Here is a 108191-nt window from a genome sequence, read left to right as displayed (position 1 = left end):
AATTCATCGGAAATTTCAGTTCTATAGCCTCTCCTTTGCATGATCTTACCTCGCCACACAGACCTGTTGTCTGGAACCCACTTTGTCAGGCAGCTTTTCAGAAACTTAAATCGAGCTTTACCTCCGCTCCCATCCTTACTTTTCCAGATCTCAAACAGGAGTTTGTGGTAGAAGTCGATGCGTCTGATGCCGGAATAGGAGCAGTGCTCTCCCAGAAATCTCTCAAGGATGATAAATTACATCCTTGTGCTTTTCTCTCCAAAAAACTGACCCCAGCTGAGAGAAATTATGACATTGCTGACCGTGAACTGCTGGCAGTCAAGGTGGCTTTGATGGAGTGGAGGCACTGGCTAGAGGGGGCACAGACTCCGTTTTTAGTATAGACAGATCACAAGAACCTTGAGTATATTAAATCCGCTAAAAGATTAAATGCGAGGCAGGCTAGATGGGCTCTGTTCTTCACTAGATTTAATTTCATGTTATCCTACCGACCTGGTTCTAAAAATGGTAAGCCAGATGCTTTGTCACGTATTTTCTGCGAAGAGAATTCTTCGTCCGACCCAAAGACTATTTTGCCCAAGTAATGTTTCATTTCCGCTGTTGTTTGGGACGTTGTAACTGCGGTTAAAGAGGCTCTGAAAAACACTCTTAGCCCTGAAGATTGCCCTGAAAACAGGCTTTATGTGGTTCCGACCTTAAGGGGAAGAGTCATCCACTGGGCTCACACGAACCGTACTGTATGTCACCCAGGCATTGCCAAAACGCAATCAGTGGTCGAACAGCGCTTTTGGTGGCCTAATGTTAGGAGGGATGTTATCGATTACGTCAATGCTTGCCAGGTATGTGCTGCTCACAAGCCCTCTCGTCAACGTCCTTCTGGGGAGTTGCGACCCCTGCCAATACCACAACGTCCTTGGTCAGACATTTCCGTAGACTTTACGACAGGATTATCGGCCTCTAAAGGTAATACCACCATTCTCACCGTTGTTGACAGGTTCTCTAAGATGGCACACTTCATTGCACTTCCAAAACTCCCCTCTGCTAAAGACACTGCAGAGTTGATGATTAATCAGGTATTCAAGTTCCATGGTTTCCCCAAGAATGTGGTGTCTGATAGGGGTCCCCAATTCATTTCGCAATTTTGGAAGGAGTTTTGCAATCTCATAGGTGCTACCATCAGTCTGTCATCTGGGTTTTGAAGGGAATATAGAATACTTTATATTCTAATATGTAATTCTAACTAGTTTGGAAGAGAATGTGTATTGGAGTATAGGAGTATATTGCAGGAAGGCCCCCATCGGGGGGTATTTGGCTACCATCAGGGGGTATTTGGAGACAGATGTCAAGGAAGAAAGGAACTGCGGGGAGCCACTATAAACATTGAATGCAGGAGACATCTGCAGGCGGCGTCTGGAGCCAGATCAGATAGTCATCATTCGGCCGAACAACGATGACGTCAGATTTCGGACCAATCAGACGACAGCGATTCCATACCGGCCTGTTTGAGTCTGGGGTAGAGTCAGATAGTTTTTTAGTTCGACTACTGTATCTGCTAAGGATAAGATAGGGTAGTTACGAACCCAGAGCTCTGCAAAATGTATAGACTCCTCTGTCAGGAATAAATTGGTTGTTTTTTATACATTGTTGTGAACGAAGGTCTTTCACGAAAACGAGCACGCTTGGAACCACGGAAGTTAGGAGACTTTAAAACACAGGTTCCTTCAGTTTCACCCGGAAACCAACGGCCAAACCGAGAGGCTGAACCAGGACCTGGAGACTGGGCTCCGATGCCACGCTTCTCAGGAGCCGCGATCCTGGTCTCAGAAACTGGTTTGGGTCGAATTCTCTCACAATTCCCTCCCCTCTGCATCCACTGGTCTATCGCCTTTTCACGTTGTGCATGTTTACCAACCAACTCTGTTTCCTGCCATAGCCCCAAAGTCCACAGTTCCAGCGGCATTGACCTTGGTGAAACGCGGCAGGGGGACCTGGGAGCGAGCCCGCCAAATGCTGCTGCGCCAGGGACGGTCCTACAAAGCTGATGCTGACCGTCGGAGGACACCGGCCCCGAACTACAAAGTGGGTCAGCGAGTTTGGCTATCGACCAAACATATTCCACTGCTGGTGGAGTCCAAGAAGCTCGCTCCCAGGTTCGTTGGGCCCTTCCCAATCACAAAGATCATCAACCCTGACACCATGAAGCTGAGGCTCCCAAGGTCGATGCGGGTCCACCCTGCTTTTCACGTCAGCCTACTCAAGCCAGCCCGGGAGTCCCCTCTGGTCCCACCTTCCAGGCCCCCCCGGTTTGTGGATGGGGACCCTGTCTTCTCTGTGAAGCGGCTGTTGTCATCTCGTCGGAGAAGGAGGGGGTTTCAATATCTGGTGGACTGGGAGGGCTACGGACCTGAGGAACGTTCATGGGTGCCGTCTGCGTTTATCATGGATGACTCGCTCATTCGGGACTTCCACGTTGCGCATCCAGGGGCCCCGGGGCCGTCCGGGGCCGGCCTTTAAGGGGGGGGGTACTGTCATGGGTGTGTGTTACGGTTTTTGTCTTCCCCCTGTTTCACACACACCTGCTCCTGAGAGCATCTTCACCACCTGTGCCTCGTTCACCCTAATTAACCCTTGTATTTAATCTCGTGTTTCATTCTCTCTCGTCGCCAGTTCGGTGTACCTTGTCGTCGCGTTCCAGCATTCCTTGTTCCACGTCAAAGACTCACAGTAAGACTAGACCCTGTTCCGATTATCGACCTCGCCTTCTTGCCTCATGTTTTTGGATACTGTTGCCTTTTTTGGATTGCCTGCCTGTGTACTGACCTATGCCCATATATTAAACCTCTCTTTTTGGAAACTGTCCATTTGTTTTGGAGTCGTGCATTTTTGGGTCCTATCCTCTGTTCCGTTCATGACAACCGACTGTAAGGTAGTGGTTGGGGAGAGTGTGGCTAGACAGCATAGGATCGTGGTGTGTAAAATGGCTCTGGTGGTGAGGAGGAAGATGAGGAAGACAAATGCAGAGCAAAGAACCATGTGGTGGAAGCTGAGACAGGACGAGTGTTGTGCAGCTTTTCGGGAAGAGGTGAGACAGGCTCTCGGTGGACAGGAGGACCTTCCAGAAGACTGGACCACTGCAGCCAAGGTGATCAGAGAGGCAAGCAGGAGAGTACTTGGTGTATCCCCTGGCAGGAAATGAGAGAAGGAGACTTGGTGGTGGAACCTCACAGTACAGGAAGTCATACAAGGAAAAACGTTAGCTAAGAAGAAGTGGGACACTGAGAGGACTGAGGAGAGGCAAAAGGAATACATTGAGATGCGACACAGGGCAAAGGTAGAGGTGGCAAAGGCCAAACAAGAGGCATATGATGACATGTATGGCAGGTTGGACACTAAAGAAGGAGAAAGGGATCTATACAGGCTGGCCACACAGAGGGATAGAGATGGGAAGAATGTGCAGCAGGTTAGGGTGATTAATGATCGAGATGAAAATATGTTGACTGGTGCCAGCAGTGTGCTAGCTAGATGGAAAGAATACTTCAAGGAGTTGATGAATGAGGAAAATGAGAGAGAAGGGAGAGTAGAAGAGGCAAGTGTGGTGGACCAGGAAGTGGCAATGATTAGTAAGGGGGAAGTTAGAAAGGCATTAACGAGGATGAAAAATGGAAAGGCACTTGGTCCTGATGACATTCCTGTGGAGGTATGGAAGCATCTAGGAGAGGTGGCTGTGAAGTTTTTGACCAGCTTGTTCAATAGAATTCTAGCGCGTGAGAAGATGCCTGAGGAATGGAGGAAAAGTGTGCTGGTGCCCATTTTTAAGAACAAGGGTGATGTGCAGAGCTGTGGGAACTATAGAGGAATTAAGTTGATGAGCCACACAATGAAGTTATGGGAAAGAGTAGTGGAGGCTAGACTCAGGACAGAAATGAGTATTTGCGAGCAACCGTATGGTTTCATGCCTAGAAAGAGTACCACAGATGCATTATTTGCCTTGAGGATGTTGATGGAAAAGTACAGAGAAGGTCAGAGGGAGCTTCATTGTGTCTTTGTAGATCTAGAGAAAGCGTATGACAGAATACCCAGAGAGGAACTGTGGTACTGCATGCGGAAGTCTGGAGTGGCAGAGAAGTATGTTAGAATAATAGAGGACATGTATGAGGCAGCAGAACAGCGGTGAGGTGTGCCTCAGTGCTGTAGGTGTGACAGACGAATTTAAGGTGGAGGTGGGACTGCATCAGGGATCAGCCCTGAGCCCCTTCCTGTTTGCAGTGGTGATGGATAGGCTGACAGATGAGGTTAGACTTGAATCCCCGTGGACCATGATGTTTGCAGATGACATTGTGATCTGCAGTGAAAACAGGGAGCAGGTGGAGGAACAGTTAGAAAGATGGAGGCATGCACTGGAAAGCAGAGGAATGAAGATTAACCGAAGTAAAACAGAATATATGTGTATGAATGAGAGGGGTGGTGGGGGAAGAGTGAGGCTACAGGGAGAAGAGATAGCAAGGGTGGAGGACTTTAAATACTTGGGGTCAACCGTCCAGAGCAATGGTGAGTGTGGTCAGGAAGTGAAGAAACAGGTCCAAGCAGGTTGGAATGGGTGGAGGAAGGTGTCAGGAGTATTATGTGACAGAAGAGTCTCTGCTAGGATGAAGGGCAAAGTTTATAAAACAGTGGTGAGGCCAGCCATGATGTATGGATTAGAGACAGTGGCACTGAAGAGACAACAGGAAGCAGAGCTGGAGGTGGCGGAAATGTAGATGTTGAGGTTCGCTCTCGGACTGACCAGGTTGGATAAAATTACAAATGAGCTAATCAGAGGGACAGCCGAGGTTCGATGTTTTGGAGACAAAGTTAGAGAGAGCAGACTTCGATGGTTTGGACACGTCCACAGGAGAAATAGTGAGCATATTGGTAGAAGGATGATGCGGATGGAGCTGCCAGGCAAGAGAGCTAGCGGAAGACCAAAGAGAAGGTTGATGGATGTCGTGAGGGAAGACATGAGGGTAGTTGGTGTTCGAGAGGAGGATGCAGGAGATAGGCTTACATGGAAAAGGATGACGCGCTGTGGCAACCCCTAAAGGGACAAGCCAAAAGGAAAAGAAGAAGAAGAAGAGCATGAAATGATTTTGCCTCTAATTACAGCTTTCCCTGTATCCCAAAGTAAGGATGGGGATATAGTTGTGGAATCTTTCATATCTAGAAAATTTTCCCATTCCTTCCTTACAAATATATCCAACTCTGGATCTTTCAGTCGAGAAGTATTTAAGCGCCATGTTGGAGAATGTATCATGTTTGATTGAAGTTTGAGGCAGAGAGAAATTGGAGCATGATCGCTGATTATTATTGGATGTGTTTTGGAAGTGCTGTTTTCAGCAACTGAGTTATCTGTGAGAAAGTAATCAATTCTAGAGAAGCGGTGAACTGAAGAAAAGAAAGTGTATTCCCTTTTTGTATGATTTTTGTTTTTATTCTCCATATATCGGCAAGTCAGAAATCGTGCATATATTCATCTAATATTCAGGAAGACTGTAATTGGATTTTTTAAAATTTGAATTTGAATTGGTATACGTATGATGAAAATTACAGGCCTCTCTTATCTTGTAAAATTCCAGCCTCTCTTGTCTTTTTAAGTGGGAGAACTTCCGCAATTGGTGGCTGTCTAAATGCCTTTTTTGCCCCACTGTATGTGTCGACCTTCTGGGTCAATAATTGTACTGTTACGTAGTCTATTATGAATTTGTATTGAGACTACTCAGTGTCTGCTGTTTACGGCTAGCTGAAAAGGACTGATTGAAATGTCATATATTCATATATTTTCATATCCGACTCCAGAGGAGTGAGTGCCTCACCAGTCATGAACCTCATCGCATGTCACTGGTCACAGCCTGGCACAGTGCAGCCCGATTGTTCAGTTTTACATTTGCCTTGTTCTCTTCACAGATGATTTAAAATTTTAATTTAGCACGTGACATACTTGAGCGAGTCTGGAGAGGATGTGGAACATGTTTTGCTGCCTGTAACCTTCTGCTGCATGACAACTTTGTTGCTCGGCCAGTGACGGTTTTGGGAAGCCTATCCTTCAAAGGCCACACAGATTTGCTGTTACCAGGATGGTCAGAGTCATTGTCAGACCATCTGCTTGCGTGGGCCATGCATGGGTTCCTTCTGGTGCATGACAATGCCTGGTCTCGTGTGGCAGTAATGATGCAGCAGTTTCCGACTGAGTGATGAACGCATTGATGCTCTTGACTGGCATGCATGTTCCCCACACCTAACCACACCTAACAAGCACTTCTGGGACATCATGTATCGTAGCATCCACTGGTCTCCACTGTAAGAGCTGACACATGCCCTGGTCTAGGTCTGGGAGGAAATCACTCTGGAGCATTCCCAGATGTTGGTAATCACAAAAAAGACATTTCGTTGATTGCTTTGAAGCTGGCCACTAAAATAATGTGTGAATGTTTGTTGTGTAATTTATGTATACAAATTTGCATCAAAGTTTGTTTTGGGTCTCTTATGAGAGTAATAGTTACATTCTGAATTACACAAAAATTACAATAATGCATCGGAATTTATGTAGAAAGTATGAGTATGTATATGTTATGTTATGTTATGTTATGTTTCACACAATGAATAAATAAATCTAGTTCAAAGACTACAAAGCATTGAAAATTTTGCTTTAATTGCCACCAATACTCATGTAATAAATATAAATCAAATCAAACTATGAACCACTAATGAATGAAAGACAATAATATTAATCACTAGCACTTGGAACAAAATGTGGGTTTTGCTTTCACTTGTTCCAGACACAAATAATGACACAGGGGAATAACAAATATGATAAGCCATAAATATGTTCCTATTTCTTTGTCATAAGCAATTTGGTTATTGGTGTTATGACATAAAAAAATTAAAATAAGATACTCTCAACATTTCCTGATTTGCTCTTTTTTTTGCCACATTGCAGCCACAATTATAATGATTGGACAATGAGTACAACTTAACAGTTTGTAGATCTCAATCAGCAGTAAAATGACTGTGGACAGCACAATAGTATAAAATATGGAAATAAGTAAAGATTTAAAAAATGCACACAATTTAAATTTGAGAACCAAATAAAAATTTGCGCTTAATAACAAAATATTCTAACAAGAGTCATCATAACTATTCCCAACATTGCATTTGATAGCAACAGCAATTATAGAGCATCAGAAGTATTGCTCTGTGTGTTTTTAATGATTTTAGCTTCTCCAAAGCCCCCTTTTACACAGCAGGGATTGCACTGTTGTTATGTTATGTATGTCATTTGTTGTGGATGATATCATAGATGCTGCAGTGGCCAAGCCATGCAGAGGTGGCTAGTAACCAACACCTCAAGTGGCAGAGGAACACAGTGACCGCACTGTATATTATTATCCTGTGCTCACGATTATGTTCACTTACTTACTTATGTTCACTGCATTTAAGCAAAGCGCTGTAATGAAGGTGTTGTTTCTAGAGCATTTCCGCTATATGGATAATTAGTTTGGTCACAGCTTAGTATTTACAGTATGTTCACCGAAAGCTAAATAGAACTGTTGGTGCAATTGTCATCAGATGTCATCCTTGAAAGTCCACAACCATAGCCAAATAACAGATGATGCAGGCTGACATCTTGAAATCCATTTCTCTTTCTCTTTGGAGAACGCTGAGTACATTTAAGTATCACATTCCGTCTCAGACAATATGAGTTGTGAGTCATATGCAGAGAAATTAATAATTTAGAGTAAACACGGACCAGATGAGGAAATTTTTAAAGGTACACATCTTGAACAAGAGAAAACAGACAAACATGCAGTTAGTCACTTACACAACCCATTGTGGCAGAGAACCACTTCCAATGAATACAATGTTAACATCAAATTGTACAAGACTAATAAAAAAAGTTAGCTCCATCTCTCACACAGTGTGCGTCTGTGCGCGCGTGGGTGCATGTGTATTTAGTGTGTTGATGTGTTCATCAATTGTAGGACCTGCTTAGAATGCAATATTCACATGTCTGTTAAGTAGTCACTGTGCACTTTAGACACTTTAATTACATCTTCAAATGTTAGGGATTTCTTAAATAACGTTGTATTAAATAGTTTACCTTTACAAAGGTAAGCATGCAATTTTTGAGTGACACTATCAGAGATGTTAACATTCATGTTTGGGGTGCATAACAGTAAATTTAATTTCAGTGGACCTTTATTTGTTTATTTGCTGTAGTCATGAAAATAAACATTTGTAACGAGTTGCTAATAGGATAATAGATCATGGATGCATGAATACTCTCCGATAGTGTCAATACAAAAATGAACATCATTGTAAAAGCAGTTAATGAATAACAATAAATAACTTACTATGGTAAAAACTTGGTTTGACAAACCCCCGGCTAAAGGAATAAGTGTGATTTAGCCATTAAATGTACTGTATTTTGGCTATTTAGACCTCCATAGAGTGACTCTCTAACATGGACTTAGTATAAAAGTGTCAATTTCAAGTGTCCAGAAAAGGCCCCTCTTACAACTACTTCTGTTTGACCCAGTTTTGTATCCGCTTTGTCCATATGTGGCTAGGACCGCTCCCTTTCCTCTGATTGGTGATTGCTTGTGAGAGTACACCTGTTTGTTATGTTTACAGCTTTATGTTATGTTTACAGCTGATCACAATTGTAGTGTGGACTTTATTTCTACTGAGACAAACCCTGACTTCAGTTGAAAGTTTGTAATGTCATTTTTCCCCATTAGACATTCAATACAGAGCAGGTAATGATAATCAATTAGTTCATGTGTTTTTTGTCATCTAATGTGCTTGTATGTAATTTTAATTAGTGTCGGAATATTCTTTTCACACATTATCTCAGGATCATCCCTTCCCTGATCCCTAAAACAAACTATATTTATCAGGCGGAGCAGCCTCTCAAAACACACATTGTCAACATTAAAAAAAAACAAAAAAAAAACATTAAAACATGGAATTTTATATTTGAAAAGTGTAAGTTTTTTCCATTCTTGCTTTGGAAAGAAAATTACTGTAAAAGTCAATCGGTGCTGCAAAGATTTCAAAATCAAGCAAATACAATATGTCTTAAACACTCTCAATTACTCAAGTGACTTCACTGGAGAATTTTCTCTCGCGTGTCAGGCAGCTTGAGGGCAACCATGCCGCCGCAGACCAGCGCAGCGAAGGACAGCAGGATGGGGATGGATTTGGTGATGCCCACAAAACTGGCGAAGATAGAGCTGCCAAGAACTGCTGCCAGTTTACAGAGAGCATTCAGGACGCCAAAGGCTGTTGCCCTAGGATACAGACAGATGAAAATAGCTTGATGTGACTTTTTTGTTATAAATATTGAAATGGTAATTCCCTCCAGAATTGCTCTGGCCAAGATTAAATGCCAGATAACAGAGGTATGGACTCTCGTCACATAACTTCGAACTGAGTCAGACTTGAGTCATGAATTTGATAACTTCAGACTCGACAATATATTAAAAGACATCTCGAATTGGACTTGAATGGCTATGACTTGTGATTTAACTTGGACTTGAACCCACTGACTTGAATGGACTTGCTTCTTTGACCAACGCACTGAGGTTCCAATATTAGATAGCATTCTCTTTCTATAGGTATATGTGCAACTTACTGTTTTACTACAGGAAAATATAGAAAATATGATAAGTGACAACATAATAATGAATGTGCTAATGATTATTTATGATTGTGCCCCATGCTATTATTGCCAGTGTGTAGTTAGTTATTCTTCTTTTTTTTAAACAGTAAACACATTGACCAAGAGGTCATTCTTTGACAGACTACCTAAAGTAATGGTTTCATTAATTAAAAAACAAAACATTCATTCATTCCTTTTCCTTACCGCTTCTAGTACAACATAAATCAACAATAAATGCCACAGCTGAATAAGGTATACATTCCAACAACCACTGTTAACATACAACAGCAACGAGATTTAACGTAACAATAAGGACGTTAATTATTGCAAAAATATATATATAATCCACATTGCATTGGGGGAATCGTGTGGCTTGACCTCACGTTTTCGTTAACATTAGCAGCTAGCTTTGTCAGAGATCACACAAATGGTTACACGGCGGGCAGGCCATGCACTTTCTGGGCTTCCTGTACATTACAGTCTGGTCAAGAATCACTCTTGTACTGTATTTCTTTTTTTTATTCACTTTATTTACCAGTCAATCAGCACACAGCTACCATCTATTCGAAATGAAACTACAATCTTATTCGTGTCCTTTTCTATGCCGCTGATTTAATAATTTTACATAGCAAAGCAAATTTATTTAGATAGCGCATTTCATACACAAGGTAACTCAACGTGCTTTACATGATTAAAAGCATTTATAAACAAACAAACAAAAACACCTTAGAAACATTTAAAACAAAGAGGAAAAAAAAGTAGAATTAAAACTGTGTACAGTACACGAAATATAATTTAAAAGTGGAAATGCTCTAAAAAGCATGAGCAAAAAGAAGAGTTTTTAACCTGGACATAAAAACATTCACACTTGGGGCTAACGTCACTGTTGGCAACTTATTCCATTTGTGTCCAGCATAATAGCTAAAAGCTGCTTCACCATGTTTGCTTTGGACTCTGTGCTCCACTATTTGACCTGAGTCTGTCGATCTCAGAGCCCTACTGGGTTTATATTCCATCAGCATTTCTTTCATGTATTCAGGACATAAACCATTTTGTGATTTATAGACCAGTCGCAGAACTTTAAAATCTATTCTCAAGCTGACGGGAGCCAGTGTAAAGACTTTAGAATCAGAGTAATATGCTCTGACCTCTTTGTTCTGGTCAGAACCCGGGCTGAACCATTCTGAATGAACTGCAGCTCTTTTTGGAGAGTCCAGTCAGAAGACCATTACAATAGTCAAATCTACTTGAGTGAAGGTGATATAGAGTTTTATGGCGTAACTGGGTGTTTATTGCAGTATAGCATATAATGTAAATCAGATAAGGGTGTGGGGGTGTGATGCATGAAAGCTCCCAGGTTGGTTTCTATGATAACCCCCACAGTGATCAAGCCTCTCTCTCAGCAGGAGATCAACCATATGGTGGATTTCACCTGGGATCGTGACTGGTGTGGGGGGTGTATTATTCATTTTCTCAGGAGTCTTGTCCTCAGGTTTGCTCTCAAGGCCTTTGAAGGGAAGGACCCACACGGCCAAGATCTGCAGCTGCCACTGAAAGAGGACGTGGAGACAATGAGCGCGCTCGCTCCCTTGATCAACGCCTTGGTATCCCCTTCTTAAGTTTTTTGCATTTGTTGTGTTTAGATTAGGTTTTATTGAGTATAGTAGTGAAATAGGCTGCAGGTATAGGGGGTGTTGATCTCTGATTATCAGAAGATCAAATAGGGGGATTGAAGGTGATATAGAGTTTTATGGCGTAACTGGGTGTTTATTGCAGTATAGCATATAATGTAAATCAGATAAGGGTTTGGGGGTGTGATGCATGAAAGCTCCCAGCAGGGTGGATACTGATTCAGCAGAGACTAGATGTCGAGGAAGACAATGGCTGTGGGGAGCCACTGTAAACATGAGATGCAAGACTGTGGAGCCAGCGGCAAATGGCCATCATTCTGCAGAGCAATGATGACGTCAGATGGGACCATGGACCGATCAGACGACAGCGATTCCATACTTCCTCTTTCAAACATTGTATAAATTGGGGGCAAGAACAGATAGCTTTGTTCAGTCTGCGCTGTCTCTGCTGAGACTAGGATAAGCGTAGCTGCTGACCCAGAGCTCCGTAAAATGTATAGACTCCTCTGCCAGGAATAAATTGGTTGACTTTTCACACGTTGTTATAATTGTAGTTCTTCCACGAAAACGAACACGCATGGAACCTCGAGAGTAATAGGTGATTATAAAATACAAGGTTCCTTCATGACATAACAGCATGGATGAGCTTCTCCTGGTCTGCTTGGCACATGCAATCGCAGGGCACATATAAATAAACAACGATTCGTACTCAAATTCACATTCACACCTACGGCCAATTTAGAGTCTTCAACCTACCATGCATTGTTTTTGGGAGGAAACCGGAGTACCCGGAGAAAACCCACACAAGCAAGGGGAGAACATGCAAACTCCACACAGGCAAGGCTGTATTTGAACCCCGGTCCTCAGAACTGTGAGGCAGATGTACTAACCAGTCGGCTACCGTGCCGCTGATGGTAGAAGGCAGTTTTAGTAATTGATTTGATGTGACTGTTGAAGGTCAGGTCAGAATGTATCAGTACACCAAGGTTTCAGACTTAGTCTTTGTTTTTTAAAGAGAGTGACTGCAGGTATTTACTAACCTCTTTTCTTTTTTGCCAAAAACAATGATATCAGTTTTGTTGTGGTTTAAGTGAAGAAAATTTTGCCGCATGCAGATATTTATCGGTTTTAGACAGTGACACAACATCTCAATTGAACTGTAGTCATCTGGAGACACTGCTAGATATAACTGTGTGTGATCTGCATAACTATGATAGTCAAAATTAAAGTTCTGAAGAATTTGACCCAAGGGTAGCATATACAAGATGAACAAGAGGGGTCCAAGAACTGACCCTTGAGGGACCCCATAGGTCATTGCCATTCGATGAGATTGAACACTTCCAATGGTTACAAAATAACTCATTTCCTCCAGGTAGGACCTGAACCATTTAAGGACTGTTCCAATTAGTCCTACCCACGTTTCCAACCTGTTCAGCAGTATATTATGATCAAGAGCTGCACTGAGATCCAACAAGACCAGAATTGACACCTTTCCTGAGTCAGCATTCAACCTTATATCATTTAGCACTTTGATAAGAGCAGATTCTGTACTGTGATGAGCTCGAAAACCTTATTGAAATTTGTCAAAAAGTTCATATAAGTTTAAGAATAGTTTAAAAATAACTTTCTCAACAATCTTGGCTATGAAAGGGAGATTTGAGATGTAGCTTGCTAACATGGAAGCGTCCAGCATTCTATTTTTTTTTAGAAGAGGCTTAATGGAAGATACTTTAAGCGCTTTCGGAAACTCGCCTGACTGAAGTGAGCAATATAGTTCCCCCTAGTGTTCCGACTGAGATACCACAGTTGGATAGAATTGTACCTTTATCCCAAGATGACAAACTTGTGTTCCTTTTTTTTTTCTTTTTTTTTTTTTAAATGCATGCCTTATATTTTTGATACTCCAACATGATTAAGAAATGCCAAGTTTAAAATGAAATCTATTTATGTTTGTGTTTGAAATTGCCCCACTAGCAATGTTTGTAGACAAGAAAATGCAGTTTCCTGCAATATGCACAATGTGAATTTAAGACAAATACTGTTGATTATATCAAAGAGGAAACCAATTGGTCATTCATTATTAAGTGAAATGTCTCACTTTCTCTTGTGTATTCATAATTTCTCTTTAACCAAGCAAAAACACATTTTATGCTTATACTTGTTTATTCCGATAGAAATTTCAGTAGAATACTCGATTACGAATTGCAGCACTACTGGATGCAAATTCTTTGTGACAGGTCTGTTTAATGTCACTTCAGAAATAAAGTGAGAAAAATTAAGTTATAGCATAGCATTTTCATAGAATAAGTGTAAATCTACTATCAATTGGTTTTGAAGAGGCAAGAAACTAAGCCCCCCTCTTTGAAGGTGCAAAAAAAGTTTTCTTATAAAGGTTCAATGCACTTGTTTATCAATATGTTTTGATACATATTATATATATTAAATATATAGAAATATATATTTTAAAATATATGTTTATTTTGTTGGTAAAATGACCTGAAAGGACTCGAAACTTAAAGTGTAGGACTTGCGACTTGATTCGAGACTTAAATGTCTGACTTGAGACCTGAATCTTGACTTGCCTGTCTCGACTTGGGACTTGACTCGGGACTTAAGGGCAACGACTTGAGACTTACTTGTGACTTGCAAAGCAATGACTTGGTCCCACCTCTGCCAGATAAATAAATCAATTGACGACTATTATCTTGGTTAAATCAGAACATATCATAGATACATATCATCATATAATTTCCACTGATAGTCCCCTAGTGGATGCGGGCAGTACAGTGATTACGCAAGATCAATCTGATTGAATCCTGATTAAGATTTTAAAGGAGATTCTATGGCATAATTTATTTGTTTTTCTGTCATTCACCTTACATAAAAAATATTTTGAAACCAAGAAAGATTTAAAGAAAAGCTTCATGTTCCTCACATAAATCCACAGAGTGCTGTTTTCATGTGCTACAACTAACAGAACACATACAGTACATAAGTTATTTGTGTATTAATGTTAAAGCAACTCAACTGAAGAAATCAGCACTACAACAATGTAGAACAATCATACTGTGACAAATCCAGGTACCTTTTAGAAGCAGGGTACAGTTCTACTGTCACCACCTCGATGCCATTCCATGCAGCCACACTGACGCCGCAGAAGAGACACTGTAGAGCGATGATCGCTGATTGGCTGAAGCTCAGAAACAGGAAAAAGCTACACCCTGCTGAGACGAGCATGGAGCCACCTGAGGAGATCATGATAAGCCCAATTAAAATGAAAAAATATCCCTCCCAAGGCTTCACAATCAAACTCAGAATGTTGGATCCAACATGATTAATTTCACACATAAAGCTTGAAAGGGGAACATAACCCTAGATGTCAAAACTTCATGTTATATTGTAAATGTGGATATCTTCTTTATCTGATGCTGTTTATTTATATCTATGATGTATTTATTAAAAAATTATATGTTTAAAACACCGCATCTACTCGCCTTTGAGGTTTGGCACTTTCACGTCATTACGTGTGCAAAATTGCGAGCCTACTGGTCACTCGCCTAGCAGTTAGCTGCTAGCCGCCACCTGCTAATGCCTGTGAGTTGGCACCATATTCTACCATTTTAATACATGACAACGTAATAAATGAGCAATTTTTTTAGCGTATTAAATTAGCGATTGGACACGATTTCGGTATGGTGTTGTGTCAATGTTGGTGGCTGCAGAATATGACAGTAATGTAAACTGTGGTCGGGCCAGCCTCCAATCAAAAAGTCAAGAAGTAAAGCCAGTTGCCACAAAGATTGTTCATACTACGCATTACGGTAACGTTCTGTCTGGTTTTGTTAGTAAATAAGGTGGGCTGGAAGGAAGGAGTGATACATGTCACATTCTTGCAACTTTGCACACTTAATGACGTAAAAATGTAGGCCCCCATAGATGAGTAGTGTTTTAAACATAGTTATTTTAGAATAAATACTTTGTATATTTAAGTAAACAGCATTAGACAAAGATTAGAGTCACATTTTAAATATAACGGGAACTTTTCACATCGCCGGTTAAGTTTCCTTTTTAAAGACTCAGAATCAGAATTTTCTGTACTGTTTCCCATTTTGACGGACCGGTTTGCGACAAGCTGGGCGTTTTGTCACTTGGGCACAGTGTTAAACATGCACGGACGCACCGTGTCGCCCCTGTATGGGTTTATGAGGCATAAAAAGCTCATAATGTATAGAAACATATCTCCAGCTACCAAAACTCAAATCTCACAGAACCTTTAAGGTACAGAAACCAGCAATGCACATCAGCGGTATCAAAAGAGTAAAATGCACATCACCGATAATCTTGACTCTGCCAATCTTCTCCATGAAGAGGGCGGAGATGATGTTCCCAGGCAACACGGCCAGACTGCCGAGGAAGCTGACCAGATATATGAGGACATCATTCTCTTCACCAGTGTCCAGGTGGCAGCCACGTTTGTCATGCTCAAAGGTGTTGTTTTCCATTTTACAGTCGATGAACTTCTCCTTCAGATCTAGGAAAGAGCATGACAGATAAGAGAAGTTCAGAGTGTCGTCTTTCTCTGTGTATCGGCAAAGCTACAGGAATTGAAAAAGAAAGAATACTTGGTGTGTCAGAAAAGATCCAGGACTGGTGTCACAAAAAATATATTTCAAATCCAAACTAAAGTTCTCCCTTTCGAAGTAATCACCCTGGAGTCTAAAAAAAAACTTTGTCATCCGTCTCTGCCACCCCTTCATGCACTCCAGAAAGGATTATTCTGGGATCCTCCGCAGCTCCGTCATCACGGCCATCTTGGTGTCGTCCATGTCTTAAGAACAGGTCCCCTTGAATTTAGGAAAGCGGACAAATTCACACAGAGCCAAGTTGGGTGAGGTTGGAGGTTGCTCCAGCATTACGATGTTCTTTCCAGATGCTCAGGGCGTTGTAAGCAGGAAGGTTGTCATGGTGAAGCAGCATCCACGAGTTGAACAAATCAAACGCTGCAGGAGTTCTTTGTCGATGTGATGGTTGATCATCTGGCCCACAATGATGAGAAAAGCTTGTAATCTGTAGTTTGGGTTTGAAATAATCTTTTGTGATATCAGTCCTGGACCTTTGTTAAAACACCTCGTATATGGGGCTGTAAAGAGGGTGGCTAGCCCAACGTGAGTTCTTCTTTCTACAACCTTAAACCATACCACTGAGTAAACATACCAGCCTGACCAGCCTCACCGACATGAGCTGCTTCGCCTGAACCTACCTGTATTGTTGAAGACAGTGTTGCGTATGGTGCAGTTCTCGAACACTGTGTCAGTGGACTTGATGTCCTCAAAAAGACAGTCTTCAAACAATGAGTCCTCAAACTGCACAGACTTCAGTTCTATTTTGATGAACCTATGGGCATGGTATGGGACACACAAACAAACCAATAGACAAAGAAAGTATGGACTCGGACTTCTATTGCTGGGGCATTGCAGAATGAGCAGAATGGTCTCAATAATACATTGCAGTCAATCACAACTGGATAGTAATGCTATGTAAACAAGCTTTGCCACATGCATTGATATGAACACCATACAGTGCATACATGTATGCATACATGATGATCACCATGGCAGTATCATACTTTAAGTGAAAAACTTGTTAATGTATTAAAGTGAAGTCCCATTCTGTCAGTTTTAATTCTGCAATAGCATAGAAGTCAAGTAATATACAGCACAAGTAGTCACATACTGTGCTGTATACTGAAAACCTTGTTTTATGTTATTAAATATGGTAATGTAATAATGATTTTTAAAGCCTTAAAAGCAGCAACGAAACTCCCATTTTTCAATTAAGAAATGTTTTTGCTACGACGAGACATGAGACATGATTCCCATCCCTGATGAGCTACAGGGCATTGCATTCTATATTATTGTCTGACACGGCACATACAGTCTTGGGAGGGAGTATAAAGGAGGGGATCTCCATTCCAGTCTGCCGTGGCCACAAATGTGCTTCAAAGCTGCCCGGTGTCCAAGTTTGATCCATAGAAAGCTTTGAAAGAATGTGAAAAACATGGGGGGGAGGGCCCATCCAAATGTGACGGGCCAGGAGGGAACGTATTGGGATCTGTCGTAGACCGTGGACCAAACCATAGTGCGCATTTGAGCTCCCGGGACTCAGCAGCCCCTTCCCCCCACGGCCCATGATAGACAATAAAAAAACTTAGCAATTGTTTCACATATAGCACAGCATGCACTTTGTGATAATAACAAATGAAATGGTTTATATGCTGCATTAACCCTTGTGTAACTGGCACAAGGTGCTCATGATGCTTCTCAAAGTGGAAGGCAGAGAGTCCTGACCACATTCACAATACAAAAGCTTCACGCATCCCATCACGTTTATTTACAGTACTTTCAGTGAGCAATACTAGAGAAGGTAGAGTAATTTCAACATTTAACATTGGGATATCAATTCAGTACCCTCATAATTGTATTTAACTGACAATTAATACAAATGTCAATTAAACAACTTTAGAGAGTGGCAAAGCGGCACCTACTTGTCATGGATGTATTCCCCTTCTTTATGGACTTGATTCTCTAAAGAAAAGTTGAAATAGAAGTTCTCCACTTTCTCTTTATGGAATACCTGAAGACAGTAACAACTTCAGCCAAATACAAATATTCATGAACTGGTCTAATTGAATCAACTTTATACAATGTGACTGTCTGTGTCAAGTACAGTATTACAAGTTGATAAATCATAGAGACAAAATTAACATTTCACGGATGGAATGGGCGATTCATACGTGTTGTACCCGAATGTTATGTAATATAGTATATATGCCACCCTACAGAAAATGTTTGACATTAAAAACGTTGCACAGTATTTATATTATTACATGTGGCGGTTTAGATTATTGAATGCAGAGCGGTGCTAACATTACCCTGACTCTTGACTCATACTCTTCATATTGAAGGTGCTTGATCATGTCTGGGAACCACACAGATAGGCCATAGTAGCTGTGACAAAAGCAGTGGGACAAAAAGTACGTGTGAGTTGCTTTGCTTACAGTATAATACGAAGACAGTTTAGTGATAAATGCAGTGAGCAACAGTGTGAGCAAACCTGAAAGCCATGCAGAACCAGATGATGGCCATGAAGAGAGTAGCAAACCTCAGCTCAGCAGAAAAGAGAGATGCTACGTTCTTTAGCACCTGGGACCAAAACACAAATAATTACAGAAAATCTAATTCAACTTTTAATTGGATCCATCCAGGATGAATAGATGAATGATACAAAGCCCTGAGCCAATACAGAATCAAATCGTTTGGCTTTAACAGGGCTCACCACTCAGTTCCACTGTCTTCTGAGATGTATAGTAACCCACTAAATATGTAAGATTGATTTAATGGGGCGTTGATCATTATCTGATAGACCCAATGACATTATTACAGAAGGTACGGAAAGTATTCAGACCCCCTTAAATTTTTCACTCTTATATTGCAATATATTGTTATATTGCAGCCATTTGCTAAAATAATTTAAGTTCATTTTTTCCCCTCATTAATGTACACAAAGCATCCCATATTGACAGAAAAAAAACAGAATTGTTGAAATTTATTAAAAAAGAAAAGCTGAAATATCACACAGCCATAAGTATTCAGACCCTTTGCTCAGTATTTAGTAGACGCACCCTTTTGAGCTAATACAGCCATGAGTCTTTGGGGGAATGATACAACAAGTTTTTCACATCTGGATTTGGAGATCTTCTGCCATTCCTCCTTGCAGATCCTCTCCAGTTCTGTTATGTTGGATGGTGAACGTTGCTGGTCAGCCATTTTCAGGTCTCTCCAGAGATGCTCATTTGGGTTTAAGTCAGGGCTCTGGCTGGGCCATTCAAAAACAGTCATGTAGTTGTTCTGAAGCCACTCCTTCGTTATTTCAGCTGTGTGCTTAAGGTCATTCTCTTGTTGCAAGGTGAACCTTTGGCCCAGTCTGAGGCCCTGAGCACTCTGGAGAAGGTTTTTGTCCAGGATATCCATGTACTCATCTTTCCTTCGCTTGCAATCAGTCGTTCTGTCCCTGCAGCTGAAAAACACCCCCAGTGCTTTACTGTTGGGACTGTATTGGACAGGTGATGAGCAGTGCCTGGTTTTCTCCACACATACCGCTTAGAGATGAAGGCCAAAAGGTTCTATCTTGGTCTCATCAGACAAGAGAATCTTATTTCTCAGCATCTTGGAGTCCTTCAGGTGTTTTTTAGTAAACTCCATGCGGGTTTTCATGTCTCTTGCACTGAGGAGAGGCTTCCGTTGGGCCATAAAGCCCCAACTGGCGGAGGGCTGCAGTGATGGTAGACTTTCTACAACTTTCTCCCATCTCCCGACTGCAAGATCATTGTGGCTGAGCTCCAGACATTGGAGCTCAGCCACAATGATCTTTGGGTTCTTCTTTACATCTCTCACCAAGGCTCTTCTCCCCCGATTACTCACTTAGGCCAGGCGACCAACTCTTGGAAGGGTCTAGTCGTCCCAAACGTCTTCCATTTAAGGATTTTGGAGGCCACTGTGCTCTTAGGAACCTTAAGTGCAGCAGAAATTGTTTTGTAACCTTGGCCAGATCTGTGCCTTGCCACAATTCTGTCTCTGAGCTCTTCAGGCAGTTCCTTTGACCTCATGATTCTCATTTGGCCAGACACGCACTGTGAGCTGTAAGGTCTAATATAGACAGGTGTGTGGCTTTCCTAATCAAGTCCAATCAGTATAATCAAACACAGCCGGACTCCAATGAAGGTGTTTTATGTTATTAAATATGGTAATGTACTAATGATTTTTACTAATGAGAACCATTTTAAGGATGATCAGAAGAAATGGACAGCACCCGAGTTAAATAGATGAGTGTCACAGCAAAGGGTCTGAATACTTATGGCTGTGTGATATTTCAGTTATTCTTTTTTAATAAATGTGCAAACATTTCAACAATTCCGATTTTTTTCCCTGTCAATATGTGGTGCTGTGTGTACATTAATGAGGAAAAAATGAACTCAAATGATTTTAGCAAATGGCTGCAATATAACAAAGAGTAAAAAAGTTAAGGGGGTCTGCACACTTTCCGTTCCCACTGTATATTTTGATGGGGCACTTAAGACTACACTACACCAAAATTACACACTTCTCTTTTATTGTTAGATTTTCCATCTCCTTTATATTCTGACAGCAATGTATAAAACTGCAAAAACTCAAGTCTCCAAACTCAAAGACTCAAATCTTACCTTGTGAATGTATTCTATTTCTACTGAAAACATCTTACCGTACTTATTTTCAGACAGTTTTTTTCCCTACATTTCCAGCAAGACAAAACCACTTTTCTTAATATTTTCTTTGTTTTTGACTTATATTAGGCACAAAATGTCTTGTATTAAGTGAACTACCACTGGAACTACTGTGGACTGTCTTGATAAGATCCTCGAAATAAGATCTTGTATCTTAAAACAAGTCTTTCTGTCTTGCTGAAAATTTAGGAAAAAAAAGTCAATACGGTCTTAAAATAAGTACAGTAAGATGTTTTCACTAGAAATAAGATAAATCTACTGGGTAAGATTTTTATTTTTTTGCAGTGCATAAGTAGTTAGTCTAATTCATTCCAACAACTTCACAACAGGGACACACACAAACAGACATGTTGTGCTTGGTAAGCTCAACATTACTCCATTCCAGAGCAGCAATAGAAGTGTTGTGGGACATGAGATACATTTGCCATTTGTGAGTACTTTGCATTACACATTAAAATACAGCATATACCAAGGAACAGCACTCAGTTTACAGCACTCACCAGTTTACAGAGTGTAAGTGAGCGGACAAGCCAGCGTTGCACAGCTGTTCCTGTAGCACTTTGAATCTCAATTATCTCATCCTCTGCTGTCTTCGGAGCCTTGATATGAGTCACCTAGAGAAAGTTAAAGGAGAACTGTTACACTGATCTGATGTTTGTCCAACTACCAATTAAATTCTTTAACATCTCCAACTGTGTAATTTTTTATTTCTGCTTTTTGAAGCAACTTTCAAACGGACGTTTAAAAGAGGAAACAAAACTTTCCAGCCAATGCAGATGAGTATGTCATTCATACTTTAACGTACAGTTTGCAATTTAAAAAAAAAAAAAAAAAGCAAACCAAATTTATTTATACAGCGCATTCCATACACAAGGTAATGTGCTTTACATGATTAAACGCATTTAAAAAAATAATTTAAAAAAACTGCCGATAAACATTTAAAACAAAGAAAGAAAAAAATAAAAGTACAATTAAAACATCGTACAGTGCAAGAAATATTATTTAAAAGTGGAAATGCTCTTTAAAAGCATTACAAAAAACAAATAGTTTTTAACCTGGACTTAAAAACATTCACACTTGGGGCTGACGTCACTTCTGTTGACAACTTATTCCATTTGTGTGCAGCATAATAGCTAAATGCTGCTTCACCATGTTTGCTTTGGACCACTATTTGACCTTAGTCTGTCGATCTCAGAGCCCTACTGGGTTTATATTCCATTAGCCTTTCTTTTCATGTATTGAGGACCATTTAGTGATTCATTGACCAGTAGCAGAACTTTAAAATATATTCTAAAGCTGACTGGGAGCCAGTTTAAAGACTTTAAAATTGGAGTAATATGCTCTGACCTCTTTGTTCTGGTCAGAACCCGAGCTGCAGCATTCTGAGTGAGCTGTAGCTGTTTAATGCTCTTTTGTGGGAGTCCAGTCAGAAGACCATTACAATAGTCAAGTCTACTTGAGATAAAAGTTTGGATGAGCTTCTCCTGGTTTGCTTGCGACATGCAAGCCTTCACTCTGGATATGTTCTTCAGATGGTAGAAGGCAGTTTTAGTAATTGATTTGATATGATTGTTGAAAGTCAGGTTGGAATCTATCAATACACCAAGGTTTCGGACTTGGTCTTTATTTTTAACGAGAGTCTTCTTCTTTTCCTTTCGGCTTGTCCCGTTAGGGGTCGCCACAGCGCGTCATCCTTTTCCATGTAAGCCTATCTCCTGCATCCTCCTCTCGAATACCAACTGCCATCATGTCTTCCCTCACGACATCCATCAACCTTCTCTTTGGTCTTCCTCGAGCTCTCTTGCCTGGCAGCTCCATCCTCATCATCCTTCTTCCAATATACTCACTATTTCTCCTCTGGACGTGTCCAAACCATTGAAGTCTGCGCTCTCTAACTTTGTTTCCAAAACATCGAACCTTGGCTGTCCCTCTGATGAGCTCATTTCTAATTTTATCCAACCTGGTCACTCCGAGAGCGAACCTCAACATCTTCATTTCCGCCACCTCCAGCTCTGCTTCCTGTTGTCTCTTCAGTGCCACTGTCTCTAATCCATACATCATGGCTGGCCTCACTACTGTTTTATAAACTTTGCCCTTCATCCTAGCAGAGACTCTTCTGTCACATAACACACCTGACACCTTCCTCCACCCGTTCCAACCTGCTTTGACCCGTTTCTTCACTTCCTGACCACACTCACCATTGCTCTGGACGGTTGACCCCAAGTATTTAAAGTCCTCCACCCTTGCTATCGCTTCTCCCTGTAGCCTCATTCTTCCCCCACCAGCCCTCTCATTCATGCACATATATTCTGTTTTACTTCGGCTAATCTTCATTCCTCTTCTTTCCAGTGCATGCCTCCATCTTTCTAACTGTTCCTCCAGCTGCTCCCTGCTTTCACTGCAGATCACAATGTCATCTGCAAACATCATGGTCCACGGGGATTCCAGTCTAACCTCATCTGTCAGCCTATCCATCACCACTGCAAAAAGGAAGGGGCTCAGGGCTGATCCCTGATGCAGTCCCACGTCCACCTTAAATTCTTCTGTCACACCTACAGCACACCTCACCGCTGTTCTGCTGCCCTCGTACATGTCCTGTATTATTCTAACATACTTCTCTGCCACTCCAGACGTCCGCATGCAGTGCCACAGTTCCTCTCTGGGTACTCTGTCATAGGCTTTCTCTAGATCTACAAAGACACAATGTAGCTCCTTCTCTGTACTTTTCCATCAACATCCTCAAGGCAAATAATGCATCTGTGGTACTCTTTCTAGGCATGAAACCATACTGTTGCTCGCAAATACTCACTTCTGTCCTGAGTCTAGCCTCCACTACTCTTTCCCATAACTTCATTGTGTGGCTCATGAACTTTATTCCTCTATAGTTGCCACAGCTCTGCACATCACCTTTGTTCTTAAAAATGGGCACCAGTACACTTTTCCTCCATTCCTCAGGCATCTTCTCACAGACTAGAATTCTATTGAACAAGCTGGTCAAAAACTTCACAGCCACCTCTCCTAGATGCTTCCATACCTCCACAGGAATGTCATCAGGACCAACTGCCTTTCCATTTTTCATCCTTTTTAATTTCTTTCTAACTTCCCCCTTACTAATCATTGCCACTTCCTGGTCCACCGCACTTACCTCTTCTACTCTCCCTTCTATATAATTTTCCTCATTCATCAACTCCTCGAAGTATTCTTTCCATCTAGCAAGCACACTGCTGGCACCAGTCAACGTATTTCCATCTCTATCCTTAATCACCCTAACCTGCTGCACATCCTTCCCATCTCTATCCCTCTGTCTGGCCAGCCTGTATAGATCCTTTTCTCCTTCTTTAGTGTCCAACCTGCCATACATGTCATCATATGCCTCTTGTTTTGCCTTTGCCACCTCTACCTTTGCCCTGTGTCGCATCTCAATGTATTCCTTTCGCCTCTCCTCGGTCCTCTCAGTGTCCCACTTCTTCTTAGCTAACCTTTTTCCTTGTATGATTTCCTGTACTGTGAGGTTCCACCACCAAGTCTCCTTCTCTCCTTTCCTGCCAGAAGATACACCAAGTACTCTCCTGCCTGCTTCTCTGATCACCTTGGCTGCAGTGGTCCAGTCTTCTGGAAGCTCCTGCCGTCCACCGAGAGCCTGTATCACCTCTTCCCGAAAAGCTGCACAACACTCGTCCTGTCTCAGCTTCCACCACATGGTTCTCTTCTCTGCCTTTGTCTTCCTAATTGTCCTCCCCACCACCAGAGTCATCTTACACACCACCATCCTATGCTGTCTAGCCACACTCTCCCCTACCACTACCTTACAGTTGGTAACCTCCTTCAGATTACATTGTCTGCACAAGATGTAATCCACCTGTGTGCTTCTACCTCCGCTCTTGTAGGTCACCCTATGTTCGTGCCTCTTCTGAAAAAAAGTGTTCACTACAGCCATTTCCATCCTCGTTGCAAAGTCTACCACCATCTGTCCCTCCAAGTTCCTTTCCTGGATGCCGTACTTACCCATCACTTCTTCATCACCCCTATTACCTTCACCAACATGTCCATTACAATCTGCACCAATTACGACTCTCTCTCTGTCTGGGATGCTCAGAACTACATCATCTAGCTCCTTCCAGAATTTCTCTTTCACCTCTAGGTCACACCCTACCTGTGGGGCATAGCCACTAATCACATTACACATAACACCCTCAATTTCAAATTTCAGCCTCATCACTCGATCTGATACTCTTTTCACCTCCAAGACATTCTTAGCCAACTCTTCTTTCAAAATAACCCCGACTCCATTTCTCTTCCCATCTACACCATGGTAAAATAATTTAAACCCTGCCCCTAAACTTCTAGCCTTACTGCCTTTCCACCTGGTCTCCTGGACACACAATATATCAACCTTTCTCCTAATCATCATGTCAACCAACTCCCAAGATTTTCCTGTCATAGTCCCAACATTCAAAGTGCCCACATTCAGTTCTAGGCTCTGTGTTTTCCTCTTCTCTTTCTGCCGAAGAACCCGCTTTCCACCTCCTCTTCTTCTTTGACTTCGACCCACAGTAGCTGAATTTCCAACGGCGCCCCGCAGGTTGACGGCGCCGGTGGCGGACGTTGTTAACCCGGGCCACGACCGATCCGGTATGGAATTCTTTGGATGAACGCTCATATTTGTTTGGCAAGGTTTTAAGCCGGATGCCCTTCCTGACGCAACCCTCTGCATTTATCCGGGCTTGGGACCGGCCTACAGTTTGCACTGACTTGTGCCACCCATAGGGCTGCATTTATTTTTAACGAGAGTGACTCCAGGTATTTACTAACAGCAATCCTCTTTTCTTCATTGCCAAAAACAAATATCTCAGGGTTGTTATTTTTTTGTTTAATTGAAGAAAATTGTGGCTCCTCCAGTTATTTGTTTTGGACAGTGAAACAACACGTCAATTGAACTGTAGTCATCTGGAGACACTGCTAGATATAACTGTGTGTCATCTGCAGAGCTATGATAGTCAAAATTAAAGTTCTCAAGAATTTGACCCAAGGGTAGCATATTCAGGCTGAACAGGAGGGGTCCAAGAACTGACCCTTGAGGGACCCCATAGGTCATTGCCATTTGATGAGATTGAACACTTCATATGGTTACAACATAACTCTTTTCCTCCAGGTAGGACCTGAAACATTTAAGGACTGTTCTATTTAGTCCTACCCACATTTCCAACCTGTTCAGCAGTATATTATGATCTTCCGTATTAAATGCTGCACTGAGATCCAACAAGACCAGAATTGACACCTTTCCCAAGTCAGTATTCAACCTTATATCATTTAGCACTTTGATAAGTGTCACGATTGGTTTTCGAAGGCGAGGTAGGCAAGGCAAAAATGTGGAGGAGACAAGTGCAGGAGTATCAAAAAAATTATATTTAATCTCCAAAAAAGGGCAAATAAGGAACATGGATACAGCAAAGTAACAAAGAAACACTTGAATGAACCTAAAACTGGAAACAAAACATGACTGGTAACTAAGACGTGGCACAGACAGAGACAATGACATACTACAATGACGCACGACAATGACAATGAACCGACAAGAACTGAACGAAACCAGGGAACTAAATACAAACAGATTGACGATACAATGAGGAACACCTGGACAACACACGAATGGCCAGAGGGAGCTGATTGGTCGACACAAGGTAGGTTGACGAGAACAGGTGGACACCACTAAATGAGCACACGACTTGAACATGGAACACAGGAACACATCCATCCATCCATTTTCTGAGCCGCTTCTCCTCACTAGGGTCGCGGGTGTGCTGGAGCCTATCCCAGCTGTCATCGGGCAGGAGGCGGGGTATACCCTGAACTGGTTGCCAGCCAATCGCAGGGCACATAGAAGCAAACAACCATTTGCACTCACAGTCATGCCTACGGGCAATTTAGAGTCTCCAATTAATGCATGTTTTTGGGATGCGGGAGGAAACCGGAGTGCCCGGAGAAAACCAACTCAGGCACGGGGAGAACATGCAAACTCCACACAGGCGGGGCCGGGGATTGAACCCAGGTCCTCAGAACTGTGAGGCCGACGCTCTAACCAGTCGGCCACCGTGCCGCCACACAGGAACACATGAAACAAAAATAACCACAACCCAAACCAAAACACAGACCATGACAATAAGAGCAGATCCTGTACTGTGATGAGGTCGACAACCTGATTGAAATGTGTCAAAGAGTACATTTAAGGTCAAGAAATTGCTGAGTTGATTAAAAATAACTTTATGAACAATCTTGGCTATGAAAGGGAGATTTGAGATGGGCCTATAGCTTGCTAACATGAAAGTGTCCAGCGTTCTATTTTTTAGAAGAGGCTTAATGGAAGCTCCTTTAAAAAGCTGACTGAAGTGAGCAATTGATTATTTGCGGCAAATCAGCTAGCACAAACTTCACAATAGCTTTGAAAAAGTCAGATGGTATTGAGTCAAGACAGCTCATTGATAGTTTCACCTGGTGAACCGTTTCTCTACAGTTTTTCCTGGGTGGCTTCAGATGTAGTATAATTTTATAATTTTGCTGATTTGTGCTGAAATTTAACCTGATGGATTGTATTTTTTTCACTCAAATAACATGCAAATTCATTGCATTTATCTGCTGTTAGGAGTTCTGGAGCTATCTGATTCGGGGGGGTTGTGAACTTGTCAACCACAGCAAACAGAGTACGATTATTGTTGATGTTCTTACTGACGATTTCAGAAAAGTGTTGCTGTCTACTCCTGATTAACTCTTGATTAAAATTACAAAGCCTTTGTCTGTAAAAACAACTTTAATGTTAAAACTGTCTGTATGACCTGATAGCAGAATATTACTCAAATGATCGCTTGGAAAATCTTCCATCCCTTGTGCTATTGTATGCCTCTAATTTAATTTAAATTAATAATTTACAACTGGGTACAGCGGGAGAAAAAGAGTCAATCAGAGACTGTAGAGACAGGAGGCGTGAACCAATAGTCTGTCAATCATTTGCACATCCTCACTGCTCACACGGAAGCACACGGGGACACACCAGAGCTTCTCGCAAAGGAGACTATTATAGTTTCTTGGCCAGATAATTTCATTCCAAAATTTAAAAAGAAGGAATTGGACAGCTCTCTCTGTCCAGACAAATCAATCTATAATGGTAGTGTGACTCGTGTCCAAAACGGATGGCTGCATGACTGAGCTTGGAAAATCATTGTGTATGTCACGTCAACATTCTCACCAAGTCATCAGGTAAGTTGATCAACTCTTCTATGTATTTAAACGATCGTACATTCCAAAAAAATACAACATCAAACCGGTAACACTTCATGTAATGTTGCGTGCTTGTAGCTGACCGAGGTACATTCTGAAGTGACCAGGTGAGCACGACAAACTAGTCTCTTCTTGGATATTTTTTTGGTCCAAGTTCAGTGAGCTGGGGGCATTAGTTTGGGTAGAGACGAGAGGGGATGGGGGCTTGGGCAGGGGATGGGGGAAGGCACAGAAGCGAGGCTACATCAAAATCTTACTAACAACATACAAACAAACAAACAACAATTCGCACTCACATTCACACCTACGGGCAATTTAGAGTTGTGCCATTAACCTACCACACATGTTTTTGGGATGTGGGAGGAAACCGGAGGGCCCGGAGAAAACCCACGCAGGCACGGGGAGAACATGCAAACTCCACACAGGCGGGGCCGGGGATTGAACCCCGGTCCTCAGAACTGTGAGGCAGCCTCTCTAACCAGTCGTCCACCGTGCCACCTTTAGTGCCTTCCCGAGAATATTAATGCCTGATGCAATTTTTCCACCAAAGTATTCAGTTTCATGATTAAAATTATCCTACAGCTTCAACCTGACTGAATGCAATCATATTTGTGAACCATATAATCAAATATGGTTTATATGCCTTTGTTCTAAGTCTTAAGAGTTTGTGCATCCTACACATTGAACTTACATTTTCATAAACTGGAACACTTTGCCTTTTCTTTTGTTCCAAAGAAGGAAGTCTGTGGTTGAACTCAAAGCCAATGACACACCTACATTTAACTGAGGGAAGAACATGTCATTTGAAACTCTTCAACACTTCCACAATTTTTGCTTGTTAATGACCACATTTATGCTGTATAATTCTGTGTAACCATTATTGGGGTTGGAGCGTTATCTATTTTCTCTAAGGTGGTAAAAAATGGTAAAATTGTAGAGGGTATGAAAGTACATGCTTTCTTAGTTTTGCATCAGCAGAGCGTTACTATTAATACAAGATAGAACAATGATTTGAAGAATTTGAACTTTTCAGTGACAGAACTTTAACATTGATTTTGACTGTGTGAGTAGGCTGTATTGTTATATTTTGCATATTCATTAATTTTATTTATTTCACCTTTATTTATGCAAATAAGGCAATTGAGAACAGATTCTCTGTTGCAATGCCGACATGGCTGCAGATAGAAGAGTAAAACGGCAACAATATTATCATACATTACATATTATGCATATGGATGCCTCTTTTTGATAGTTAAGGTATTTACTCACGGTGAAGACTTTTTCTGGCTGTCCTTTGGCTCTCCAGTTGGTGTCGTGGACCTGCTTCAGAATCATCCATGCTTCATCGTGCTTGGCATTCTGCTCCAAACAGAACTGCAATTTTATTACTAATTTTGCACATTACGTCCACAGTTCGATTCTTACTCTTTGTAGATCAATACAAGGAAAAGATGTCTGTACATATTTAATGCTCTTGTATATTGTTGCATAATGAAAGCTGTTAGTTGATTTTAGAGGCTCTGCAGATGATTGTATTGAAAAAAAAATAACACCTATATAACCACGTGAAAACTTTTGCAGTTTGGAGTCCAAACATGGTGGCAGTTTCACCTCAAGTAAGAAGCGAGGACTCTCAGGCATAAAAGTTAGTCCAACCAGAGAGGCAATGGCAGGAAGAGCTGCAACCAGAACAAATAACCTCCAACTGTGGAACTGGAACTCTGTGCCCATACTGAACCCCCAACCTACACAAAATACAAACAGATTATTAAACTTGAGATTGTATACAAAGTTGTATTTGTAGATACAATACAATAGAAATATTAGAATCTTACCATATCTGGGAATGATTCCCCAGGCAGTGAAAGATGCATATATCCCACCAATCATCCAGAACATACACAACCAGGACAGATGCTCTCCTCGCTTGTCCATCTGGAGGAACTCAGAGAAGTACGAGTAGACAATCGGCACTGTGCCGCCGATACTGAAAAATAGATAAGACTCTTTTAATTACAGCTGTTTGAACTGATTTCCCCCAAACAGAAACAAGTAAGAACATTCCATGACGTTCACACAATCTGTGATTAAAAATAATAATGGAAATGCAAGTCCTGAAAATGACTTGTTCCTGGCGGTCACCAAACAACAATAAATCCCACTTGGACTACTAGAATACAGTTTTGCATTTTCTGTAAAATTTGAATGTCTGTTTTAATGCTAATATTGTCCATGTGTTATTTGTAGATAAATAATCAAATGAATGGAATGAATGAATTAATAAATAAATAAAGTTAGTACTGTTACCTTTTGCTATCTTGCTTATATATTATTATTTACAGTAAATATCATTAGGGGGCAGGGTCACTGATGGTGTAGTGGTACACTCGCCAGACTTGGTGCAGGCACCGTGGGTTCAGTTCCCACTCAGTGACCTTGTGAATGTGAGTGCCAATGGTTGTCCATGTCTATATGTGCCCTGCGACTGACTGGCGACCAGTTCAAGGTGTAGTCCGCCTTTCGCCCAAAGTCAGGTGGGATAGGCTCCAGAGCCCCACAACCCTAACCAGGATAAGCGGTGTTGAAAATGGATGGATGGATTGTGGGCAGCAGGGTGACCTAGTGGTTAGCACATGGCCTCACATTCTGGGTTTCAGTCTTGCCTCAGGCCTTTATGTGTGGAGTTTGAATATTCTCCATGTGCTTGCGTGGCTTTTCTCCAGGTTTTCCAGATCCTCCTGTCATATACTGCCCTGCAGTTACATTATTGGAGCCAGGAGGGCGCTTTGTAACCTCTCTCTCCCCCTTCCCCTCGCTGTTTTCATCACCTATCTTCAATCAGCCTCATCACCACCGGCGTATATAAGCCTGCCTATTCCTGGAAGTCCTTGCCAAAGTATTGCAGCCTCTCCCAGTGGTACCACAGCCCACCTTATGTCAAGTAAGCTATACTGTTCCTCGCTTCCCTTGTTAACTCTTGTGTCTCCTCATTCCCAGTGCTCCCCTGTGTTGCTGACCCACGTCATTCCTGCTACCAAGCCAGCCGCCTGTTCTGTCCACTGCCTGCCACCTGTCCACGCCGCCGCCTGCCAACACATCCAGGACCACCTCCATAACCTTTCCTCAATAAACTGTTCATCATTTTACATCTGCCTCCGCATGCTCTTGGGTCCAGCTACTCCCCACACGTGACACTTCCCCCCAAAAGATTAATTTGGGGTTAGGTTAATTGAAAACTCGAAATGCCTGTCGGTATGAAGGTGAATAGTTGTTTGAGTAAATGAGCCCTACGATCCACTGGTGACCAGTTCAGGGGTACCCTGATTTTCACCTGAAGTCAGCTGCGATAGTGAGGATACAGGTAAGTGGTATGGGAAATAGATGGATGCAGTAGTAGTATTACTACTAGTAGTATATACAGTAGTTTCAAAGGAAGTAAAAAAAAAAAAAAAAAAAAAAAAAAAAAAAAAAGCCAGTCTCCAACACTTACCGGGACGCAAAAACCGCAACACTAATTTACGTAATACAAAGAAATCCTGTATCAGAGCCACTATCCTAAATGTACTTCAAAACTAGACATTTTTGCGACCAAATAGAGTTCCATGGTTATTACACACATACAGTGAGGCAGGACATGGCTGACAAGCTACACCTACAAGACATTTATTGATGTGATGCAAGTTTGTGGATGGGATCATTTGTGTAGTGCCGTGATCTGATTTCTGAGTGTGTGAATCCCAGTGGACTTTTGTTTTTCTGAGCTTAAGCACTGTACTCGGTTCCTGCAATGAAACACCAGACTGCCATACAGTTGGCTGTAAATAAATAATATGAGCTTGACAGCATGTGGAAGGAATAATATTTCATCTATCATGATTAAAAATCTCAATTGTAGCAATAGCTCTTGGATCTCATTAGATTGTGTATCTATTGTGTTTATCCATCACAAGTACCGTACTTTACTGTATACATCACCTCTGCCGAGTGCATGGAGTACTGTTTTTTTTTATTTTAGATTATTTTTCTGTAGAACAGAACTCAAACTACTTGCTGAAAAAACATCTGCAGTATTCAAATGCAAATTATTTTGTGCTCATTTTGTAATGCCGTTAAGATGCCACCTCAACGACCTGCTTCTTTTAAGGTGCCAGGTCAGCAATGGAGTAGCTAGCATTGGCCATATTTCTGATAGCAAGCCGGCTTGACAGAGAACAGCAGAATGACCTGGTAACCCAAACACATGGACGGAAAGGATTAACGTCCTTAGAACGGCAAAAATATAGCATTACACGGCACAATGCATTCTGGGAACCGCACGGCTTCTACGTGGCTTCTACAATTTGTTTGATTTTAGTTTGTTTTTCAAATGGAATTCTAAATGTGAAGATTATGGTGATCTTGTAACATTAAAATAAATTTGTATTTATTTTTTTGGGTCGCTCAAAATATGTGTCACAGCCGCCTTTGTGTGACAGATGGTTTCTGGAGAAAACAGAACATTTAATTGTTTGTGCTATATGAACTATATTCCTCATAGGCTCACAGATGACAGCTTATCATCGTGTGAAGATGACAGTGACCTTTTGGTGCCCGGATGTGCCGAGTGCCGACGCTGTACGCTGAAGTTCAGTAACAAAAATCGCATTAACCAGATTAAATAAATATTTGAACTGGCTATTATTTTAAAAATCTATATTTTACATTGTTAAGTGAAATAGTCCTTTTGAATTCAACTTGACAGCTGACTCCACACACGATAAAATAATGACAGAGCACAAAACCAGACTGCATTTTTGGTTCGCTGCAGGTCGATAATTTAAGTTTGATTTTAATTTCATTAATAAGAGAGGACTCAAATAAATCAGTGACTATTTATCTCCTATCTAAGTAAGCAACCAACCAAGTGGCTTTTTTAAGAGTTCAAAATGTTTTTGTTTCATGCAGAAATAAATCTTCGCATTCCCTGTAGCAGTTTATTGATGTAAATAAATGCATCACAATGAGCAATTACAGGTTGTTATGCATACACACACGTAAAAAACAACAACAATATATGCAGGATTATCCTCACTTTAAATGTAAAAAGGGGGTCTTGTCGGTCCCGATGTTTTGTTTTTGCAAAACAAATGTTACCAAAGGGGGGGGAATTTTTTTTTATAGATGTGTGTGTTTATGTGTGTGAGTTACCCGATGCCTGACAGCAGCCTGAAGAAGAGGAAAAAACCATAGCTTTGGGCGAAGGAGGACAGGAAGACAAAGACGCAGTCTATAGCTAATGCCACAACCAAACAGCGTCGACGGCCAACTTTGTCTGCGAGACCACCCCATATGAACGCTCCCACCATCATACCCAGGAAGACAATTAGACCTGCAGAGAGAAACAGAAGTATTATAAACAGGAGGAAGTGGGAGATTTTCCTTACCTCCGTCGCCTAGTATTTACTCAAGCGGGGTTCACTTGGTTTTCTTTTATTTGTGAGGAGCATGGTTCTAGTCCTGAGCAATATGAAAAGCGCCTTGATATCTGTATCTGTAGGCACTATATGAATAAAATTTAATTGACTTAGCTTACATTAGCCAAGTCATTAGTCCTTGGCAGTGACTGCCTTAACCTCTTGAGCATGGCGTTCACTAGGGCTTTACAGGTTCCCACTTGTAATCCACCATTCCATGATGACATCACAGAGCTGGTGGATGTTAGAGACCTTCTATTTGAGGATGGCCCACAGATACAAAACTACTTTACATTGTAGCAAAATGTCATTTCTTCAGTATTGCCCTATCAAAAGATATGGATGATAACATATTTACAAAAATGTGCGGGCTGTACTCACTTTTGTGAGATACTGTGACTATTTTACACAGTATATATTAGTCATTTTCATATTGTTTGATCAATAATGGTAAAGACATTTGTAAAAAAAAAAAAAAAAAAAAAAAAAAAACACAACATAATAATAAATCTAATTTAGCTATTTTTTTTATGCCATCTTGGTTTTATATGGGTAGATATATTATATTATAATTATATATATATATATATATATATATATATATATATATATATATATATATCCAAAAACTTAATTGACATCTTCAGAAAACACGTTGCAAAATCATCAAACTTCCTTTTGGACACCTAATGGTCCTAATGGTAAAAACGTTTTTGCAGTAAAAGCTTGAAAAATATTGTTACAATATTTTTTTCTTATAAACAATTGTGATAGATGACAACTGCCAATAATTAAAATACAAATGTCCGTTTTCAAAAGGAAATTCAGTGGGCCATGTCTTTAATATTTTTCTTCAAATTATATGAAAATGACTCATATATTGTACACTGTAAGTATTTTTCAATTGTGGGACCACTACAATTCCTGCACTGACCCGAGCATAGGATTGGACCAGGGACTTTTTGTTGTATATGTTGCCTTAGTGAAAAATCACGTCTAATTCTATAATCTGATATACATAAAAAAAATAATAATAATACAAAATATAGATGATTATGAAACTTATCGAATGTTACACAGATCCAGTTTCTATCCCACTGGTCCTCATTAGGGTGGCCAGCTATCTTTGGATAATAGGCAATCTACACACTGAACTGGTCGCACCTATGGACAATTTAGAGTCTTCGATGAACCTAACATGCATGTTTTGGGGATGTGGGAGGAAAACCCACGGAAGAATGTGGAGACCATGCAAACGCCATACAGAGGTGTTCCCACGGAGATTCAAACTCAGATCTCCTGACTGTGAGGCAGACGCACAATTCCACCGTGTTCCCTTGAAAAATAATCATCCATCCATCCATTTTCTATACTGTTTATCCTCATGAGGGTCGCGGGCTGCTGGAGCCTTTCCCAGCTATCTTTGGGGTGAATTTTAAATCGATGCTTGTATAATACGATGTGATCTCAAGGTTGATATCTTGGTGAAGGAGGGAGCTTGTCTGTGGTGGGTGGAATTTCAGCATTTCCTCAAATGACTCAAAGAGTTGTGTGCAAATAATACATGATCTATTTGTTGGAAAGAAACTCTGGAACACAACACCAGTGTGCAGATGGCCGTACAACAGGGGGGGGAAATGAGGGTGTGACTCTTACATTATGACTCATTTTTTATACTGCAAACATGTTATTTAGTTCAGTGAATATATGAAAACACATCATAACATTTCATATGAATCATAGCATTAGTGTCTTGACTCCATTTTAAAATATCTAAGCTCCATCTGAAATAGTTCATGGTGGCTGCACTGCAGCAGTCTTTACTCCACCCATATTTCTTCATGTCACTTCTCCGTTTTCCCTTCTCCCATCTACTGCCCTGCTTATTTGTTCACACACTCGAGTTGTCATTATCCCCCTATCTGCATTGGACTGCTATTTGTTTTTGCTGTTTCTGCTGCTGTTCATTGTTATTTCTCGCTCCTCTACCAATGGGATTTGTTTGGTTGCTTAGCCTTTTTGCCCACTAAATATTTGTTCCCACAGTTCTACAAACATCAGATGTACAAGTAAACACTTTCACTTCTAACCATACCTTACGTAACTTCCATCCATCCATTTTCTGAGCCGCTTATCCTCACAAGGGTTGTGGGAATGCTGGAGCCTATCCCAGCAATCATCGGGCAGGAGGCGGGGTACACCCTGAACTGGTTGCCAGCCAATCGCAGGGCACACATAAACAAACAACCGAACACACTCACATTCACACTACGGGCAATTTAGAGTTGTCCTCAGAACTGTGAGGCAGACACTCTAACCAGTCGGCCACCGTGCCGCCACCTTACGTAACCTGTAGAATACAAATAAGCAACTTGAGTATGCCTTTAATATGCAGAGGCAGAGCAATAAAGACGCAGCATGCAATCTCCAGCCAGCAAGCTGATTCATTTCTCCTCCTCAGTGCCCTATTGGCTAACCTGACTCAAGAGTATTGAGTATTTACTGCATAAAGAATACTCTACATTATTGACACTCATTCATAAGTGCTGTACGTATGTGTCCCAAAACTGAGTCACAAGATGTGATTGTTATTTTTGTATGATAAAACTTGAAAAAGCAGTTTGGCAGCATGAATGACTATACGGACAGTGTCACATCCTATGTCAGTTTCTGTGAAGCTTTTTGTGTACAAACAAAGACATTTCGTATGTTCAATAACAACAAAGCATGGTTCACTGCCAAACTTAAGCAACTTCGCCAGGCTAAAGAGGACGTCTATCGAAGTGAGGGCAGAGCCCTGAACAATTGCGCTTGAAATCAGCTGAAAAAGAAATTGGCATCACAAAGAGAAATTACGCAGAAAAGATGGAAAAACATTTTACTGCAAACAACTCTAAGTCACTCTGGTGAGGATTACAATCGTTAACCTGCTACAAGCGACCATCGCTCCAAGCAAAGAAGTAGGACTAGCTGATGACTTGAACACCTTCTACTGCAGATTTGAAAAGGACACTTTCACACCCCTCACCCACTCAGCCCTACCACCACCACACCTCTGACTTCCGCGTTGACCATTCATGAACAGGATGAGAGACGCATATTCAAACTACGAAGATCAAGATCACAAAGCGGCAGGCCCTGACCTTGTGTCCCCATCCTGCTTCAAAGTCTACTTCAATAAAGTACAACCGAACTCAGTTTTGCTCCCGCTGCCTTTTTAAAAACATTGTTTTAGCGTGCATGCATGCTACCATATGTTTTAAGATAGCGTACGTTTTACCATGCCTGCGCCCAATACTACGGTGCGCCTTATGTATGTGTTAAACACGGAAATAGACTCCGTAACTGAGACTGTACCTTTTAATACGGTCCGCCTTATGGTCGTGAAAATACGGTACTCGTACACTCACTGTAGTATACTCACCACTCTCCACTATTTGCATACCTGTTGTTGCCCAATACTGGCCACTCATGTGTTTGATAAGCATCTGCAGCATTTGCACGATTGACATTGTCCCAGATTATCGCACTACTAGTCACTTTAAACTGCATGCATTTCTTGAAGTCTCTGCGCCCTTTGCACAATGGTCATTGCACCAGACTATTGTTCTATGAGTCATTTCAAACTGCTCTAATTGCTAGAGGACTCGGCATCGTTTTGCACAAAAAAATAAAATAAAATAAAATAAATTGTACTGGCATTACCAGATTACTGGTAATCTTTTATTGCTCAGTGACTGTGTTTTTATGTCTCCAAAGTATTCTCTGTCAATTGACTGTCTGTTGTCGTACTAGAGTGGGTCCAACTACCGGAGACAAATTCCTTGTGTTTTTGACATACTTGGCAAATAAAAATTATTCTGATTCTGCATGTGTGACAACATCGTGGCTGCGTAGCAAAAGATTCTGAGTACTAGACTAGACTGCCAGTAGTCCAGATCTGAAAATGTGAAAATTAAATTGAAAATGTGTGGCGCATTGTGAAGCGCAAAATACCTTGGCCTGTTGAGCAGCTGAAGTCGTAAATGAAGTAAGAACAATTCCACCTTCAAATCTTCAACAATTAGTGTCCTCAGTTCCCAAACACTTATTGAGTGTCGTTAATAGGACAAGTGATGTAACACAGTGGTAAACATGCCCCTGTCCCAGCTTTTTTGGAACGTGTTGCATACATCAAATTCAAAATGAGTCATTATTTGCAAAAAAATTAAAGTTTATCAGTTTGAACATTAAATATTTTGTCTTTGTAATTTATTAAATTGAATATAGATTAAAAAGGATTTGCAAACCATTGTATTCTGTTTTTATTTACTATTATCAATTTCATTTTACACAACATCACAACTGTATTGGAATTGGGGTTTGTACATATCATATGTTAACATAGCAAAAACGTAAGGACATTTGTGTTTGACAGATTATTTCTTTGTTGTAACAATGCTTCTTCGTATGGGGTTCTCCCACTGAAAATAACAGCAACTTTTTGTCACATTTGGCCTGAAACAGACCCTGAATTTTGAAGTCCCTTTTTTCCATATTTTCATCAATATTTGTCAATTTAGAAATGTAATCCAAATATTAAATATTAAATTAAATGTTATACTTAAATGTTTAATTGAAATGTTAAATATATTTCTGAATATGAATATACCGGGTGATTCAAAAAGAATGCGCCAAAATCAGCACGCAATATTTCAAAAACGAAAAACGGCAGTTTGGACACACATGTTGTACATACCTTAAAGTTTTTATTTCAGGTTTTACAAGTGCTCAATGTGCCCACCACCAGCAGCACGGACAACATCGGGCCGATATGAGAATTCTTCCCAAACGCGCCTCAGGGTGTCGCGGTCCACCGTGTTGATTGCAGCTGTCATTCGATCTTTCATGTCATTGATATTTGCCGGAAGTGGTGGAATATATACTTTGTCTTTAACATACCCCCACAAGAAAAAATCTAAAAGCACGGTGCACCGTGACAATGGCATTTGTTTTCGCAAACTCAAGCACTCAAAACGCTTTCTGCTGAGGAGTCGCCATTTTAAGTGTAAAAAAAAAAAAACTTAATTTTTTTACAATTGAAAGGCGTCAGAGGAGTACGTCACCGCAGCGGTGACGTTCACTCTGTCACGTACGTGGTTAGGGCTAGGGCGAGTAACGCAAGGCAAGAACATGGTGGACCCAATTGCAGGGAAGCAGGGAGGCAAGGCAGGAGTGCGGGAGTCTCAAAATAATAATATTTAATCTTCAAAAAAGGGAAAAACTGAACAAAGTCCCACAACAGATACCAAACCAAAGTAACAAAGAAACACTTGAATATCTAAAACTGGAAAAAAACGATGACCTGTGAGTAAGACGTGGAATAGATAGGGAAAATGACAACTGACAATGACATACCACAATGATAAAGACAACTGACGACTATGACATGGCAAAGACATGTGACAACGACAATGAACCGACAAGAACTGAAAGAAACCAGGGAACTAAATACAAACAGATAGACGAGACAACGAGGAACACCTGGACAAGACATGAGTGGCTGGAGAGAGCTGATTGGTCGACACAAAGTTGACGAGAACAGGTGGACACAACAACTTAATGAGCACACGACAAACATGGAACACAGGAAAACATGGAACAAAACTAAACACAACCCCAACCAAAACACAGACCATGACAGTACCCCCCCTCTAAAGGAACGGATCCCAGACGTTCCCCAAACAACAACCAAAAAGTCACCAACCCAGGGTGGGCAGAAGGGGGCCTGGAGAGAGCTGATTGGTCGACACAAAGTAGATGAGAACAGGTGGACACAACAACTTAATGAGCACACGACAAACATGGACCACAGGAAAACATGGAACAAAACTAAACACAACCCAAACCAAAACACAGACCATGACACACACCGTCACTACTGATTCAGTCAATTACAATGCTTTTTAAACTTAACAAATGCGTATCACCCTGTGTGTGTGTATATGTATATATATCCATATCCATTTTCTGAGGCGCTTCTCCTCACTATATATATCTATATATATCTATATATATATATCTCTATATATATATATATATATATATATATATATATATATATATATATATATCATATAATATCATATATAGGCGGCACGGTGGGCAACTGGTTAGCACATCTGCTGGGGTGCTAACCAGTTGCCCACCGTGAATCCCGGTCCTCAGAACTCTGAGGCAACAATATCCAAAAAACGTGAGGCGAAAAGGCAAGGTCAATAATCAGAACAGGGTCTAGTCTTACTATGAGTCGGTGACGTGGAAACAAGGAATGCTGGAACGTGACAACGCCACAGAGGAAAACGAGCCGGCATTCAGGTGAAACTCCGCAAGAGAGGACACAGATTGGCGTTCCCGTCGATCCACCTCGCGAATGTACGCTCCCTACCCAACAAAATGGACGAGCTTCATCTTCTGTTAAAGACCAGTAAAGACTTCGGACGTTCCGCGGCCATGTGCTTCACGGAGACCTGGCTTTGCGACGCTGTACCCGATGGCGCCGTCATGCTTCCCGGCTTCAACCGCGACATGGAATCATCGGGGAAAACAAAGGGCGGCGGGATATGCCTCCATATCAACGAAAAATGGTGCTCAGCACACACTGCAGCCCGCATTTGGAGTCGCTGTTTTTGAACTGTAAACCATTCTACTCGCCACGTGAGTTTGCATCGTTTATACTGGCTGGAGTCTATATTACACCGCAAGCTAACACGAACGCCGCATTGCTAACGCTCGCCGAACAAGTCAACGAAATTGAAAAAAAACACCCGGACTCACCCCTCATTATTCTCGGGGACTTTAACAAAGCTAAACTCAACCATGAACCCCCTAAATACAAGCAGCACATCGACTGTCCTACCAGGGAAAATAATACTTTAGACCACTGCTACACTACGGTAAAAAACGCATACCGTGCTATACCTCGTGCAGCCCTGGGCTCGTCTGATCACTGCTTAATTCACTTAATACCGACGTACAAGCAAGAACTTAAATTCAAGTTCTTGAACTTCAACAACAACAAGCCGTGGTTCACTGCTAAACTTAAGCAGCTTCGCCAAGCTAAGGAAGATGCATATCAGAGCGGGGACAGGGCCCTGTATAATCGAGCTAGAAACCAGCTTACTAAAGAAATTAACATTGCAAAGAGGATCTATGCAGCAAAGTTGGAAAAACAGTTTAGCGCGAACGACTCGAAATCAGTCTGGCGTGCATTCCAATCACTGACTAATTACAAGCGACGATCCCCCCAAGCTGAGAACAATAGCACACTAGCCAACAACTTGAATACCTTCTATTGCAGATTTGAAAAGGACAGTTTCACTCCACACACCCACCCGGCCGCACCCGCGACCACAACCACACCTCTGACTTCTGCGTTAACCATCCATGAACAGGATGTGAGACGCATCTTCAAACAACAGAAGATTAACAAAGCAACAGGACCGGACCATGTGTCCCCATCCTGCCTCAAAGTCTGCACGGACCAGCTCGCTCCAGTCTTCACTCAGATCTTTAACAGATCTTTGGAAATGTGCGAAGTTCCATCCTGCTTCAAACGCTCCACCATCATTCCAGTCCCCAAGAAACCTGCAATCTCTAGTCTGAATGACTACAGGCCTGTTGCTTTGACATCTGTGGTCATGAAGTCCTTTGAACGTCTCGTGCTGGACCACCTCAAGAGTGTCACAGGTCCCCTGCTGGACCCCCTGCAGTTTGCCTACCAAGCGAACAGGTCTGCGGATGATGCAGTCAACATGGGACTGCACTTCATCCTAGAACACCTCGACAGTGCAGGGACCTACGCGAGGATCCTGTTCGTGGACTTCAGCTCAGCGTTCAACACCATCATCCCTGAACTCCTTTCAACCAAGCTTCTCCAGCTCAGCGTCTCACCTGCCATCTGCCAGTGGATTTACAGCTTTCTGACGGGCAGGACACAGCAGGTCAGGCTGGGGGAGGCCACCCCATCCACACGCAGCATCAGCACTGGGGCGCCCCAAGGTTGTGTCCTCTCTCCGCTGCTCTTCTCTCTCTACACGAACGACTGCACCTCAGCGAACCCGACTGTCAAGCTCCTGAAGTTTGCAGATGACACCACTGTCATCGGCCTCATCAAGGACGGTGACGAGTCTGCATATTGACAGGAAGCGGAGCGGCTGGAGCTGTGGTGCGGGCGACACAACCTGGAGCTGAACACGCTCAAGACGGTAGAGATGATCGTGGACTTCAGGAGGCATCCTTCGCCACAGCTGCCCCTCACGTTGTCCAGCTGCCTTGTGTCAACCGTCGAGACCTTCAAGTTCCTGGGAATTACAATCTCTCAGGACCTGAAGTGGGCGAACAACATCAACTCCGTCCTCAAAAAGGCCCAGCAGAGGATGTACTTCCTGCGGCTTCTGAGAAAGCACGGCCTGCCACCGGAGCTGCTGAGACAGTTCTACACAGCGGTCATCGAATCGGTCCTGTGTTCTTCCATCACAGTCTGGTTTGGTGCTGCTACAAAAAAGGACAAACTCCGACTGCAACGGACAATCAAAACTGCTGAAAGGATTGTCGGTACCCCCCTACCCACCATTGAGGACTTGCACGCTGCCAGAACTAAGACAAGGGCGTGCAAAATCCTCTCGGACCGTCTGCACCCCGGTCACCAGCTCTTCCAGCTCCTTCCCTCAGGTAGGCGCTACCGATCAACGCAAACTAGAACTAGTAGACATTCCAACAGCTTCTTCCCTCTTGCGATCAACTTCTTAAACACCTAACCTATAATTCCATTACAACAAGCTGGCAATTTTTTGACTTGAGTTCGTTGTCACATTTCTGTGGGGCCAATTATGTATTACTCGTGCACTCACTGTAGTTGTCTCGCCATGCTGCACTATTTGCATATACTGGCCACTCATGCCAGAGTAGCATCTGCTCCATTTGCACACTGATTGAGGAGTATCTGTAACATTTGCACAACCAACATTGTCCCAGATGATCGCACTACTCTCCTTCACTCCTTCACTTCACTCCTTGAAGTCTCGGCGCCCTTTGCACAATGGTCTTTGCACCGGACTATTGTAATATTAGTCATTCGAACTGCTCTAATTCCTAGAGGACTCTGCATCTTTTTGCACAATTGTTTTTGTCAATGTCTTTATGTCTCCAAGTGTTCTGTAAATTGACTGTCTGTTGTACTAGAGCGGCTCCAACTACCGGAGACAAATTCCTTGTGTGTTTTGGACATACTTGGCAAATAAAGATGATTCTGATTCTGACAAGATACAACGAACTGCCGATCAGAAAGAATGAGACATGAGGTTAACTGCATGGGGTAATTAGGGTAAACGAGGCACAGGTGGGGAAGATGCTCTCAGGAGCAGGTGTGTACGAGACAGGGGGAAGACAAGAACCAGAACACACACCCATGACACCGGCTGGGCAAGCAGAATGCAGCTTTGGTGGTCACTGATGCAGAAACTCGGGCATGGGAGGAGTTTGGTGAGGCCATGGAGAAAGACTTCCAAATGGCTTCAAGGAAATTCTGGTCTACCATCCGGCGTTTCAGGAGGGGGAAGCAGTGCACCATCAACACTGTGTATAATGTGGATGGGGCGCTGCTGACCTTGACTCAGGGCGTTGTAAGTCGGTGGGCCGAATACTTCGAAATACTCCTAAATTCCAGAAACACGCCATGAGGTCCGTCGGGAAGTCGAATCTCAGATTCAGGAAGAGCAGTGTGGTTTTCATCCTGGCCGTGGAACAGTGGACCAGCTCTACACACTCAGCAGGGTCCTCGAGGGTTGTTCATGAGTGAGGGAAGAATGGAACGGGAGATCGACAGGCGGATCGGTGCAGTGTCTGCAGTGATGCAGTCCGTTGTGGTGAAGAAGGAGCTGAGACGAAGCTCTCAATTTACCGGTCGATCTACGTTCCTACCCTTACCTATGGTCATGGGCTGTGGGTCTTGACCAAAAGAACAAAATCCCAGATACAACGGGCTGAAATTAGTTTCCTCTGCAGGGTGTCTGGGATAGAGATAGGGTGAGAAGCTCGGTCATGCGGGAGGGGCTCAGAGTAGAGCCGTTGCTCTTCCGCATTGAGAGGAACCAGATGAGGTGGCTGGGGCATCTGATTAGGATGCCTCCTGGACGCCTCCTTGGTGAGGTGTTCCGGGCATGTCCCACTGGGAGGAGACCCGGGGTCAACCCAGGTCACCCTGGAGAGACGATGTCTCCCGGCTGGCCTGGTAACGCCTCAGGATAAGAGCTGGATGAAGTGGCTGGGGAGAGAGGTCTGGACATCCCTACTAAATCTACTGCCCTGACCTCGGATAAGCGGAATAAAAATGGATGGATGGATGGATGGATATTGGTGCAGCAATCAGGATCGCGTTCTCTGTTGTTTCTCCACTGCTGAAAAAGATCCAGCTGCCTTGGGCAGAATTTGGACCAGTCACTGAACATAACATTCCTCTACATGTTCAGGTACCAGAAATTAAAAACAAGAGTCAATGGCAACAGCAAAATAAGATGTTTGCGATTCGCAGAAAATATTTGGCAATTTTTTAATGGGTGCAACTCACATCATCAGCTTTGCTGCTCATTCCACAGATGTAGCTTCCTTACAGATGTGCACCATTTAAAACAAAACTGTAAAATTGTTGCATTGAAGAAATAATCTACCAAACACAAATTTCATCAATATTTGTACAATTTATCATTAGTAATTGTTTGTCCCAACTAGCTTTACTGACAATGTTGGTTTGACATCTGAAAAGCAGATCATATACCAGAGGTCAGTAACTCAGCATGAGTTTAACCATTAGTATATAATAGAGTCAACCTTAACAGGTCAAAATGCCTTTTGACCTGTTAAGGTTGCTGTGCTACTCTCTTATGCATGACAATAAAGTACACAATGCAAAGGATGAGAAGCTGGTTCGAACCTTGGAGACTTCATAAAATACATTACTGCAGCCATGACTGACAGGGTCTCTTAAACCATTAAGGCAAGTCAAGTAACACAAATGTTTTTTGGGTTTCAGCTACAAAAATATGGCCACCCGCTGCCCTCTGCCATGATGGAATACAGAATGAAATTGTTTATTTTGTACAATTCTGGATCCTTTTGGTATTTAGACAAAATCATGATGCTGATATGTTATTAAGACACCTGGGAAATCATTTACATTGTGGGGGGAAAACACAATATCTGTCTTCTTTAAGACAACCCTGGACTACAGCAACACATGGAATCATGGACGTGGACGAACACAAGCAGAAACATAACACAAGTCAGTATCAAATCAGTGAGCCACTTACCCAGCATCCCTTTCTCTGCATTGGACAGGCACAAATCCTTTTCGGCAGATGGTAGAACAAAGGCAACCACAAAACATTCGACCCCATCAGCCATCAGAGCCAGGCCCAGCACGATGAAGAGTGTCCACTGGAACTTTCCATGGCCACAATCTTCCATGATATCCTCATACTGTTCCGATAGCTCCTGCAGTTCTGAGAGTGCACCGCCAATTCGAGAGTTCGCCCTGAGATTGTGCGGGAAATAAAACAATTGTTCTGGTTGAATCACTCCATATTGAGCTCACATTAACATCAAAAGAATACATGCTGGTAATTGGACAGAATGACTACTAAAGCGACAAATAAGACTTTATTAAAATTAACTTTCTGTAAACTGCATTCCCTCACGTAATTTTTCGATAACATCAAAATGTTAACTTCTTTCTAGATTTTATTACTGAAAACATAATACCATTAATTTTACATGAATTTAACTGAGGATTACAGTGCATCTGTAAAGTATTCACAACATTATTTTTTACTTATTTTACTTATTTTCCATTTAATTCTACACAAAACACTCCATAATGACAGTGAAAAAAAGTGTTATGAGATTTTTGTAAATGTATATACTATATGTACATTTTCTCTCTGAGCCCTCACCTTATCATGGTGGAGGGTTTCGTGTGTCCCAATGATCCTAAGAGTTAAGTTGTCTGGGGCTTATGCCCATAGCAGGGTCTCCCATGGCAAGCAGGACCTAGATGAGGGACCAGACAAAGCATGGCTCTGAAGCCCCAATGACGAGTACTAGTTTTGGATCACGTTTTCCCTTGCTCAGACATGGGTCACTTGGGCCCCCCTCTGGGCAGTCTTGGAGGTGGGGCACGATGACGAGCACACGGTGGCCGGACCTGCACTCATGGGGCCCGGCCGGGCACAGCCCAAAGAGGCAACATGGATCCCCCTTCCCATGGGTTCATGACTTGTGGGAGGGGCCAAGGGGTCGGGTATGCAGAGAGTGGGGTGGTGGCCAAAGGCGTGGACCTTGGTGGCCTGACCCCTGACTGCAGAAGCTGGCTCTTGGAACGTGGAATGTCACCTCTCTGGCAGGGAAGCAGCCTGAGCTGGTGTGTGAGGTCGAGAAGTTTCAACTTGATATAGTCGGAGTCACCTCGACACCCAGCTTGGGCTCTGGTACCAGTCCTCTTGAGAGGGGTGGAGTCCTTTCCACTCTGGAGTTGCCCCCGGTGAGAGGTGCCGAGCAGGTGTGGGCATACTTAGTGCCACCTGGCTCAATGCCTGTAATTTGAGGTTCACCCCGGTGTACGAGAGGGTAGCTTCCCTCTGCCTTCGGGTGCGGGGTTGGGTCCTGACTGTTGTTTGTGCCTATGCACCAAACAGCAGCTCAGCGTACCCACACTTTTTGGAGTCCTTGGAGAGGGTGCTAGAGAGCACTCCCGCTGGAGACTCCCTCCTTCTGCTGGGGGACTTCAATGTTCACGTAGGCAATAGTGAGACTTGGAAGGGTGTGATTGGGAGGAAGATCCCCCATTAGAACCCAAGGGGTGTTCTATTATTGGACTTCTGTGCTTGTCATGTATTGTCCATAATGAACACTATTTTCAGACATTAAGTGTCCATACGTGCACTTGGCACCAGAACACCCTCGGTCATAGTTTGATGATCAACGTTCGAGAAAGTTGATCTGTGCAGGGTGTCTGGGCTCTTCCTCAGATATTGGGTGAAAAGCTGGGTCATCCAGGAGGGGCTCAGAATGGAGATGTTGCTCCTCTGCATTGAAAGGAGCCAGATGAGGTGGCTTGGGCATCTGTTTAGGATGCCTCCCGGATGCCTCCCTGGTGAATGTTCCAGGCATGTCCCACTGGGAAGAGATCCCGGGGACAACCCAGCACATGTTGAAAGGACTGTCTCTCAGTTGATCTGGGAACACCTCGGTATCCCCCCAGAAGAGCTGGATGAAGTGGCTGGGGAGAGGGAAGTCTGGGCTTCCCTTCTTAAGCTGTTGCCGGATAAGTGAAAGAAAATGGATGATTGAATGGATATATGTACATAAGTATTCACAGCCTTCCCAAATATGATAAAAAATATGAATTTATTCCATTTTGAAATAACAATGTCACAGCAAATGTGGAAAAAATGGACTGTGAACACTTTACGGCTACACTTTTAAGTTTATACTGAAGCAGAGGGACCGTAGTTGTTCGGTCATGATAATTTCTTTGAATACCACACTCACACTTATAAGACGCAACATTATCTGCAGTACCTGTAACTGAACAAGAATTGAGCCCACACCAGCTATGTGAAGTACAACATTACTACTGACTCCAAGTTAAGATATTTGCAATGTGTTAATTACTTATGTATGTACTGTATATCATTGTAGTTTGCTGTGATTTCGCTGAGTATTGTCTAATATTTTCCCCATTAAGAAAGTTTTGTTAAAAACCTTTTTATTTCCATGTAAATAAATACACAAAGCATGGCCATTGCATTTAAGTGATTACGAGAGTGATCTAACTCGTGAATCTACAACCCCAATTCCAATGAAGTTGGGACGTTGTGTTAAACATAAATAAAAACATAATACAATTATTTGCAAATTATGTTCAACCTATATTTAATTGAATACACTACAAAGACAAGATATTTAATGTTCAAACTGATAAACTTGATTGTTTTTAGTGAATAATCATTAACTTAGAATTTTATGGCTGCAACACTTTCCAAAAAAGCTGGGACAGGGTCATGTTTACCATTGTGTTACATCACCTTTTCTTTTAACAACATTCAATAAACGTTTGGGAACTGAGGACACTAATTGTTGAAGTTTTGTAGGTGGAATTCTTTCCCATTCTTGCTTGATTTACAACTTCAGCTGTTCAACTGTCCGGGGTCTGTTGTCGTATTTTCTGCTTCATAATGCGCCACACATTTTCAATGGGAGACAGGTCTGGACTGCAGGCAGGCCAGTCTAGTACCGGCACTCTTTTACTACGAAGCCACGCTGTTGTAAAACATGCAGAATGTGGTTTGGCATTGTCTTGCTGAAATAAGCAGGGGCTTCCATGAAAAACCCGTTGCTTGGATGGCAGCATATGTTTCTCCAAAACCTTTATGTACCTTTCAGCATTAATGGTGCCTTCACAGATGTGTTAGTTACCCATGCCATTGGCACTAACACAGCCCCATACCATCACAGATGCTGGCTTTTGAACGTTGCGTCCATAACAGTCCCTCCGGATGGTTCTTTTCCTCTTTGGCCCGGAGGACACGACGTCCACAATTAAATTCCTTGCAATAGTACGTTGAGGAACATTGTCCTTAAACTGTTCGACTATTTTCTCACGCACTTGTTCACAAAGAAGTGAACCTCGCCCCATCTTTGCTTGTGAATGACTGAGCAATTCATGGAAGCTCCTTTTATACACAATCATGGCACCCACCTGTTCCCAATTAGCCTGTTCACCTGTGGGATGTTCCAAACAGGTGTTTGATGAGCATTCCTCAACTTTCTCAGTCTTGTCTGTCCCAACTTTTTTGGAACGTGTTGCAGCCATAAAATTCTAAGTTAATGATTATTTGCTAAAAACAATCAAGTTTATCAGTTTGAACATTAAATATCTTGTCTTTGTAGTGTATTCAATTAAATATAGGTTGAACATGATTTGCAAATCATTGTATTCTGTTTTTATTTATGTTTAACACAACGTCCCAACTTCATTGGAATTGGGGTTTTACCTAAATTCAGATACCAATGTCCCACAACCTCCATAGCCAAAAGAGTACCAAAATATTAGAAATAACCTTCTGTCTGAAATAATCGGTTCTACATCACAATCTAGTACAGTATTGTTATTTATATAACCTACTGGTAAAAATAAAATAAGTAATGAGAAAAATTATAGGCTACTTTTGCATTGAATCTTATTATATGTCTGTACTGAATCTTGTGGTCTGTGAGTGCATTGTAGATATGTCTCACCTTGCAGCTCTTTGTGTGGCCTTGACCTCATCAGGATGTGGTATACCTTGATACTCTCCTTCGTACATCTGGTCTTCTTCATCATGACCTTCAGTTACATCACTAGCAGCGTCCTCTTCCTGGGGAGGGTATTCGGCTTGGTAGCCATATCCATCGTGACCACCTCCATCACCTTCGCCATATGTCCCATAGCTGTCCCCATCACTTTGGTGGTATATGTTGTTCTGGTCACGGTTGGCCATGCTGTTTCTGTGCTGACTAATTGTACAAGTGGAAAGTGTCCTTTGCCTATGTGTTTTGTGAGAATAATCAGCAGCCTGTTTTACCTTTGAAGGGTAAAAAAATGTGAACCTTCAGTTATAGCATGATGAGTAAATTGCTTGAAAATATCAGATCCATTGGGCACAGTGATTGCACTTGTTGCTTTCTTGTAGTGAGTGTGTGATAGTGCGTGCCAGAATTTGATTTCAGATTTCAGATTCCTGATTTCACAGGACTTCAGAAAATTTAAGGTGTCTCGAATATCCACTCCTAGAGACAGAAACAAAATGTTGAGTTAATTCTCAAACCACAATGAGATTTTCCCCATCTTTACGCTACGTTTATACCATGTTCCCAGTGGCCATGGAAGCCCTATTTGCCCGAAACACAATGTGCTGTGGGATGTTGGCAATTTCTGTCTTCGTATTTAAGTCTTGCTACGTTTTCTCACGGTCCAACATGGTGTATGCGACAGACCGTGGGGGGATAGGGCTGCATAGTCACTGAGGCTCAAAGGTGGAAAATGGTTCAGACCGTGGTTTAACACAGATGCCAGTACGTTCCCTCCCAATACATTACATTCTGAAGAGGTCTCTTACAATTCTGAGGTCAAGGCATTCGATGAATTCAACGTGGACGCCGGGCAGCTATGGAGTGTGTTTGTGGTCCCAATAGAGTTGTGTGAAGCTCGCCAGCTGGGCCTGGGTCCAAAGTCGGCATCAGCACAAGGGGGTCTCATACTGTCTCTCAATAAATGCTTGATAATGTTAGTTTTCTGTCAATAACTAATTCACAAATCCATATCTTGTACCAAAACATGCAAAAGGGCCCGTTATACACCACTGCGCAGTGCACTCTCTATCTCTCTCTGTCATGTGTGTGTGTTCCGGGTTTTGTCCTCCCCCCTGTTTCAAACACACCTGCTCCTGTGAGCATCTTCACCACCTGTGCCTCGTTCACCCTAATTACCCCTTGGATTTAACCTCGTGTCTCATTCCCTCTCGTTGCCAGTTCGTTGTACCTTGTCGTCGCGTTCCAGCATTCCTTGTTTCCACGTCACAGACTCACCGTAAGACTTGACCCTGTTCCGATTATCGACCTTGCCTCTTTGCCTCATGTTTTTGGATACTGTTGTCGTCGTGCATTTTTTGGTCCTATCCTCTGTTCCATTCATGACAGAACGAACTGGCCATAACATGGACCCAGCAGACTCAGACCCGGTGCGCAAACCCCTTCAAGCGCAGGGTCAACGCCTCTGGAAGCAGGATGAGCAGATTGCTGCCCTCCACCTTCATCTAGAGGGACTGTCAAGGCATCAGATGAAACAGGTGGCCTTGCAGTTTGATCTTCTTATGAAAATTATTCAAGAGAAGGAACCAGTTGGCACCACAGCCAATACCGCCACGGCATTTCCATGTGAAGTAGTCACCATGCAGCCACCTGCCACCTCCGCTGCTGTCTGCCCACAGCTCTCTCGACCGGAGAGGTTCTCTGGAAATTCTGGGAACATTAAGCCGTTCATCACGCAGTGCGAACTCCACTTTGAGCTGCAGGCAGCTGCCTTCCCCACCGAGCGGGCAAAAATCGCTTTCGTCATTTCCCACCTGACTGGTCGTGCGGAGGCGTGGGCTACTGCTGATTGGAGCCGCAATTCCACCGCGTGTCATTCATGGGCTTCTTTCGTAAAGACTATGGAACAAATTTTTAAATTTTCCACTCCAGATCGTGAGGCAGCTCGCTCCCTTGTCACCTTACAACAAGGCAAGCGCAGGGTGTCAGATTACGCGATTGAGTTTCGCATTCTAGCAGCTGAGAGTCATTGGAATAATCGGGCACTACTCAATGCCTTTTTTCAAGGACTATCCCCCGCCGTCAAGGATCATTTAGTCCCGCTAGACCTGCCGACCGACTTGGACACACTCATCGCTCTCGCCGTAAAGATCGACAAGAGGCTTTTGGATAGCGAGCTAGATGGAGATCGGCGGAGGGCTGCGTCACCGCGCACTTGGAGGACGAGCCTCGGTGACCAGCCAAACCAAGGCAGATCCCCTGGTTCCGGTCTCAACCCACTGGGTAGCATCCCCACGGATGAACCCATGCAACTGGGCAGGTTCCGTCTCTCCCCTGAGGAACGTCAACGCCGGCTGAGGGAAGGGCGGTGCTTCTACTGCGGTCAGTTGAGTCATTCCGTGAGCAACTGTCACGTCAAAGTGGCCGGTGCCGGTAGCAAGGGCACGGGAGAGGTTAGTCTGAATTTCATGAAGGAAGACCCTACACGGGTTCTTCCTAAAGTGACACTATGGTCTCCTGATCAAGAAATTCATACACCTGTATTAATTGACTCTGGTTCTGACGCAAACTTACTCAACTCCATCCTCGTTAGACGTATGCACCTTAGAACCTTTGAAATATAACGCCACTGCAACACCTATGCTGCAGTTTTATGGGCAAGATCACTCACCGCACCCAAACACTCACATTGACATTTCCTGATTCTCACTCGGAACGCATTAGTTTTCATGTTTTTGACGCCATGAATCATGACCTTATTTTAGGGAACCCATGGTTGAAATTACATAACCCCCACATTGACTGGTCCTCTGGGCAGGTTATGTCATGGGGCAGCAATTGCGCCCGGAACTGTTTCAATCCGCCATGTGATGTTCAGGGTCATGTTTCTAAGGACAATCCACAGACCCCATCTGGGGATCCTGATTTATCTCAAGTGCCCACCTGTTACCAGGATATTAAAGACGTTTTTTCCAAGGCCAAGGCCAAATCCCTTCCACCCCACAGACCTTATGACTGTGCTGTTGACTTGCTGCCTGGAACCACACCCCCACGAGGGAGGTTGTTCTCTCTTTCAGGGGCGGAACACAAGGCCATGAAGGAGTACGTGGAGGAATCACTGGCAGCCGGGATCATTCGCCCATCTTCATCCCCTGCGGGAGCAGGATTTTTCTTTGTGGACAAAAAGGACAAGACCCTGCGACCCTGTATCGATTACCGGGGTCTCAACGAGATCATGGTAAAAAACAGGTACCCTCTTCCTCTCATCTCCACCGCCTTTGAGTTCCTGGAGGGAGCCAAGATTTTCACCAAACTGGACTTAAGAAATGCATAGCATCTTGTCAAGATAAGGGAGGGGGATGAATGGAAAACAGCATTCAACACACCAACGGGACATTATGAATATTTGGTAATGCCTTTTGGGCTTACTAACGCTCCAGCTGTTTTCCAGAACCTTGTCAATGATGTCCTGCGTGACATGTTGAATGTTTATGTTTTTGTTTATTTAGATGACATTTTGATATTCTCCCCGGATGAGGAGACTCACATTATTCATGTCCCCTCTGTTTTGCAGCAGTTACTGCAGAATGAACTATATGTCAAGGCGGAGAAATGTGAGTTCCACAAGGCGTCCGTTTCTTTTCTGGGTTTCGTCCTGGCTCAAGGTGAAGTCAAGATGGACCCTTGCAAAGTAGATGCAGTTATTAATTGGCCTACTCCCACGTCACACAAAGATGTACAAAGGTTCTTAGGGTTCGCAAACCTCTACAAAAAATTCATCAGAAATTTTAGTTTTATAGCCTCTCCTTTGCATGATCTTACCTCGCCACACAAACCTTTTGTATGGAACCCGCTTTGTCAGGCAGCTTTTCAGAAACTTAAGTCGAGCTTTACCTCCGCTCCCATCCTTACTTTGCCAGATCTCAAACAGCAGTTTGTGGTAGAAGTCGATGCGTCTGATGCCGGAATAGGAGCAGTGCTCTCCCAGAAATCTCTCAAGGATGATAAATTACATCCTTGTGCTTTTCTCTCCAAAAAACTGACCCCAGCTGAGAAAAATTATGACATTGGTGATCGTGAACTGTTGGCAGTCAAGGTGGCTTTGATGGAGTGGAGGCACTGGCTAGAGGGGGCACAGACTCCGTTTTTAGTATGGACAGATCACAAGAACCTTGAGTATATTAAGACTGCTAAAAGATTAAATGCGAGGCAGGCTAGATGGGCTCTGTTCTTCACTAGATTTAATTTCACGTTATCCTACCGACCTGGTTCTAAAAATGGTAAGCCAGATGCTTTGTCACGTATTTTCTCCGAAGAGAATTCTTTGTCCGACCCTAAGACTATTTTGCCTAAGTCATGTTTTATTTCCGCTTTTGTTTGGGACATTGAAACTGCAGTTAAAGGGGCTCTGAAAAACACTCCTAGCCCTGAAGATTGCCCTGAAAACAGGCTTTATGTGGTTCCGACCTTAACCTTATGTCACCCAGGCATTGCCAAGTCGCAATCAGTGGTCGAACAGCGCTTTTGGTGGCCTAATGTTAGGAGGGATGTTATCGATTCCGTCAATGCTTGCCAGGTATGTGGTGCTAACAAGCCGTTTCATCAACGTCCTCCTGGGGAGTTGCGACCCCTGCCAATACCACAACGTCCTTGGTCAGACATTTCCGTAGACTTTGTGACAGGATTACCGGCCTCTAAAGGCAATACCACCATTCTTACAGTTGTTGACAGGTTCTATAAGATGGCACACTTCATTGCACTTCCAAAACTCCCCTCAGCTAAAGACACTGCCGAGCTAATGATTAATCACGTTTTCAAGTTCCATGGTTTCCCCAAGAATGTGGTGTCTGATAAGGGTCCCCAATTCATTTCGCAATTTTGGAAGGAGTTTTGCAATCTCATAGGTGCTACCGTCAGTCTGTCATCTGGGTTTCATCCCGAAACCAACGGCCAAACCGAGAGGATGAACCAGGACCTGGAGACTGGGCTCCGATGTCTCGCTTCACAGGAGCCGCGATCCTGGTCTCAGAAACTGGTTTGGGTCGAATTCTCCCACAATTCCCTCCCCTCTGCATCCACTGGTCTATCGCCTTTTCACGTTGTGCATGGTTACCAACCATCTCTGTTTCCTGCCATAGCCCCAGAGTCCACAGTTCCAGCGGCATTAACCTTGGTGAGACGCTGCAGGAAGACCTGGGAGCGAGCCCGCTAGATCCTGCTGCGCCAGGGACGGTCCTACAAAGCCGCTGCTGACCGTCGGAGGAGACCGGCCCCGAACTACAAAGTGGCTCAGCGAGTGTGGCTCTCGACCAAACATATTCCACTCCGGGTGGAGTCCAAGAAGCTCGCTCCCAGGTTCGTTGGGCCCTTCCCCATCACAAAGATCATCAACCCTGTCACCGTGAAGCTGAGGCTCCCAAGGTCGATGCGGGTCCACCCTGCTTTTCACGTCAGCCTACTCAAGCCAGCCCGGGAGTCCCCTCTGGTCCCGCCTTCCAGGCCCCCTCATCCCCCCCGGTTTGTGGATGGGGGCCCTGTCTTCTCTGTGAAGCGGCTGTTGTCGTCTCGTCGGAGGTGGAGGGGGTTTCGATATCTGGTGGACTGGGAGGGCTATGGGCCTCAGGAACGTTCATGGGTACCGTCTGCGTTTATCATGGATGATTCGCTCATTCGGGACTTCCACGTTGCACATCCAGGGGCTCCAGGGCCGTCTGGGGCCGGCCGTTAAAGGGGGGTACTGTCATGTGTGTGTGTTCCGGGTTTTGTCCTCCCCCCTGTTTCACACACACCTGCTCCCGTGAGCATCTTCACCACCTGTGCCTCGTTCACCCTAATTACCCTTGTATTTAACCTCGTGTCTCATTCCCTCTCGTTGCCAGTTCGTTGTACCTTGTCGTCGCGTTCCAGCATTCCTTGTTTCCACGTCACAGACTCACAGTAAGACTCGACCCTGTTCCGATTATCGACCTCTCTTTTTGGAAACTCTCCATTTGTTTTGGGTTTTTGGGTCCTATCCTCTGTTCCGTTCATGACACTCTCTCTCTCGCTCGCTATATATAATATATATATATATATCTATATATATATATATCTATATATATATATATATATATTATATAGTATATCGTATCGTATGTTTTTCGTACTGTCAGGTTTAGTTTCGCAAACCCAGTTTTAATACGAGCAACTAGGTTTCTCAACCGCACCATGAGTGCCGTGGCAAATATTTTGACAATTTAAAAATCACGTAGGGCACAGCAATCACAGCCTGCCACCTTTGCCCATCCCGTTCCCCATGTTGTGTCACGACCATCCCGTTTTGTCCATGGTGGCCTGAGACAGGGCTGCCATGGCCTCTGGGAACATTTAGCCTTATGTTCTGAATTGAATTTATCATAAAAATTCACATACGGTGAACCAAAGGAGAGCATTTCATGTCTGCCCGATATTAAGGATGTTTCTCTATGTACCGGAAAATCACTTTAAACTTCTGGCACAATACTTCAGTCTAAACTGATGTTATGAGATGCACTAAAATATTAAAACATACAGTATCCATATAATCACACATGAACATAGGATCCAACGAAACGCTTGACTTGGAATAATGGCGCTATCAAGTTGTAACAGGAAAAAGAGAGAAGGCAAACAACAACAAAAAAAGAGAATACAAAGACACAGGAAGACAGATTTAAGAAAGTGAAAGGGGCGAGACAAACAATCACTACAACTGCTTGTGGCACTTCATTTAAAAGTTCAGATTCAATTTAGGGTTTTTTTCACGAATTGAGGTTTTCGTTGTGTTGAAGAAAAAGGTGGACCCAAGCGCAGGGAAGCAGGGAGGCAGGCAGCAATTCAGGATGTACTCCAAAAAAAGTATTTATTTTCAAAGAACAAAAGACAAACAACTGTGATTGGCTGGCAACCAGTTTCGGGTGTACCCCGCCTCCTGCCCGCAGTTAGCTGGGCTAGGCTCCAGCACGCCGGCAACGTTAGTGAGTATAAGCGGTAGAAAAAATGGATGGATGGAAAAGACAAACAAGTCATGCAGAAGCAAACAGTACATTAATTACATTAACCCAACTAAAATTGCTGGTGGGAACATCATTAAAAAAAATAAAATTAAATTACAGTTTTGTCACAAATTAAGATTTTCGTAGTGTTGAAGGAAAAGGGAGATGCAAACGTAGAGACGGAGGGAGGCAGGCAGGAGTTTCAGGATACACTTAAAAGTAATTATTTTCACAAAACCAAAAAAACAAAATCAATCAACCAATAAGTCAATCGATCAATCAATCAATCAATCAATCCATTATTTACACAGCATCTTTCAAATTTGAAACAAAAACACAGCCCTTCACAAAATGGGTATCCATCCATCCATCCATTTTCTGAGCCTATCACAGCTATCATCGGGCAGGAGGCGGGGTACACCCTGAACTGGTTGCCACCCAATCGCAGGGCACATACAAACAAACAACCATTCGCACTCACAGTCACACCTACGGGCAATTTAGAGTCTCCAATTAATGCATGTTTTTGGGATGTGGGAGGAAACTGGAGTGCCCGGAGAAAACTCACGCAGGCACGGGGAGAACATGCAAACTCCACACAGGCGGTGCCAGGGATTGAACCCCGGTCCTCAGAACTGTGAGGCTGACACTCTAACCAGTCGTCCACCGTGCCGCTCAAAATGGGTAATAAGAGAAAAAAAATCCTCCTCCACCTACACGCAGTCTCTGACCAAACACACAAAGACTAAAAGCTTCTAGTGTGAAAGCACCCTTAGATTAATACACCCACAAGAAATGAGATGGTCACAAGTAAATCTGCTACATCACTGGTGGTACCACATAAAATTCGTCGATAGATAAAAGATAGTGCCCGTAATGATTGTTGTTGAAAACATTTCCCTTTGTTTCCCAAGCAAATTACTGCCATACATAAAGAAGTGACACGTTAGTGTGTGTTACTTTTATTACTTTATTTTTTTATTTATTTTTTTACTGTTGAGAACCTTGATATTGGACATGACATTGGGCAATATCTGATTTTGGTTGATCTTTTTGTCCATTATAATTTAATCGAAACAATTTATTCAGCTTTTTTTTATTTATTTATTTTTTTGTCCTGTTCGGCTGTTAGGTCAAGCAGAATGGAGGATCTGTATCCGTTTTATGCCGGAACAGTTTTATTGTGTCACAGTGGAGTTTTAAACTTCCAGTGTGGTTTCTTAGTATTATAATTGATGTTTTTTGAGAATCAGAATCGATCCATCGAACAGAACAAAGATTCTGGAGGGGAGAAAGAAACGAAAACAAAAGACAAAGCACTAATTGTAAACAGGATGAGAAAAGTAAATCATTTCATATCTACAGCAATTAAAGCTTAGATATGAGTGTTGCATGGGGCAGTGTGAGTGAGGGGATACAGTGTGATGACAGTGTGAGTGAGGGGATACACAAGCAATTCACATATTCATGAGTTATTTTGTCGCAATAAGTGAGTGGCCCCACACCCCCCAGCGAAAGAGTCCCAGGGGTGTGTGCCTGGGGACATATGCAAGTGAATTGATACCGTTTTGCATGCACAAAGACTGACAGAAGTGGCCCGTAATTGCTGTGCCCACACCGCAGAGGCTGAGGACCCCACCCTATCAATCGAGGGGAGGGATCCACCCGAGAGCAGCCCGGTGGACGGGACACGTCCCACACCGAGGGATCCAGGGCAGTCCGCCGGCACCACTTAGGCGCCCCGCCAACCCCAGGAGAACCAGACGACCCCCCACCAACCTGTAGGGCCCACAATGCAGCCAGTCCCTGCCCAGCCCGAGGGCGGCAGAGTATCCCTTGTTTGTTGGAAAGGAGGGAGGCTAGGGGCACCCGGGAAGAAAATGATAAAGGGGGGGAGGAACCCAGGGAGCAGCCGCGGGTCATGAGAGGGGAGCTCCAATGCCAAGCAGTCATCCAGCCCGGGGGGGCGGGGGGGGGGGGGGCTCAGGAGCACCGCCATGTAGCTAAGTGGGAACCCACCTCCCCCCTGTTACTATGACTCCCAGGTCCCCAACTGGCAGTCATTTATTTATTTACAGCATTTAACACCATTTGTGGGAGGCCACTTTATATAGTGGGCAACAATATTTGCTTGGGCACAGTTTCTTCCACAGCTACAAGTTGTAGAATCTTTGATAAAGATATGACTTCTCCTATTATTATATATTTAGTTATCCATCACTCCATTTTCTATCCCGCTGGTCTTTATTGGGTTCGTGGGTGAGCTGGATGCTATTCCAGCTGACTTTGGGGAATAGACAGTGTGGACATGGAAACTCTCATATCATTTTTCACAACAAAGTCAATTTATTTTCTTTGCTTTTATGTCTGCCAACCTTGACAACGATTGTTCGCTAAGATATGTCCAGTATCGCAGTAGCTTGCCCAAATTTGGAAGTGGTTGCTTAGCGGCCCACCAGGAACCAGTAAGAATGCTTTTCACGCTTGCTGATCTATTATTGTCGTAGATATGACACACCTCTTTGATCTGCGTGTCTATGGCAATGCTAAGCGAGAAGAGGGAAAGTGTCATCAAATTCCTTTTGTTTGTGGACGGCACGAAAACCAAAATAAATACAAAGTGTGTAGGATGCCTGCACAATGTGCTGCATACGGTTGCACACAACGCAGTAAAATCACAACAAGAGAACTGGGAAAAACCTTTCATTGGTAAGAAAATTTTTGGGGCTTTTTTCCAAATGTCCTGTATTAATAGGACATTGTTTGACGTTGACAAAAATAAATCTCATGAAAATTTGTTGAGAAATGAGCAATCTCAGCTCATATTTATTTTCAGTGTTCACACATTGCCTTTGATGGGAACGCTGACCCCACCAACGTGGCCGCCACGTAGGCACATCACACGTAATGGCACCTTCTAGTATCTATTTATTTTTCTATTCAAGTCTGTGTATTGCTGTTAGAACTCTAAAATCACTCCACCAACTCCTTTCCCATTAGATGCACCGTCTGATGCCACTGCAATGCGAGGTGCCGTGACGTCAGACGACCACCTTGAGCATCACTATGCAACGCAACATGGCGTTCCATTGCTGCACCCTTGCAGCACATACACAATGAACGGTCCCTTCTAAATGCGGGGTAAAAAGGCTTTTTACGGACGGATGGATGGATGCACACTTTGTGTGTGTCTTGTCCTCCGCCGCATCCCTGAGACTGACTCACCGTACCCCTGGGGTTTGATCAAACCCATGTTAAAGTAGAACCAAACAGACCACCAACAAAAAAACTGTCTAGTCAATTTGACACATCACAGACAACCCGGACAATGAATGAATGAATACGAAATTCGGAAAGTATATGAAGTCAGGCTTCAAAATGGTCAAGAATGTAAACATTCTTTCAGTGAGCAGGAGCTGTGGACGTGTCGATGAATGCTCTGAAAATCCCGCTTCCCCAGAACTCTCAGCAGTCAATTAAAAACACGCCTTCTTTCACGGTTCCTAATAGGGAGAGAAGACTTTCCAGCGACGGACATTACAAACGCTCTAACTGGCAGCAGAGAAACAGCCTCTGAACTGGCATAATGAGCTGGGCCACCAAGACAGTTTTTCCTCCTTTGAAATTCAGCGGGACAACGCGCTTTTGTGGCCGCAGAAGGGTGTGCCATAAGCGGCCACGGTGGTGCGACTCGCACCAGTCCCCCTTGGATGATTTATTTCTTTTTTTTCCCCCTCCTCCACCTCGCCCTCCGACTTGTGGCTGGTGGCTGTGAGGCTGACGGCCCTAATTCTGTTATGGGTCAGGGTTAGGCTACTCTAACCGGTGCCGGACTGGCAAAGGGGCGCGAGGTGGGGGCAAGAAGTGGAAATTCAGCTGAATAGCCACTGCATTGAATAAGAGTGCTTTGTGTTTGTATATTGGGGGAGGGCCTCATGCTAGAAAGCATACGCCCCAGCCTGCTGTCATCATGGGTCTAGTTTTAAGCCCTGCCCCAAAAAATCAGGCCAACTGAGGTGATGAAAAAGTATTTTAAGCTATATCTAAAAAAATCACTACTAAATTGTTCTTTGCACATGTTTTGAGCACTTCAATATATTTATCATATTTAATGTATTGCGAAACAAAACACAACAATGAGTTTAGTTTAACTTCAACAACCACTGATTTAGAGTTTTTGAATGTGGGAGGAAGCAAACCAGATATTTATTTTGAATAAAAATATTTAGAATTTAATAGATTCACAATATTTCAAATAATTTTGTGGAATCAAAGTATAATTTAGAGGTGGTAAGGATGCAGTCATTCTCAGATTTAATTTAATTTTGTCAAATTTGTGTTGAGACCCAATCCAGAAATATGGTGGACTGGACATGACTGCACTAAAACCACTGTACACTGTGTATTGTATTATACTGTAGGTCATAATCAGATATTGCGTTTACCATTTTCACTCATTCATTCATTTATGTATACAATTAGTACTTAATACAATAAAAGGTGCACTAAAAATTGAATGTAATATGAGATTTGAATGCATAAATGTGTCTCATAATCCTTATACTACTGGTTTTGAACTCATTTCCTTAGTGTCTATATTTGAGATTACCGGTATATGTGCAATTGTGCATGTGAGATTAAATCAGGTCCCAGTTGGAAAATACATCAGATAATTGTGAAAAATATTTCTGTAAGAACAACAAGATGCAATCTCATTTCTCTTTATTAGCTCCTGTATGTGTTGTAGTTTACAGTCCACATTTTTTGTTCGGTATTTATCTTCTTATTTCCTTTCTTCAACACAAACAATAATATAAAGCACAGGCGAAAAAAACAGACAATAATGACTATTGTGACTGACAGCTGACCCGCATTGATCCAACCTTCCAACAACAGACTATTTGCTACTGACAGATGGGCAGCAGGAAATTAAATTCTGGCAGACCTCATCCATTTACCATTGTTGCACTGCCAGGCTTTATCTGCTCTCCATCTTTGAATAACGAACATAATTAATCTGATAGAGTCAGCAGCATCCACTGTGGGGTTCAACAACTTGTAAAAATGTAATCAGATCATTGAGATTCCAAGAATGTGACTTTCCCAAATGCATGTTTTCATGTTATGAATCTCTTCAGAATTTTAAAATGCAATAAGCAATTACTTTGCCAACCTATGCTGCCAATTCAATCATGCGCAAATATGACCAACATGCATCCATTCTTGAGTTTGGTTCAGTTCTCTGCCAAGTGTCTTTTCAACTGTCTTGAGAAACAAAATTACGGAATGCAGCGCATCAAGTCATAATGAGAGATGACTTATGCCTTAATTCCCATTCCACTTTTTTCCCTTTTAATTTCACACTTAGAATTGCTGAAATGGTACCAAAAGTTGTCTTTGCAGTTAAAAATATGACAGCACCAGTTTGACTCTGGAAATGATTCATTTAAATTCAATTATTTCCTAAGGGAAAATGTACAGTTAAGAATTGTAGGTTGACCAGTGTCCTTTAAATTTGGAGCATCCACTTTATTGGGAAAATTGTCCTCCATGCAAAAGACTAATACAAGAGCTGAAATAAAATCAATACTGGTAATAAAGTTAATTTAAGTGACACAATAAAAAAATAGTTTAGGTGCACTGAATTAAAAAAAATATTCAAATTGAAAATGAGTGGGCTATCAAAAGGACAAAGATTTATGTGTGAGAACTCAAACATGCAAAGAAGCATGGCATCTGCTCATGTTGCCAGCCAGAAGCTTTTCCTAACTTCCTACTGAAAGAAAAAGGCTTGTGAAATAACCTCCAGTTATGTTCTGTAAAAGCGACATGTAAATGTTCCCCTGATTAAGCATAAAGACACTCTTATCGTTATTAAAAAAAAAAAAAAACTTTGTGGGTAGAACATCTATGTATGTAATTTACCAACAGAAGTCAATTTTCTATTCTTCATCTGTATTCCTGCTTCATCCTATAATTAGTGGCTCGGGAGATTAGTTATGTCTAGAACAGATGTTCGCTCAGGTTGGAATCTGATGGTTGATTGAATTTTAACTTGGTTAAGGACCGCACACAAGAGCACATGCTAAACACACATGCTCTCACATAAACTGTCAAAACTAATAAAGACTCAATGAGCCTGATCGACTAAAGGTTTGCGCATGCAACAACAGATGCAACCTTGATTGCGCACGGAAACAAATGTGGAAGCTGGTCTCCGCACCGGGAGCAGCCAGAATCGCGTCCGCAAAACACGCCAAATTGCAGTTCATTTTGCATGTTGTGTGAGGAGCATGTAGAAATTGATTAATTTAGCACACGCAAGGTTGAGTCATTAAACCTGAGATGAATTGTGTCGGCTGGTTTTGCGTCTCTGCCGCGAAATAGGAGGGGGCAGGGAGAGCTTTTCTGCTCATTTAAATATTTTTGAAATGCTAACAAAAATGATGGCGGCATCTCAGCACCAATGCAATTTGGGAGCTTCTACTGTATATGATCTGATGGCTGAGTTGGAGACAGTCACAAGGAGTCATGCCATGTCACCTATTACAAAACTCCTTTCAACCCAGCATTTCTTTGCATCTGGGTCATTTCAGCACACTGTGACAGTTGGTGCTGCCCTCTCTCAAAGCAGTTTTCCCAGGGTGCTCTCCTATGTTTTACACCCAATGGTACGCAGGATGGGCACATACAGTACATCTAATTCCATGCACTCAGGATGATTTAAATCAAACAAATCAGAGCTTTTATGTGGCCCTGGCTATCCCAAAATGATCAGACTGATCAATATATTATCTGTAAATCAGTAATATGTTTGTTTGGATCGACCACTAACACTTCCGATTTCATCACTTCAATCTTTATTTTGCGCTTGTGGTACTCTACCAAACTCTGACACATTTACATCTGTTGCCAACAGGGCATGCAATCTTTTAAAGTGAGTGAACACATACTTTATCGCTCACTTTTTGGTATATTAGTACACCCCAATTCCAATGAAGTTGGGACGTTGAAAACGTATTAGTACACCCCATCCGAATCAGATGCCCCAGCCACCTCATCTGGCTCCTCTCAATGCGGAGGAGCAGCGGCTCTACTCTGAGTTCCTCCCGGATGACCGAGCTTCTCACCCTATCTCTAAGGGAGAGCCCGGACACCCTGCGGAGGAAACTCATTTCGGCCGCTTGTATCCGGGATCTTGTTCTTTCGGTCACGACCCGCAGCTCATGACCATAGGTGAGGGTAGGAATGAAGATCGACCGGGGTCTCCGTATTTTACGCTACATAATGTGCCACACATTTTCAATGGGAGACAGGGCTGCACTGCAGGCAGGCCAGTCGAGTACCCGCACTCTTTTACTACGAAGCCACGCTGTTGTAACACATGCAGAATGTGGTTTGGCATTGTCTTGCTGAAATAAGCAGGGGCGTCCATGAAAAAGACGTTGCTTGGATGGCAGCATATGTTTCTCCAAAACCTGTATGAACCTTTCAGCATGAATGGTGCCTTCACAGATGTGTAAGTCACCCATGCCATTGGCACTAACACAGCCCCATACCATCACAGATGCTGGCTTTTGAACTTTGCGTCCATAACAGTCCGGATGCTTCTTTTCCTCTGGCCCAGAGGACACGACGTGCACAATTTCCAAAAACAATTTGAAATGTCAGACCACAGAACACTTTTCCACTTTGCATCAGTCCATCTTAGATGAGCTCGGGTGTTGTTGATAAATGACTTTTGCTTTGCATCGTCGAGTTTCAAGCTGCACTTACGGATGTAGCGCCGAACTGTATTTACTGACATTGGTTTTCTGAAGTGTTGCTGAGCCCATGTGGTGATATCCCTTACACATTGATGTCGGTTTTTGATGCAGCGCTGCCTGAGCGATCGAAGGTCACGGGCATTCAATGTTGGTTTTCGGCCTTGCCACTTACATGCAGTGATTTCTCCAGTTTCTCTGAAACTTTCGATTTTATTATGGACCGTAGATGATGAAATCCCTAAATTCCTTACAATTGCACGTTAAGGAACATTGTCCTTAAACTGTTCGACTATTTTCTCACGCACTTGTTCACAAAGAGGTGAACCTCGCCCCAGCTTTGCTTGTGAATGACTGAGCAATTCAGGGAAGCTCCTTTTATACCCAATCATGGCACCCAACTGTTCCCAATTAGCCTCTTCACCTGTGGGATGTTCCAAACAGGAGTTTGATGAGCATTTCTCAACTTTCTCAGTCTTTTTTGCCACCTGTCCCAGTGTTTTTGGAACATGTTGCAACCATAAATTTAAAAGTTATTGATTATTTGCTAAAAACAATAACGTTTATCAGTTTGAACATTAAATATCTTGTCTTTGTAGTCTTTTCAATTAAATATAGGTTGAACATGATTTGCAAATCATTGTATTCTGTTTTTATATATGTTTAACACAACGCCCCAACTTCAATGAAATTGGTGTTGTAAAAGATTGCAATCTTACTTATCATGCGCAACACGCTCAGCAACAGCGTGCACCATCGGTTATAGGGAAAATGTTATTTGAGATCTTTGTCAAATTATGTGAGAAATCTACCTGTATAGTGCAAGGTACATGACAAAGTAGTAGACACCAGAGAACCTGGAAGAGCCCTTGACAAGTGAAGTGGTGAGCTGTCAGAGCCAGCAAGGTCTTTTCTACTGGCCTAAACATTATCAGAAGCACTGGCCCACATTTATAACCTACTGTGTATTCTAACATTTGTTTCGTGAAATTGAATTGAATTCATTCACTCCCAACAGGCTATTCGCTTTGTTTCGTAGTGTTTATCTTGGCTGCACTGCTTCCAGTACTGCGCATGCGTGTTAGTTTTTATTTTGTCCAGTCAGCCCAACGTGCCGCCCAGTGTTGGCCTATGTAACTTAAATTATTTGCAAAGGGATTGTTCATTTTAATGTAATTATTTCCAAATCAGTATCATTAGGCGATTATTTTTGCACTGTTGTATTGCTAAATACCATGACTGGATTAAAGTTGCTACTAACCTCCCTGCAAAGTGTGACATAAAGCAAATGCTTTTCATAAAGAAAGGAACAGTGGGAGGACTGTCAGGCATTATTTTGGAGGAGGAACCACCTCGGAGGACACTGCTAATCTAACCCTCATCTTTTAGTTGCGAGTCAACCACAAATTCAATGCAACCTCTACAGCGATTTAACAAGGAAAAACAAAGCCTGAACAAAATATTGACCCCCCTCCTGACAATCCATCCATCCATCCATCCATCCATTTTCTGAGCCACTTCTCCTCACAAGGGTCGCAGGTGTGCTGGAGCCTATCCCAGCTATCATCGGGCAGGAGGCGGGGTACACCCTGAACTGGTTGCCTGCCAATTGCAGGGCACACATAAACAAACAACCATTCACACTCACATTCACACCTACGGGCAATTTAGAGTCTTCAATTAACCTACCATGCATGTTTTTGGGATGTGGGAGGAAACCGGAGTGCCCAGACAAAAACCCACGCAGGCGGGGCCAGGGATTGAACCCAGGTCCTCAGAACTGTGAGGCAGACACTCTAACCAGACGGCCACCGTGCCGCGCTCCCGACAATATTTTTGGTAATTTGTGGTGAATACCGCAAATGCTTGTTTATTGTTGCAAATCACCTCCTAAACTATTCACTGTGCACACTATATGTCCACTGCCAGTTAACAATAAAGGAATATAGAGATTGTTTAGTAAGACATATACGTTGTCAATCGTCTAGGAAGACTGATTTCAGAGCTGACTGAGGCTTTTTTGCACTACAGCACAGGTGTCAAACTCAAGGGCGGGGGACCAAATCTGGCCCACCAAGTCATTTCATGTGGCCCGCGAACGCAAATCATCAGTGTCAACTTCCATGATTCTTGCTCAAGTTTTCATAAAATAATAACAATAAATAGTATCGTTGAGACATTGCAAGCATTTTCTATTTACAGTAACTTGAACAAACTATTATCCTTGACTTGTGATTTCAAAACTAGGTAGCCATCAATTTGTTGTGTGTATGTAATAATATTATGAGGTGACTAAACATTTATATGGTTTCACAGTCAACGGCCCTTTAAGGGAAACCGTGACTACAATGTGGCCCGCGACAAAAATGAGTTTGACACACCTGCTCTACAGTCTGTTGTAATTCGCCTCAAAGATTATTGACGGGGGGTTGATGTGGGAGCTTTGTTTGAGTCGGTCAAGGTCTTTTCACACCAAACCTATCGAACCATGGCTTTTAAGAGGCATGGTTAAACTTCGTGTACTGGGGTGTAGTCATGCTGGAAATGAAAAAAAGGGCCTTCTTGAAGCCATTCCCACAAGGTTGGAAGCCTACAACTGTTTGAAAGAAAAGAAAAATAAAGATTCAAGGGAAGCTAATATTTGAATAAACGAAATCTGGGTCGCAGGATGGCGCAAGGAGGGACTGCCTCACATTTAAAGATTCTGGGTTTGAACACCGGCTCTGACCTGTCTGTGTGGCATTTGCATGTTCTCTCCATTGGGTTTTAACTACAAGAGGTTTTAACATCTCACTGACAGAATTGCACAAAAGGGTAACTAGACCCCTCCCCCACATTTATTTCCTTCCACCCTCACTAGTTATAAATGTTGCAGGTGCTGCTTGTGCCTTCGTGTATATTAAATGAACATTCGGTCCCCTCGCAGGCGTGTTGTTCAAGGCATCTCATAGAAGCACTTATTCCTTTCGTTACAAAGACGTAATACCACAGTATGTGTCTCAGATCTCAGTTCGATCACTTAATAACTGAAGGATAACGTAAAAATAGAAAATAGTGTCAATTCGTGCTTTACCAACAGTAATACCGAGAGATTTTAAGCTTTCAGATGAGACTCACATACACAAAAAAAAGCACATTATTTTTTAAGTTTAGCAAATTCAAGAGGAAAGCAAAAAACACTCCCACTTGCTTTAAAGCCACCTGTTATGCTGTCACAACAACATTTGAAAAACGGTAAGACCCAACAAATGAGCCCAAGAGAAACGTTGGCTAAAAGTAAAGGCTTAGCCTGAGCACAGCAGACTATTGTTCTAATGATTTCCATTTCGTTTGGATATGACAGATAAACAATATAACATGCAGCATTCATTAGATTTTTCACAATCCGAAATAACTGCAAAATATGCAACAAGATCATTCTCACGAAAATCTTACACATATATGACTTATTAAGGGCCTATTATGTTATACATAAATGGATTTTAAAAAGCGGCATGCTGGACGAGTGGTTAGCCCATCTGCCTCACAATTCTGAGGACCGGCGTTCAAATCGCCTGTGTGGAGTTTGCATTTTCTCCCCGTCCGTGTGTGGGTTTTCTCCGGGTACTCCGGTTTCCTCCCACATCCCCAAAATATGCATGCTAGGTTAATTGAAGACTCTCTGCCCGTAGGTGTGACTGTGACTGATTGTTTGTTTATATATGCCCCTCGATTGGCTGGTGACCAGTTCAGGGTGTACCCCGCCTCTCGCCCGATGAAAGCTGGGTTGGCTCCAGCACGCCCGCGACCCTCGTGAGGATAGGCGGTACGGAAAATGGGTGGATGGGTTGATTTAAAAAAAAAAAAATGTATTGCCATGTACCTCCAGAGATGATTTTTGACCTAATTATTTTTAAACTATCACAGAAGTGAACACAGCAAACACACACTATTAGTGTTATTGGAATGTACTGTACAAGGGACAGCTTTCCAGGGTACTTCGAAGCCTGCAGATTGACATTATCATGGAATTCAAAATAATGACCATCTTATCAATCATACATTCTATAGTTATAGCATTTCAAAGTTAAACAAAAATCGGATTTGTCAGGCACGTTTTGCTACAGCAGCTCTGTATGAAAACTGTTTTTGTTTTTCCCCCGAACTGTGTCCCTGTCAGCGGGAGCACATTTTTATTGACTTCAGAGAGTAGCTGTTTCAAGTTTATCAGTCCTCCAATGAGTTCCACATGTGACAGCAGGCAAAGCACCAATTTCAAACAATCTTGAAATCGCTCGCTCACAGCCAGGACCAAACACTTTCAATGAAGCTCTAACATCATTCATATGTATCAGACTAGGTTTAAATCCTGGATATATGGCGAGCATAATAATCACGCTCAGAGCTCTGCAATGACGGTTTTTAAATCTGAACTTATTCAAATGTGATTGACTTGTGAATGACATTATTTGGGTGAGAAAATATCCAAAATACACGTGCGACTCCTTTTATCTGTGATGTTAATTGAGATATGGATATGGTCGGATTCGGACTTCAACAAACATCACTTAATTTAGGATGGCAAGATGACAGGAACATGGCAAGGAGCTGCCACGCTTCGCTTCTTGGTTGTAAAGCGTGGGGAAATAAGAGAAGTTTGGCTTTGGAAATATTCAAAATATATCTCCTTCCACTTGGATCAGAGTATATTTTTTTACATCTTTACATTGGTTCATTCGTGGATAGTAATTCAATAAAGTGATTTCAATGGACAACAGAAATCAATGTTGAGTGGAATAAATACCGCATTTGCCATCAGTATGTTAACATCCACCATGGCTGCTCTCTTCAAATAATCTTTATTTCTTTCTATTTTTAATTTTACTACAATGGATGAAGTAGATTTAACTCAGTAATCTCACCAGAATTTATTTGACTGGACATATCAGGGTGGGGATGAATGAAAGCACGCTATAAATACCGCACTGTCTCAAACTCGGCAGCATGGTGGACGACTGTTAGCAAGACACCCAAAGTCAGCTGGGATAAGCTCAGCACACCCGCATCCCATAGTGAACAGTACTGAGAATCGATGGATGGATGTTTCAAACTCATCAAGGAACAACACAGTTAAAAAGAACTCCATTGAATTGGAGCACTTGGACTCATTAAGAAAGGCGTGTATGTCCCAAAACATGGGCTGCGGCTGTGCTTTTACTGAGCAGCCTGTGTGAGACTGAGCTGCACACCAGCGGGATGAGCTAGATTGAGGAGGCTGCTGTTTATGTAATACCTTCACTGCATGAAGCTCAAAGCCTTTCTCGATATGTACCATACCGTAAGCTTGAAACACAGTCACTTCCTCGCAAATAGTTTGTTTTCAATGTAAAAACTTGTTCTCAGGAGCTTTCAGTCTTGAAAATTGCAAGTGACGTGATCAGCGAGATAAACAGTGCTGCTTAGGGGTGTGATGGATGTGAAGAGAGGAAGCTGAAGAGTCGGCCGAGTCATTTAGACACGATTAATAATGCATCGTGTTCCTATCTACAGCAGGAAGACTCTCTCCCTTGTTCCCTCTCTCTCTCACTCGCTCACACACACACTTTAGGTACAGTGCAGTCTACTGAATCAAATTGGAGCTGAAGTAATCTGCTCTACGTTATAGTAGCATCACCAGATCTGAGTCCAGCTGGTTTTAAAGGACAATGGAACTGTCTTCAGTTACTCTGAGCAGCTTTCAGTGGCCAAATATGACACAAATTATAGTCATGTTTAGAGCTAATTCACTGTTGGTCTAGTGTCCACACCCATGCCGCACCTCAGCAGGACTGGAGCTAAAGCCTTCAGCTGCTCTCACCTCTGTGTATCACTGGATAATCACACAAAGGCAAAATATCCATGTGATTTCTCCCTATCGACAACAAAAAGAAACGAGTGGCATTAAAACATATCCATCCATCCATTTTATATCACGCTGGACTTTATCCAAAGCCGAGGTGAGGTGCACTCTGGACTCGTCGCCAGTCAATCACATGGCCCAAATAGAGAAGCAACCATTCACACCTGGACAATTTAGTCTTCAATGAAGCGACCACTTGTGTTTTTGAATGTAGGAGGACCGCCGGAGTACCTGGACAAAACTCAGGTAAATACATGAACAACATCCAAACTCCAAATGCAAACAATCCGAACCAGGAACCTCTCGACTGAGGTAGACGAGCTAACCACTGAGGCCAAGTGCAGCCGAAAAAAGTTAGAATTGAAATCATAGTAAATAATGACATAATGAGTTGTGAGGGAATTAAAGTAGCCAAATGAAATTAATTCTTAGTGTAATAATTTTCTGGGGTTGAATTTTTAAAATTTCCAAATACATTGGACCCCCACATATTCGCGGTTTGACACCCACGAGTTCTCATATTCGAAGATTTGTTTAAAATAAATAAATAAATAAAATAAAGTTTTCCCCTTTTAAACTTTTTTAATTTTTTTCTATTTTGCTACAGAACTAACCCCCCCCCCCCCCCCCAAATGCCTGTGGGCAGTAAATACCTGCTTATTTAAAAAATATAATAATTGGGGGGGGGCAAAATAACGGTAAAACAGCAAATAAAATAGCAGGCCGGTCCCTATGCTCTGCGAATAGCAGCGGTCCACTGTTTTTGAGTGAGTGTCCTTTAAAAAAAATTACTTGCTTGAGAGTCAGCATAAAAATAAATTCCATCTTGATCTTCTTGAGAGTTTTGAGCGGGACTTAAAATAGTTTTGTTATCTTGTCTCAAGAAAAAGGTTTCAACGAGTACAGGCTTTCATTAAAATGTAAAGCTTCAAACAGTTTGTACAGTCGCGGTTCATTACAAGTTCACCTTTTGATGTGAAAGTCCAGTGAAGCTAGGTGAACAATAACAATGTTCCCATTGAACACATGGCCTTGTTATTATATGTAGCATGTTGTAAAATAAGGACTTCAATATGAGATGCTTATATAACACTGGCAAGCAATCTTTGTGCTTTCAGCCAGTTATTAATACATTCGAGTTATTGTTTGTCATACTTCAACACCATATGAAATAGCTTAAATGATGTTTGATTTGTCCAAAAAAATAGTATACAGTGATCCACAGAATATATGTGCAATGATTTGATGCATTAAATAAAATATAAGTATATTGCATGCGTTGTTATGCAAAAAAAAAACAAAAAAAAAACAAAACCTTTAAATATTTGTTTTTCATTTTACAGTCATTATATATACCTTTGGACCCAAATGGTTCAATAAAAACAAGTCTTCTCATTCATTTAAAAAGAAACACATTACAAATAGTTGCCTTACCACAATGGAATCAAACTGAAGTTTGCGAGTGCTCAGTGGTGTCCCAGTATCGCAACAAATCAATCTCAGAGTTCAATAATCACTCTAAAATCTGAATCTGGATCTTGAATAGTGTATGTAGAGAAAGCATCACTTTGACTACACAGGCAGCATGCAGACAGAGCTGAGGGATTAGAAAAGCAAAGGATAGATCTAGCCTCTCTTTCTCTATTTGTCTGTCGGTCTCTCTCTCTTTGCAGCACTCCACTCTGCCGCGTCCTTCCTATCTGAAGCACAGTGGTACAGTCCGCCTCTGTCGTGTACTATGTGCGAGACCGTTCCATTAGTCTTGCTGCAGGGGGAGTCCGGGAGTGATGTGAGGAGGGAGGGTATGTAAGAGGGAGGTGACGGTTTGAGAGAAGCAGATGGGTGGCTTGTGGGAGGGGGATGGATGGAAGCAGGGAGGGATGAATAGAGGAGGAGGTGGAGTAAGCGAGTGGGGCTGCCCAGTGACAGATGTGTTGACTTAGTGTGAGATGCTTTCTGCACATTGATGGGAAAGTCCTGCAGATTTGAACAGATATAAGACCATTTCTCCTCTGTCTATATTGATAGAAAATTGCTTACATCCTTTTTTTGTATTTGTTTTACAACATATGAGAATGACACTCAGTAAGCACAGACCTCCAAACAAGGCCTGACAATACTGCTTTGCTGTATCATAACCACCTCACACATTAGGTAACCAGCAGAAGCACCGTTTATGGTCTAAAGAAGAACGACGTGCCATGATCTACTCTATGGGAAGTTGATTCCGCTCAACATGGTAATGGTAACACAATAGGATAATAATTCAGTGATAGCTGCTGTCTCTTAAAAAAAAAAACACTAACATTAATGAAAATAATCTACTGATTAATTAGGCATTCATCATTTTCCATCAACCTTCTTATAGTTGAAAGACAATTTAGTCAAATGTCCCTCTTGATAGTAACAGCCACAGGTTCTCTTGGCAGTCCTAAGTGAAACATTGCTCTCCAGTGTTGTCATAAAGATAGAGTTAAAAGGTATGATATTTTGGAATCGATGGGCCTCATTTACCACGAAGGGGCTAATTTTACGACACAAATAAAAGCATTGCCATTCTGGCTGTTCAAAAAGCGCCTCTTTTGGAGACAACACAGATATAGATTTGAAAATCTTTAAAAAAAAAAAAAAAAAAAATTAAAAAAAAAAAAAAAAAAAATGACATGCGCATGCATCTTAAACGTTTTGGGGAGGCATACACAAATACAGTGTGTCACAATGGCAACAATAAGGTCAGTGCTGTTGTTGCATTCGTGCTTCTAATGCTTCTCCAGCAAAGTGTGCATGTGTGTGAAAGGGTGTGGAATCTTCACCACAGAGAGTATGAACAGGAAAAACTATTGTGTGCTAATTAGAAGTATGTTCACGGCAGTATGAAATACACACACACAAACACACACGCTCACATCCAGATGTGACGTGACTGCTGTGTACTTTGCCTTTGGGAGGCATCCATCCATCCATCCATTTTCTGTACCGCTTATCCTCACTCGGGTCGCGGGCATGCTGGAGCCTATCCCAGCTATCTTCGGGCGAGAGGCGTGGTACACCCTGAACCAGTCGCCAGCCAATCGCAGGGCACACATAAACAAACAATCATTTGCACTCACATTCACACCTACAGGTAATTTAGAGTCTTCAATCAACTCGAGAGGCGTGGTACACCCTGAACCAGTCGCCAGCCAATCGCAGGGCACACATAAACAAACAATCATTCGCACTCACATTCACACCTACAGGTAATTTAGAGTCTTCAATCAACTTACCACTCATGTTTTTGGGATGTGGGAGGAAACCAGAGTGCCCGGAGAAAACCCACGCAGGCACGGGGAGAACATGCAAACTCCACACAGGCGGGGCCGGGATTTGAACCCCAATCCTCAGAACTATGCTAACCAGTCATCCATCGTGCTGCCCTTTTGGGAGGCAAAAGTGTTTTACATAATAGCAAAAAATATACACCATTGTGTGTTCATAATGAGACTTTTTCTATTAAAATGCTGCAATTGTTTTTCATTTTGTTCCTGGACACTACACCCAACTAAATATAGTAATTGTTTGATAGTTTTTTAATAAAAAATAAACGTGAGGTTGATGTTGTTTTTTTTTTATTTTGAAATGTTGGTTTATGTTTTATGGATAAATAATAACATTTCATTTGGCATTAAAAAAAAAGTATATTATCAGTATACTGTATAGATATACCTAACCGCATAAAACATCTGAGCGAACCTGTATCAGAATGTAAGGCATGTGTCCAGTGTGCCTCAAATGAAGTTCACAGAAAATAAATATTACACAAAGATGTGCCTGTCTAACGGAAGTAGCTGAAATGATTATGGAGTGTGTATGATGAAAGAACAGTCCTTGTGTTTGTATGTTACACTCTGCAGTAAGGACCAGGAAAATTATTGATAAAAATTAAGTCAGATTATTTACTTGCTGCATCCCCCAAGGGCCAAACAGACCAAAATGAGCTACCCATTCATCCCCATGGAGTTGTTGGTTTGGTGGTGTTACAGTTGTAGTTAGAGCTCTTTCAAACTGCTGCTATTCTCTAATTAAATTCTTATTTGCACTGTGGCAAATATAGGGCACGTTGAATTCATACTGCTTTGAAGGTGAGTCTGCTTATTTTACATAACTTCTAGTGTATATGCATATTTTGTTCTTACATTCTTCTCTGAAGATCCCTTGTTGAGGCTGTTACCTTTTTTTAAATAAATTTTGCAGGACACAAAAAGCGAAAACGAAAAGTAAAGCACTATATGTATGTCCATTTGGCAGTTTGAATTATTGAACTATTTCATCCATCTACACAAACCATTCTTATTTTATTTCATTTTTGGGTTAAACAACATCAAATAAAGCAGACAGTATGTCCCTTGGTCACCCTTGAAACAATAAATTTCCTATTTGTGAAATCAAACAGAGCTCAATCACCTCCTACTCTGTCCCAATAACACGATTGCTTTGACATGCTTTGGATTCACTCCATCATTTGAAGCAGGAAGCAGTTTATGCAGCCAAGCACACACATGCAGAACAGGGGAGGGATCCTTAATCTCAGTGGTACACTGGCAGAGCAGTACAAAGCTGGTGGTAAGGATTAAATCAGTGTCATCAGTCTGCTTGTCAACCGAACAGTCAGTCTGTGTGAAGATGACATACAAATGAAAATGAAAAGCCCAATTTCATTTTCTGTTAATCTCTATAGCATTCGGTCTGTAGTTGTTAAGGCCAGATAGCAATGGTAAAATTATGAATTTATATGTTTTTTTTTTTTTTTTTTTTTTTTTTACATCAGTGTACTCAAAACTCTTTTACAATAATACTTGTACCTTATTCATCCAATGGGCGGCTGTGACTCAGTTGGTAGAGTGGGTCGTCCAGTGACCAAAAGGTCGCCGGTTTGAATCCCGGTTGCGACTGTCAGCATGTCGAAGTGTCCTTGTCCTTATCTTCCCAAGACACTGAACCCCAATTTGCTCCCAGTGGAGAGCCTATCCTGGCAGCAGGCGCCCATTGGTGTATTAATGTGTACGAGACCGGTAAATGTGAGGCTTTGTTAAGCGCTTTGAGCAGTGTGATGGTGTTGATAAAGGGCTTTATACTGTTAGTGGAGTCCATTTATCCTCTACCCAATGATGTTCGCAAGCAGCCATGGAAGAAAAGTAAATACCTCATTCAAACATTGATGAAGCAGTAGCAACTGGGGGGTGAGTGTTTTACTCAAGGATTCATCCATTGGAGAGTGAGAAGCCTGGACACAAATCTGAGCGCTTGAAGTAACTCTAGTAGCCTGATCAGGTTTACCCGATCAGGTTTACCCTACAATCTTTCCTTGCTGGAAAACAGTCATTTGTACTGTTACCAGAGCTATTCAAGCAAAGGTTGGGTTGGTGGTGGTGCAAAAGCAGAATATTAATATTTTTGTATATATAGAGTATATAGCAATTCAAACCAAACACCCCAAGAATATTGTTGAAACTGAAACAGTTTCAAAAAGAGGAATGTTGCAATATTCTTGACCATTGTAGCTCTTATCTGCAACTATAGGAAACGTTTGGTTGAGGTTATTGCTGCCAAAGCAAGCTCCACCAGTGATCAAATCCAAAGGCTCACGTTTTTTTCCCCCACACTGCTCTGTGACGTTTACATGTTGTTTTGAGGGAAAAACAGAGAAACATATACAGTGGCACCAAACTTAATTTGTTACGAAACTGTTCGCGAACCTCCTCAATTTTGTCCCTAACGGACTACATAGTGCACTCTCCACTCACTGACATGCGCCATAGTCCTTGTTTTCTTTTTACTTATCTTTCTCTATGGTACTTCCTTTTCTCTTCTTTATGCCCCCCCCGCCCTCCTCACTCTACCCTCCCTTCCCCCACCGTACACATATGTATGTATTTGCATGCTACTTGTGCTTGTATCTATAAATCATGATATATTCCCTTCTCTTCCGTTTCCATGTTTTGGCTATGCTGAACTCATATACAACACATTCAATACATAATACCTTCTATCACAACTTCATATGACCAGCTATGCAGTAAAAAAGTACCCATTAGATTTATAATATTTATGAGAGTTATCTATCTTTCCCACACATGTATAAAAGATACCCTCACACAGATTGTCCCACATTTACTTATAACAGGGGTGTCAAACTCTTTTTTTGGCACTGGCCACATCGTAGTTATGTCTTCCCTCTGAGGGCCGCTACGACTATGAACCCATATAAATGAAAGATTACCACATATATTCTAATTACATACAGTATACACAACACATTGATGAATAACCAGTTTTGAAATCAGAAGCCTATAAAAACATGTTTTTTAATTGTTACATTTCTTTTCAAAGGGGGATTGGTAACAAAAAAAATGCTTGGAAATATCTGAATGGTATTACACCAGAACACAATGAGCAATTTTGATTTGCTTTCGCGGGCCACATAAAAAGATGTGGTGGGCCGGATCTGGCCCCCGGGCCACCAGTTTGGCACCTGTGATTTATAACAATTGTACACTTATCACTCGATTCAGAAAAAGCTTTTGACAAAGTTAACTGGCCGTTTCTTTTTGCTGTACTTCCCAAACTTGGCTTCAGTGATTCATATATTCACTGTATCGCAACATTATACAACTCACCCAAAGCTACTCTCACCACAAGTAGGGTCACATCGCAAAGTTTCACTTTACGAAGAGGAACTAAACAAGGATGCCCACTCCCGCACTGGTCAAAATCACGTAAATTACGTACATCTATTGGGAAAAAATTGTGATGATTTAAAACAGGCGGCACGGTGGCCGACTGGTTAGAGCGTCTGCCTCACAGTTCTGAGGACTGGGGTGGTGCCCCGCCTGTGTGGAGTTTGCATGTTCTCCCCATGCCTGCGTGGGTTTTCTCCGGGCACTCCGGTTTTCTCCTCACATCCCAAAAACATGCGTGGTAGGTTAATTGACAACTCTAAATTGCCCGTAGGTGTGAATGTGAATGTGAAGGGTTATTTGTTTATATGTGCCCTGCGATTGGCTGGCAACCAGTTCAGGGTATACCCTGCCTCTCGCCCGAAGATAGCTGGGATAGGCTCCAGCACGCCCGCGACCCTAGTGAGGATAAGCGGCACAGAAAACGGATGGATGGCTTTAAAACGTTGGAACAGCCTACCTATTTCACTTTTGGGGCGCATAGCTACAGTAAAAATTAAAACGTTACCACAAATTAATTATTTTCAATGATCCCTTTCAAACCCATATTAAAATGTTTCCAAATGCTAGACTCTGCCATTTTAAAATTTCATTCTAAAAATAAGAAAAATAGAATCGGCCTTGCTACCCTTCAGAAAGAGTCTCAGATGCCACAATTGTTTTAAGAATCCGATTATTGCAGCCACTTTAACAGCTTGGTGGAAAAGTCTAGAAACCATGCAATCACAGTCAGCACCATATCATTCCTTGCCAATCTGGCACAATCCCGATTTTGAGATTAACAAAATACCCCTTTACTTCAGCACATGGGAACAAAGTGGAATTGACCGCATACATAACTTATTCAAAAATAATGCATTCAGGTCACGTGAAACCTTATTCCAAGAATTTCAAGTTAGAGGTGGTAACTTCCTTCAATACTATAAAGTAAGAACAACAATCCGAAAAAGATTCTCAACACACGTGAATACTGTAGAACTACCTGTTTTTGTTCAGAAAATAGTAGAACTCCTCTCACAAAACAAAGAACTCCTTTCAAAAGTATACAAATTAATCTCAAGTGCTAATTCAATACACTTACCGATGAGGTAAAAGATGATGCAAATGAAAAAGACCTCTCAGTGTCTACTGACAATGATGACTGGGCACAAATCTGTAGAAATATATTCTCAATGACAAAAGCAGTAATTTACAGCTAATCCAGTTCAAAGTAATGCATAGATAATTCAAAATCAAACAGTGGGTACGGAAAGTATTCAGAGCCCCTTAAATGTTTCACTCTTTGTGATATTGCAGCCACTTTCTAAAATCCTTTAAGTTAATTTTTTTTTTACTCAGTGTACACACAGCACCCCATATTGACAGAAAAACAAGGAATGGTTGAAATTTTTGCAGATTTATTAAAAGAGAAAAACTGAAATATCACACAGCCACAAGTATTCAGACCCTTTGCTGTGTGTGATATTTAACTCAGGTGGTGTCAATTTCTTCTGATCATTCTTGAGATGGTTCTACACCGTCATTGGAGTCCAGCTGTGTTTGATTATACTGATGTCATGAACGGAACAGAGGATAGGACCCAAACATGCACGACTCAAAAACAAATGGACAGTTTAAAAAAAGAGAGGTTTAATATACGGGCAGAGGTCGGTACACACGCAGGCAATCCAAAAAAGGCAACAGTATCCAAAAACATGAGGCAAAAAGGCAAGGTCAATAAACGGAACAGGGTCTAGTCTTACTGTGAGTCTTTGATGTGGAAACAAGGAATGCTGGAACGCGACGACAAGGTACAACGAACTGGCGATGACAAAGAATGAGACACGAGGTTAAATGCAAGGTGTAATTAGGCTGAACGAGGCACAGCTGGTGAAGAGGCTCTCAGGTGCAGGTGTGTATGAAACAGGGGGAAGACAAACCACATGTGGTCGGAACCACATGTGGGGAAGACAGGGGGAAGACAAACCACATGTGGTCGGAACCACATAAAGCCTGTTTTCAGGGCAATTTTCAGGGCTAAGCGTGTTCTTCAGAGCCTCCTTTACCGCAGTCTCAATGTCCCAAACAAAAGCGGAAATGAAACATGACTTGGGCAAAATAGTCTTTCGGTCGGACGAAGAATTCTCTTCGCAGAAAATACGTGACAAAGCATCTGGCTTACCATTTTTAGAACCAGGTCGGTAGGATAACATGAAATTAAATCTAGTGAAGAACAGAGCCCATCTAGCCTGTCTCGCATTTAATCTCTTAGCAGATTTAGGATATTCCAGGTTCTTGTGATCTGTCCATACTAAAAACAGAGTATGTGTCCCCTCTAGCCAGTGCCTCCACTCAATCAAAGCCACTTTGACTGCCAACAGTTCACGATCACCAATGTCATAATTTTTCTCAGCTGGGGTCAGTTTTTTGGAGAGAAAAGCACAAGGATGTAATTTATCATCCTTGAGAGATTTCTGGGAGAGCACTGCTCCTATTCCGGCATCAGACGCATCGACTTCTACCACAAACTGCTGTTTGAGATCTGGAAAAGTAAGGATGGGAGCGGAGGTAAAGCTCGATTTAAGTTTCTGAAAAGCTGCCTGAAAAAGCGGGTTCCATACAAAAGGTCTGTGTGGCGAGGTAAGATCATGCAAATGCAAGGCTATAGAACTGAAGTTTCTCATTAACTTTCTGTAGAAATTAGCGAACTCTAAGAACCTTTGTACATCTTTGCGTGACGTGGGAGTGGGCCAATTAATAACGGCATCGACTTTGCAAGGGTCCATTTTGACTTCACCTTGAGCCAGGACGAAACCCAGAAAAGAAACGGACGTCTTGTGGAACTCACATTTCTCAGCCTTGACATATCTTTGATTCTGCAGTAACCGCTGCAATACAGAGCGGGCATGAATAATGTGAGTCTCCTCATCCGGGGAGAATATCAAAATGTCGTCCAAATAGACAAAAACATACACATTCAACATGTCACGCAGGACATCATTGACAAAGTTCTGGAACACAGCTGGAGCGTTAGTTAGTCCAAAAGGCATCACCAAATACTCGTAATGTCCCGTTGGTGTGCTGAATGCTGTCTTTCATTCATCCCCCTCCCTTATCCTGACTAAATGATATGCATTTCTTAAGTCGAGTTTGGTGAAAACCTTGGCTCCCTCCAGGAACTCAAAGGCGGTGGAAATGAGAGGAAGAGGGTACCTGTTCTTCACCGTTATGTCGTTGAGACCCCGGTAATCGATACAGGGTCGCAGTCTTGTCCTTCTTGTCCACAAAGAAAAATCTGACTCCCGCAGGGGGTGAAGATGGCCAAATAGTCCCGGCTGCCAGTGATTCATCCACATACTCCTTCATAGCCTTGTGTTCCGGCCCTGAAAGAGAGAATAACCTCCCTCGTTGGGTGTGGTTCCGGGCAGCAAGTCAACAGCACAGTCATAAGGTCTGTGGGGTGGAAGGGATTTGGCCTTGGACTTGGAAAAAACATATTTAATGTCCTGGTTACAGTAGGGCACTTGAGAAAAGTCAGGATCCCCAGATAAGGTCTGTGGATTGTCATTTGAAACATAGCCCTGAACATCTTGGCTTGAAACAGTTCCAGGCGCAATTGTTGCCCCATGACATAACCTGCCCAGAGGACCAGTCAATGTGGGGGTTATGTAATTTCAACCACGGGTCCCCTAAAATAAGGTCATGATTCATGGCGTCAAAAACATGAAAACTAATGCGTTCCGAGTGAGAATCAAGAAATGTTTGGGTGCGGTGAGTGATCTTGCCCATAAAACTGCCATCTGCAGCATAGGTGTTGCAGTGGCGTTTTATTTGCAAGGTTCTAAGGTGCATACATCTAACGAGGAGGGAGTTGAGTAAGTTTGCGTCAGAACCAGAGTCAATTAATACAGGTTTATGAATTTCTTGATCAGGGGAGCATAGTGTCACTTTAGGAAGAACCCGGGCAGGGTCTTCCTTAATGAAATTCAGACTCACCTCTCCCGTGCCCTTGCTAAAGGCAACCTTGACTTGCTCACGGAATGACCCAACTGCACGGAGTTGAAGCACCGCCTTTCCTCAGTCGGCGTTCACGTTCCTCAGGGGAGAGACGGAACCTGCCCAGTTGCATGGGTTAATCCGTGGTGACGCTAGCCAGTGGGCTGAGACCGGAAACAGGGGATCTGCCTCGGTCTGGCTGGTCACCGAGGCTCGTCCTCCAAGTGCGCGGTGACGCAGCCCTCCGCCGAACTCCGTCCAGCTCGCGATCCAAAAGCCTCGTCGATCTTTACGGCGAGAGCGATGAGAGTGTCCAAGTCGGTCGGCAGGTCTAGCGGGACCAAATGATCCTTTACGGCGGGGTATAGTCTTTGACAAAATGCATTGAGTAGCGCCCTATTATTCCACTGACTCTCAGTAAAATCTGCTCCATAGTCTTTACGAAAAAAGACCACGAATGACACGCAGCGGAATTGCGGCTCCATTCAGCAGTAGCCCACGCCTCCGCACGACTAGTCAGGTGGGAAATGACGAAAGCGATTTTTGCACGCTCGGTGGGGAAGGCAGCTGCCTGCAACTCAAAGTGGAGTTTGCACTGAGTGATGAACGGCTTAATAGTCCTAGAATCTCCAGAGAACCTCTCCGTTCGAGAGAGCTGTGGGAAGACAGCAGTGGAGGTGGCCGGTGGCTGCATGGTGACTGCTTCACCTGGAAACGTTGGTACAGTGGCGGCATCGGGTGCTACGCCAGCTGGATCCTTCTTCTGAAGCATTTTCCTTAGCACTTCAAACTGTGAGGCCACCTGTCTCATCATATTGTCCTGATGCTCTGACAGTCCCTCTAGATGAAGGTGGAGGGCAGCAAGCTGTTCAGCCTGCTTCGAGAGGCGTTGACCCTGCGCTTGAAGGGCTTTGCGCACCGGGTCGGAGTCTGCTGGGTCCATGTTATGGCCAGTTCGTTCTGTCATGAACGGAACAGAGGATAGGACCCAAAAATGCACGACTCTAAAACAAATGGACAGTTTCATAAAAGAGAGGTTTAATATACGGGCAGAGGTCAGAACACAGGCAGGCAAACCAAAAAAGGCAACAGTATCCAAAAAGATGAGGCAAAAAGGCGAGGTCGATAATCGGAACAGGGTCTAGTCTTACTGTGAGTCTTTGACGTGGAACAAGGAATGCTGGAACACGACGACAAGGTACAACGAACTGGCGATGAGAAAGAATGAGACACGAGGTTAAATACAAGGTCTAATTAGGCTGAACGAGGCACAGGTGGTGAAGATGCTCTCAGGAGCAGGTGTGTATGAAACGGGGAAGACAAAAACCGGAACACACACCCATGACAACTGATTGGACTTGATTAGGAAAGCCACACACCTGTCTATGTAAGACCTTACGCCTCACAATTCATGTCAGAGCAAATGAGAATCATGAGGTCAAATGAACTGCCTGAAGATCTCAGCGACAGAATTGTGGCAAGGCCTAGATCTGACCAAGGTTACAAAAATAATTCTGCTGCACTTAAGGTTCCTAAGAGCACAGTGGCCTCCATAATTCTGAAATGGAAGACGTTTGGGACGACCAGAACCCTTCCTAGAGCTGGCCGTCCGGCCAAACTGAGCAATCGGGGAAGACGAGCCTTGGTGAGAGAGGTAAAGAAGAACTGAATGATCACTGTGGCTGAGCACCAGAGATGCAGTCGGCAGAGTGTTCTGAGAAAGTTCTGAGAAAGTCAACCATCACTGCAGCCCTCCACCAATAGGGGCTTTATGGCAGAGTGACCCGACAGCAGCCTCTCCTCAGTGCAAGACACATGAAAGCCCGCATGGAGTTTGCTAAAAAATACACCTGAAGGACTCCAAGATGGTGAGGAGTAAGATTCTCGGGTCTGATGAGATGAAAAGAGATGAAATGAAAATGTTGATGAAAATAATTTTTGGCCTTGAATTCTCAGTGGTATGTGTGGAGAAAACCAGGCACTGCTCATCACCTGTCAAATACAGTCCCAACAGTGAAGCATGGTGGTGGCAACATCATGCTGTGGGTGTGTTTTTCAGCTGCAGGGACAAGGAGACTGGTTGCAATCAAAGGAAAGATGAATGTGGGCAAGTACAGGAATATCCTGGATGAAAACCTTTTCCATAGTGCTCAGGACCTCAGACTAGGCCGAAGGTTCACCTTCCAACAAGGCAATCACCATAAGCACACAGCTAAAGTAACAGAGTGGCTTCAGAACAACTCTGTGACTGTTCTTGAATGGCCCAGCAAGAGCTATGACTTAACCCCAATTGAGCATCTCTGGAGAGACCTGAAAATGGCTGTCCACCAACGTTCATCATCCAACCTGACAGAACTGGACAGGATCTACAAGGAGGAATGGCAGAGGATCCCCAAATCCAGGTGTGTTGCCTCATTCCCAAAAAGACTGATGGCTGTATTAGCTCAAAAGGGTGCTTCTCCTAAATACTGAGCGAAGAATCAGAATACTTATGGCTGTGTGATATTTCAGTTAAAAAAAGCTGGGTAAGGTGGCAAAAAAGACTGAGAAAGCTGAGGAATGCTCATCAAACTCCTGTTTGGAACATCCCACAGGTGAAAAGGCTAATTGGGAACAGGTGGGTGCCATGATTGGTTATAAAAGGAGGTTCCCTGAATTGCTCAGTCATTCACAAACAAAGATGGGGCAAGGTTCACCTCTTTGTGAACAAGTCTAAATAATAGAAAATTGTAAAACAGTTTAAAGATAATGTTCCTCAACGTAAAATTGCAAGGAATTTAGGGATTTCATCATCTACGGTCCATAATATCATCAAAAGGTTCAGAGAATCTGGAGAAATCACTGCATGTATGCGGCAAGGCCGAAAACCAACATTGAATGCCCGTGACCTTCGATACCTCAGGCGGCACTGCATCAAAAACCGACATCAATGTGTAAAGGATATCACCACATGGGAAAAGGAACACTTCAGAAAACCAATGTTAGTAAATACAGTTCGGCGCTACATCCGTAAGTGCAACTTGAAACTCTACTATGCAAAGCAAAAGCCATTTATCAACAACACCCAGAAACGCCGCCGGCCGAGCTCATCTAAGATGGACTGATGCAAAGTGGAAAAGTGTTCTGTGTTCCAATGAGTCCACATTTCAAATAGTTTTTGGAAATTGTAGATGTCGTGTCCGGGCCAAAGACGCAAAGTTCAAAAGCCAGCATCTGTGATGGTATGGGGCTGTGTTTGTGCCAATGGCATGGGTAACTTACACATCTGTGAAGGCACCATTAATGCTGCAAGGTACATACAGGTTTTGGAGAAACATATGCTGCCATCCAAGCAACGTCTTTTTCATAGATGCCCCTGCTTATTTCAGCAAGACAATGCCAAACCACATTCTGCACGTGTTACAACAGCCTGGCTTCGTAGTAAAAGAGTGCGGGTCCTAGACTGGCCTGCATGCAGTCCAGACCTGTCTCCCATTGAAAATGTGTGGCGCATTATGAAGCGTAAAATACGACAACGGAGATCCTGGACTGCTGAACAGCTGAAGCTGTACATCAAGCAAGAATGGTAAAGAATTCCACCCACAAAGCTTCAACAATTAGTGTCCTCAGTTCCCAAACGTTTATTGAATGTTGTTAAAAGAAAAGGTGATGTAACACAGTGGTAAACATGACCCTGTCCCATCTTTTTTGGAACGTGTTGCAGCCATAAAATTCCAAGTTAATGATTATTTGCTAAAAACAATGTTTATCAGTTTGAACATTAAATATCTTCTCTTTGTAGTGCATTCAATTAAATATAGGTTGAACATGATTTGCAAATCATTGTATTCTAACACAACATCCCAACTTCATTGGAATTGGGTTTGTAGTACTTCACAAATTTGGCTTTGGAGACTCATTTATACATTGGATAACAACATTATACAACTCGCCGAAAGCAACCGTCACCACAAATAGGATTACTTCACAAAGTTTTACTTTACAAAAAGGAACCAGACAAGGATGTCCACTCTCACCAATGCTATCTGCTCGCTAGTGACAGAACACAAACTCAATCTCTATGATGATGATATTCTTCTTTATTTATAGGAACCCAAGTCTTCTCTTCAGGCTGTCTTCAATCTCATTAAAACATATCAGATTACTCTATCAACTGGACAAAATCAACAATACTACCAATAACGGCAAACTCATGTACAAATCCCAGCTTACCCCATTCCTATAGGAAATATTAAGTATTTAGGTATTAATATTTCACCAAAACGTACAGCGCTAACCAATCTAAACGACACACCACTTCAGGGAAAAACTCTCAGCTGACTTAAGACGCTGGAATAACTTGCCAAAATCACTACTGGGAAGAATAGCCACAATAAAAATTAAAACCTTACCTCAAATTAATAATTTCTTCTCAATGATTCCATTTAAACCTACATTTAAATGGTTTCAAACAATAGATTCTACTGTACTAAATTTTCACAGAGAGAGGCCAAAATGCTCCCAACTTTAAACACCATTATTTAGCTAACCAATTACAATACCTCATAAAATGGTTGCACCACAATGAGGAGTATCATTCTTGGCTAGAATTGGAACAAATAGACTGCAACAACATCATGCTCCCAAAACTCCGATTTATTTCCACAAGTATTAAATGCCATAAATGCTTCAAGAACCCAATAATCGCATCCACCTTAATGGCTTGGTGGAAAAGTTTAGAATCGACAGGATCTTAATTAGCTCCCAGTATGCTCGCCCCAATCTAGCATGATCCAGATTTTGAAATTAATAATATGCCCATTTTAGCACATGGTAACAACATGGAATTGTAAACAATAACATGGGAACAACATTAAATTGTAAACAATAATGTTTTTAGGACACGTGAGAAATGTTCCAAGAATTCCAAATAACAGGCGGAAACTTTCTTCAATACAATACCAACACTCCAGAGTACCCTCGAACTGCCAGAGTTTGTCAAGCAAATAGTGAAGCTTCTTCCGCAAAGTCAAAGAAATCTCTAAAAAGTTTATAAACTAATTTCAGGCACTAAATCAATGCACTTACCAATCACTAAATGGGGAGAAGACCTTTCCATGTCCACTACTGGATACAGATATGTAACAATACGTTTAGAATGACAAAAAACACAAATGTACAGCTTATACAATGTAAAGTACTCCATCGAACACACTTTACTCAGTAGACTATGCATAAAATGGGCTTCTCTCCATCGAATATATGCACGCAATGCACCAAAAATACCCCAGACACCTATTTTCATGCTATATGGGTATGCACACCAGTTCAATGCTTTTGGTCTTCGGTTACCCAGAAACTCTTATATTTAGAATTTCAGGATTCCACTTTGCGAGGTTTTTCCGAGTGGGTGCTGGCTGGAGTTTGGGGGGGAACCAGGGGTCAGTGCTGCTGGGCTGTGCGGGGCGGCCCTCTACGTCTGTGGTTGACCTGCATTAGTCATGCCTCTTAATCACTCACTTAGCACACGCTCACACCACTCACTGTATATAATTTTCTCACTATGCACATCTGGGCACACATACATATCCAGGGGTTCTTGTGGGGCTGGTATGGAGTCGGAAGGGTGCGGGGGTCGGACGGGGTTTCAGCACGTCAGTGCTGTTTCCCAGTCCGGGCACCCTGCACCCCCACCCTGCCTGCCCCCCTTGATTTTAATGCATCACACACACTCATCCCCGTGTGTCTTTTAATGCACCACATACACCCATCTCTGGGGGACGGTGGACCTTGGGTGGGGGGGGGATTTGGCTGTTAGGCAGCAGTGGCTGGCAGCACTGCACCCCCCCTGCTCACTGGCCTCGCCAGATTTTAATGTACCACAGCACTCTGGGGCCAGTCGGGGACTTGGCAGTCATAGTAACGGGTGGAAGTGGGTTCTCACTAAGCTTCATGGCGGTGCTCATGAGGCCGGGCCCCCAGGCTGAATGACTACCTGCCGTTGGGGCTACCTTCTCATGCCCCGCGGCTGCTACCCCCACACCACCCTTCCTCCCCTTATTGTTCCCTTGTCGGGTGCCCCTAGCCGCCCTCCTTTCCAACAAACAAGGAACACAGGTTGGGGGGGGTCTCTTGGTCTTCTGGGGGTGGCTGGGGGGGTAGCATTGTGTCCCTGTGGCCTCTTCCGGCTGGCCGGTTGTCGAGGCGCCTCGGTGAGGCCGGCGGACCGAACTGGGTCCCTCGGTGGTGGGACGTGTCCCATCCACTGGGCTCCTCTCGGGTGGACTCCTGGGCCTGGTTCCGCCTCTCGATTGATTGGGTGGGGTCCTTAGCTTCCGCGGTGCAGGCACAGCAATTACAGGACACTTCTGTCAGTCATTGTGCATGCGAAACGGTGTCAATTCACTTGCATGTGTCCACAGGCACACACCCCAGGGACTTTTTCGCTGGGTGTGGGGCCACTCACTTATTGCGACAAATAACTAATGAATATGGGTATATCCCCATCACTCAAACTCACCTCCTATAGACTTTTATAATTTACCTACTCTTTCCCACCACACTTCAGTTGTACAACCGGGTTCACGACCCTTGTCCTCCATGCTTCTTCTCCTGTCCTTCCCTCACAGGGTGTAGCAAAACTGCCCCACACAACACATCTTATGTTTCATTGTTCTATATGTATAATGATTTACTTTTCTCATTTTGTTTACAATTAGTGGTTTGTCTTTTGTCTTCTTTTCTCACTCCCCTCGAGAAACTTTGTCCTGTTCGACTGATCGTCTTTGATTCTGTATAAATATCCATGATAATACCAAGAAACCACAGCAGCAGCTTAAAAACTACACTGTGACACAGTAAAACTGTTCTGGCATAAAAGGGATACAGATCCTCCATTCTGCTTGACCTAACAGCCGAACGGGACCAAAAACAGTTAAAATCAACCCGCTCCTATATAATTGGCTGCCTGCTGCAACATACAGTAATTGATTGCTTCTTTCCTATCTATCTTGTCCTATCTTGTACTGTCCTTCCCTCACTTTTTTCACAAAAGGCCAGGTAGCTTTGAATATTTTTTTCTTTAAAAAAAAAAAAATCACCAAGGTATTTGCTTTTGTCACAAGCCAGAGCCTCGTTTTCCTGCAAACATACCCTCTATTTTTTTCCCTTTTTTATAGGTAAGAAACACAATGTGAGTCACCTGTTTTACATTCACTGTCTTGAACAAATGACTGGCTGGTCTTGGTTCTGCGTTTGGCAGAGGCACTTAAAGGCAACAATGTTTTTTTCTTGGCATACCTTAACCACACTCAGATTTTTGCTTGTAGCTGAAAATCTGCATATTCAGCTTGCGGTGTCCTTAGCTGTTGGCCAGTGTCCACCAGTGGTAACGAAGGCACGTTATTAAAAGGCGCACTCTCAGTTACGGGGTCTATTTCTGTATTTAACACATACATAAGGCACACCGTATTATTGGGCGTAGGCATCGTAAAACATACGCTATCTTAAAACATACGATAGCATGCATGCACGCTAAAACAATGTTTTTAAAATGGCAATGGGAGAGAAACTGAGTTCGATTGTACTTTATTGAAGAATTTAACAATGTACTCACATTATATTTTGATCAATCCTCACCCACAAATCCATCAAAGTCCTCATCTTCTGTATCCGAAATGAACAGCTGGGCAAGTTCTCAATCAAACACGCCAGGTTCCCTCTCGTCATTGTCGGAGTCAGTCTCATTGCCGTGCGGCTCCTCAGAAATGATGCTGGCTTTTATGAAAGCTCGAACAACAGTGCAAGCAGACACGTGAGCCCAAGCATCCACAAACCATTCACAAATTGTGGCGTAACTCGCCCGGCACTGCCTCCTAGTCTTAGTAAAGCTGTGTTCGCCATCTGTCATCCATTGCTTCCACGCCGCTCGCAACTTCACTTTGAATGCCTTGATTTACACGGATGTCCAGCGGTTGGAGTTCCTTAGTCAACCCTCCCGGAATAATGACAAGCTTTCTCACTTGCTGCACATGGCAGAGTTATTGCACTCAGTCGAATGGTGTCTGTATTCTTTGCTCATTAATCCATTGCTCGTGTTTGTCTTCTAACTCCGGCCACCTCGCCTTGTTTACGCATTTTGTTTTGTCTTTTTTTTCCACGGAAACTCAGCTTTGTCTTCTTGACTTGGCAAAGCTCGTTTTCCTGCTTCCTCCACTTGCGAACCATGGATTTGTTGATCTTGAATTCTCTCGCGGCTGCGGCTGCTCGATTCCCATGTTCCTCCACGTAACTAATAGCTTGCAGTTTAAACTGTGCTTCGTAAGCGTGTCTCTTTGTAGGTGCCATTTTCGGGGGTCCTTAGTTCAACTCGGGCCACCTCACCTTGTTTCCACATTTTGTTTTTCTTTTTTTCCATGGAACCTAGCTTCATCTTCTTGACTTGGTGAAGCTCGTTTTCCTGCTTCCTCCACTTGCGAACCATGGATTCGTTGATCTTGAATTCTCTCGCGGCTGCTCGATTCCCATGTTCCTCCGCGTAACTGATAGCTTGCAGTTTAAACTGTGCTTCGTAAGCGTGTCTCTTTGTAGGTGCCATTTTCGGGGGTCCTTAGTCCAACTCGGGCCACCTCACCTTGTTTCCGCATTTTGTTTTTCTTTTTTTCCATGGAACCTAGCTTCATCTTCTTAACTTGGTGAAGCTCATTTTCCTGCTTCCTCCACTTGCGAACCATGGATTCGTTGATCTTGAATTCTCTCGCGGCTGCTCGATTCCCATGTTCCTCCGTGTAACTGATAGCTTGCAGTTTAAACTGTGCTTCGTAAGCGTGTCTCTTCATAGGTGCCATTTTCGGGGGTCCTTAGCCAAACCGATGTTGTTTTCCACAATGCACACCCCGGGCGCTATATACCCACTGGGGGCGTGGCTTTAGAGTCCTCCTTAACGCACCCTTCCCCCTTTACGTCCACATACTGTGCTCAGCCAAGTCCGCTTTTCCTCTGTATAAGCAGCATGTCGGCAGGAAATGCTCCCAGTCGGTCGAGCAGTCAAAACAAAGTCAAGCGGAGCGCTCATCACACAACAACATTTATAGATGTTGGAACTCGTTGCGGCGGCACGGTGGACGGCTGGTTAGAGCGTCAGCCTCACGGTTCTGAGGACCTGGGTTCAATCCCCGGCCCCGCCTGTGTGGAGTTTGCATGTCCTCCCCGTGCCTGCGTGGGTTTTCTCCGGGCACTCCGGTTTCCTCCCACATCCCAAAAACATGCATTAATTGGAGACTCTAAATTGCCCGTAGGTGTGAATGTGAGTGCGAATGGTTGTTTGTTTCTATGTGCTCTGCGATTGGCTGGCAACCAGTTCAGGGTGTACCCCGCCTCCTGCCCGATGACAGCTGGGATAGGCTACAGCACGCCCACGACCCTAGTGAGGAGAAGCGGCTCAGAAAATGGATGGATGGATGGAACTCGTTGCACACACAAGGCGCGCCGCATTAGAAGGCACCCCGTCCATTTTGGAGAATATTTAAGACTTAAGTGCACCTTATGGTCGTGAAAATACAGTACTTCTCTAATTGAGCACTATGGACCTGATCGGACCTGATCGTTGACATCCCAAAAAGTGGCTGCTAAATTGCATGTTCACTCTAACAGATTGCATGCTGTGTTAGTTGGGTGTGATATACTAAGATTGTTTCACAATTGGCAACAGGTATAAAAGTAGGGGAGACTGCCCTATTTTTTTATGCTTTTTGTAGTTCTGATTGGTTTTTACCATGGAAAATTTGGGGGAGCAAAGCAAACTTGGGGTCTCAAGTATTGAATTGGAAGTGTTAATGGAAGAGGCAAACTAACCCTGGTTATTTCACCACAATGTTTGTTATGACCAATTTTGAATCACACACAACTTGCACATTCAAAGAATGTGTGTGCTTATGACTACGGTATATAAACTTTCTGTCTGAGGGGGCAACACGTTTTACGTGAGAACAGTCACTTTGCCATGGAATATCTAACCATGAGTCAGGGTCCTCCCATGATCAATCAATCCCCGCTTAAGACCTAAATGATGAGAGAAACTGAGTGGATGGTAGATAATTAAAAGTGGCACCATTAATACCTGCACAGTCATTGTTGTCTAAATGATTAATATGCCAAGAACCGCACAAGTGCAAATGTGGCAGTGATTTATAGCTAGTACATCAAAGTCAGTGCTAATCAGCTAATGAATGAAGTGAATGAGTGAAATTCTTGCTTTGACTGAATTTATCAACATCATGTTCACTGTGTTGTTACGGTTTTCCTTTACCACCATTATTGTGGATCACACAGTACATTGGTTTAAAATCACACAATTTAGTAAAGAAAGAAGTTCTCATCTGCAAAAGACGATTTGACCAGGATGCAGAAGCAGTGCTTTTCTGAGATTGATGTCTAGTACTGCAGTGACGCAGTTATGGATTGGATGAGAGTGCCCTGCCAAATGGCAACACTTTCCTATACTACTATCAAGGTTGACTAAAGCAAATGTTAAAAAAAAATCTAAAATTTCAATTCATATGTTCATTCCGCCTTCAACTAAAAGAATGCCAAATTTCTCTTAACTCACTAAATGGCACCATACTGTACATGAATGTGTTTACATAGCAAACTTTCTTAGAACTAAAATGGTGTTTCCTTTTCAACACAATTTAGACTAATTGGGAAAAAAAATACTGAATTCTTCAAGAAGTGACCATGGAGTTGAAGTGGAGAAATTAGTTATCAAATTGTGAAAAAGTGAGTTGCCCTCTATCCCAGCCCAATAACAGGTGTATCCATTGATATGTCATGATCAGATGGCTTTTTGAATACATATTCATAAAGATTCTGAACCCTGAGTTAACAGTAAACAGTAACCCCCAAAATATGTCTATGCACATGTACTGTATGTATTCGGAGTCTGCAGCAGCTAAAATCAATGTCAAATTAGGAAAACGTTTTAATAATTATTATTATTTTTTTAAATAAGTTTTAATATAAATAATTTAATATAATTTAATATACAATTTTAATATATTCACTGAAATGCCATTATTACATTTTAACCAATGCAGAAACAAATTGATTAAAGCCCTTTTTATTGTTCCCAGTAAAATACTTTAACAAGTGAAGAATGTCCAGGGGAATTCTTTAGTATTCTTGCTCAATGCATCAAGAGGCATATCATGTACTGTATGAGCTGGGGATCACCCATCAGGTGGAAAAAAAACAACAACTTGCTTTTTACTTTTCCAGTGACTTTGTATGATGATAAATACGACGTTTTTGTTATACAGTCAAATATTCAACATGCATATCTTTTAGTTTTAGACGCTTACACTCTAAATTTAAACAATTGATTTGAAATCTCTTTGGAATTAAGATTAGCTCTAAATCTTTTTAATCAGTGTTATTAGTTTCCTGAACACGCTTATCTCATAATGGGATAGCTGGCAATCATGTTTAAATGTTATTAAGTTAATTAATGAAAAAGAGAGAAAACAATTTTGATGAAGCTGTTTACTTGCCTTATCGTTTACATCCAACGTAGGTGATTGGGGTTTCCCTTTGCTGCTTTACTAAAGGATACTGGAGATCCCAAAGAGATGGTGCAGGGGAAAAACAAGGAGGGACAGAGAGAGAGAGAGAGAGAGAGAGAGGTTTCATGATGCAGTCTAGACAAGGTCGGAATACATATCAGCTTTGTAGTTTTGTGGGGTTTTTTTAGTTTCATTCCTGATTTCTGTTGCTCACCACATCCACATGAATATGAACTAATTTCATCCTCACAATGATAAGGCAGACTAAGACATTTTCCAGGGTCAGAAGCTGCTTTATTTACATAGGTATAGAGACGGACAGCCATTCGCAGTGTAGGAACTGAACCGATGCTGCTAGTTGTGCAAGTGAAGCAATGTCAATGTCTTTGTCTCAAAAGTGTTCTCTGTCAATTGACTGTCTGTTGTCGTACTAGAGGGGCTCCAACTACTGGAGACAAATTCTTTGGTTTTTTTGGACATACTTGGCAAATAAAGATTATTCTTATTCTGATATATCATCACTGCCTTCTGTTATACAGGTGCAAGGTGGCAAGGTGGGAGATGAGTTAGCACATCTGTCTCACAGTTCTGAGGACCCGGGTTCTAATCCGGCTTCGCCTGTGTGGAGTTTGAATGTTCTCCCCATGCCTGCGTGGGTTTTCTCTGGTTTCCTACCACATCCCAAAAACATGCATAGTAGCTTAATTGAAGACTCTAAATTGCCTGTAGGTGTGAATGTGGGTTCAAATGGTTGTTTGTTTATATATGCCCTGCAATTGGCTGGTGACCAGTTCAGGGTGTACTTGCCCAAAGATAGCTAAGATAGTCTCCAGCATGCCTGCGACCCTAGTGAGGATAAGCTTTACGGAAAATGGATGGATATTTTATGCATGTGGTTGCACATCAGGCATTTGGCGCTAAGATGTCTGTGGATTTTGGGTTTTCACCAGGTACTCTGGTTTCCTCTCATAGTCCAAAAACATGCAGGTTGGGAATTAGGTGGTGTTTTGGCAAATCTTTTTCTGACAGAATAAGTAAGGAAGCAGTATCATGTCTTTGTGGGTTTTTATAACAAGAAAAAAAGATAAGTCTTTGCAAAGAGAGGAAAAGGTACAAGTCTTGAGAGTTGTCACCCCTTACTGAAGTCCAAGCAAACAATCACCTCAGTTATACAGAAGTGAGAGAGACAAAGAAAAGGAAAGCATAATAATTATCTTTGTCCAGCTGCACTCAATTTATCTTTATCGAAAAACAGCTAGTAGTCACAACATGGAACAATAAAGCATGCGAAGGTTGTATAAACTAATAGAAGTAATATTTGGTATATACAGTATGAAACATAAATTTTCCCACTCAGTGGATAGGTGTTAATGTGAATATGAACGCTTGTCTTGTCTCTATGCATCAGTCCTATGATTGACTGGTAATCATGTAATCAGTCCGTGGTGTACTTCAACTCATGCTCTATAAAACTGCTGGAATAGACTTCAGTTAAGCACGATATAAACATATAGTCCATCCATCCATTTTCTACCGCTTAGTAGCTTTAGCAGGGACGCCCAGACTTCCCTCTCCCCAGCCACTTCATCCAGCTCTTCCGGGGGGATCCCGAGGCGTTCCCAGGCCAGTCGAATGATGTAGTCTTCCCAGCATGTTCTGGGTCGTCCCTGGGGTCTCCTCCCAGTGGGACATGCCCTGAACACCTCACCAGGGAGGCGTCCGGGAGGCATCTGAATCAGATGCCCCAGCCAGCTCATCTGGCTCCTCTCGATGTGGAGGAGCAGCGGCTCTACTCTGACTGATTCAGTTTGAAGGAACTCAGACGATTGACATCACCCACATTTCTGCCAACCTGTGCTATCTTTCAACGAGACGTCGCCTACATCCGCCATCGATCTGGATCCAGCCACCGAAGGGGGGATATGTAGCGCACATGCCACATAAAATATCACCCGGCACCCCAGCCTTGCACTACGGCCGCTCCCCGCCGAGGTAGACGATAACTGCTAGTGAGACGCAACGTCACAGGCAGACTCTAATCGAATCAACGCCATAAACCATTAAAAACAAGACAGACATTTGCTTTGCCATGCCGACGCTAAGTGAATCACGGCTGTCTGGCGCTTCAAAGCGGAGACCCAAGGATGCCGAGTTCGACCCCGGACGCTAAGTTAATTAACTCCCCGCCAGTCGAAGGAGCGCACCAACAAAGGCTCCTCCACTCTGTTGAGTACCACCACTTGGGAATTGGAACAGGCAACAGCGACATCCACGGGCGACGGAACGACACGACAGACATGGGTTCATAAGACTCGACTGGGAGTTAAATATTTTAAGAACTGTACATGAATGCCACTAGTGACTGTATTGCTGCAAACTTGAGTGTCTAACGTCAAATATGTTGTTAATTGAGCCAGATGAAATGTTTCACCCCACCCCACAAATGTCACATGGAAAATAGTAATGTTCTCCACACCACACAACATTTGAAACATTCATTACAGGTATGAAAGAGGATGAGCGTGGAACAATGCAGGGTGAGGGAATGGGCTCGTTATCTTAAATCCAATAATTAATATTTTATTCCACTGGTTTTAAACCACAAAATAATACTAAAATGGAAAAATAACACCAAAAGGCAGTCCAGCCCCTCTGTTCGTGAAGGTGGCAGAAAAGGGGGGCGAGGGGGGTGTAAACCCCCCCCTTTTTGTCCCGCTCCGGCCATAAAAGGGGCCGGAGCTGGGACTAGTTGAGAAGCTTTTGGTAGTTTCGGTGGAGAAGTTTTCGTTTGGTGTCACCCCGGCCAACCAACGCATCGGATGATCCCCGGCTGCAGAGCCTCCTGCAAGCGCTCCGAGCCACCCTGCTTGGGGGCCCGAGCTCAGTCCGAGGGAACGGAGGCGGATGCAACACGACCGTCTGGCAAACAGAGACACCCGAGAGACGTCCTGCCTGGGAACTCATTGGCCTCCTGCTTTTCCTCATTTTTTCCTTCCTCCCTCTGGAAAGTCTAGAACTCAAAAGTTTCTAAAGTGTAGCCACCTTCCGATAAGAGACTGATTAAAAAGGTTTGTCGTCATTTCGTCTCAAGTAAACTTGTAAAAATATGACGTGGTGCCCCTCGTATATATAAAATATCTGGACTTATAACACTGTAATTTAAAATAACGATAACCCGGAAGTGACGCAGGTGCCGCTTCCAACTCGTTTCCTTCTAAATTAAGCACAATTCTTATTTCATACATAACCAGCATCTGTGATGGTATGGGGCTGTGTTAGTGCCAATGACATGGGTAACTTACACATCTGTGAAGGCACCACTAATGCTGAAAGGTACATACAGGTTTTGGAGAAACATATGCTGCCATCCAAGCAACGTCTTTTTCATGGACGCCCCTGCTTATTTTAGCAAGACAATGCCAAAACACATTCTGCACGTGTTACAACAGCGTGGCTTTGTAGTAAAAGAGTGCGGTTACTAGACTGGCCTGCCTGCAGTCCAGACCCGTCTCCCATTGAAAATGTGTGGCGCATTATGAAGCGTAAAATACGACAACGGAGACCCCGGACTGTTGAACAGCTGAAGCTGTACATCAAGCAAGAATGGGAAAGAATTCAACCTACAAAGCTTCAACAATTAGTGTCCTCAGTTCCCAAACATTTATTGAATGTTGTTAAAAGAAAAGGTGATGTAACACAGTGGTAAACATGACCCTGTCCCAGCTTTTTTGGAATGTGTTGCAGCCATAAAATTCTAAGTTAATGATGATTTGCTAAAAACAATCAAGTTTATCAGTTTGAACATTAAATATCTTGTCCATCCATCGATCCATCCATTTTATGAGCCGCTTATCCTCACAAGGGTCGCGGGAGTGCTGGAGCCTATCCCAGCTATCTTCGGGCAGGAGGCGGGGTACACCCTGGACTGGTTGCCAGCCAATCGCAGTAAATATCTTGTCTTTGTCGTGTATTCAATTAAATATAGGTTGAACATGATTTGCAGATCATTGTATTGTTTTTATTTATGTTTAACACAATGTCCAAACTTCATTGGAATTGGGGTTTTAAGTGCCCTCACTCCCAGAGTTGCAGTCAACAGCAATTTCATTACCATCCATTAATCCATCCATTTTCTATACTGCTTATCCTGTTCAGGGTCGCAGGGAGCTGCAGCCTATCCCAGCCGATTTCAGGCAAATGGCAGTTTACACCATGGACTGTAGGCCAGTCAATCGCAGGACACATAGACGACAGTTCATATTCAACTTAATATGGCAACTGAACCCACGCTGCCTAAACCAAAGTCAAGTGAATGTACTACTAGACCATCAGTTATTCGAAACACCGTTACATCTGCAAATGATTTTTGATGTTGTATACCATTAAAAGTACCTCCATCATTACGTCTAATCATCATAGCATTTTTATTCTAAATACAATTACTGATTTACAATGTTTTCTCATCACTCCCACAATAATTTTCTCTCTGCCCTCTCCTGTCTCTCTACCTCAACCCCCCTGGTCAAGGCAGATGGCCACCCCACATTGAGTCTCCATTCTGTTCCAGGTTTCTTTTAGTGTATTTCTTTGCCTTTTTCACCTTACTGCTCATTTATGTGGGGTTTAGTTGGTCTTTCATGTGTGAGGAACGTCGTTCTAGACCTGCTCCGAATGTAAATATGACTTTGAGCTAAGTCTGCTGTGAATTGGGGCTATATAAATATATGTAATTAACCTTACTCATAACCTGAGTGTTATAAACTATGCATTGGCAGTACTTGTTTCATACTGAAACATCTGGATCTTCTTCTGGAAGGTAGCAGCTAGAAGTCAATCTGCAGGATGTGTGGAAGAGACAAAATTGGAACAATACCAGAGCCATGTTGTTAAAAAAAAATTACCAAAATTTAATCCATCCATTTGATTTTTAAACTGTCTTTTGTCTTGAAAATGTATTAAAAAAAAAAAAAAAAAAGAGACAGGCCATCCTTCTCAGGGAACCTGTTTCTCAAAAAAACAACAACAACAAGACACAAACTAATCAAAAAGTAAAACATTACAAAAGGGGATTACCAATCGCCTCCAAACTAAATTCTTACAGGTACACCACCAATGCAGTTTATCCTGTGGATGGTCCCGCAAATATTTATGGATGCGTCCACTGTTGTGGCTGACACACTTTTGTCTTCATAGTGCTCAACTCCAGGTGGAAGCTTTTGTGCATTGTCAAGTTTCTTGTCGTAACACCAGCACCATCATTCAATTTCAGTGATAATTCCAGCTGTGTATTTGATAACTGTTAGCACATACGTGGCAAGGCTTAAGTCTTGTTCTTATCACTGAGATAAGTGTGTATCCATATCGTATTTGCAACTATCTGTTAGGGACTTCAGGGTGCACAGAGTGGTATGGCTCAGGTAGTAGAGTCACAAAGTCTCGTCTGTCAAAAGATTTTTGAGGACGTTATCCCAAATTAGCCTTGATGCTATGTCAGTACACACCATCATCATTAGGTGAGTACCTTGGAGGTCGAAAGGCACTATAAAAATGGCACTGTAAATTAAGTATGCATTATTTTGGTTTAAGATGCACTTGATGGTGAAATGTGCAATGGTCTTGAAGCTGGCTTCCTGTTATTTTGGCATTGAGTTGTTGAAGATCAGCACACTGCTGTATGCCTGCATGCTGCCATGTTCTCTAAGTATCCATTTGTTGGGCAGAGATGTAGGCATTCTCTTAGTCAATTCAGGTATTCCTTAGGTAGGTCTGTAGAGCCTTAGGAGTCCTTGGAGTCATGGCCTTGCAAACTAGTAGCTGGTGCTTAGGCATCTCCTTGTTGCTCCCATTGCCTCTATAACTCTGCTACTGACTCAGCTAAGTTTGCTATTATGATATACCCACAATTTTTAATATATGCATGTATTTTTATACAAGCATGTAGTGTTTAATCCCAATGTCCAAGGGTTCAGGGGTCACTATTTATGTAGTACCAATGGCTGCAACAGGGGTGGTGCAATTTTGTCTCTCTTTAGTAAGCTGGTTTTGGCTGCTTTGACACCTGTGTAGGGGTGGACAAAAAAGAGAAATATTATTTTCAGCCTTTTTAAATGCTATGTGTGCTCTCATACCAACTGAGTATAAATCATCATGTGTCATTTTGCAGTTAATCTTTGGGTGCTTTCACACCTATAATTCACTTCCTCTGAGTTGGGATGGGATTCTTCCATTTCCCAAGTGAACCAAAATGTTTCAGAACACACCACTGGATCTTTCGCTTATTAGTCAGCGGCAAGCAGAAGAATGTGGAAGAATTATTTGGATAATCAGGACAGTATAGCTGCAACTAGCCAAGCGCAAACAGAAAAAGGCACATCCTAAGCAAAAGTTATTTCCTGGTGAAGAGTCAAGAGCTTTGCTCGTCAACTACATGCTACTTAACACAGCATAACTCAATCTTTCAAGTTAATGTATTATTTTATATCTTAATCTAAGTTTAAAATATCTTTGGTGCCTTTAAAACCTTACCCTAATCATATATTTATCCACGTAAGGCAATTGAGAACTGATTGTCATTTGCAACACCAACCTGGTCTTTGAAGCAGGGAGCTTTTATCTTTATAAAACTGTATATATAAATTTTTATTCAGAAACCCAAGTTTTTCCAGTGTCTTGGCAATTAGGAGATTACTTTTTTAAATGTGAGTTCTCAAGCTTTTGAGAACACCAGCTCACATGCCTTTTATGGACCTTTTAGTCACCATGTGCTATGATGTAATGTAATATCTAACTTGTAAGTATATCACATCGTACAGTTTGTATACACTGTAGATATATATATATATATATATATATATATATATATATATATATATTTATATTTTTATATTTCCTGTACCAATGCTCAAAATAAGCGGATTTACATCGCAATTTGCGTGTCAAAATTCACATTCTTGCTCATCATAAAACTACATGGGTCCACAAGAGGGCAGCTGTGTCTCAGTCTCGCTAAGTAGCGGGCCACCCGGACCAAAGCGGGATAAGGAGTTACCGCCGATGAGGTGGCTGGGTCTGCAGGAAGATGGTAGAAGTGGGCCAGCCAGCCGGGGAGGCACAAGCCCACGCGGGCATGTGCAGCAGACGGCTGAGGTGACACCGGCGCCAGGCCGGCCGGCCGGCCGCAGAGGCGCAAGCATGTTAGTGTCAACCGATCAGCGTTTCTCAGAACAGCCTACCTCCTTAAGCGTTCTGGGAACATCCAGAGAAGACCTTAGTTGCTTGGAGGAACTAAATGACCCTGGGGGAACCTTTAGTACTGAGACAGTGTTTTGCTACAAACAGAGTGGGGAACTCAAACACAGTGGGGAACTCAAACTACCAGGGAAGATAGGGAAGTTTCTTAAAAAGGTTCCTGTCATGGAGAAGGGGCTATAGTATCTCCAGCGTGTCCTGGCTCTTCCCTGGGGCCTCCTCCCTGTGTGACATGTCTGGAACACCAAATCAGGGAGGCATCCAGGAAGCATTTGAACAAGATGTCCTAGCCACCTCATCTGACGCCTCTTGATGTGGAGGAGCAGCAGCCCCTCCCGGATGACCGAAGTTCTCACCCTATCTCTAAGTGAGAGCCCAGACACCATGCAGCGGAAACTCATTTCGGCTGCTTTTAGCTGCAATTTTTTTCTTTTGGTTACGACCCACCATAGGAGAGGGTAGGAACATAGATTGACTGGTAAATCAATAGCCTTTTCGGTTCAGCTCCTTCTTCACCACGACAGACTTATACAGAGGCCGCATGACTGCTGTCGCTGCGCCGATCCGCCTATCAATCATCCGCACCATTCTTTATTCACTTGTGAAAAACACCCCAACATAATTGAACTCCTCCACTTGGGGTAGGACCTCATCCCTGACCTGGAGAGGGAACACCACCCTTTTCCAACAGCTTCACTTTACTGTAAACAGCTCCAGTAAGAGTTGGAGATTGCGGCTTGTTGAAGTCAACAGAACACTATCATCTGCAAAGAGCAGAGACATCACACTGAGGTCACCAACCCGGACCACGTCAATGCCTTGGCTATGCCTAGAAATTCTGTCTAGGAAAGTTATGAACAAAATTGGTGACAAAGATTAGCCTTGGAGGAGTCCCACCCTCACTGGAAACAAATCTGACTTACTGCCGGCAATGTGGCCCAAACTCTGACAAAGGTTGTACGGGGCCCTAACAGCCCACATTAGGGGTCCAGTAACCCATAGTCCCAGAGCACCCCCCACAACAACTACCAGGGGACACGGTCGAATACCCTCTCCAAGTCTACAAAACACATGTAGACTGATTTCGCAAACTCCCATGCTCCCTCAAGGACTCTGTTGAGGGTGTAGAGCTGGTCTAATGTGTGTTTCACTAACGTGTATGTGTTCACTGTGATGGGTTAAATGCAGAGAAGAAATTTCGTGTACATGCATTCATGTTCATGACAATAAAAGATGATTCTTCTTCTTCTTCTTTCCCATTCTTGCTCGATGTACAGCTTCAGCTGTTCAACAGTCTGGGGTCTCCATTGTTGTATTTTACGCTTCATAATGCGCCACACATTTTCAAATGGGAGACAGGTCTGGACTGCAGGCAGTACCTGCACTCTTTTACTACGAAGCCAGGCTGTTGTAACACATGCAGAATGTGGTTTGGCATTGTCTTGCTGAAATAAGCAGGGGTGTCCGTTAAAAAAGACGTTGCTTGGATGGCAGCATATGTTTCTCCAAAACCTGTATGTACCTTTCAGCATTAATGGTGCCTTCACAGATGTGTAATTTACCCATGCCATTGGCACTAACACAGCCCCATACCATCACAGATGCTGGCTTTTGAACTTTGCATCCATAACAGTCCGGATGATTGTTTTCCTCTTTGGCCCAGACGTCCACAATTTCCAAAAACAATTTGAAAAGTGGCACAGAACACTTTTCTACTTTGCATCAGTCCATCTTAGATGAGCTCGGACCCAGAGAAGCCGGCGGCATTTCTGGGTGTTGTTGAGAAACGGCTTTTGCTTTGCATAGTAGAGTTTCAAGTTGCACTTACGGATGTAGCGCTGAACTGTATTTACTGACATTGGTTTTCTGAAGTGTTCCTGAGCCCATGTGGTGATATCCTTTACACATTGATGTCGGTTTTTGATGCAGTGCCGCCTGAGGGATAGAAGGTCACGGGCATTCAATGTTGGTTTTCGGCCTTGCCGCTTACATGCTGTGATTTCTCCAGATTCTCTGAACCTTTTGATGATATTATGGAGCGTAGATGATGAAATCCCTAAATTCCTTGCAATTGTACGTTGAGGAACATTGTCCTTAAACTGTTGGACTATTTTCTCATGTACTTGTTCACAAAGAGGTGAACCTCTCCCCATCTTTGCTTGTGAATGACAGAGCAATTCAGGGAATCTCCTTTAATACCCAATCATGGCACCCACCTGTTCCTAATTAGCCTGTTGACCTGTGGGATGTTCCAAACAGGTGTTCTTTTTTGGCACCTGTCCCAGCTTTTTTGGAATGTATTGCAGCCATAAAATTCAAAGTTAATGATTATTTGCTAAAAATAATCAATCAATCAATAATCAATTTGATCAGTTTGAACATTAAATATCTTGTCTTTGTAGTGTATTCAATTAAATATAGGTTGAACATGATTTGTAAATCATTGTCTCCTTTTTTTTTTTTATTTATGTTTAACACAACGTCCCAACTTCATTGGAATTGGGGTAGCATGTCAATCACGAAAGGCTCAGCTCGATAGATGCGTCTATCGAGCGGAACTGTCCCTAAAATCATTGCCACAGGTTTAAGCTTGTAAATGTGTGCATGATTGTTTCACAGCACTACTGAAAGTATTCTGTGTGTTGTTTGGAAGGAAAAACACAACACTGTGGTTATCTAAAAAAAATCATTTCAATTGTCTTGTGTGTCATGGTTTGGGACTGTGTTCCTGCGTCAGGGCCTAGAACTATTGCTATCATTGATGGGAAAATATAATTCCCAGGTTCATCATGACATTTTACAGGGGAATGTAAGATTATCTGTCTGCCAATTGAAGTTTAAAAGAAGACAGGTAATGCAACAAGACAGCTACCTAAAGGAAAGTCAAAGTGGGCTTCTGAAGTGACCTAGTCAGAGCTCTGACCTTGAGCCAATTATGATGCTGTGGCATGACTGTAAAAGACCAATTCACACCAGATGTCCCAGGAATACTGACAAACTGAAACGGTTTAAAAAGAGGAGTGGTCCCAAAATTTGTCCAGACAATTTTCCAGGTCTGATGTGGATCTAACGGAAAGGTTTGGTTGAGGTTTTTGCTCCCGAAGGACGTTCAACCACTAATTAAATCAAAACGTTCACATACTTTTACCACCCTGCACTGTGACGTTTTACACGTTGTGTTCAATAAAAATATGGAAACATAATTGTGTGGATAGTTTGAGGAAACTGTTTATCTGTAGTTGTGAATTAATGCAAAAACTAAATAAAATTTATCACAGTTTCACATTAAATATCTTGTTTGTAGTGTATTCAATTCAATATAGGTAGGTAGGCAATATAGGTCAATATAGAAAATCATTGTATTCTGTTTTTATTTACATTTTACACAGCTTCCCAACTTCATTGGAATTAGGGTTTGTAGTTTGACCCCTCCCATGTGCTTTAAAACCTAACCTAACCCTATACCCCGACAATCTTTTCTAGCATTCTCAATATAACAGCTGTGTAACTTTGTCCTTCCCGAAGCACATCCAGGAATTGTATCTTCTCCTGAAAGATCAGATCTTCCTCTGGATCTTAGGCTTACTACTAGAAGCCTCAGAAGATGCAATGAGCCTGTCGGCCATCGTAGGACTTATAAGGAAGTGTTATATCAGAGAATGTGTGGTGATACCCCAAGAGAATGAAAATCTCAGGAGAAGGAAAAAGTGAGACTGCTTAAATATTAAAACAAATGTTGACTTTTTACAACATTTTAATCAAAATATAATTTCAATACTGTACATTATTTAAATTAACGCAGAAAGCCATAAAAACCCATTTTTAAAAGATGGCAGGCAATTCTGAAGTGAAAAATACGTTCATTTTTTGGTAGCATCAGCAATAGACATTAACTATAGCCTACAACATGCACACTCAATTGACTGCAGACATCTGCCAACGATAAATCCTGACAAATCCCAAGAGCTGCCTCTGAGATGAGGAAACTGTTTATCTGTAGTTGTGAATTAGATGAAGATCAAATCATGTTTTATAAACAATTTATGAATTTAAGGATATTCAAGTACAGTGGACCCCACTATTCATGGGGGAGGGGGGACCGGGCCGGACCATGAATAGCAAAAATCAGTGGATAATTGACACTCATTATAATTGCATTCAAAAACAAATAATAATAATTATTATTATTTTCACCCCAAAAATTATTAAACCCCTAATAAGCACTTTCAGGGTTGGTTGCTGCCAAAAAAAAGAATAAACAAAAAGAAAAATATGTGGGGTCTACTGTATTTGCAACTGTATATAACCCCAAATAATACAATTTCTTGTAATTCCAATGGTCATCCAGATATTTCAGTCAGTGCGAAAGTGGTATGAAAATAGCTCTTATATTACTGATGTTTTCATAATTACAGTGTACATTATTAGCATTGACTCACTCATTTTAATAGTTGTCTTCATTGGTTTCGGCGCATCTGTGTTTAGGATCCATGGATGACGCAAAGCCTGTTCTGGTGTTAGGCGTTTCTTTGTATCATATCTGATAAACAATATACATGCACTTAATGGACATTCATGTAGACCTACTGTTTGACAATATAAGTATTAGATAGTATGTGCTCTTACTCCAAGCAGTACGAAATGAAATCCAGAAACTTTGGATTGCTTGACCTTATCCTTATGGCCAGTGTATTTTTATGCAGTTTTGAGGATTCAATGTCCGGGCTGCCTGCATTGGGGAGAGAAAAAAAAAAAAAAAAAAAGAGAAAGTCAAAAAGTAACAAAAAAACAATTCAAGGAATGATAATGTTGGGCCTCCTTCACCCGTAACTCTTGTGAACAAATGCGCTTACAGGTAAGTCATAATCAAACACCTATGAAGATAAATGTGGTATTACCACTGTATGTTTTCTTACTCAACAGCTTATCCAAAGTAGAAATGGTGCGCAAAACAAACTTGTGCAACATTTGTTTTCATAGTGAACCACCATTTATCACAGCGTCTATGTTCCAAACCCACTCGCAATAAGTGAAAATCTCTACTGTAGGCCTTATAAAAACATTGAATCCCCAATTCCAATTAATTTGGAAAGTTGTGTAAAACAAATAAAAAAAGGATACAATGATTTGCAAATTCTCGTCAACATATATTCCATTGAATACACTGCAAAGACAAGAGACTTAATGTTCAAACTGATTAATGTTTTTTTTTTTTTTCTTTCCAAATATTCTCATTTTGAATTTGATACCTGCAACACGTTCCAAAAAAGCCGGGACGGAAACAAGAGACTTGGAAAGTTGAGGAATGCTCAAAAGACACTTGTTTGGAACTTTCCACAGATGAACAGGGTTCACCCCTTTGTAAAGTCATCCAATAGTTTAAGAACAACGTTTCTCAATGTTCATTTGCAAAGAATTTTAAGAGATTTTATCATCTACGGTCCATAATACCAACAAAAGATTCAGCGAATCTGGAGAAATCACCACATGTAAGTGGCAAGGGTGAAAACCAACATTGAAAGCCCGAGGCTTTAGGCGTAACCGTATTAAAAAACAGCAACATTGTGTAAAGGATATTTGCACAAGGGCTCAGGAAGTTTTCATTGCTACAGCTACAGATGCAAGTTAAAACTAATATATAAAGTGAAAGACAGATATGAACAACACACAGCAATACTGCCGGCTGGCTTTTCTGGGCCCAAGCTCATTTGAGATGGACTGAGAAAAAGTGGAAAAGTGTGCTGTTGTCTGACAAGTCCGCATTTCAAATTGTATTTGAAAATCATGGACATTGTGTCAAAGTTCAAAATCCAGGATGTGTGATGGTATAGAGATGTGTTAGTGCCCATGGCATGGGTAACTTTCACATCTGTGAAGGCACCATTAATGCTGAAAGGTACATACAGCTTTTGGAGCAACATATGCTGCCATCCAACGCCTAATTCAGCAAGAGAATGCTAAGCCACATTCTGCACATTATAACAGCGTGGCTTCGTCGTAAACGAGGGCTGTCTCCCACTGAAAATGTCTGGTGCATTATGAAGCACAAAATACCACAATGGAGACCCCGGACTGTTGAGCGAATGAAGTTCAACATAAAGCAAGAACGTAAAAGAATTCCATCTACAAAGCTTCAACAATTAGTCTACTCAGTTCCCGAACGCTTATTGAGTGTAAAAGGAAAGGTGATTTAACACGGTGGTAAACATGCCCCTGTCCCAGCTTTTTTGGAATGTGTTGCAGGCATCAAATTCTAAATGAGTGAATATTTGCAAAAACTAAATAAAATTTATCACAGTTTCACATTAAATATCTTGTTTGTAGTGTGTTCAATTCAATATAGGTAGGTAGGCAATATAGGTCAATATAGAAAATCATTGTATTCTGTTTTTATTTACATTTTACACAGCTTCCCAACTTCATTGGAATTAGGGTTTGTATTTTGACCCCTCCCATGTGCTTTAAAACCTAACCTAACCCTATACCCCTACAATCTTTTCTAGCATTCTCAATATAACAGCTGTGTAACTTTGTCCTTCCCGAAGCACATCCAGGAATTTTATCTTCTCCTGAATGATCAGATCTTCCTCTGGATCTTAGGCTTACTACTAGAAGCCTCAGAAGATGCAATGAGCCTGTCGGCCATCGTAGGACTTATAAGGAAGTGTTATATCAGAGAATGTGTGGTGATACCCCAAGAGAATGAAAATCTCAGGAGAAGGAAAAAGTGAGACTGCTTAAATATTAAAACAAATGTTGACTTTTTACAGCATTTTAATCAAAATATAATTTCAATACTGTACATTATTTAAATTAACGCAGAAAGCCATAAAAACCCATTTTTAAAAGATGGCAGGCAATTCTGAAGTGAAAAATACGTTCATTTTTTGGTAGCATCAGCAATAGACATTAACTATAGCCTACAACATGCACACTCAATTGACTGCAGACATCTGCCAACGATAAATCCTGACAAATCCCAAGAGCTGCCTCTGAGATGAGCACCAAAATAATATTTTTCCTTGGCCCAAATCACTCCGGTTTCCTTCCATATCCCAAAAACATGCATAGTAGGTTAATTGAAGACTCTAAATTGCCTATAGGTGTGAATGTGAGCACAAATGATTGTTTATATGTGCCCTGCAATTGGCTGGCGACCAATTCAGGGTGTACCCCGCCTCTTGTCCAGAGTTAGCTGGGATAGGCTCCAGCACGCCCACGACACTAGTGAGGAGAAGCGGCACGGGAAATGAATGAATGAATATTCTCAGCAGATACTTTGATTCTGAGGGAACTCTGATGTAGAAGAATATCGAGTTATATTTCAAATTGATAAGACTACATATTTAAAATTAAAGAATGCACTGCCACACCAGCATTCAAATACACATACGATGGAATAATTTCGCTGAGTCCAGCACTTCCAGACTAATCGAAGAAACAAAAACAGTTGAATAACAAATCTGTACCTATGTTTATTTATCTTCTGACAGGTGTGAACTTGCCATGAATCCAACATATATTTACTTTTTTTTTTTTTTGTAACTATTTTTTTACAAATAAACTTAAGAAGGAAAAGAACAGCTATTGCCAGTACCATTAGTTTGAATTCTTATTTTTTTCTTACCAATGCGGAATTTTTTTTCATTTGCTTCAACCTGCATTTCTATTGGTGGGAGGCCAAGAACCTGAAAGGAATTGACATTCAATACCTTGTCTTAGGCACTTAAAACTGGTGAGGCTGGGTTTGTTATGACTCAATCTTACTCTTGTGATGGAGTAGAACATGTCTGCTTTGGTATGGCCACCAAAGAGAGCGTAGCCTCTGTCGAGTTCAGCCAACATACAGCCGAGGCTCCACATGTCAGTCGCTGGGGTAGATGTTTTGCCGAGGAGCAGTTCTGGAGACATGTACGGTAGAGTGTAAATCGTTGGTCTATCTGTGGTAGATCATATAGAAGAGACACATAAGCTTCTGCATTGTTTGCAGTGTTTAATGTCCTTTAGTTGTCATGTATGTTATGTTTAATTGACTGTCTGTCCGGTTTGCTCCATAGCAATAGGGTTTTTGTGCACTATTGTTTATATATATAGTCCCCTCCTTAAAGTATTGGAACAGCAAGGTCAATTCCTTTGTTTTTGTTGTATAATGAAGACATTTGGGTTCAAATGATCAAACGATGAATATGAGACAAAGATTCAGAATTCCAACTTTTATTTCATGGTATTTACATGTAGATGTGTTAAACAACTCAGGACAGAGCACTTTTTGTTTGAACCCACCGACTTTTCAAGTGAGCAAAAGTATTAGAATGTGACTGATGGGTGTTTCTAGTTGCTCAGGTGTTGGCTTTTAGATTGATTGCTTAAACATTAGATAGTGCTTGTTTTTGGTTTCACCTGTGAAAAGGGATTTTGCTCTTTAGCAAACATGAAGACCAGAGAGCTGTCTATGGGAGAAAAGCAAACCATTTTGAAACAGAAAAGAGGGAAAATCGATCAGAGCTATTGCACAAACATTGGGCATAGGCAATACAACAAATTGGAATGTCGTCAAAAAGAAAGAAACTACGGTGTACTGAGAAACAGACATCGAACTGGTCGGCCAAGGTTATCAACGGCAGTTGATGACAAACATTGTGAGAGTTGTGAAGAAACACCCAAAGACAACAGGCAGTGACATCACTGAAAGCCTCCACAAGGCATGGGTGAAGGTATCACAATGTACTGTTCGAAGAAGACTTTGAGAGAAGAAATATACAAGCCATACCACAAGATGCAAACCACTCATCAGCAAAAAGAATCGTAAGGCCAGATTGATTTTGCAAAGTACAAAGTTTTGGAACAAAGTTTTATAGAATGATGAGACAGAGAGTAACCTCTACCAAAGTGATGGAAAGGTCAAACTATGGAGAAAGAAAGGATCTGCTTCTGATCCAAAACACAAAAGCTCACCTGTGAAGCATGGTGGAGGTATGTCATGGCTTGGGCTTGCATGGCTGCTTCTGGAACGGGCTCACTAGTCTTTATTGATGATGTAACTCGGGATGGTAACAGCAGAATGAAATCTGAAGTCTACAAAACCATTTTGTCTGGCAATTTCCAGAAAAATGCATCCAAACTAATCGGGGGTGGCTTCATCATGCAACAAGACAATTACCGGACCTTAACCCAATAGAGCATGGATTTTATGTGTCTTCATTGGTTTCGGCATTTCAAATGAAGAATGCAACAGTCTGGTGAAGTCAATGGGTCGCAGGCTTTATGTTGTTATGTTATACATATGTATATATACACATATGTAT

At 42.4% G+C, this 108191-nt stretch overlaps 2 protein-coding genes across 4 annotated transcripts in view; both read right to left on the bottom strand.

Moving 5' to 3' along the window:
- Positions 1-6693: 6693 nt before the first annotated feature.
- Positions 6694-71144, bottom strand: LOC133402981 (synaptic vesicle glycoprotein 2B-like). Of its 3 annotated transcripts, XM_061677387.1 has the most exons (15): positions 70845-71144; positions 48706-49236; positions 44718-44941; positions 33107-33287; positions 29755-29906; positions 29531-29664; positions 29189-29278; positions 21148-21261; positions 18442-18530; positions 18260-18335; positions 17873-17961; positions 16589-16722; positions 15662-15859; positions 14414-14573; positions 6694-9326 (listed from the first exon to the last, which is right to left on the bottom strand). In XM_061677387.1, the coding sequence occupies exons 2-15, from the start codon at positions 48945-48947 to the stop codon at positions 9143-9145; spliced, it is 2067 nt and encodes a 688-aa protein (XP_061533371.1). In that variant the 5' UTR covers positions 48948-49236; positions 70845-71144; the 3' UTR covers positions 6694-9142. The 3 variants fall into 3 exon arrangements, with proteins under 3 accessions (XP_061533371.1, XP_061533370.1, XP_061533372.1); XM_061677386.1 differs by having other exon boundaries at positions 29531-29906; XM_061677388.1 differs by lacking the exons at positions 48706-49236; positions 70845-71144 and adding an exon at positions 45360-45787 and having other exon boundaries at positions 29531-29906.
- Positions 71145-97613: 26469 nt separating this feature from the next.
- The window catches only part of LOC133402347 (dual specificity tyrosine-phosphorylation-regulated kinase 4-like), a 26722-nt gene continuing 16144 nt past the window's right edge, over positions 97614-108191 (bottom strand). Inside the window, 5 exon segments of the mRNA XM_061675922.1 lie at positions 97614-97696; positions 103326-103426; positions 103513-103615; positions 106514-106574; positions 106654-106826. Coding sequence (XP_061531906.1) covers positions 97614-97696; positions 103326-103426; positions 103513-103615; positions 106514-106574; positions 106654-106826 — 521 coding nt within the window.

Source organism: Phycodurus eques, chromosome 5 (assembly GCF_024500275.1).
Source record: "Phycodurus eques isolate BA_2022a chromosome 5, UOR_Pequ_1.1, whole genome shotgun sequence".
Classification (NCBI taxonomy): domain Eukaryota; kingdom Metazoa; phylum Chordata; class Actinopteri; order Syngnathiformes; family Syngnathidae; genus Phycodurus; species Phycodurus eques.
Note: the sequence above shows the minus strand (reverse complement) of the source record. Positions and strands in the feature narration are given on the sequence as shown.

Coding starts and splice junctions, on each gene's coding strand:
- LOC133402981 (XM_061677386.1), bottom strand. CDS start 48,947: ATGGCCAACCGTGACCAGAACAACATATACCACCAAAGTGATGGGGAC. Junction 44,942..48,705: donor GCCACACAAAGAGCTGCAAG/GTGAGACATATC, acceptor GCACAATCTCAG/GGCGAACTCTCGAATTGGCG. Junction 21,262..29,188: donor AGCCAGAAAAAGTCTTCACC/GTGAGTAAATAC, acceptor AACTTTCTCTAG/GTGACTCATATCAAGGCTCC.